Source organism: Heteronotia binoei, unplaced genomic scaffold (assembly GCF_032191835.1).
Source record: "Heteronotia binoei isolate CCM8104 ecotype False Entrance Well unplaced genomic scaffold, APGP_CSIRO_Hbin_v1 ptg000283l, whole genome shotgun sequence".
Classification (NCBI taxonomy): Eukaryota; Metazoa; Chordata; class Lepidosauria; order Squamata; family Gekkonidae; genus Heteronotia; species Heteronotia binoei.
This window is the reverse complement of record NW_026800010.1, coordinates 1-101,772: the sequence shown is the minus strand read 5'-3', so window position 1 is coordinate 101,772 and position 101,772 is coordinate 1. Positions and strand designations below refer to the sequence as shown.

General features: G+C 41.6%; 3 protein-coding genes across 5 annotated transcripts; 2 read left to right on the top strand and 1 right to left on the bottom strand.

Annotated features, from left to right (window-relative positions):
• Positions 1–43,617: 43,617 nt before the first annotated feature.
• Positions 43,618–50,570, top strand: LOC132590549 (C1GALT1-specific chaperone 1-like). Of its 3 annotated transcripts, none has more exons than XM_060263473.1 (2): positions 43,618–43,767; positions 49,268–50,570. In XM_060263473.1, exon 2 carries the CDS (start codon positions 49,284–49,286, stop codon positions 50,232–50,234), a length of 951 nt encoding a protein of 316 aa, XP_060119456.1. In that variant the 5' UTR covers positions 43,618–43,767; positions 49,268–49,283; the 3' UTR covers positions 50,235–50,570. The 3 variants fall into 3 exon arrangements, with proteins under 3 accessions (XP_060119456.1, XP_060119458.1, XP_060119457.1); XM_060263475.1 differs by having other exon boundaries at positions 43,765–44,149; XM_060263474.1 differs by lacking the exon at positions 43,618–43,767 and adding an exon at positions 43,796–43,983.
• Positions 50,571–52,357: 1,787 nt separating this feature from the next.
• Positions 52,358–60,121, bottom strand: LOC132590550 (malignant T-cell-amplified sequence 1). The gene is made up of 6 exons (XM_060263476.1): positions 59,848–60,121; positions 57,812–57,964; positions 57,314–57,411; positions 56,198–56,331; positions 54,860–54,927; positions 52,358–52,580 (listed from the first exon to the last, which is right to left on the bottom strand). Exons 1-6 carry the CDS (start codon positions 59,856–59,858, stop codon positions 52,499–52,501), a joined length of 546 nt encoding a protein of 181 aa, XP_060119459.1. The 5' UTR covers positions 59,859–60,121; the 3' UTR covers positions 52,358–52,498.
• A 5,304-nt stretch (positions 60,122–65,425) lies between these two features.
• LOC132590548 (cullin-4B-like) lies at positions 65,426–101,767 on the top strand (the record flags this gene model as incomplete). Its single annotated transcript, XM_060263472.1, has 20 exons — positions 65,426–65,565; positions 66,359–66,892; positions 70,139–70,254; positions 81,353–81,471; positions 83,083–83,137; positions 84,751–84,824; positions 85,755–85,917; positions 86,010–86,099; positions 86,332–86,414; positions 86,978–87,045; positions 88,304–88,422; positions 90,301–90,493; positions 92,527–92,631; positions 93,647–93,757; positions 96,305–96,390; positions 97,303–97,410; positions 98,007–98,120; positions 99,332–99,437; positions 99,515–99,687; positions 101,702–101,767. Coding segments are annotated over exons 1-20 (2,541 nt in total), but the record flags the coding sequence as incomplete, so codon positions are not given.
• Between the last annotated feature and the right edge of the window lie 5 nt (positions 101,768–101,772).

Genomic DNA, 101,772 nt, shown 5'->3' with positions numbered 1-101,772 from the left:
TCTCTGCTGTCCTCCCATCCAAATACTAAACTATGTTTGATGCTGTTTAGCAACGTCTGCTGACTTGTGTCCTCCATTGCAGTGCAAGATAATACATGTTCACACGCTTCACTACTGGGATTCAGCCCTGCAAACACTGTTGCTGCTGACATGGGATGCTGCAATGCCATGAAGTGGCCTTTTCATGCAAGAATGGCTATCAAACCACCACTCAGAGTTCTCTGATGTACCCTACTGTTAGCACAGTATTGCACAGTCAAAACCAAGCAGTTAGCCCACAGACATGTATTTTTATTTCTGTAGCATGTAACTACAGAAATGTTATCGACAAAAGTCAAATGATTACCTTTTCTAAACAAAAAGGATGTGTGCCTATGGCATGCATGCCTAGTACAAAGGCCTATCTGTACAGAACCACTGAGATAACAAAAATACAAATATTCATGAAGAACGACCATAAGGGACCTGAAATATAGGAGACAAGATCCACACCACCTCTTCCCTAAACTTCACCCTAATTTAAAGGCAGGAGGGAAAGAAAAGCAGCATCTTTAGTTTAAGTAGCTAAGTGCAGTGGCACAAGTTTCTAAGTAGTAACTCGACTAAATAAATTTGACAGTTGTAGAAATCACAGGAACACTCTTTGCAGTACAAAATAACAAGATGCTGTGACTTCAGCATTCTTTCTATGAAGAACATGAGAACGCTCCCTCCTCAATCCCTGAAGAACCTGTTCTATTTGCTGTGAAGGATTTCCCTGAAAGCTGTTCCAGCCAAAACATTTAGTCAAAGAATATCCAACCAAAAAGATCTAGCTGGTCTCAGTCCTTCTTTAGAAAGAGCTAAGCTAAGCTGTTACAGCTTAGATGGCTGTTAGCAAGATGGAATGATATCCTCTACATTTCACTTGAAACTGGAGATTCTGCATATGCCATCTCTCTCTCTCTCTCTCTCTCTGCTCTCTCTCTCTCACACACACACACACACACACACACACACACACACACAGAGCACATCATGAGAGCTTCCTTAAGGTGCAATCTCATGCCACTGATGAGTATGTAAGAAGAAAGGTGTCACAACTACTACTACGCCCAACACTGGTTAGCATGCTTGCATCCTTTTAGTTCTCTCATCAGTTGGAGTGTAATTTACAGGTGAGTAAACAGAGAGAAACCCCAGCTGCAGTCCAGTTCTTTACTTTTCCTCCAGCTTTCCTGAGACAACTGCTGGTCCCTTTACTCATCATTCCTCTTTCTTCATGTCAGTCCAGTCCTGGGAGACCTGGCAGGGGCAGGGTCAGATCGGGGGGGGGGGGGGCAGAGGGGGGTGCTTGCCCAGGGCGCCGCCGGAGGGGGGTGCCAAATTGGGTATGGAGTCCATTGTACTCTATGGGACCATAAGATAGAATGGACCATAAGGGGGCTTCATTTTTTAATTTTGCCCCTCCTCGAAAAATATGTAGATCCGGTCCTGGGCAGGGGTCAGTAGGATTTCCTAGTAGTAAACTCCCTTGGTCCATGACAGCTTGAAACCTCCTCTCCAATCCCTGTTCCCTTGCCAAAGCTTTCCTTATATCTGTTCCCAGTCTGTCTTTGCTTAGCTTGCCCTTGTCTTAAAGGGATCTCCCTCTGGTCACAAAAGGAACGACCTGGGAGGAATAAATCTTGAGAGTCTTTCCCACCTAGCTGGACCCATCTGTGAAGGTCTTTGACAAATCTACTAATTGGCCATGTATGTTTGCCTGCCACAGCATTCCAGTACAGAGCATGCCAGGCGCATTAAATTGCAGTAGCATTCAGGGAAGCATTTATGCTTGGGAAAATCCAGATTGTATTTACCAGATCTATGTAAAATTATTGGGGAAATGGTACCATTTAAGAAGGAAAATAGTTTTATAGCTAATACATAGCATGTAGCTTTTTTTAAAAGTAGCTTCTGAAGATCTTCTAGCAGGAATAAAATTCCACATAGGGAATAATTGATTGCCTAAACAACAAAAAGCCTAGGGGGATTGCAAAGAAAGGGGGTCTGCTGTTTTCCCGGAGGCAAATGCTCTTGTCAGGCTGCCGATTCCATCTTTGGGAAGCACATTTGTTTCCATTGCAGGGGGAAGCAAGAATCTATAGGGGAGTTTAATGAACACTGCAGAGCAGCTGGTAGAAAACTCTGCTAGTTAAACAGTGACATCTACAGCCACATTTTCGGGGAACAAATTTCTCTGCAGTGCGGGCTCTAGCAGCCTGTTCTCTCTGAGAATGAAGGACATTCCTGCATTCAGAATTAAATAACCCTGTTTCCTTGCTGTGTGCAAGTGGAATTATTTTGTGTGAGTCTTAAATGCAGGGTGAGCTTTCAAGATTGCTAGGGTCCAAAAAACATGGTATCCAAAATTAATTCAGCAAGAATAGAGTTGATATTACTAAAATATCTGTACAAGTTTCTGCTGCATTTTAAATTATTTGCCTCACCACTGAAAATTGATTTTTTTAAAAAAAAAACTGCAATAAGCTAATATTGCACCAATAACCCACACTCCTAAATATCTAAATCTTAGTCAGTTTTAATGCCCTACAACTACCATTGCCACCCTCTCTAAGAGAATGTTCATACCTGCATTTCTCGAGTACTCAGTAATGGATTATTCAGCACTCTTAGATATGATGCGAGGTATGAGAGTTGTAGCTGTAGCACATTATTTATTGCCATGATCAGTGATTCACACATGCAAGTCACCACTCGATGCCACCTATCAGATTCATAACTAATGTAGGGCTGAAAATGCACTAAAGCATTTTCCACAGTACTGCTACAAACAGATGAAGTATCTCCTAAGTCCTTCAAGAACCAATAAAGTGGTGATGGTGACAAAGCTCCAGGGTCTTTGATTTATATACAGTATCTTGATCCATATTTCGGTGGCTTCAGAGCTAGTTTTGGAGTGAAAACTACATTAGTCCCACTTGCAGAAGACTACACCAAGAATCAGATCGAGGACTATGACCCTATTGATTCTCTTCGTTCTCTCAGCTATTTACACTTGCATTTACCATGGTATCTGTTCTGCTTCATCAAGCAGAATTTGGTATTAAGGGCACTAGGGCCTATTATGCAGAGGTGTTTTGCTTCACTTTCACCGTGCATGTTCGTAAGGTTTTCTTTTTTGTTCTGCATGGTTTTTCCTCCCTTCAGCACTCAGTTCACTTTCCATTCACTGTTTCTCTAGATTTTCTGAGAGTGCTTTTGTGCTGAGTTTCCCCTTTCTTCACTTGCAAGCTTAAGGTAATTCAAAAGCATACATATTCCCTTGGATAGCCCCCCTGTCATTTTCCCACTCCTCGTAGGCCACTCACCTGCCCACATCAAGGCCATTCAGTCTGCTCTGTACCTTCTGTACATTCATCTGTGTGTTGGTTGTTTTACATTTTACATTTTTTACAAGTGGCATGAGTCTAGCAGTATGAGACTATCACTAGTCTCAATCACTGAAAAAATGAAATTACTCTTGGCTGGGCTGCCCTCTTCTGCCACTTGGTTTAAACCAGGCAGAGGGAGAAAGCAGCACAAAGCTGCACCTGGAGGGCAAAAATAATTTTGATTCCAAAGGAAGGGAAAAAAACAGCAAAAGTTTAGTCATACAGAGAGTCATAGCAAGAGAGACCACAAAAGTTATAGAGAGAGAGAAAAGTTATAGAGAGAAATGGAAAGTGAACTAAGTGCTGAAGGAAGGAAAAACAATGCAGTACAAAAAAGAGAAGTCTGAGTAGCATCTTAGCATGCACTTTTAATTAGTTTTTAAGTGATGTTTTACTACTGTGTTGTACACCGCTCTAAACCTGGCTTGCTGGAGGAGGGAGAATGAAATAAAAATAATAAAAGTAGCTTGTTACACTAATGTGAATTAATCTCCTAAAGACAAATAGCTGAGTAATAGCATTAGGAGAGAGATACATATTATTTGGGGAAGGCAATAGCAAACCACCCCATAAAAAAGTCTGCTGTGAAAACGTCGTGATGCGACATCACCCTGGAGTCGGAAACTACTCATGCTTGCACAGGGGACTACCTTTACCTTTTTACATATTATTTGCAATGCTAAAATTATAACAATATCAACAAAAGTCCATAACCAGAAATTTTATGGTGAGGAAGCATAAATATATTGATGGAGAGAGAGCTCAAGTTACTGGGTCCCTGTCCTCCTAAACTCCAAAATTAATTGGGTAGGTCCTGATGTCATGGGCAGAGTCCAGTGATGTAATGGAGTGGAGCCTGGTGATGACATTGAATAGTCATATTAACAGGAATACTTCTATCAGTCACTAAGATGTACCACATGGTATATGCGTTTAGTCAGGATCACAAGGCTTCAAAGGCTTTTTACCAGGCTAAAATATAAAAATAGCATGGGAACTAACTGCACACTAAAAAAATATAATCAAGCTTTTAAGCGCTAATAATTGCCTCCAGTTTACATGTGCAGTAGCTGCCACAAAATGACATGAACTGAAGACTTTGAATAAGCCATATATCTGTGATATGGCACACCATTAACCATCCAGGGAAAAGTTATTTGCTTCTGATCATATTATGAGTCTTTTGGTGATTTAGTTAGTGTAGCAAATAAAATCAATAAATATCTACATCTTTCTCCCAAGAGATGTTGCAAGCATGAGACTAGCATAGAATTCAAAACTATACTGGGAAAGCTTGCAGTGAGTAGGTGGGGAAACAGCAATTAATTAGTACCTTAATGACTAAAATGAAAGGTTCCTAAGTTATACCTGCCTGTAAGTCACTTCCTCAGAACTAGAAATGTGTCCCCTAATACCAGGTAGATAGATGTATGCCAATATGCAGAGTGCACGCAGTTTCAGCATTCATATAACTGACATTTCCTGGCACAGATTTATTTAGATCCTTCTCAAGCTCTTTTTTTCTCTGTAGTGAAAGTCGATGGCGCTTAAGACTGTAATGATATTATATTGCCTCAACTATTTGACATTATGTAGCGATGTACTTCTTTTTCAGTTGTGAAAGGTTTTTTAGTTTAAACTTGCCTGAACATTGGACTTCTTCAGTTTTTTATATAATATCTTTGCCCCCACCGATCCAAACCTGGGATTAGAGCTAAAAGACTATATTTAAAATTAAATTTAAAAGATAGCAACTTGATAGTGATTATGCCCTAGTGAGTAAAAATATTCTACTCATGGTCAGAGGCATGCATTTCTTTAAACAGACAAGTTACAGAAAGGTTTACAATTCATGATTTAAAAGTTGGTAGTAGGATGAGTGAAACAAGCCATTTAAGTTTCTGCTCCTGCTCTCCCCACCACCACCATGGTCTAACTGCTCCTGAGTCAAATACCCCAGTGCAAATAGTGAGGGCAGCCCCCAAAATATAATTTTTTCCAGTTTTTTGCTGAATATTCTCACTTTTCTTTGTGACACTGAAGAAGGCAAAACCAAGAAAACAAATAAAGGAATGGGGGTGGGGGGAGTTATAAGGCCAAGCAGGAAAAAAAATTTCATTTGGAAAGGGTTAACAGACTCGTTGACTTGTCAGCTTTCCTTCACCTATTCTTTCCCAGGCAATCTAGACAAAAGCTGTTTGTATGTTTTTGTTTACATCTCAGCAGTAAAAGTGCTAGAAAGTTATTTTTTTTAATGAAAGCTATAAATTCTGATGTGGGGCATTACATACTTTTGTGGTCATTGTCTCCAAATCTCCCTTTCCCAGAAGTAACAGATCTGGGCTGCATTCAGCTAAGGCTTTTGATAAAGTTGAGTGGCCATATTTAACTCAGATAACTGAAGCGCTTACTCCAGCACTAATGCAGGAAAAGGATACAGATATAAATAGCTAGGGCGATAATTAACTGACAGTCAACAAATTTAGTTGTTTAGTTCCCCTTCTATATTTTGGAGAGATAATTCAAACAGGTAGTTTGGCTTTTCTGGGGGGTGGGGATACCAACTGAAAAGGATGAACATATTCTGCATACTCTGATCAACATATTATCAAGATTTCTCAATTCTTTTTAATTGATTGACTCAATTCACAACTGCTCATGGTTTCTATTATATCATTGGTAATACCCAGGCATCATAATTTCAATTCCAAATATTTGTCCCAATCATTTGTATGATGATCCAAGATTAACTAAACCAAGAAGGCTGAATCTAGATTTGATTTTAACATCCTAATTTTTAGATAAAATGCTCTCCACCAAGCCTTTGCTTCAAAAGACATCTCCCCAATCTCCGCTCTCAAAGCTGTTCCTGCCACACATCTTGGAATTTCCAGGATGTTTGTAAAAATCTTAGTAAAGGTCCATCAGTATTATCTGTTATCATAGAAGAAAAGAGTGAAAGCACAGTAGCACCTTAAAGACTGATAAAATTTGCGGTAGGCTATGAGCTTTCTTCAGACAGTTTTATCACACTTCAGATAGTGTTATCTCACTAATCCAAACCCCTACAGCATACAATAACTGCCCAGAAACTTTAAAATATTGTCCACCAGAAAAAGAATAAAATCGCAAAATAGCCTTCCCAGTACATATAGCTGGTCTTCAAATGAACCTTCTAAGGTAGATTCACTTGAAATATAACTTGTAAGTATTTAAACTGCTGTATTTTCTCTGTAAAACTGACCTGCTACTGCCAATTTATATGTCCTCATCTGTCAATTTTTGCTAAATAGAAGGTTCTTTGATTTAGAAGCCAACTTAATGTGAGCAAAATAAGGCAGATGAAATTCATCTCTGGAAATATAATAGCTTAGATCAGGGATATCAAACTCATTTGTTATGAGGGCTGGATCCCACATAAATGTGACCTTGTTGAGCCGGGCCATGAGTGTTATAAAATGTAATGCCAGGTAGAGAGGTATAAACTTTATAAAGAACACAGAAAAACTCCCATCGCACAATAAGACTTTTCATCATACTGGTAATTAGATCAGTAATTATATTTGGGGGGGAGGGAGTTTAAATGTAATGTTAAAGATTTAACTGGGCAAAGAAAGCTGTGGCTCTTTCTTTCCTTCCTCATGGGACCAGGATGGGCAGTAGTCAACTGTACTAGCACCTCTGCTTGCTCTCAATCCCAAAATGTCTTTGTACTCTAAATGGGATGTTAAGGGGATCTGGCTGCAACATCTGTCATCCCATTTATCACCAGTGTTGATTTGGCTGATCTGGCTGGCTATGCGGATATCCTCTACCTTCCTCACTGCTGCTCCGTGTGTGTCCCTCCTGAAGCTATGCACTTGGTGGAAGAGAACGACCATCCCAGATAGGAGTGTACCATTCTTCGGTCCAAAGGATTGTAAGCAGAAGAAAAATGCTGTTCCACAACCTCTTGTTCAAAAACCTGTAGAAAGGTTCAATGAAATTTCTCAAGCTACAGGTCAGATGAGGAGGCCTTGTTATTTATTTGTTTGTTTGTTTATTGGATTTATATCCTGCCCTCCCCACCGAAGCAGGCTCAGGGCGGCTCACAGCAATAAAACATTTAAACAATTCACTAATTCTAGAATTCAACAGTTAAAACATTGAGCAAATTAAAAAAGTAAACTATTAAAACAATTTAAAACAATTTTATCAATCAATTATCAATCTTGAATCTACCAGACTATTTTGTTCAGGGGCTACTGATGTACTGCTGTTCAATAAGTTATCTGCATGTATAATTTTAATGCTTATTGGTTTATTATTGTTAGTTTTTAAAAGAATGGCTTCAGTTGGCATCTTAAAGGGGATTCCAGCTTTCTGATTTGCTGGAAGCTCCAAAAATCTCTTGGGTTGCGCCAATCCTCACTATTCTGCAGGCTTGCTTTCAGGCCACCCCTTTGACTTCCATCATTCAAATACTATTTGGATTTTCACTTTGACCATCAACATCCGCTTTTGTGGCAGAGCTATTCTTCAACAAAAGAAAACAGCTCACTGAAATTCCTTGCTAATTATACAACTCCCATCACACAATAGGACTTTTCATCATACTGGTAATTAGACCAGTAATTGTATTTAGGGGGAAGGGAGTTTAAATGTAATAAGTTGCAAGGTAAGATAGGCACATACTACCAATAAGAGTGAGAACTACAATTGTCACACAATTATACTGTAGACATTTTTTAATTAAAAAGAATCCCTTTTATAACCCTCCTGTGTCTCAGTGTTAAGAAAATGAGCCATGTTCTTTGCCTTGGATTTTTCATCAGCAGCGACCAATCAATCTCTTCCTGTTTCATTTCTAAAATGCCACCTCATTCCACCACGTGTCTCATGCAATGTTAAGTATTGTTCAAACCAGGCCTTGAAAATCGGAAGCTAAACACGCAGACCAACTCCACTAAACATTATTATTTAAATATTGGTTATTATTTTTAAAAAAAACCCCACTCTCATGGGTGCTTTTTTGCAATATTGAAGGTTTTCTGTGATAAATTAACATCATTTAAAAAAAAACATTGCCCTTTGTTGGAGCCTTCCATGTGAAGCTTTTGTTCCATTTTCCCTCCCCTTGGTGCAGTAGGGCCCCCCCCCTTTTTTTTTTTTGCTCTGACCCCATCATGTCATGCTCATTCTGAGGATGATGTGTGTGGTTCTGTAGGCTTTGCTCTTTGAGCTAGAGCAAAACATAAAACACCCCTTTTGCTCCAGCTCAAAAGGGACACGGAAGGGTGGCTGCAGGCAAGAGTCCATGTGGGGCTCCACATTCCTTTAGCAGGTTTTCCATTCCCCTGCTGAGCACAGGTGCTGCTGCTCAGCTGGGAAGGGAGAAAGAACTGGTTGGCCCTTTAATAGGATTCCCACCCCCTTCCACCAATAAGTGCTACATCGTCATGCACTTCTGGTTGCCTGAAGCACTTGTGTACTGACACATTGGATTGCAAAGGGGAGGGAACAGGGAGAGCAGTCAGCCAAGCAGTATGAGAACAGGGCCCTGCAAAGGCCAGCTGATCCTCGCTCCCTGCTGCTTCCATAGCAAGAGTACCTCTTCCTGCCTCCCCACCCCCCCGCCCACATATGGAACCAGCCAGCATTAGAAGGCCTTTAGCAGCCAACTTTAATATTTTCTTTTTCATCCCTGTCACAACATACTGGCATCAAAATAACCTCCCAAAAGACCACATGTTCCCTTCACTCACAGCCCACTAATTAAAATCTGAACATTAAAATTCAACAAATTAACTAAGGCTTTAGTAGATTAATGAAACTGATTAAAGCTTGAAGCCCTGCTAAAACTTGCTGTTTTTTAAATGAACACCCTGGAATTGCTAGAAGGCAAATTCTCTGATATCAAGGTTTGCCCACAGCCTTACTGCAACCTGGTGACCATGATTACATCCAAGTGGCAAGATACTGATCACATGTGCTGAGGGAGGAGTTTAGCATCCCACTGTCATCAAAGGCATAATTTTTGTTCCTGAAGAAAAGCCTCTGCCTGCATGGCAAATTGCACTTGGCCTTCAGAAAAGCAGCTAGCCAAGCTTTTTAAAACTGTGCTCGTCTTCTCTCCCACCCACCTTTTTTTTTCCTCCCCCAGATCTTTAAAACCTCTTTGGCCAGGTCAGTTAGTACAGACTCATCCATAATGCTCTTACCTTCCATGTTTGCAAAGGAAGAAGTTAAATGATAACCTAGTATTCCATTAAGATTTCACTCTTGATTCTACTATATCTGATAACCACTTGTGTACGCAAGGATAATGAGCTCTTTGGAGAATCAAATGACCAAGCATTTTGTATTGTGTATTGGGTGCAACTATAGCAGTAAGAACAATACAGTTAATAGTCTCATAAGTTTCCTGCTGGGTACAGCATATCTTTCTCTGAAACAACTAAAATTTAAAAAGCTGAGGAAGAGCATAAATTGCAGAATCTAAGCTAGCTGTTCAGATAATATGTGGTGGTTTGAATTAATGGGCATGAATTTCCTGTCAAGTGTTTCCTGAATAGGATTCTAACTCAGGAATCTGTATTAATAACCCAGATATTACTGCATCTACCTATAGTGTGTAAGAACCAAAACGGGGGATGTATATGTTATGCCATTAAAGGTCTGGATGGATGGACCTCCCCAGATCTTTCAAATCTTCACTTTTCTCAAGCCCATGAGATTGGCTGCCTTATTACTATGATGGCCATCACTGCAGATGGCTTTTGAAAACAAGGATCAAACACGCTAATGGAGGCCAAATCCCTCAACAGCTTTTAACCATGATGGCTAAAGGGAATGTCTGTACACAGAGGTAGTATATCTTGGAACACCAGGGACTGAGAACAAAACACAGACTATTTAATTAACACTCTGCTTTGTAAACTTACAGTGGCATCCAGGTAGTCACTACTGAATAGTATTCAGCAGGCCTTGGATTCAGCAGGAACTCACAAGAGCACAGCTCCTGAACCTTTCTGACAGTTCCACCTCCTCCTTCCCACCTTGTCCATTGAATGGTAGGTGCAGCTGCATAACAATCCCTGGATGAGCTCCACCACCATTTTTTCTACAAACGACCCCTGGTGTTCAGTATTCAGTATTCACTGAATAATACTAAACCTTGATCTGATATAGCTAAAACAATTCCTTTGTTGTCACTGGCCCAGCACAGATGTTTCCCAACTAGTTTCATCAGCCTATAGACAGCAACACTAAGAACATAAGAGAAGCCATATTGGATCAGGCCAATGGCCCATCCAGTCCAACACTCTGTATCACACAGTAGCCAAAATACACACACACACACACACACACACACACTGTGGCTAATAGCCACTGATGGACCTCTGCTCCATATTTTTATCCAATCCCCTCTTGAAGCTGGCTATACTTGTAGCCGCCGCCACCTCATGTGGCAGTGAATTCCACATGTTAATCACCCTTTGGGTGAAGAAGTACTTCCTTTTATCCGTTTTAACCTGACTGCTCAGCAATTTCATTGAATGCCCACGAGTTCTTGCATTGTGAGAAAGGGAGAAAAGGACTTCTTTCTCTACTTTCTCCATCCCATGCATAATCTTGTAAACCTCTATCATGTCACGTTTCTCCAAGCTAAACAGCCCCAAGTGTTTTAACCTTTCTTCATATGGAAAGTGTTCCAAACCTTTAATCATTCTAGTTGCCCTTTTCTGCACTTTTTCCAATGCTATAATATCCTTTTTGAGGTGCGGTGACCAGAATTGCACACAGTATTCCAAATGAGACCGCACCATTGATTTATACAGGGGCATTATGATACTGGCTGATTTGTTTTCAATTCCCTTCCTAATAATTCCCAGCATGGCGTTGGCCTTTTTTATTGCAATCGCACACTGTCTTGACATTTTCAGTGAGTTATCTACCATGACCCCAAGATCTCTCTCTTGGTCAGTCTCTGCCAGTTCACACCCCATCAACTTGTATTTGCAGCTGGGATTCTTGGCCCCAATGTGCATTACTTTGCACTTGGCCACATTGAACCTCATCTGCCACGTTGACGCCCACTCACCCAGCCTCAACAGATCCCTTTGAAGTGCCTCACAATCCTCTCTGGTTCTCATTACCCTGAACAATTTAGTGTCATCTGTATACTTGGCCACTTCACTGCTTACTCCCAACTCCAAATCATTTATGAACAAGTTAAAGAGCATGGGACCCAGTACTGAGCCCTGCGGCACCTCACTGCTTACCGTCCTCCACTGCGAAGACTGCCCATTTATACTCACTCTCTGCTTCCTATTAATTAGCCAGTTTTTGATCCACAAGAGGACCTGTCCTTTTACTCCATGACTCTCGAGCTTACTAAGGAACCTTTGATGAGGAACTTTATCAAAAGCTTTCTGGAAGTCAAGGTAAACAACATCTATTGGGTCTCCTTTGTCACATGTTTGTTCACCCCCTCAAAGAACTGTAACAGGTTAGTAAGGCAAGATCTTCCCTTACAGAACCCATGCTGAGTCTTCCTCAATAACTTCTGTTCATCAATGTGTCTACTCATTGTGTCCTTGATAATGGATTCTACCAACTTTCCCGGTATTGAAGTCAGACTGACTGGCCTGTAATTTCCCGGATCTCCTCTGGAACCCTTTTTAAAGATGGGGGTGACATTTGCTACCTTCCAGTCCTCAGCAACGCAGGCAGATTTCAATGAAAAATTACATATTTTTGTCAGGAGATCCACAAGTTCAACTTTGAGTTCTTTCAGAACTCTTGGATGTATGCCATCCAGACCTGGTGACTTAATCAACACTGAATCAAGATCAAGAATTTAGTGAAAAATCAAATGCAAAAGGAAAAATCAAATACATAATTATAGGATGAAGAAGACTTGTCTTGGCAGTAGTATGTGTGAAAAGGATCTAGGGGTCTTAGTGAACCATACAGTGGTGTGATGCAGTAGTTTAAAAGGCAAATGCAATTTGGGGCTGAACCAACAGAAGTATAGTGTCCAGACCATGCAAAGTGATGGTATTGCTTTACTCTGCTCTGGTTAGACCTCACCTAAAGTATTATGTTCCATTTTGGGCACCACAATTTAAGAAGAATATAGGCAAGCTAGACAATGTCCAGAAGAGGACAACAAAGATGGTGAGGGGTCTGGAGACTAAGTCCTATGAGGAGAGGAGATTAGTGAGAGGTGATATGACAACCATCTTCAAGTACTTGAAGGGCTGTCATATACAGTATGGTGCTGAATTGTTTTCTATGGCCCCAGAAGGTCTGATCAGAACCAGCAGGTTGAAATCAAATCAGGAAATTTTCAACATTAGGAAGAACTTTCTGACATAACAGCTCCTCAGTAGAACAGCCTTCCTCAGGAGGAGGTAAACTGAAGGTTTTTAAACAGAGGCTAGATGGCCATCTGGCAGCAATGCTGATTCTGTGAACTTAGGCTGAACTTGGGAGGAGATATGAACTTAGAGTGGAGGTATTTGTGAGTTTCCTCCATTGTGCAGGGGATTGGACTAGATGACCCTGGAGGTCCCTTCCAACTCTAGGATTCTATGAGTCTATGGTTTGTCATGTCTGACTTTTCCCAAAATAAACACAGTCATTCTTTGACTATTCCATCCTATATATGCTGTACAGCTTTACTATATAATCCCCAATGTACTAGAGCTCAGCAACTGCAAGTCCCAGAAGTGACTCCAGTGCTCTCAGGAATACTATCTGCTATTTGGAGATGCCATCACACAGGCAAGAATAGTGCATGGATAAAGTTATGGTCATAGCAACAAGACGAGCTAGAAGCAGAAATGACAGTGGACCTTGGCCCACCAGCTTCTACCCCTCCTGCAAGCAATCCTCTAATAAATTGGGCTGATGCTTGTGGCCATACTGTACTGGTTTTATGATGTACCAAAGGATCCCTTTTTGTTCAGAGCCTCAAGACCATTAACTGCCTGACCCTCCTGCCCTCCTTTCTAATAGCAATGCATGAACACTACTTTTAATATAATATGACAGAGAAAATCATTTCTTCGCTTGGGCTATAAAAAAACAGGGCTCGTAACAGTAATGGTGACAGTCATAGCAGCAGCGAGCATGTAAAACTGCTACTATAACTTGCCAGTGGAGAGATAATACATTTATTAAAATTTGATGGGACAGTCAATCTCCCACTGTTATTCTAATAGCATTTATTAACTATGAAGTTGTGCAATGGGAACAGAAAATCCAATTTGGCAAATGCACTGTGGGATGCCTTTTCAAGAGAGATGGGGTATTTAGAAAAATTCTCAGAGAGATGAGATAACAAATGATAAGACAGAGGGAAGTCTGATGACAGACTGTCCATCTCCAGCAAGGAACAGCTGTCTCAATGAGTAAAGTTCAAGGGACAATAACAGCAATATGTGCTTCTCTTTAAGGTCATAACCCACAGTTAGGGTTGCCAGCCTCCAGGTGGTAGCTGGAGATCTCCTGGGATTACAATTGATCTCCAGGCGCCAGAGAAATAGCTGCTTTGAATGATGGTCTCTGTGGCATTAAACCCCAATGAAGTCCCTCCCCTGCCCAAACCCTCTTCAGACTCCATCCCCAAACTCTCCAGGTATTTCCCCTCCCAGAGTTGGCAACTTTACCCACAGTGATTTCCCAAGTTAGAAAGTGATTTGTATAGATTATGGAATGAAGACAACTGAGAGTTTATTTAATTATCTTGTTAATCATAGCATCATTGTCTTATGGAATACACCATCACGGGATGTGATGATGACCACTAACTTAGCTGGCTTTAAAAAAAACATAGGTTCCATTATATTAGATATGATAATTAAATAGAACCTAGGATGCCTCAGTGTACTAAGAAGGTCAAGAAAAATAGGGAGGTACATTGCTTTCATATTCTGCTTGTGCACTACCTGCATTGCTTCACTGGCCTCTACTAGAAACAGAATAAAGCACATCTGGGCTAGATGGTCTGATCCAGCAAGGCAGTTATCATATTCTATGGCATCCATAGAAAGTCCAAGCAATTTTCAAACCAGGCAATGACTCAGATGGGCTTTCTTTTACAGGCGGCAAACAGATTCAGATCATTACTGGGCTACACAGCCAGAGAAGTTCCCATACAACCCTGCCCTCTGCTGGCAGAATCAGATGTATCCATCACCAATGACTGGTGCATTCAAAGAGAATAAGTTCTGTAGGCAGGTTGCCCAGGATATTTTACCTAGCAATATCTTCCCAATGTAACTTGCGGTGCTGAAGAAGTTCCTTGTTCCTACTGTAAGTGCAGGAACAGGATTAAAGATGTAAGGAGGGAAGCACTGGATATCCTGCATACTTGATGAGATTAATTCCAGCAATGAGTCAAGCAAAGTAGCAGAGCAAAATAAAATGTGAATAGGCAGTGAAGGTGAGATTTTATTGGTTGATCAGAGTCAGTGTTCCATAGTTAGATAAGACAGTAACGGTGCTCTCTTAAAGCAAATAATAAAATTCCCACCTTCTTTAAGCACAGAGGTCAGGGAATAATACAAGACAGTATCCATTCACTGGCCTTCAACTCCTTTCTATATCCAGCACAAACTCTTTTTTGTTATCTTTAAAACTCTCCATGAGTCTGCCCTACCCCGTCTTTCTGTCTTCCTTCCCAGTACGTGCTTGCTTCCTCCCCCTACCCAATTCCCTCCTCTACCATGACCTTTCTCAGCCAACCCAAGGTCTCCTGCTCTCTTAAATGCTTTCTCCCTCCCAAAACACTGAATGATGTGCATGTCTCTCTTCCTTCAGACTTCATCTCAAGACCTTTCTCTTTTGTGAACCCTGTGGACTGACCCTCTTGTCTTCACCACCAACCAAACAAAGCCCACGTAAGCATGGCATGTTTTCTCACATCCATCCCTTTGCCATTTCCGCCCCCCTTTCTCATGCTTGCCCTTCCTCAGGGCTTTTTTGGTAGAAAAAGCCCAGCAGAAACTAATTTGCATATTAGGCTACACACCCTCATGTCACTGGAAGTGCCATCACCCTTTCAGTAGGTTATTTTCTGCATATTGACACAAAACAGTACAGTACCATCAGCTGCATTTCATGGATGTGTATGCTTGTACAGCCCAATGAGAGACCTTGTTTCACTGCTGCCCCCAAACACAGACCTGTCAACTCTGCATATTGCTCCACAACCAATTATTTCAATAGTAAGCAAACCAATCAGTCATTTATAAATAATGTGTTTTTAAGAAGTATTAACATTTGGCGTTCATTTTAGTTCATGTTACTGAGTTTTCACATAGCATACTGGAAGATGCAGTCCCCACATAATAACATTACTTTACTCTTACTTTATTTATAGTCTGCCTTTCTCACTCAAGCTTGATTATACAGTATATATGTAATTCTGAATATGACTCCAGATATAGACTGATAAATTCACAGAACATAGCTATGTAAAAAGATGAACTTGGGAGGATACCCAGTGTTGCTGAAAAACACACATTTAAAACTAGGTTGCCAATCCCCAGGTGGGGGCAGGGGATCCCCCAGTTTGGAGCCCCCCCCCACTTCAAGGTCATCAGAAAATGGGGGGGGGGGAATGTCTGCTGGGCACTCCATTATTCCCTATGAAGACCAATTCCCATAGGGTATAATGGAGAATTGATCCAAGGGTATCTGAAGCTCTGGGGGGCTGGAATAGAGACACCAAATTTTCAGCATAGCATCCAGTGCCTCTCCCCAAAGTATCCTCCAGGTTTCAAAAAGACTGGACTAGGGGGTCCAATTCTATGACCTCCAAAAGATGGTGCCCCTATCCATTATTTCTGATGGAGGGAAGACATTTAAAAGGTGTGCAGTCCCTTTAAATGTGATGGCCAGAACTCCCTTTGAAGTTCTATTATGCTTGTCACAGCCTGGCTCCACCCCCAAAGTCTTCTGAATCCACCCCCAAAGTCCCTAGATATTTGCTCAATTGGACTTAGCAATCCTATAGCATTGGAAGTGTTACACACACACAAAAAACCACCAAAAGGAGAAGTGTTGCCTGCAGCACAGGCAATGTAAAAACAAAATGATTCTTGGCTGCCATTGCAAAAGTCCAGTTTCTCCCAGGAGGGGATGCTCGTGGGTGGCTCTGTGTCTCTTGCTCTCTTCACAAGCCTGTTGGAGGCTGGAGGCAGCAGAGAGGACAGAGTTTACTGTCTGGGAACACATGACTGCCTATTGCCTTCCCTCTGCCAGAGACCTTGCGTTCCTGTGTGTTCCTGCTTAAAAAAAAGACCTGCCCTTCCTTCCTTCTTTCTCCTTCCTCTGTTGTCTATCCTCTGAGTAGAATCTAAGCATAACCCCATGAATCTTTTCCTCTCCTCCCCTTCCCCCCCCTTTTGGTATCAAATAAATCAGCTGCCGGTTATTTCAGAAGAAGGAGCAACAGAAGTTGTTTAATGTTTTCTTTCCCAGCCATTTGTCCACTTGAAATTGCCACATGTGCATGCACACTCACACTTCCATGCACAAGCACCCCTTTTCCTCAACAGATGAATTACATCAGAACCTATTATTTCTTAAGGGGAAAAACAGCAAGGAAGGAGGTTTTTTCCACTTGAAGCTACCTACAGCTGCTTTACTTAATAAAAGAAGACCCTCAAGAAAGAATCACAGAGCTATATGTAACCATTATGTCATCGATGTTTTAGATCTCAAGGCAGGAACCTATTTTGGGCATTGTGTTCCTCTGTAAAACAGTAAGCACAATGATACCACCATATTATAGATAATAACAGGTGAGTTTTTGAAGTCAGATGTCACATTAGTTTAGTTTGTATAATTTAATCGTATCCTTTTCTTGGTACAGAATTTATTTAAAAAACAAACAAATACACCAGGGACATGTGAAGACTATTTATTTATTTATTTTATTCTCTTTGTATCCCACACTCCCTGGAAGTAGGCTCAGGGTGGGTTCTGAGTGATTCAGAGTGAGGAAGGATGGACAGTACAGACATAATCCCCAAAGGCAAGAGGGTTTTTTTTTCTCCCATTCAAATTGTTTCAAGTGTGTTGCCCATCCTCACCTCTTCTTTCCACCGGTTGTTTAGTGACATCTGCTTAATGTTTCTTTATTACAAATAGTCCAAAGCTGAAAACTATAAATACATGTTAAGAATAGAGTTTGGCTTGGAAGAACATGGCTGTCAAATAAAACCAAGGGCAGGAAGAGAGATGAAAAATAGACCACAGCCGTGATATAAAGCTGCCAACAGAAGGCTGACTGCTTCATTGCACAATCAAGGCAAATTTTCTATCCCAAGGACAATGTTTTACATAGCTTGTTCCTTCAGGAACTTGAAGAAATATTTCTTTCGTTCCAATTTCTTTATGCATTCTAAACTAGTAAAATGAAGGGAGGGTTGCATAAGTGCCATGCTTCTTAGCCAAGGCCAGCTCTGCTGTGGGATATAATGAAATGGCCATCTCGGGTGTCAGAATTTGTGTACGTCATAGAAGAGGGAGGGGTTAATTGCTGGCTGCTTAATTAGTTAGTTAATTAGTTAGCTACTGGAGAAGAGGGCACCATCTGGATTTTCCACCTCCACCTGTCAAATGGTGTGAGCTTGCCATGTTCAGGGCTATCCACACTTAGCAAAATAAAATACCTGAAATTCTAAAGAAATATAGAAAACCTGTTTCATATTATGTCAGATATTAACATCACAGGATCATGACTTACAGGGATATCACACCAACATTACAAACTACAAGTACAGCTGTGGAGCACATGATGAGTGTTGATCATTTAGGGAGTCCCACACCAGTGAGGAAGGAACACAACAACAAGAAACTTTATGGATTCTTATCCCATTGCAACCATGCACATTAGAGTTGCCAATCCCCAGTTGTGCCTGGAGCAGTGTAGTTTTTATTTATAATCCCCAGTTAGGGACAGGTGATCCCCCAGTTTGGAGACCCTCCCTCCCCCACTTTAGGGTTATCAGAAAGGAGAAGGGGGGGAAATGTGTGCTGGATACTCCGTTATACCCTATGGAGACCAATTCCCATAGAGGATAATGAAGAATTGATCTGTGGGTATCTGGGGCTCTGGGGGGCTGTTTTTTGGACGCAGAGGCACCAAATTTTCAGCATAATATCTGGTGCCTCCCCTCAACCCCCCCCCCCCCCCAGTTTCAAAAAGATTGGACCAGTAGGTCCAATTCTCTGAGTCCCACAAGAAGGTGCCCCCATCCTCCATTATTTCCAATGAAAGGAAAGCATTTAAAAGGAGCACAGTGATTGCTAGAACTCCCCTCAGAGTTCAGTTGTGCTTGTCATACCCTTGCTCTTGGCACCACCAACAAAGTCCCCAGATATTAATTGAGTCAGACCTGGCAACCCTAATGCACATGCCCTATTGACTACTAATGCATAGGCTTGGTAGTGTCTTCAAATAGACCCAGAATGCAAAACTATTAACAACCAACAGTTGGGAATTAAATGGAACAACTCTGGAGAATATAAATGGGTGAGAGAGCGAGTATAAATGGGTCTTGCCAACAATTTACATTTAGATCCTCTTATATTGTTCCATTTCGTAAGGGTATGTTTATGAATATGGTATTTGAGAGTGTTATATTATAATTAATATATTTGTAAGTTTTTGGTGACTTTGACTTTATTTATTTATTATTTATTTATTTATTACTTCGCATTTATATCCCGCCCTCTCCGCAAGCGGACTCAGGGCGGCTCACAACATTATAAAAACAATCAATCCAATAAAACATATAAAACCATAATTTACATATATCAACTTATTGTTGGGTGCTGGTTTTCACAGAAACCTTTGGTTTATCTCCAGTCACCTACCTGGGGATTGGCACCTGGGGACTGGCAGAGAGAAGCAAACTTGGCAATGATGCCAGCAGCAGCCACACCAGGCAAGTTGGGCAAAGAACAGCTCAGTTGCTGGCTGTGTGTGCAGGCTGGGAGGGCTGCAAGCAGGGGGGAAACTGCAGGGAGGGGGGAGCTGGCCTAGGACCCTAATGGCATGGGGGCCCATAGGCCAGTGCCTACTTGGCCTAATTGTTAATCCAGCCCTGGTCCAAACTGGTGATAACTGACCAAGAGAGAGATCTTGGAATCACAGAAGATAACTCATTGAAGATGTCAGTGTGTGGCCGCAATTAAAAACAAGAAAAGTAAATGCTATGCTAGGGATTATTAAAAGGGGATTGAAAAACAAATCAGCCAGTATCATAATGCCCTGAACAGATCTATGGTACAGCCTCATTTGGAATATTGTATACGGTTCTGGTAATTGCACCTCAAAAAAGATATTATAGCATTGGAAAAAGTGCAGAAAAGGGCAACTAAAATGATTAAGAGGACAGAATACCTTCCCTATAAAGAAAGGTTACAGGGGTTAGGGCTCTTCAGCTTAAAGAAACAAAAACTGAGGGATGACATGATAAAGGTTTACAAAATTAAGGATTGGATAGAGACGTTTACTGGTTATGACTTAGGTTGTAAAAACAGTAAGAAGTAAAAGTTTAAGTTTTGAAAAAGGCATGGGATAGAGGAGGTAGAGAAAGAAGTACTTTCCTCCCTTTCCACTCCCATGTGGCTACCTGCAGCCCTGGCCTGGCCTTTGTGCTGGCCTCAGTTTGTAGCTGTCTGGATCAGTATAGTTTAGACATGCTGTAGGACACTTAAAAGGACTCTCAAGTTACTCCCAGACAACAAGGAATACAAATTGGAAGATTTGTCTAGCACCCCCAATGCACTGACTTCTTTTTTGACATATCAACCTCCTGACACAAAGTAAATTAAATTCCTTCCATGGTAAGATCCAAAACCACAGTGTACAGTATTTGCAAGGAAAGCAATTTCTAAAGAGCATAGCGATAAAAGCCCTCTCTTGAGTAGTACAGGCTATATTTCACTGTGCCCTCAGAACTGCTATGACAAGTTTCTACTAGGCCCTGCAGTGTCCTCTTCCAAACAGCTCTGCATTATGCTGCAATGAGAGCTCCCTCCTCCTGACATCCTGAATCTACTACAGATATCTTAGATGGGGGGGGGGGGGGATCCAAAGATGGACATGCTACTTTTTGATCTTGTCATTATTGCACTATTCCACTCCCAGTTGTGCTATATGCTGATGACCATGCTGCCAGCAAGAGTACACCTTTATTTGCTTCTTGCATAAATGCTACCCAAGGAGGAAACAATGCAATAAATCCCATTGTGATAACAAAGGTTTTTTTAAATTAAAAAATAGTCAGTAACTCTACGGATATAATTTATAAGATGCCAGATATCTCGAATCAGGGGGCTCTACCAGCAGAATTCAAGCATCTTTCTCTCTGCGCAATTATGGAAGTTTGCCAGAGGAGGAATCTCTGCTGCACTTCAGCACCATCACTATAACCAGCCAGAAGGTGGCACAACAGCTACCAGCTCAGCAGAAACCAAGGGACAAAGAGGCTAAAAGGGTTTGATTTGGGCTGCCAGCCCCAGGCTGGGAAGTTCCTGAATATTTAGGAGTGGAGCCTGTGGAGGGGAGGGACCTCAGCAAGATATAATGCCAGAGAAACTATCTTCCAAAGCAGCCATTTTCTCCAGACGAAATGACCTCTGTTATTTGGAGATCAGTTGTAATTACAGATCTCCAAGCCCCACTTGGAGTTTGGCAATGCTATGTTTCTTCCATCTTCCGATAAAGCTGCTGGCTACACTGGCTTTCCAGCAGGCCCTTCTTTGTGGTCAGCATGGTTCAGCATTTGCTGGGTCTCAAGAGAGCAGCAGAGAATCTACCTCACTGCCCTCCAAAGATAACAGAAAATGCCACCACCCAATACTACCTCTGTTTAACCTGGTGTGTACACTCAGAGCGGTGCACGAGTCTAAAAGGAGTTGTGAATGGCAGACTGTGTCTGTTAATATCTGTGTCTCTGTTGCTCCAGTAATGTAAACAGCAGCCGATAGGGAGCCAGGGAGGGACTATGCAGGGCCAGTGCTAGGCTTTCTGGCACCCTAAGCGAATCACCCACTAGCGCCCCCCCCCCCATTATTAAAAATATAGGGAAAATGAAGAGCACCAAACTCGAAACTTTTCACATTTTTAATTTACTGATTTTTAATTTTTAAAAAATGTGATATAAAAAAATTGTGAGAATAAGTGCTTGCTGGCCACACCAGGAAAGAGGGTGGCGGGATAGGATGAGGTGGGAGACCAAGTCGCACATTGGGGAGAGGGAGGTGTCTTGGCTTTGTTGAGGGCAGCTTGGTGATGGGAGAAGACAAGGTGACAGTGGTCAGGAGCCAGAGTAATGCATCTGGGAGGTGCCCTAGGTGACTGCCTACTTTGCCTACTCCCACGCACGGGCCCTGGGACTATGACAGGATAGCAGTGGTCCCACCTTGCCTTGCCACCTCCAGAAATTCCTTAAATCAGTTAACAACAACAATAATAGTAGTAGCAATAGTAACAATAATGATACTGAGTAATTCTGTCATGCAAGCAGGAATTTGCAAATGTATGCAATGGCTGTACACTTTAAATTAAAGAGAGGGGGGGTCATGTGTCAGTTAGGGCTCTGGAATAGCGAGGACTTCTCAGAGAAGAGAACTTCTTAGGAGAAGAGAAGCTCAGTGTAGCCAGCCTTGAGTTAACAGAAGCAGCTGACCAGCAGAAAAAATGAGCTGCAAGCTTGTCAGGATTCACAGCCAACAACTGATGCAGAGCCACCCCCTCCAGCACCAATTCAGCAGGTGAACCTCTGTTGGTCATTCCCAGCCCGCCACTATCACCCACAACCTTAGAGCATAGACAGAGGGTGAGAACAGAGATGCAGACAAGACAGCAAAGGGCGTGCCTCCTGGTCCAATGCCAGCTGCTTTCTGATAACAATGAATAGTTGCAGGATTGCTTCTGAGCAGATGGCTGAAAGTATTACCCTTGGGCATGGGGCTATAAAAACCAGCCAAGAGAGGCTGTTAGGCATGGGTGCAACATATACAATAAACATTAAGCCATCACTTCTGCCTTGCCTGACTTCTGGACCCCTGACCCTGCTGAATGACCCTGCCTTGCCTGAATTCTGGCATCTCATACTCAAACCCTGTAAGCCAGCACAGGGAGGAGATACATACATGATAATAACAAAAGAACAGATGTCATATACAGTCCAAGTTAATCTCTAGCCCCCCCCCCAAAAAAAAGCAACAAAGAGGGCTTCGATTTCCATACATGCTCAAAGAGGCAGTGGTCCGCCCCCTCTTGAAAAAACCAACCTTAGACCCGGCCCAATTGGCGCATTACCGGCCGGTCTCAAACTTGCCCTTTTGGGGCAAGCTTATCGAGAGGGCAGTGGCGATGCAGTTACAGACTTTCCTGGAGGACGCTTCCGTCCTCGACCCACTCCAGTCCGGCTTTCGCCCGGGTCATGGGACGGAGACGGTGTTGGTCGCCCTGGTGGATGACCTTCAACGGCATCTGGATCGGGGCGGCTCGGCGGTGCTGATGTTGTTGGACCTGTCAGCTGCATTCGACACGGTCGACCATCGGTTACTGACCTGCCGCCTCGCCGACGCGGACAAGGTCAAAAGCCTGGGGGTACTATTGGAGTCCTCCTTAACGATGGAGGCTCAGATAGCAGCCACTACCAAGTCCGCATTTTTTCATCTTAGTCGGGCAAGGCAGTTGGCCCCCTTCCTGGAGCGCGACGATCTAGCAACAGTGATCCATGCCACGGTCACCTCGAGGTTGGACTACTGCAATGCTCTCTACATGGGGCTGCCTTTGTGCCGAACTCAAAAGCTGCAGCTAGTGTAGAATGCCACGGCCCGGCTGCTGTTAGGACTCCCAAGAAGGGAGCACATCCGGCCAGGGCTCCGGGATCTGCACTGGCTGCCAATAGCTTACCGAGTCCGGTACAAGGTGCTGGTTATTACCTTTAAAGCCCTATATGGCCTAGGACCTGCCTACCTGAAGGACCGTCTCTCCCCACATGTTCCCCAGAGAGTACTGAGATCTGGAACTCAAAATCTCCTAGTTATCCCCGGGCCAAAAGAAGCCCGCTTAAAATCTACAAGGGACCGGGCCTTTTCTGTTACGGCCCCCTCCTGGTGGAACCAGCTGCCGGAAGAGGTGAGGGCCCTGCGGGACCTCGCCCAGTTCCGCAGGGCCTGTAAGACAACCCTCTTCCGGCTGGCCTATGACTAGCTGGTACAAGAAACTGAGTGTAGTTACACTAGATGTCTGCTGTCCCTAATGTTTTAAATGGTTTAAATGTCTTAAAATTTTAAATGTATTAATTATTTTAACTGTTTTTATGCTTAAATTCTATTTATGTCAAATTTTTATGTTGTGAGCCGCCCTGAGCCACTTGTTGGGAAGGGCGGGATATAAATCATAAAATAAATAAATAAATAAATACATGTACCATAAGCTAAAATTTTATTTTTGGGGGGGTGGGGATCAGGTATGGATAGGGCTGCCAGCTCTGGATTGGGAAACACCTGGAGATTTGGGGGGTAGAGCCTGAGGAGGGTGGGATTTCAGTGGGGTATAATGACATAGAGTCCACCTTCCAAAAGTGCCCATTTCCTCCAGATGAAGTGGCCACTGTTGCCTGGACATCAGTGGTAATTGCAGGAGATCTCCAGCCACCATCTGGAGGCTAGCAACCCTAGGATGAAGGAAGAATAGAGCAGTACTGAAGAGGCAGGATGAAAGAAGGCCCAGTGATACAGTGGCACTTGAGGACCCACACAAATCTGGTGTTGCTGTCCTTCCTCCTTCACCTGAGCTGTACTATAACCTGCCCTTGACTGCAGACTTCTTCCATATCAACTGCCCTGACAGTGTTACAGGCTTCAGCCAGGCACTTCTTTGCCATGCCAGCTCCAACTCCCCCCACCCCAGCTGCCAAGGTCAGAGGGAGAAGGAACGCAAATGGGCGTTCTTCCACTCATATTACACTAAGAACTTCCATCCTAAGCACCTTAGTTTTATTGCAATTGATATTTTATTGGATTTTCATGGCTGTGAGACATTTTGAGAGCTAATTCTAGCTGAACAGCAAGGGTGGAAACAAAAAAATATATACTATTATAAGAGGGAAACAAGAGGGACACACACCCACCTCCAAACCTTATGATTAGGTACACCACCTAGCCTCTGTAAGTGCTTTAAAAGTTTAAAAAAATGCATGTAGAAATTGAATGATATTAACTTGACATCCTCCCCACCTTTTCAGCCAGCAGAGTTGCAAGCCCTAACAATCCCCCATGTGAGTGTCCTGTCCTCCAGGGCACAAATAGCAGTTCCTATCCTCTCTCTAGTGTGACTTTGACAACTTTGCACCTTCACTTTTAAATCAATCAATGATGATGGACTAATCAAGGTTCATTTGAACCTGCTGCACCCTGCCAATGCCTTTAGTGTGATCTTCACGCTGCAGTAGTTCTCGATTTTAACTGAGTCTGTCAGGGATGAAGCTCTGGAAACACCAAAGTGCTCTTTGCTCTCCTGTCAGACAGGCAATTTTCACTAATACCAGAAAAGAATTGTGTTACAATGGCAGAAGCAGAAAAACAATGATCTAATTTTGCCAGGCAGTTATGTGTAAAGCACATGTGTGTGTCCCATATTAAGTCATTGATGCATACAGTTGGCCTGAAAATCGGTTCCAAGTCTGTAACATATATGAATTGCATTGCAAATAAATATACTGAGGGAAATCAAAATTATTTAGTTTTCTCAATGGCAAACAATACAGACACTTCCTCTAGGCTCATGCGAAGCAACAGTTCTGTAGCCGCTGCACTGATCAAAGTCAATGCCCAACTGCTTCAGTCTGCACTGATGATCCACCTCTCTGCCACAAAACTAGCCTGGTGCAAGCTCCAAAGCATTCCTGAGCTATTCGCATTGGGAACAAGAGTCTGAAATGGGCTTGGAATTGTTCATGAACAGTTTGTACATTATGTTTTTCCATTTCATTCTGTACCAAAAATATCCAGATCTTCTCTCATGAACAGAAAAGGGCTTTTTTCTAACAAGATGCTGCCTGCTAGCAATACTCAAAGGCTGTTTTCTCTGAATGATGCAGTTCTCTTTATAACCCGCTTCTGGGCTTCTGGGCTCCCAGCCTACAAGCTATAGAAATTTCTTCAGATGTTCTTAATCAAAAGGCAAACACATCTTAGTTGTTTGTCAAACACAAGCTTTTCATTACATGAGAATGAGGCAGATAGACAACATGCATTAAGACAACATTATTGGAAGATAACTACACCATTAATACTTCCCAATGGTAACTGCAGCACACAGTAAGTAGAACAGTTGGGGGAAATTGCAAATTAGGCAGGCTCATTTTGCATTTTATTGGAGAAGAGAGAATAAAATGGCACTGAGTGGAAGGGAAACCCTAATTATTGGAAGATGGGAGGTGCACTTTTTCCTAACTAAGCTTTAGAGCAGTCTCTGCTTTTCGTTTTGCTCAATGCACGCACCCTCCAACAGAGCTAGAGAAAATAATAAAGAAGGCCTAAACTGAACTCAGTCTTGTACTCTGTATTGTACCTCTACTACCATGGGCCTTTAGGTGTCACATTTGCATTTAATGCACATCACTGTGCTTCATGAATTTGCAGATAGGTGCAAACTAACCCCTACTCCTTCACACCAAAGATTATTAATATGGTTAATGGAGGGAAATGTCTACTGGGCACTCTATTATTCCCTATGGGAATAATAGGGGATTGATCTGTGGGTATTGGGGGCTCTGGGGGGCTATTTTTTGAGGTAGAGGCACCAAACTTTTAGTATAGCATCTAGTGCCTCTCCCCAAAATACCACCTAAGTTTCAAAACGATTGGACCAGATGGTCCAACTCTATGAGCCCCAAAAGATAGTGCCCCTATCCTTAATTATTTCCTATGGAAGAAAGGCATTTAAAAAGGTGTGCTGTCCCTTTAAATGTGATGGCCAGAACTCCCTTGGAGTTCAATTATGCTTGTCACACCCTTGTTCCTGGCTCCACCCCCAATGTCTCCTGGCTCCACCCCCAAAGTCCCCAGATTTTTCTTTAATTGGACTTGGCAACCCTATGAGAGACATGGGTAAGATTAATAATCTGTAGTGCAATTGCCCCTACTCTTCATCTGGTCTCTCTTCCCCCATGCTTCTTTAGTGATTCTAGGACCCCATCCTTCAGTATTGCTAGAACCCCCAGACTCATTAAGAACACCACTGAATAGAATATATACTTAGCCTGGTGATATCTACTTGACTGCCAAGACCTAGTGTCATATCTGAAGATGTGTGCATGCACACGAAAGCTTATTCCCAGAATAAAACTTTGTGGGTCTTAAAGGTGCACTGGACTCAAACTTTGTTCTGTCCTATGATGAGATATCAGTTCTTTTCTCCACTTGCCAACGGAGTTGATCTAGGTCACCTTTAGTTAAAAGTATTTCACCATGCCAGAAATTACTGCACATTCATTCTACCCCTTTAGAATGCCTGGAAAAAAATTCTCCCTCTCATATTAACCATAATTTCAGGTTATCCAATGAACTTGATTGGTGGTAGAATGAGGACAGACAAAAGAAAAGTACTTCTTCTTCCTATGACAAACAATTTCACTGCTACAAGATGTGGTGAAAACGTTTAGTTTAGATGACTCTTAAAAGGGTTGAGACAAATTAATGGAGAAGTCTCCCAGCATCTACTAGCTATGATGACTAAATGGAACCTCCATCCTCAGAGGTAATTCCAGTTATAGTGAATACCACTGAATACCAGTTGTAGTGACAGGCAGCAGGAAAGAACTATTGCTTTCATAGCATGCTTGCAGGCATCCCAGAGGAATCTGTCTGGTCACTTTGAGGAACAGGTTATTGGACTAGATGCTTGTTCTGTTCCAGTAGGTAATCCTTATGTCATATTCTTAAACCTTTTCTGAAATGTGCCTTTAGTTTTAGTTCAGAGAAAAGTACACCACATCTATACAAAGTTTGGGAAGATTTCACCAGGCTTTCATCTTACTGTAACAACATCTCAGCAGCTCAAGAGCTAAGAAGCATGAAATGCCAGTGAGAAGTATGGTCATCACCCCATCATTTCCCCAACCCAACTCACACATCAAAGAGTTTGTAAAGAAAATGACTTTTTATTGCTTTGTAGTAGCTATTATCTCATCCCCTGGTTTGTGTGTGTGGATTTTTTTTCCCCCACAAGGTCTCCCCATTTCATTGCAAATGTATACCATTTGCAGCCAGAGGTCAGATAACTGAAGCCAAAAGAAAAACAAGGGAAAGAGGATGAGAATTAATCACTACAATCTATGCTTCTGAGAGGAAAGAACAAAAAATAAGATGTGGAGGATGGTAAAGATTTCATTTCAAATTACTCCTTACCCTCTTCATTAAGCTTCTTATGTACGTCTTTTAGAAAAAGCTTGCAGCTTCCAAAGAAACAAACATAAATGTCTCTTTTGCAAAGCAGCAGCTGAATGTGACTAGACACATGGGGTGAAATTATTGAATAAAAACATATCTGTCCCAACTATGTATATGTGTGTGCTGTCAAGTCACTCCTTACTTATGAAGACCCTATGAATTCATGACCACCAAAATGTTCTGTCATTACCACCTTGCAAACTGAAGGGTGTGGCTGCCTTTGAGTCAATCTATCTCATATTAGGTCTTCCTCTTTTCCTGCTACCTTCAACTTTTCCTAGCATTATTTTCCATTGAATCTTGTCTTCTCATCACGTAATCAAAAGACAATACCTTCAGTTTGGTCATTTTAGCTTCTAGGGAGAGTTCAGGCTTGATTTGATCTAGGACCCACTTAGTTGTCTCTTTGGCAGTCCATAAAACTCTCCTCTACCACAATGTTTCAAATGAATCCACTTTTGTTCCACCTACCTGTGCACTATATAGAAGACCTATAGGAAGGGCTATCATGTTTTTGGTCATTGCAGCTGCAGCCTAAAGCTGTTTAGTTTTTTGGTCTCATGTCACAGGAGAAGAGAAGAAACAATATTTATGTACTCAACTTATTCAGTTTTCTAGGGATGCCATCCAACTGAAGATACCTTAGTCAATGTATGAGTTTTCATTAATCAGTTATTTCTGCAAACATCTGCATGTGAGTGTTTTCCAGTGATATGCTTGCAGGTCAGGGGCATAGCCAGGATTTTTTAGGTCAGGAGTATTTTTAAAAATTCAGGGGGCACTTGAATTTTTAAAAAGTCTCCCCCCCCAACCTAAAAATCTAGCAGCATTCCCCAAAGGTTTCCTTGGAAGCATGTGTCCCTCCTAGGGTTGCAAGGTGCCCCCCCAGGTGATACCTCAGTTGAAGCATTCCCCCAACATAAGAGAGAAAGTGGGAATGCCCCTTCTAAGATGATGCCTACCACCAACCATGCATGCTTTACAAAGTACTTCCATTAAGATTAAATTTTCTTGATCAAGCAAGAACAGCTATTGAGTCACTCAAACCTTTGTAAGGGATTAATCTGACCAATTAACCAATTTCTGACACAATCCTGTACAGAGACTTCCAGATGTAGTGTTGCCAGCCCCCAGGTGGGGCCTTGAGATCTCCTGCTTTTACAACTGATCTCCAGCTGGCAGAGATCCACTCCCCTGGAGAAAAGGGCTGCTTTGGAGGGTGGACTCTGTGGCATTGTACCATGTTGAAGCCCCTCCCTAAACCCTACCCTCTTCCGGCTCTACCCCCATAGTCTCCAGATATTTTCCAACCCAGATCTGGCAACCCTAGCACATTGATTTCATCAGACTCAGGAGAGAGTAATTCTGCATATGATTGCACTATAAATGCTTCAGCACTGTACTTATATGCTCATTAACTCATGTTGCTTTTTGTACTCCCCCTCCTCTTTTATTCATTTATTCACTTGCTTTGCTCAACTTGGATACATACAAAATCCCTTTAGCAAATGGTACTAGCTGCATAGTTCTTTGAATCCTAGCCTATATTTGTGGATTCTGATTTTTTTTTAATTGCAAAATTGCTTTCTGTGTATCTTGCTATCTTCTTTTTACTTAAGAGGGAAGAAGAAGGAGGAACAGTACAGGTGGCTTAAAAAGAAAATATACTGCCTAAGCCCTTTTCCTGAATGGGATTCTAATCAGCAGCGTTGCAGCTGCAACACAGTGTTTTGTGTTCCTGTGATTCATTACAGCAAGGGCCAGCAGACATCATCTGCTAATGTATACTTGTAAAATAACGAAACAGTTTCCCAAGAAAAAGTTAAAATGAAACTGATTTTAGAAACTGGTTGGCATTTCCTTTGCATCCTGATTACTGCCTGTGGAAATCTTTTGAAAACCTTTGTATTAGATACAAGCACAAAATCATGATGGTAAGCAGCTCTCTTTCACTCCAAGGAAGGTGGCCTACTTGGTTTAGAGATAGAGGAAAAAATGGCAAAGGAAAGGCTTACTCAAGCATGTTGACATCCAAATATGTTGGGAACACTATGGGGGCAAAGGAAAAAGATTAATAAAATGTACAGTTACAACTAAAAAATGTATTGCTTTGCATTTAATTAGATGACCAGGGCCAGCTTGGAACGTCTGGAGATAAGTTACTGTGCTTCCAGTGCCCTGAATAAGAATGCAAAGTAATTTTGTGCTCATTGCACAATTAAGTGCAGAGTTAACATGCTGGCCTGATTTTTCCCAGAGGTCAGCCAGTATAAGAAATCATAATTGTTTAATCCAAACCGTACAGGAAATTGGCCTTTCATCATGCTGAATATATTATCATTGATGTTTATCTTGAACAAAGTGAAGCCATGTTTTGTTTTAAAAGTTAAACTTTCAGCTTCTCAGACTTGCCTTTTTTCCTTTCCCTTATGGGTACTGCATAGACTCCACATCTGTTCAACTCTGGCACAATCCAGGCAGCTTTCCAAATATTCCTTGATAAGTATTAATCAACCCCCTGCTGGGCAGGTGCCTAGGTACAGGAGGCCTGTCCTCCTTTGCATCTGGTCACCTGTCCATGAATTTAGCTAAGCTTTTCTCCAAAAGAGAGGCACATCATGCAAGCTTTAAAAAAAAAATACTGCCTGCTTTTTTCAAGTTATAGCTTGTCATCCTAACTCTCAGAGGAGCATATATTACCACTTATTGACTTCGACACACTATCTACCTTGGCAGCTGATACTGTTGCCCTTCTCACCCAAGTTGCTCAGAGCTGAGTTATAATGGCAACACTCAGCGACTTTAAATCAGGCAGAACATTTCCAGTGGCCACCATCAATTGCTACAGTTGTACATTTCCATAAGGTAGCTTTTCTATATGAATAAAATATTTAAAATTGCAAAACCTCTAATCCAGGCATATCTTTATCACAAACTACCAATTGCTTACAGTGCCAAAAAGTACAGTTCCATTGATCAGTTTTATTCAGAGCTTGTTCCTGCATTAGAGAATCTAGAAAAACAGAAGCATGAATGACTGCTTTCCCTGGCCTATTTAGTCACCTATGAAGTCGAACTTCTGCATCTATCTTGGTCAGAAATCATCAGAAGTTTCCAAACCCAGGTTCCAAAGACTACTTTTGGGCCCAGAGAATACCATGAAAGAATCATCATCATCATCCATATCCCTCCCTTTCATCCACAAAAAAATCACTAGGATAGATTGCAACAAATTTAGTAACAAAAGGCATTAATCACAAAAGAAAACAAAGTCATCAGCAAACAAGCAGCCCTTAGTTTTAAGGATGTTAAAACCACTATCGATGAAACCAGCATCCATTATTTGTTTGACTCAAGTATGCTTCCAGATTCTAGGAATGCGCAGCAGCATCAAAATTCAAATTTGGGATTTAGAATTGTGACTCAGAATTCTAAAAATCTGGACTTTATGAATATTCAGAATCCTATTGAAGTTGAAACAGCAGTTTTTCATTTTTTAAAAAATGAACCAAACAAACCCTGGAAAACCACTTTCTAAAAGAGTTCTAGCACATTCCTGACCCTTTTCCATCACCTGAGCCAACCCCAAAGAGCTGAGCAGATGTGGACAGTGCACAGCAACAATTGTCAGAAGTAATACCTAGACTTTGGGCAATGCCTGCAATCTAGGCATTCAGATTCCTAAACTGGACAAGTGTCAACAAGGCCGAACTGGGCATGGCACAATGAAGGACAGAACAGCTGGTGCGAACATTGCCATGCAGACTGGAGCAGCAGGCAACAGATAGAATAGCTGGCAACTAAGCCCAACAGTACCAGCATAACACAGTGCAGTGTGGGCACTGTTCTGAGATGGTGTTTGGAAGAAAGGTAGAGGCAGAAGAAGGACTAGGCAATGGGATAATGCCTTGTTCTGTAAGAAGGTTCTGGAGTGTGCCACTCACTGCTATTCAAAAGATCTGTCAGAGAAGCCAGGCAGTGGGAAACTGACCTTAAGAAAACCATTTTTTTCACCAACTCATGTTCCAACTGGGAGCAGTGCACACCCTGCATAGAAAAATGCCTACTGTCTGTGTGCACTAGCTGGAGGGCAAGAAATCAGTCACATTGCTACCTTGACCAAACCTCTTTCGTAACCCAGCAAGACAAAGAATAAATCTTCTTCCATTCTCAGTGAGTGCAGGTGGTGTTCCTGCAGCCTTCCTCATTCACTAACTTCTCCTACCACACCCAAATTCCATACTACTGCTACACAAGCACACTCTCCCCGAGAAAGAAAATATCTGCTGCAGCAGAACACAGATGGGGGGGGAAATGGAATTCACTTCCTCACCCCCACACATACATGCACACAAAATGTATATCTCTGTTATCTAAATCAGGTGTCTGCCAAGTGTTTTGAAAAACTGGACAGGGCTAGGCAGGACTTTTGCTCAGCAGAGTTTCTGACTGGTCGTTAGAGATTGGATAGGCTGTGCAGGGGGGGTTTTACAAAAAAAAATTGCTTCAGCATCAGCTACCATAACAGCACAAGGATCTTCACTGCATGACTGAAGGAGTGTATGCATAGGGTTGCCAGCTCCAAGTTGGAAAACACTTGGAGGTTTTTGGGGTGCAGCCTGAGGAGGTAAGGGTTTGCAGAGGGGAGGGACTTCAGTTGGGGTATAATACCAGAGTCCCCTTCTCAAAGCAGCCATTTTCTCCAGGTGAACGGATCTCTGTCACTTGAAAATCAGTTACAATCCCAGAGATCTGCAGTCACCACCTGGAGGTTGGCAACCCTATTATGCAACTTTTTTTTTTTTTCATTTTAAAAGGTATCCTGTTAAGCAGTGTTGAAGAGCAATTACTAGAGCTATGCATAACCTCACTCCCTGACATTTTGTGGTTGGCTCCTTTGGGTAGTCATTTTGTGGTTGCACCCACCACTCTACATCAGAATTCCAGAGGTGCCCTCAGGCTCAAAAAGGTTGGGGATCTCTAAACTAAATCTTAACTTAGTCTACCTGATAAACTATATCTTTATGCCTAATATGCCTAAAAGGAATCTAAACTAAATATGAAATGTTCCTATTAATCTACAATCTAATTAACCTTTGAATTCACTGTTTCTAAATCTTATTCATAGGTGTTAAGTATATATATCAGGGGTTAGAATGGGACTCAAATGTAGAATGAGATATTTACAAAGGGGTACAGGGAAGTTTGTTCAGCTGCAGGGCATTAATCAACAGCAAATTGCCAGGGCACAGAAGGAAGATTATAAAGCAGCCATTATTTCTGACTTTCAGTTGGATAGGACCAAATTACTTTCTGTTAACTATGCCTACTTTGGAATTCAATATGCGCAGATAGGTATCAATCACAGGTTGTACTTTCACCCCAGCTTCCCCCCACCTTTGGCAACACTAGCCAGAAAACACTTAGTCTGGCACTGGGGATGGTGAGGGCAAGGAGCTGTTTGAGAAATAATAAATATATATAAAACTCTTTACATCAATTTTGGTAACATCATCCATTTTGTGCTATTATGAACTGGCAGTCTTCCACAAGATAAATTTTTGCCTCTCCTTTCTTTCTTGATATATCTGAACATATTATCTAAAATTAATAACTTGGATTCATTTGCTGGATTAATACATTTCTGCATTTTTTATATTTCCTTTTGCACACAGATAATCAAGATAGAAAATATTTGTTGGCCAGTTTACATCCCATATTAAAATCTTCAGAATTATGGAAAACTATGTCTTGAAACAACTCTCTCTCTCTGTTTGCACAATGACAATAAGAGATGCAGTTATGTGTACATTCCTGATGCATGTGGTGTATACCAGTCAATAAATCTGGGAGAATTGTGTATTTTAGTGCAGAATTCTAGACTTTTTGAAAGTAAATTATGGGGAGGGGGAAAATCCATGATCTGCTTCACTTAAAACACTCAGTAAATTAAGTAAACTGATGTTCTCTTGATAGAAAAGGTAATAGTGTCTGCACAAAGGCATTAAAGGTTCAATTACTACTATAATTTCTGACTCTAAAAGTAATACCTACCTTGAGTAACTGCATCCTGGATTGCTAACCCTCCATCAGTAAACAGCAAACTCAGGGGAACAGATGAGCCCTCTTCTTTTAGGGAGAGTAAGGAAAATTTTCTTCACTGAAAAAAGCAGCCCCTGTGAATGGTGATAGTACATGTGTCAATGGTTACATTTTGGGCTGATTAAAATGAAATCCTCATCAGGTGTATTTTGTTTATAGGTGCTTTGTCCAGAAGGTTCTTGATTGCTTTCCTCCCAAGTCTTGAACCTTTTGTAGTCAAAAGCTAAACTCACACAGAGACCTCAGCCTGTAGCGTTTAGTCTTATTAAAAAACAGAAATTCCTTATAGGTAGCTGAAACAAGGGATGGGATACTGTTCTGGGTTTTGATGAAATTTAATGCTGAACAGAACAGCATGCATTAATATTGAATCTAAGAGTTTCTCTGCACAATTAAAAGGTTCACTATGCAGTTCAAGATTAATATATTGACCCATAACTAGGTTTGCCAGCTCTGGGTGGGGAACTACCTGGAAAATTTGGAAGTGGAGCCTGTTGGAACTAAAGGGCTTTGTGCTGTCTCTTTGCCTCAGACTACAGAGGAAGACTATATAAGAAAGTCAGAGAGTAGATAGGCAGGACACTGACTACCCTTGCTGTTACTACTCTCTGTTGTTGAAGTGTAGATTGCTACTCCTTCCTTCCTTCCTTCCAGTTTCTGCGTCTCTCCACACATGAGAGCAGGGTGCATTCATGTATCTCTATCCATCCTAGCTAGTTAGACTAGATTAGAGAATCTATCTCTTCACTTTCCTATCTAGAAATGGAGTCAACTCCTTATTATTAGTTTGATAAAGTGGCTCCCTGTAACTTTTGTTTCTTGCTGGCACACATGCTGACCAGATGAGCTCTGCTGCATTAATGCCTTGAGTATTCTGCTACCCTATCAATACTCCCAGCAAAGTCTATCGAGGGTGTGGCTTGCGGAGGGTCTAATGCCATAGAGTCCACCCTCCAAAGCAGCCATTTTCTCCAGGGAAATTGATCTGTCATCTGGAGATCAGTTGTAACAGTAGAAGATCTGCAGGCTCCACCTTAAGGTTAACAACCCTATAACCTCAACCAGTCATCTGAACCTACAGTTGCCAACTGACTGGAGAAAAAATATTCAGTCCCATTAGTAGAGGCTTAGTGGTATGTTGTTTATGAGGTGATATATATTATTTACCTCCATGCCATGTTTCTACATTTAAGTCTCTATTAAAAGGACAGGACATTTTTTCTTGAGCCTTGAACTTCAATAATGTTGTCACCATTTTCTTGCCAAAATCTGGCTGCACCTACCCCACAACTCTGCATAACCTAAATATATTTTAATTAGCAAACCCAATTAATGCATATGCTAAAGAGCAGTATATGGGAGATCTTCAGAAAATAAGAATAATATTCTGTCTTCAGAGTACACCTCAAAAAAAAGAGAGAGAGCCCTATTCTGCAGAAAGGTTAGTCTGTGTAATTATATACTTCTCTATCCCTTCCCCCTGTTCTACCATATTGTCTCTGAAGGGCTTAAAGTAGACTGAATCCCAAAGCAACAACCTAGAGAAGCCAAGCAGCTAGATCAACAAAGCAGGGCTTTTGTGTCTTGTGCAAAGGGTCATCAAGTTGCAGCCAACTTATGCCAACCCTATAAATTTTTCAAGACAAGACATTTCAGAGGTGGCTTACCATTGCCTTCCTCTGTATACCAAACCTGGACTTCCTTGGTGCACTCCCATCCAAATACTAATCAGGGCCAATCCTACCCAGCTTCTGAGATCTGATGAGATTGGGCTAGCCTGAGCCCATTTTCCCACAGGAAAAGAATCTCTGTCCATGGTGTTACATTGCCAATTGTCCTCAGAGAAGCAACTTGGAAATTTAAAGTTCTATGTGTGACAGAAACCCACAGCCTGCCCATAGCTCAATGCCTGCACTAACGAGTATTTTTGTAAACATTTTGTTATTATGAAATAAGCTGGAAAAAATGTTACTGATTATATTTTTAGCTATAACTTGACACGGTGTGAAAGTGGAGTCCTCAGCTAACAGGCCAGTCACTATCTGTTGCTGGATAAAAAGTACTATACATTTACATATCACAGTAACAATAATTCCCACCCAGTAAAGCTAACACCATGAGACAACATTACAATTATTATTCTTTGCTTATTCCAAGATCAAGTAACAGCATCAATTCCGTTACAGAAACATAAAGAATCATTTCAAGCTTCTAAGAGATTTTCTTTGCTAATCTTCTCCCTAGTAACTGGTGGGGGGTGCTGAAATGTATTGGAGTGACACTTGAAATCTGTAGCTACATTCGTCATTCTGCCAAGGGCATGGTGAGAACCTGACTGAACACCAGCGGGAAAACAATTTGCTAAAGCAGCTGAAGCAGTAAGTTGCAACTCATTGAAAACCATCCCCAGCACCATGCTACATGATCAACAACTATTGAAGTGGGACTTGAAATATGGATTTGATGGTGCAAAACAGAAGACAGATAACACACACTTTGGACTGACCTCCATTTGGTGGAATGTGATAACCAACATCTGAAGAGCTACCTGCATCTTTCAGATGAAATCATCTGAAACATGATAGCCCCAGATGAGAATGTTCAAAGATACTACTTGGATTCCAGAATCCAGAGTGTGAAATGTATAACTTGTTTCACTTGTACTTTAACTAAACTAAGGAATTTTTCCCCCATCCAGATTGGCTCTCAACTCCCAGGTCTGATTCTCATTGAGGTGGGTAAAGATTTACATGATGGAATGTGCTTCAATATAAAACAAATCCTTGTTCAGAGAAAACTAGATGGCAGATAGAATGGTTGTAGACAAGTCTTCTCCATGACATGCTACTTTTCTATGTGTGTTCACTGTTTCTATGGGGACCATTCAGTCATACAATTCCCATCCACCCCTTCGCTCTGACAGCCCAGGCAAATTTACCATCTAATTTAAAAGAGGGAAAGGAGGTTTTACACCACACAATGGTTCTGCCTTGCACTTACTCAAAGCAGGTCTGTCAGCTCAGTTTATCTATGCATAGCTCCAGGGCTTTCCATTTTATTGACAGCTGATACATACATTGCACAATGAAAAATGTTTCCTTTTGAGGTTTCTAATACCAGTCGGGCAAGAATGGGGCTGCCTTGCCAGCCTCCAGGAAGGATCTGGCATTCTTCAGGAATTACCATTGATCTCCAGACTAAAGAGATCAGTTCTTTGGGAAGAAATGGCAGCTTCTGAGGGCAGACTCTATGGCATCCCCACTCCGTGTGAGCTCCTGCCCCTCCACAGGCAGCACTCTCAAATATCCAGGAATTCCCCAGGCTAAATTTGGCAATTCTATGCCCCTCACTGTCTTAATATTCCTGTTATAATCTCACCTATTTTGGGTGTTCTTATTTTTGTAAAACATGTTGGGGGTTATTTGAATAGAAAGGTGGGAATAAAATATTGTTTAAAGTTTTTCGAGAAGCTATAAATTTTAATTAATATTAAAATAACTTTTCTGAGTATGCTTCTTCATTGTACAGAGACAAACCCAAAGCTGAAACAGAGACCCAACAAGCAATGTCCTTTAAGTCTCTTTGTTTGCACTCACAGCTAAGAAGATAAGAGCAAGAGTTTTAACTTCTTGAGGTCGGCTCTGGGGAACTTTTAAGATGTTATCTGGGAACTTTGGTGTTTGTGTTCTGTTTTGTAATGGCCAATGGCTATTCACAATAAATTTTTGGCTGACTGACTACTGCACTGAGAGTGGTTGAATAATCCAAAAACAAAACAGAACTGCTCACCCCATCCCAATGCTAACTAAGTAAGCTCACCGGAAAGCAACAAGGTCACCGCAGATAACCTCTTCTGTGGGTGACTAATTTCGACTCCTGAGAACCTTTCATTGTTCATTTATTTATCATAGGTTGCACTCTAGCTATTCCTTCCGTCATGTGGTAATTTCCTACATGGAATTCATATGGGAACCATATGAATTTTTACAAGTTCTCCATGGTAAAATAGCATAGTCAAAAAAATGTTCAGGAGGAATAAGTGAAGACAGAAGGTATTGACTTAGCATGTTAACACACAGCTGTTGGACTAACTGCTGACAAGAACATGCTCTACAGTGTATGAATGCTGCCTCATTTTACTCTGTCAATTTGTATTTCAAATAGACCAGAAACCAGAGTATCAGCAATCCAATGGAGCTGATTGTTGGGACTGGGGAATTGGTAGTATTTTTTTGCCACAAGATGGCAGCCTTTCCTTTCTGATTTCTTTTAAATATTTTTCCTACTTAGTTGGGAGGGGGTAAGACTAGTATACCCTAACTTGGATGGCTCAGGCTAGCCTCATCTTGCCAGCTCTTGGAAGCTAGTTAGTATTGGGATGGAAGCCCACCAAGAAAATCCGTGGTCACTAGGCAGAGGAAGGAAATGGTGTAGCAGGTAAATAACGAAGCCCCACACATTGCTTGGTTTGAAGAAAGGTATTTTACTTTGACATCAAAATAGAACTTGTCAGCATAAGCTCAAAATGACTAAGTTAAAATCATCAGCCTTCTGACCATTTTTATTCATCCCGAAAACAAGCAGACAAGCCCCCTCTTATCTAATTCAAATGCTCCACCTCTTGCTTTCCTTCCAGTAATTTCTTGTAGTTTCCCCCTGCTCTGTCCCTCTGTGTTATCAGCAAGAAGCTCCTTCTCTGCGGGGCCCTTGTTATCTTGGATTCACACCCTTAGCCTGTCTGGTTTTAACAGTTTAGCAGAAGCTTCTCTGAGGGGCCTGTTAACAGTCACTCTAAATGTTGCATCAGACATTCTCTTTTGAAGGCACAACCATATTTTCCATTGCTATTATTATTGAGGTATTCATTAATTATTCAGGGGTCCCTCTTCAATGGCAAACCACCTCTGTTAGTCGCTTGCCTTGAAAACCCTACAGAGTCAAGTTGGCTGCTTGTGACAAGACTTGACACACACAGAAGCTAAGTACAGGGGTTTATTTTCACAACAATTCCTATGCCCTATTAATGTGTTTAAAATTTACAAACTAATAGCAATACAGAATCTCTTTAGCAGCTAAAGAGCATCAGCAAAAAAGTCTTTTCTGTTGTTGAATTGTGGAATTCTCTTCTGAGAGACCAGTGCTCTCTCATTCTTAAACATGGGAAAAATCTGTCCTGCTCATTTGTGCTTCTAGCAATTGATTTTTCATTTTCAACCCCCTGCCATAACAATTTATTTGAAAAGCATGATTTAGCTGTAATGCACACTCTTATTCCAGCCAGGTTTAATAACTGCAATGCACTTTAAGCGGGGTTGCCATTAAAAGCTGTCTGGAAACTTCAGCTCGTCCAAAGTGCAGCATACAAAGATTATATCCCCCCCACACACACACACAAACAATGCTGAAAGATCTGTATGCCAGCCTATTTGTTATTGCCACTGTGTGTAACAGTTAAAATGTTAGCCCAAATTCTGGGAACTCAGATTCGTATAATTACTCTGCCATGGAAGCTTGCTGGGTGTCCTTGGGCCAGCCATACACTTTCAGCCTAACCTGCCTTACAGGGGTGTTGTGAGGATAAACAGCCTGGGGCTGAGGTTGTTGAAGAACCACCTTCTCCCATATTGTACAGCCCACAAAGTAAGATCTCTCTTTGCACCTCTGCCTGCAAAGGTGAGGTGGGTGGCACCTAGAAACAAGGATTTATCACAAGTGGCACCTCACTTTTGGAATGCTCTCCCCCTTGAGGTCTGCCTGGTGCCTACACTACTGTTAATAGCAGGAGACTAAAACATTTCTTTACCCAGACTTTTGATAAGTTTTATCTCATCCTTTTCAGATGATTGTTTTATGGCCTGTAAGCTGCTTTTTTATTACTGTTGTTTCATTACCACTTTTAAATGCTAGTTGCTTGTTTTCTTATACCTTGCTTAATAGCTACTGCTGGGGGGACAAGCCTGGATTTGTTCTCCAAAACCCAGTGGGAGTTTGGAGTTTAGAGCAATAGACCACTAGGATTGTGGAATCCACAGGCTAATTAGGCGGGCTGCTACAGGCAACCAATAGGGTACCTGGGGTCAGTTTAAACCTTCTAATAGTTTGGGGAGTGGGTGGAGTTTTAGGGTATATAACCAGACTGAGGCCTGGGTGTTCCAAATTAGTTTTGCTTGAATCACAATAAAATATCACTATGCTTGACGTCCTCATCCTTACCATCGAACCCAGTATTTAACACATTTTATTGCTGGTTTTTATCAGTAATCTTTAAACAATGGTATGCTCTTACTTGGTTTTACTTTGTTGTTAGCTGCCTCAAGAGAAATGGCCTATAAATCTCCTAAATAACCATTGCTGCTTTATTGTTTTGGTGACTGTAATCTAAAATATCCTGCTCTCACAACAGCTTTGTCTACATCATACAGGGAAAGTAGAGTCTATTGAACGTTCTGCTGCATTGCCCGTTCTACAATGATGTTCAACATCAGTATATTGCTCCAATTCTATCAACTGTACCAAGAAGATCTGAACAACCTTTTGTCTCCCTTCTCCTTGCAGACTCCTCTCAGGAGATAAACCACAAAGTTGCTAAATTTCGCCTACAGGTGTGTGGGATATACAAGTGGCTGATTGAGTCCCAGTAACTTGGCCTGCCTGTTGGAAGAGGGCTTTACTTTTCTTGTCCCCCCTCTCAATCTCTGTTAATTGTTTTATGCTTGTCACATTGTGCGTTTTATTATTTTCTGATTCTTCAGACCTGATCTTATATCAAAATAAAGTTTCATGTTCATTTTTTTTAAACAAAAGAACTGTTACTATGCCACCTTAAATGTGTGCTAGACAGGGCTTTTTTGTCGAAACCCCCAGCAGGAACTTATTTGCATATTAGGCCACACCCCCAACATTACCATTGTTTCATGCAGGGCTTTTTGTAAGAAAAGCCCAGCAGGAATTCATTTACATATCAAGCAACACCCCCTGATACCAACCCAGCTGGAACTGCATTCCTGTGTGTTCCTGCTCAAAAAAAGCCCTGATGCTAGATAAGGAGGAGGAGGAAGAGGAGGAGACTGGATTTATAGTCTGGCCCTTCATTCTGAGTCTCAGAGTGACTTACAAAGTCCTTCTCTTCCTTTTCTCTCCCCACAACAGACTCCCTGTGAGGTAGGTGGGGCTGAGAGAGCTCTGAGAACTGCTCTGAGAGAACTGTGACTGGCCCAAGGTCACCCAGCAGCTGCATGTGGAGGAATTGGGAATCAAACCCAGTTCTCCAGATTAGAGTCAGCTGCTCTTTACGATTACACCAAACTGGCTCTCAAGGAAATAATCTAAATTATTTAATTACAATTATTTAAAGTATATACAATTATCCAATAGTGTATTTGTGTTAACCCTTACAGTTGCTGACAGATGAGAAGATCCAACATCCCAGCACTCTGCAAGAATCCCAGTAAGCAACAGCTACCAACCGGTCCAACAGAAATCAGTTTGTGCCTTACCAGCTGATCACAATCTAATCTTCTTTACCTTTCTATAAGCCAGAAACTGGAGATTGCTGCCTAGGTAGTGCTCCAGGGTACTACAAAAATGTATATAAAATAGTGAGCACTGATGTCAGTGTTATGTAGTGGTTAGGAATGTGTCAGACTAGTATCTGGGAGACCTGGGTTTGACACCCCACACTCAGGTCATGGAAGCTCATTGGGTGACCTTAGACCCCACACTTTCTCAGCCTAACCTACCTCACAGGGTTGTCATGAGAATAAAATGGAGAACCATGTAAGCCCCTTTGAGTCCCCATTGAGGAAAAAGGTGAGGTACAAATGGATTAAGTAAAATAAATAATGCAATGAAATAACAAATGGATTTCTTTCACTGAGTACTGATTATAGTGTACTGGGAGTGTTGGAGAGTATTTTTTGAATTGTTCAACCATTACCGTGCCTAACTTGCAAGGCATGTTTCTCTTAAGTGCTTCTGTTAAGAATTTCAATTTCTTTTTCCATAGATCTCATAAGAAAACTGTTGTCTCAACACACTTCTGCAAACGTATATCTTTTCTGAAGTATGACCATTTGGGGGCAATGTTTTAAATAATATGAGGATTTGCACAAAACAGGGGCTTACTGAGAAACCCAAAGTAGTATGCATACTGTATATGGTATATTAATTATGTACAAGTATTTGTGTAAGTATGTGATGCATTAAATTTGTTTCAGTGTTGAAGTTCACCTATTTTGTCGTTGTTGTTCTGAATTTTTTTTGCTTCCTATTTTCCCAGTCTCCTATCCAGGACTTTTTTTTAAAGCAGGAATGCAGTTCCAGCTGACTTGGTGTCAGGGGGTGTGTCCTAATATGCAAATAAGTCCCTGCTGGGCTTTTTCTGCAACCCCCCCCCTCCTACCTTACCTCAGGCAACTTGTCAGATAGTGCAGTAGTTAGCAGCTTAAGTTCTGTAACATGACCGACTAACACTGGTTACCCATCTTGATCTATCTGTCATGTTATGTAACCTAGGTGGGAGCCAGGGCACTGGAATTCACAGCACAGTTGTGAGCTACTGCATAGATTACTGTACTCTGGGGTCATCCTTCCTGAGCTAAGACAAAAATCTGTGAGCTGGAGGCTAAAAATCTGTGAGCTAGCCCATGCTAACTCAGCTTTGAGGGAACACTGATTGGGAGTAGCTATCACAAATACCTCCCCACACGCACACACTTCCTCAGTGACCTTTGCTCCATAATACTGGATGGCAGTGCCTCTAAATGGGCACTGGGTTAAGGACAGATAAAATACTCCTTGACACAAGACATCATTAACTTGTGGAACTCATGGCCACAAGATGTAGTGATAGCCACTAGCTTAGAATATCTTTTAATCAGACAAATGTCTGAAGGTGTAGACAAATTAGACAAATGTATGAAGGTAAACAAATGGCTAAAAGCCCCATGGTGCAGAGTGGAAAAGCTGCAGTACTGCAGTCCTAAGCTCTGCTCATAACCTGAGTTCAATCCTGGCGGAAGCTGGGTTCAGGTAGCCGGCTTGAGGTTGACTCAGCCTTCCATCCTTCCGAGGTCGGTAAAATGAGTACCCAGCTTGCTGGGGGGGGGGGGGAGTGTAGATGACTGGGGAAGGCAATGGCAAACCACCCTGTAAAAAAGTCTGCTGTGAAAACATCGTGAAAGCAACGTCACCCCAGAGTTGGAAGAAAGGAAATATTCTTTCCATTTAAAAAAGCACTCTGGACATGCTCTTTGACACTTTGACTGCATAGACTCTCTTTAATTAAAAAAAAAAAAGACATTTCCTTTGGTGGATGGGCTCAACCCTATATGGTTTTCTGTTTGTTTATGAGATTTCCTCCCTACCTCATTGGAGTCCTGCTCAAGGTGTCTTATAATTAAAGAAGTTATCAATACAAAAGAACAAACCACGGAACATAAACTCCAGAAGTAAATTGTTATTTCGTCTGCGAATGTTCACAGCTGTTCCGACTTGAGCGGCCAGCTGTTTTTTTTTTTAATGTTAAAAAAGACAGCCAACTTAATTCCCTGCTCTCTCGTAAACTTTGCTAAGGGCAGGCCGGCCAGCCTCACAGCAGCTGAGGCGTTTCTATGACAACGACGTTGGTGCGGAGACTGACATCCTGCGTCTGCATAAGGGCGACTCCTCGCGACATATTATTACTAAAGAGACTACAACTTTAACGTAATCCTCATAACCCTTCCGGTTTCCAGTTGAAAAGACGGGACATCCAATGCAAATTAAGGTAAACGTAGCGCAGGAAGGGAAGAAATAGAGCACACTTCCCTAATGAGCCTATGTCTGCTTATTATCGCCTTCCTTTCTGGCTTTTTCCTCTAATAGCCCGCACAGGCGGTCCACTGTATACCGGAAGTTAATTTTGTCCACAATGCGTGTTTTCCTCTAGCTCTGATGGGCCGTAGCCTTTACAGTCTCCGCTTCTCCCGCCCTGAAGAAAGAGGTAACGAGGGGAGGGGCGAGGAGGGGCGGAGTTGTGGTCTTTCACCATAGAGATAGGAAAAGGAAGCGGATCTGGATCCGTTTCCCTTTCTCTGAGAGGGGAGTGAACGACGCTGACTTTGGCAGGACTACTTGGGAGCGGCTCCTGCTGCTGCCTTCCGCCCCAGGTGAGTCTTTACGAAGGAGGAGGAAGGGTCGCAGCGGGGTGGACGGGTGGTGGTATGTCTTGCGGCAGGCTCCTCGGAAGGGGCGGGGAGACTCTCAAGAGCCCCCAGCCCTCATTTCAGCAGGTCTCTCTGAGGCTTCGTTTGTCCCAGCCCCCTTTCGAATAAACGGGCTTCACCTTCTCAACTACTTGGGACGAAGAAAGAGCCAGTTTGGTGTAGCGGTTCAGTGTGCGGACTCTTATCTGGGAGAACCGGGTTTGATTCCCCACTCCTCCACTTGCAGCTGCTGGAATGGCCTTGGGTCAGCCATAGCTCTGGCAGAGGTTGTCCTCGAAAGGGCAGCTGCTGTGAGAGCTCTCTCAGCCTCACCCACCTCACAGGGTGTCTGTTGTGGGGGGAGAAGATAAAGGAGATTGTAAGCCTCTCTGATTCAGGGAGAAGGGTGGGGTATAACTCTGCAATTCTTCTCACAGCAGACTCTGGTTCTGTTTCTTCTGGGATGCTGATCCAGCCCCTCTATAGCTAGGTGTGAGGAACCGGGCAGTGTCAGCTTGGGAGGGTGACCAGATCTTCCCGTCACCTTCCCTCTGTTCCTCAGGCACACACACAGAAATCCTGTCGGAATGCTAAGAAAATAGACACCAGATGGTTTTGCATTCAAAAACCAAAGAAATATTTATTGGATAACACAAGGCAAGGGAGAGGGGATAAAAATAATACTAATTAGATCTGATCAATAACAGCGGATCAGTTGGCAGGCAGATGGTTAATTAAAATAATCAATTACTAAACACAGAGATTTGTCAGGCTAAAAGGTAAGGTAAAATTAAATATTTAATCCCGGCAGATTTTTAAACTATCAAACAGGCAGGCTTTAGAATTCTACAGAACTCTATGACAGGCAGGCAGTGCCTACTGGTCGCTAGGATCGCTTTGCAGTTTAGATGATATAGTCCTATGCTCTGGCTGCTTAAATCATAAAAATGACAAATTGGTAGTCACTCTTTTTCAGACACACAGAGAACTCCTGACTGGTGCCAGATAAATTCTCCCGCACAGACTTCCACACTAGCCTCCAGGACTCAGACCACTGAGAGCTAATACCAGCCCCTCACTCCTGTGTTTCTCAGCCCCAGCTAGTTTTCTGGTCTGTATCTTGGGAAACCCTGCTGACCACCAGTCCTCCCTTCTGAGTGTTGGTGTGATCTCAGTTTGTACAAGGAGTCTGCCTTGATGTGCTGACAGACCTCCCATAGAGAGCCTGGTTTGCCCCCTTCTAACTTCAAACTCTCTCTCAAAGAGAAGCTCATCCCAGCTCTGTCTCCACAACGAACTCAGCTCCACTGGCTGTTCTCAGCTCCTTGACCAGTTGCTCTACACCACAACTGACCAGCCTAAGCCCCAGTCTTCATACTCCAGACTCTCACTGAAGACTTCCAAAACCAAACTGAAAATGCTGAGGTGTTCCTTGCAAGTTTCTTCATTTTGCTACATTTCGGTTACCATGGCTGTGTCCCAGCCAATCGTAAGCCAGTTCCCAGCTTCTCAGGCTAAGTTCCTGAGTCCATCACACTGGGTTTTGCAGTACAAATTTTGATTGGACTGAGACTCTGCAAAGAATACATACATGCATAATATTGGCAGCACGAAAAAATGTTAGCATTGGCCTTGTTGATAATAGTAATGTTGGTTTATTGAAATGATGCCTTCTACAAAATTTGCTGAAGGAGGTATACAGCACAATCAAGCGATATTAAAAAGCAAGCCCAAAGCCATGCTGCCTAAGGCAATCATAGAGTTATAAGGGACCTCCAATGAGGTAGGGAGGAAATCTCATAAATAAACAGAAAACCATATAGGGTTGAGCCCATCCACCAAAGGAAATGTCTTTTTTAAAAAATTAAAGAGAGTCTATGCAGTCAAAGTGTCGAAGAGCATGTCCAGAGTGCTTTTTTTAAATGGAAAGAATATTTCCTTTCTTCCAACTCTGAGGTGACGTTGCTTTCACGATGTTTTCACAGCAGACTTTTTTACAGGGTGGTTTGCCATTGCCTTCCCCAGTCATCTACACTTCCCCCCCACCCCCAGCAAGCTGGGTACTCATTTTACCGACCTCGGAAGGATAGAAGGCTGAATCAACCTTGAGCTGGTTACCTGAACCCAGCTTCCACCAGGATTGAACTCAGGTTATGAGCAGAGCTTAGGACTGCAGTACTGCAGCTTTTCCACTCTGCACCATGGGGCTTTTAGCCATTTGTTTACCTTCAGACATTTGTCTAATTTGTCTACACCTTCAGACATTTGTCTGATTAAAAGATATTCTAAGCTAGTGGCTATCACTACATCTTGTGGCCATAAGTTCCACAAGTTAATGATGTCTTGTGTCAAGGAGTATTTTATCTGTCCTTAACCCAGTGCCCATTTAGAGGCACTGCCATCCAGTATTATGGAGCAAAGGTCACTGAGGAAGTGTGTGCGTGTGGGGAGGTATTTGTGATAGCTACTCCCAATCAGTGTTCCCTCAAAGCTGAGTTAGCATGAGCTAGCTGACAGATTTTTAGCCTCCAGCTCACAGATTTTTGTCTTAGCTCAGGAAGGATGACCCCAGAGTACAGTAATCTATGCAGTAGCTCACAACTGTAATGTCAGTATCACAAATTAGAATTTTTGCTTAGAGGACTCTGCAGCTTAAAGGGAACATTGCTCCTAATATATACTTGTTCACAGATCATGTTCAAGTGTGGTGACTGAGAAGTTACTCCCTTCCTGCTTATCTATTTACATATTTTCATTCCACCCTCTCTCTAAATATTCGTTCCACTAATGTAATAGCAAAGTTTTTGAGAATTAAGAAACAGTTCCCTGCCGGGATAACAGTACTGCACATGTCAAATCATTTTGCATGTATTGTCTTGTTAATCCTTATAACAAGCTGAGAGATTGAAGGTTTGTCTTTGGTCACCAACACACACAAAAATGTTATTTTAAAGCAGGGTCACACTTCTGGGATTTGTTCATGAACTTTGTATCACCTCTGTGCTGAAAGATCTGTACTGGTTATGCATCTGCTTCACAGTGCTGGTTCTTATCTTTAAGGCTCTAAATAGCTTAGGGCCTGGGTACCTGAAGGACTGCCTCCTCCAGTACTGCCAGATAAGATCTGCCTAGCCACTGACTCCGGTAATCCTCAGTGGCTTTGCTTTGGTTGCCTCTACCATCTGAAGCTAGAAAGAGCCGTCTCCAGCATGGCACCAAAACTTTGGAACTCTCTCCCCAGGGAGACTGGTCTGTCTCCTTCTATCAGTGATTTTTTTTGTTTGTTTCATCTTGCATACCCTCAGTAACAATTATATGCCCTCTTTCTAGTGTTGTTTATGTGTTTTTAGTTGAACTATTTTATAATTTTAACTGTATTGTAATTGTTTATATTTTCACTGCCCTTTAGACCCTAGTTGGGTAAAAAGGCAGCATAAAATAGTTTTCAGTAAATAAATTGCCTGTGATGGCCCCTTGCCTATGGGATGCCCTTCCCCCTCAGGCTCGCCTGATGCTAACTTGGCTTTCTTTAGGTACCAGGCCAAAACGCATTTTTTTCACCCAAGCTTTTAATTCAGGATTTTATCTTTCCACCTTCTTAATGGTCTGTTTCTCCTTTTGTAGACAGTTTTTATTCTGTTTATGTCCAATGGCTTTTTAAATATATATATATATATATTTGTGCCATGATTTTAATTGTAAGCAGGACTCTGAAGAGGCAGCATAGAAATATCCTAAATAAATAACTTTTGACCTGGTACCCCATGGCGCCATGATGTTTAGCTGAACTTGCAATGCAGTAACAGCAGCCCAATGAATATATACTTTGGGGGGGGGGGGAGGACTGAGCTGAAAGCAGTGGTTATTCAGCTCCCCAGTTTTTCAGGTTGGGGAATGTGAGACAATTGTTTTACTTGAATGGCTTGGCTCATCTGTATCTAATAGCAACTACTAACATAGTTTATAAATTCTAACATCCAATGCAAAGCATTTTGGTATACTGGAATTAAACATTTTAGTTCCGACTTGGCAGTTGCTGCAGTTGAACAGTATTTGCTAAGCAGCATAAGTTGGTGAATCACTGAATTCATTGTTCTCCACTAGAATATCTGTGAAGGGTAAACACAGCGTTTAATCCATAGAACGATGCTTTATAATAAGCACATGATAAGGTGCATGTGACAACTATAAGACGTAACAAATTTTGATTAGCATAATCTCACAACCATGTTAACATCCACTTAAATAACCATGGCATAACTTGGGTGTATTGTTGAATTATCTCAAACAATATAGCACCAAGTTGTAAAACAGGAAACCCTCAGTTGGAATTTTGGACTTAAGGATGAAGACACCTGGGATCAAATTTCTGCTCAGTCATAAAGTTCAGCAGATGGCTTGGGTGGGGTCTCTCAATCACACTCTTCCAACCTCAGCTATCACTCAGGGTTGTTGTAAGGATAGAATGGAGTAGCATGGGCCATGTTGTAAGGATAGAATGGAGTAGCATGGGCCATTCTTCCTGCTCTTGCAGGAAGAATGAGAAACATTTAGTAAAGCTACAAGTGATGCATTTTCCTTGGTATCATGGGTGACCAAGAAAGTGATGCATTTTCCTGAGCATCACAGGTGACCAAAAAAATAACTGGCCTTCATGGAATGTGAAAGCCTAGAGCATAAGGTATTAGCAACACAACCCTAAATTCTTAATTAAGCAGCAGTTAAAGGTAACAGCCAATGGGCACTTATAAGTCAAAAGGGTTACTATTAAATGTAATAGAATCTTTGCCAATTCTAATATTGCACTGTTGGTCAGGATAGCATGGGATATTTGCTGCCCCCCTTTCTGGGCACCCTTCTTTTATAGAAATACTCTATTTCTGCACAGTAAAAATAGTCCTAATTCTTGGTGTGCATTTTTAGTCCTCGTTATTGGTGAGTCCTCATTGGTGACAAAAGATTAAGCTGCAGTACTTATTTAAACTCTGAAGCAAGATACAGCCAGTGACAAATGCATTTCAGTTTTTATACTTGCTAACAAAATGCATATTCCCTCCCCCCCCCCCCCCATCTCATTGGCAGTTTTCTTCTGGAAGCCATGATTTCTGAAAGTGGTACGTTCATGAAGGGCATGATGCTTGGAGGGGTCTTCTGTGTACTGGTCACTCTTCTTGGACACATTAAGATGGACTACAGCACTAAATCTCATGCGCATCGCCACCTTCAGGCTCCCAAAAAGGAGGATGTTTTAAATCTCTCTGAAGATGAACGCCTGAGTCTTAGCCAAAGTATCCGTGTCTACTGCATCATTCTTGTCAAACCTAAAGACCTTAGCTACTGGGCAGCTGTGAGAGAGACTTGGAGCAAACACTGTGACAAGGCAGAATTCTACAGTTCTGAAAAGGTTAAAGTCTTTCACTCCATTGTGTTTGACACAGAGGACATGTGGCTAATGATGAGGAAAGCATATAAATTTGCTTATGAAAATTACAAAGATGACTACAACTGGTTCTTCCTTGCCCATCCCACCACATTTGCCATAATAGAAAACCTCAAATATTTTCTCCTAAAACAAGATTCAACCCAGTCATTTTACACTGGCCGTACAGAGACATCTGGAGACCTGCAGTATGTGAACAGCGATGGAGGAGTTGTCTTAAGTATTGAATCATTAAGGCGACTTCAGAAAGTTTTTGAAGATCCAGACAAATGTCCAGAACAGGGGGGCATGATTTGGAAACTGTCCGCAGATAAACAGTTAGCTGTGTGCTTGAAATACACTGGGGTGCAAGCTGAAAATGCAGAAGATTCTGAAAAAAAGGACATCTTCAACACAAAGTCAGTTGGCTCTCTTATTAAAGAGGCAATGTCAAGTCACCCCCAACAGGTGGTGGAAGGATGTTGTTCAGACATGGCCATCACTTTTAGTGGGTTGGCTCCTAATCACATGCACGTGATGATGTATGGAGTCTATAGGCTACGAGCATATGGACACAGTTTTAACGATGCCTTGGTTTTCCAACCTCCTCCAGGCTCTGATAACGACTGATAAATCTTACACCCATAGTGGTGGGAATGCATATGAATGGGTGGTCTTAATGTATAGCATCTTTCAACAAACGGCATGTACATAAGCTGGTACAAATTTTGTATTTCATGGTATTGGTGTAATTTATTCTTTTGCACAACCTGCTTTTGTAATCTTTACAAATGGGAAAGGGGGTCCTTTTAAAAAAAAACAGACCAGTCCTTTTTATACAGACTTGACTCAAGGATCTTATTAAAAAAACCAAGGTTTCATTGTCAACACAATGTATAGTTATGTAAATATTTAATATAAGAAAATATCCTTGGTCTACTTTAAATTAAATCTATTTTTACAGAATTTTGATGTTATTTTTAATAGATACAGATTTTTCTGAAATGGGTGAATTAGAGTGCAAATTTGCTATTAAAATAGTCTTCAGTTGTTTCTGCCTGACTAGCACATACAGCTTGGTCTTTTTGCTCCTTTTTAAAATGAAGTCTATTCTCCTGTAACTTTTGTGGACACTGGAGTTGGAGGCAGGGGGCTAATTCCAGAGGCCTTACTACCCCTTCTAAAGAATAGCAGCCTTGGTAGCAGAAGGACCACCTGAAATTGAGGTAAAGTCTTATGCTTGGTCCTCTACTTAATCCCTGAAGTCCATCGTCACTAGCATCACAAGAAGCGAAGCAATTTAGGCTAATCACAGCGCCATTTTTCCACTCAAAATTGTAATTTAAAAATGTTTTTACCATTTTAGTGTGGTACCCTGGATGCATCTTGCTGATTGCATTCACTCGCCCTCTGTAATCTGCCTTGTCAGTGAGAAAGGTGGACTAAAATAAAGTGGAAGGTTTTTATACTCCACTTTTCTCTACCCTAAGGTGTCTCAAAGCAGCGTACAATTACCTTCCCTTCCTCTCCCCACAACAAGCACCTTGTGAGGCAAATGGAGCTGAGGGAATTCTGAGAGATCAGTGACTGGCCCAAGATCACCCAGCAGGGCTATATGTGGAAAAGTGGGGAATGAAACCCAGTTCACCAGAACCGCTACAGCATGCTGGCTCTCACACAAACCAACTTGTCTAAGCTAACTATTGTGGAAAGCATGCAAGGTCAGAGCCCTACAGTATTAAGGAATTAAAATGGTTAGTTCCGTAACCCCTTCATACTGTATGGGACACTGTTTAGAGCCCCAGCCAGAACACAGGGAGGTTGCTTTAGGTATGTCCAAGGACCTAGGACAAGCCATATAGTTGAACATTCCACATCACGCACTGCTCAGTTTCGAAGAAGTGAAGCATGTGGGCTGGGTCATGTTTAAGAGGCATGTGCCACCTTTGGACTTGTTGCACTACTTGGTTTGTATCCAGCTGAATCAAATTAAAAAGGGAATGGAATTGACTGTAGATCTGCTAGCTAACTGGAAATACAACTTCATATCACATTTTATAAGTAGTCTTCCAACAGTATACCCAGAGCACCATATTTTGAGTGAGGAAGCTTCCATAAGCAATCTTATAACAGCCTCACATTAGGCCCCTTCACTGTTTTAGGTCTCTGTTGAACAGGCAACATCTTGCTTCTCTTAAATATACCTTATGACATGGTTTGAATACTGCTCTTATTGTAAAGTGAACTTTAGAAACATCTGCAAGTTAATTAACAACTAAAAATAACCTGTTCCACAAAGGGTAGTTTTGGTCTTTCGATTTTGAAACCTCAGTCTGGGTAGCAGTACTGAAGATCAAGTTACTCAGTTCATGTTAGGCAGTTGACACACCTGACCTCAATCGTCCAGGCTAGCCTAATCTTATCAGATCTTGGAAGCTAAGCAGGGTTGGCCCTGGCTAGTATTTGGATGGGAGAACACTAAGATTATGACAGAGGTAGGCAATGGGAAACTGATTCTGAACCTCTCTTGCCTTGAAAACCGTAAGTCAGCTGTGAATTGACCAAAAAAAAGTTCACATCCCACCCTCCAAGGGAATAAAGAGTCATAACGAAACTGCTGTATACCTTTCCTTACCCTTCTCATTCCATGATCCTCTCATTTCTCAACTCTATTTGTCAGTTTAAAAAAAAATCCTAGCAAATGTTTGTGATCAAGGCTGACTATAAAAAAGCATCTCAGCGCTAACAGGAACTCAGCAGTCACTTGATTTATTAAGCGTAGTCACAGAACAAAATAAATTTGTACATTCAGTCACACATTAAAAACAAGAATTACAAAGTAGTCCACGTTTACTGGAAGTGCATTTCTCAGGTGCTGCACATGTTCTGCCGCTTCACTTGTATGTCTTCATGTGCCAGAGGCCATCATTTAAATAGTGGATATTTTCAATGCCAATTCCTTTGTTGACTTTCTCACTGTGAAAGAAGAGGGGGAAGAGGAGAGAGAAGAATGTTTGTAATTAAACTTTTTGGAACACAGCCCACCAGGATTAGTCTCAAAATCAAACTCATCTGGTTCAAGCTCAGCAAGAGAGAGACTTCAACGGGTATGAAGTAGAATCCAAACTACTAAGGCACTGTGTAGATTACTGCTGGGGTGACAGGGAGAAAAGCTGCACTGCAGCCACTGTTAGTAATGCCTTCCTGTGTTTTAACAAGCAAACTAGGTCTGATTTTTAATGTTTCCCCTCCTGCCAGCATATCAGTCCTCCCTTAGAACTAAAATTCCTCTCAAACAATGACCTGAAGCACTAAGTCAACTAATTTCACCAGAAACGGTGCCAAGGCCTCCCCCTTCAACCCTATTGACCTTCTCTCAAGTCATTTCAACAAACACTGTTATTCACACCTCACTTTTGCTTCTTGGTTCCATACAGGGAGGGGCACATGCACATTTGGCCCAGGAGCCTCTGAATGCTGGTCCAGAATCTAGTGCAATGCTTTATAAAAATATTTACTCATATGCAGATTTGCTAAAAATTTTGGAAGGTACTGTCAGCAAAAATGCAACAAAAAGTGATGGGGACGACAGCTTCTGCCCCCAAAACATCTGTAAGCAGGTTTAATTTCTGTGGGAATCTTAACAGCTTATAAAATTGCATTCTCTACTGTGAACAAGTGCGTGTTTTAGGAAGCAAAATGAAGTGTCTTCCATCATTTTGCCACTGGTTCTGGGAGGAACCAGTGTCTCTCCCATCTTGCCTGGGTAAAGAAAAACTTCACTCCTAGGGACAAAAACATCTGGTTGCTAGGTTGCATGCTCCAAGGGCAAAGGCCATTTTCCTTAAAACCATCACAGAGAAACAGCTGGAGCAAGTGCAACAGAAACATCTCACCCTGGGTATAGGGCTATTCATATTGCTGCCCTTTCAATGCCTTCATCTTACACCATGGCCTAACTATATTTAGTACATCTTAATTTATTCTTCCCATGAGCTGTCTTCCATCATTTTGCCACTGGTTCTGGGAGGAACCAGTGTCTCTCCCATCTTGCCTGGGTAAAGAAAAACTTCACTCCTAGGGACAAAAACATCTGGTTGCTAGGTTGCATGCTCCAAGGGCAAAGGCCATTTTCCTTAAAACCATCACAGAGAAACAGCTGGAGCAAGTGCAACAGAAACATCTCACCCTGGGTATAGGGCTATTCATATTGCTGCCCTTTCAATGCCTTCATCTTACACCATGGCCTAACTATATTTAGTACATCTTAATTTATTCTTCCCATGAGCTGCCTTAGAGGCCTATTGCTGGGCAAAAAAGTGGCATATATTTTAAATAACGCAGTATTTGTAACCTAAGAACTGCAAGTTCTTGCAAATTCAGCTGCCATTCAAACAAAAATGGAGGGGGGTAAGGGTAAAATTAGTAGTCCCGTGGCACAGAGTGGTAAAGCTGTGGTACTGCTGTCCAAACTCTCTGCTCAAGACCTGAGTTCGATCCCGGCGAAAGGTGGGTTCAGGTAGCCAGCTCAAGGTTGAGTCAGCCTTCCATCCTTCCGAGGTCAGTGAAATGAATACCCAGCTTGCTGGGGGGAAAGTGTCACTGACTGGGGAAGGCAACGGCAAACCACTCTAAAAAGTCTGCTGTGAAAACGTCATGATGCGACGTCACCCCAGAGTCGGAAACGACTGGTGCTTGCACAGGGGACTACCTTTTTAAGGGTAAAATTACAACCGGTGATAAAAAACAAGAAAGGGTTTTCCATGATGCCCTTCTGAAGAAAGGAAACTGAATAGTTTTTACAGAGGTACTGCACAAGTTTAGGGGCATGACATAACTCCCAACAGGCTATGGACAATATAAAAGAGTTACAAATACAATTTCCACACCACTGGCGGGAGACAGCAGTGCCAGGCTAGCTCTGAATGGACTGGTAGAACCAACAGCATTAAATCTGAAGAATCATTGCAGAGTGACCTCTTGGGCCTGCTTTACTCCACTCTTAACAGAATAATGGCATATCTTTTCTTCTATTTTTATTTATTTATTTTAAAAACTAGCATTTTTATTTCATTTTTTAAAAAACATACGGGGGGGAGACAGGTAAAGGAAAGAAGTGATAACACCTACAAAGTAAAGGGAACATAAGTACCATACTCCTGCTGTAAGGGGCATTAAGCCAGTACATAACCCCAACAGAGAAACTGTTAGCGACCATACACTCATGCCATTTCCTTTTTAAAATTAAGACTCACATGTCTTCTGCTGACATCTTCATTACTCCAACGCACAGCGCATGTTGCTTTCCTTCTGCCATTATTGCCTACAACAGTCAGCTTAAGGAAAACATCTCACAAGTTCTTAAACAAAAAAAAACACACAAAAGGAAAAAAACAAGCTTCACAAAATGATCACTGGATTGAGAGCATCTGGAACAACTAGTTAAATGTGTAGCTATTAAGAATGTTAGGTGATCTGCCTTATATAAGATCAGGTAGTTTACACATAGAGAAAAAGTATTTCTAAATCTTTAAAAAAGGTATTTATATAGGCTCCCAGTGGTCTTCCCAGCCAAGAGACTGATTAGGTCTGCCCATGCCAGCTTAGCCTCAGAAGCACTGGAATATCGGTCTTCCAAACTCTTGCCAGGGCCTTCAACCTTTTTAGATTCCTACAATAAGATCATAGCAGGTCACCATGCACTACATGTCAACGGTCATCATTCCTGGAGGGAGGAATACTACACTGAACTGTAAAACCCAAAAGTTAACCGGATTTTCCTCAAGCCACAATTCTAGGAAACCAATACGAAACAGAACTCCAGAGTGAACTGCAACCTCACCTTTACTGTGACTCACAATGACTACTAACTGCCAAGGCAGGGAAGCCACTAGGATCTTACAAGCTCTATGTGATCCAAGACTCACATACCTGAAGAACAGTTTGTCCAGATATGGACATATGCACCAACTTAGGCCTCTTAAACCTCCCTTCTGACTGGGCTCTCTCTTAGATTTATTAGATCTCCTGTATCTTAAATACAGCCAGTTTTGTCCATAATGCCAGCCATCTGGAGCAGCCTCCTTGAGAAGGTAAGGATAGTCCCTACACTGTCCAAGAGTCACAAGCATTGTGACACAGTAAAAAGGCATTTTTCCCCCACTGGCACTTTCAACAGCACTGTATATGCCACTATGATCCTGTACAGACTGGGGGAAAGCAGGAGATTATATTCATATACATGCACATCTAAATACAAACAAACCACAACTCCCATACAGAGTTGAGAGTGATGCTAGAGAGACACAGAAGAGGGTGTGCCAATTGCTTGGTCCAGCCCCTGAAATAAGGAGGAGGAACAGGTTGAAGAACTCATTCAAGGGAATGAACATTCCTTTTTAAAAAATAGGACGCTTCAGAAATTAAAGAGTTGTATTGTAAGACAATTCCTTGAGTCAGTGTTCTGGAATACGGGAGGGGAAAACACAGTAGGAGAAAAACACAATAATTCAAAGCTACACTCTTCTCCACAAAAATAATCTCTGTCATGTGCTACAGTGAAAGCTAAACAGAGACCAACTACCCAAGGATACCACAATCGTATCTGCAGCAGCAGGGTATAGTTTCGCTCCTGGAGAAGTCAGACCAGGACACATTATATTCGCTCCACTAAGTACAAATTTAATGGCACCTTTATCAACCTGTTGATGTGGCAGAATGAATGGATCTAGGAATGGAAAAAAAATTAATATCAGAAGAGATATGGCACCAATTGGGCTCAGTAACATACCTGAACATCTAATACAAGGGACATTTAGTATATGTTATCAATAGTCAACTTTCCAAGATGAATGAGTGGACTGAGAAGACCTATGCTGTTGACACACTTATCAAGGCATGCCCTTACAGGCCCTCAAAATACAGTATTCAACAGTTTCCCTAAATGGTTCATTTTACATAAGCTCTCTTATATTTTATTTACTTTGCATCCATATGGATAAAATTTAAATCCATCAGCACATAGTCTTCCTTCAATGCCAGACCCATAAACTCCTTCCTCCACATCTACAAGGAATGGTCAAGAGTAGTAGCTACCTTATGTTTTCTCTACACTCATCAGATGCAGAACACAAGAATTTAATAGAGATCAGGCACCTCACAAACCGTGTCTGAAAGGCAGCAGTTTAATATCTGTTGAATACAGATCCAAATATGAACGACAGAAAGCAAAAAAGTTTAAGGACCAACACCACCAAGAAAAGACATCTTCGAACAGCTCCAGCCCTTCTAGAACAGCACATTTTGCAACAGAATAATTATGTTAAAGTATAAACAATAAAAGTGTCACACTTATCAGGCAAGCCTCTGCAGACAGCAGAACACAAGCTAGAAGCAAGAAAAGATTACAAACATCAATACAGAATGGAACAAACAGGTGACCTATTTGCTAGACAAGATGAAAGCACAAAGTTAAAGGCAGACAACAGAATCTGAAAACTCCACCAATACCACACAGACATAGCCACAATGCAAAGGAGCCTGAAATACTGCACAGGGGGTGCAGCTTGGCATAAACTAGTTAGTTCTTTAAGTTGTGATGGAGCGGTAACTTGGACAGATACATTCAAGTGTAGATAAGAGAAGCCTGTTTCAATAGTGCAACCCCTCTGGCTTCTCCCCAGTGCCCCCATTTTCACTTCCACACTTACATTTATGAAGTAATCTCAGTGTTGGATAGAAAGGTCCTTCTCTTTGCCTGAAGAACAGTAATTCTCCATTTACTGTGAGGATTTCTATATGTTCATGACTAGAAGACACAAAGTTATAGCTAAAGGTTTAAAAGGTGATTTGGAATGGGATAGGATTTTTCCACACAAGAGAAATAATCTCTTGGGATATTAACAGTATTCTGTGTATGTTACAACATAGCTTAAAGGAACAGATCATCCGATATTTATATCCACTCAGCTAGATAAAAATCATACTTCAGGACAGATCTCTCCTTTGGGGTTATTATTCACTGTAAACCCAAAGAGACAGGTTTGGCCTTCTAGTGCTTTGAAATAGTATACAAAGTACACAAAAGACTTGAAATTTGACTAAGCAAAGCACCGATTTTTATATTTTAGCATCATTACCAATGACCCAGGCAAAAACAGTTCAGAGGTAAAAGCAATCTGAAGAACACTGTAAAAGGATATACTCACCATCGTACTATCTTGACAGGATCTTTCTTTGGCATAATTTGGTTTAGCCATGGCTCAATACCAGGAAACTGATCTAGCAGTTGGTTCTTAATGCCTTTAATAACCGATGTTTTTAACTGGATACAGTTGGATACATTTTCCTTTTCATCAAATCTGCCAAATAAATTAAAGTGTTTCAGAAATGACTTCCAGGTTCACAACTCATTCCTACCTCACCAGTTTACCTGTAAATCAGCAATATACTCTATAGAAGCATGACAGGGCTGCACAGGAAAAAAAAGACTTTAAGTATCTAAAAAGCCAATTGATGGTGACTTTTTAATATATAATTCTGGTGCCATGATATTTAAGATATTCTCCCACTCTGATTTTATTAACTGTTTCCTGTTGTGAAACCACACATAAATGAGACTGTGCCTTCTCCTACATTACCCACAATGATATACAGTTCATGAGTATGTCTAGCAATGAAAGTGGTTCAGTATCAGATAAGATTTGCTAATTGCACATAATTATAACAAATAATTATTATCATTATCATCATATCATCATGTGACAGCATCCTTAGTATTAGCCAGGATATCCTAAAATTGTCTTGCAACCAGAAGTTTTAGCGTTATGCACCAGTAGGTGGTGAGCTAGACTTGTTTTTAAGGCAAAACTTTCAGAGGTGGTTTAGCCATTGCCTGCCTCTGCGTACCACCCCGGTATTCCTTGGAGGTTACCCATCCAAATAGTAGCCAAGGCCCACCCTACTTTGCTATCCAGGTCAGGGCATAATATATGTAAGAATTAATATATAAATGTCTAGAATACATTTTAAAACCAACCCGTTATATCAGAGATGAGATTACTTCAATACTGCACTTTTCTTTTACAAGAATCTCCATGCTCCACGTTCATGTATTAAACTAACAAAGCAAGACCCTCCCATTTTTATACCTGTAGCATAACTTATCTGTGTTAGTTGAAGCAAAGAACTGGATCTTGTTTAAGATTAGAACATCACAAATGCCTTGCTGAGTCTGGCTAATGTTTGCCTATTCCAGTATTCCATGCAATAAGTCCCAGCAACCAAAATGCACTAAATGTCTGAAGTTGTAATTTGCTAATCAAACTTTTTTTTATTTCCGAAACTTAACAAAATATCTACAACAAATGCTAGGCAACCAAAGGTCTACTTTCAGACTACCCCTGTTCTAAAGTTTCTAGAAAACTATGAAAAGAGCACTTGAAAAGAGAGTCCTTCAGCCGGTTCCCTTGCGCTTCTAAACCCTATGTCTGCAAAAACTTTTCCTCACCTCTCCAGTACTTTCTACTCCCCTTCACTGCCCACATCCTTCCTTTCACCTGCTCTGGCAATCCCAATTTACTTACTTGAAAGGAAATCCATCTAAACAAACAGGACTTGCCTGCCGTATGCTAGAAATACATTTTTACATAACATGGAGGAGGTGCGGAGAGAGAAGATAAGCTATTTTAAAGTTCTGACACACAACGAAGAGAAAGAGCGAACTCCCGCGGAAGGTCTACAAGATTTCAGGGGCTTTACGATACCAATATCCTCATCTCCCTCTCTGTGTTTTTGCCTTTAACTATCAACATAGCGCCTCCTGCAGCATACTCAGTCCCCACCTAACCAAAGGGTGCGTCGGGGCGGGGGAAGAGTGTTTTATTTAAATTAATTTACAAAGTCGTATCTTTCTACATATCCCACGCAGAGGCCGCTACCTTGCCTACAGGTGGCTTAGTTCTACTGCGTTTGCGATTTAGCATGGGCCGCGGTCATTTTACTCTCAGATATTAAACTGCATTTAATCGCACTCTTTCCCCGGGTAGTTCGGGGCGGGGACGCGAATCCCTCTCCCCTCTTATTTTCACAATTCCGTGAGAGCTTTCATTTTTTAAAATACTGTTGTTGCTTCTTGCTATGTTAAATAGAGAAGAGAAACCGACACCCGCCCGATGACCACCCCATCCCCACCCCGTCAGTGATCATCTCTGTGCGTCAGTTTCTTGCCTCATTCCCTACTCACTTCTTAAACATCCTGGGGGCGCTGGGTCCCCGCACGTCCGGGCGGACCGAGGACCTGGGAGGGTGGGGGCTGGCACCCACTAGCTCCCCACTTGATCCGCCTCGTTCTCACACGAGGCCCTTCAGGCCCTCCCTTCTCTTCTGCACCAAGCGGAAACGAAATCGGCCTCGCTTTACGTCCGTCGCGTCGCGAAACCCTGCCCGTGCCGCACCTTTCCCGAGCGAAAGAAACGCCCTGAGTCACTTGCAAAAAGAAAGAAAAGACTACAACTCCCAATAGGCAATCGGTGTAGGAAACGTTAAAGGCGGTAGAGTTGAGCCCGCCTTCTTCCTTTCCTAATCTCGGCACAGCCGTTGCCATGGAGACCTTTATCCGTTTATGTTGGCCCACATACCAAAACTAGGCACCAAGAGCCGATTTAAAGTACCCTGTTTGTGCCCTGGAGTTCCCCAAAGATAAATGTTCTTTCTCACTTGAAATAATGTAATTTGACGGCAGTAATTCCAGTGGAGTAATCACATTCGTCTGTTGGACCAAAAAGGTGCCAAACGACTTGTTTTATTTTGCTATAATAGGCCAACATCCATCCCACTGAACCAGCAAAAATAAACAGGGTTAAGGCACTTTAGATTAACATGTTTTTTTAACTTCCGAATAAATTTGTAATTTATGCCATAATAAAACCATGTTTGGAACAGTCATAAAGAGTGTGGCAAAGCTATGTAAAACTAAGCAATCAGGAAAAGCACAATAGCTAGTAATTTTTTTATTATTTCTGGTTTAACCAAACTGTAATAATAATGTTAAAACTTATAATGAATTAGGAATCCCAAATCCTTGCTAATTTCTTCACAGGTGGCATCAAATTTACTGAAGTCTAAACTTGCTGTGGGGGAAAGTGTAGATGACTGAAGGCAATGTAAACCACCCCCTAAAAAGTCTGCCGTGAAAATGTAGTGATCCGTCACCCCATTGTCGGAAACAACTGGCGCTTGAACAGGGGACTACCTTTTAATCCAGTAATTTCCAATTTAGGTGGGTAGTTGTGAACAAAGTTTGAATCCTTTAAGACCAACAAAATTTAAACCAAGGTATAAGCTCTTGTATACACACACACATCTTCAGACACAATGAAATGGAAATTAGTGACCAATCCATCCATATAGGCAGAGAATGAGCACTGAGCAGTAAATTAGCACACATTTGTAATGAAGATGTTTAACAGATTCAAGGGCCAAACAGGAATAACTAGATTAGTTTATATGATTACCATTTGTTTAATTCTGGAAAGAAACATAGTAAAGGAAATAGATTTGTCAAAATCCGATTGGGTAGATGTATCAATTGTGGAATGCTGAGTAATTAACTGAGACCCTGCTATTACTCTCCATTTGTATCCTCTCAAGCATAGAGGCAACCTTACAGCATCTTCTTTGAAGTGGGGCAATTGGCTGTGTAGAGTTATCTCCCATCCCCAGAACAGAGAAATACATCCCAAATTATATTATACTATTCATTATATTGCATTACAAGCTACTATTCTAATCTATTATTCCATACAAGAAATAAAGAGAATGTATGGCCATATGTCTTTGGAATTTTCTTATTTGGAATAATAGATAAGAATAATAGATTGTAATGTAATGAATAGTAGAATATAATGTAATTTGGAATAGCAGATTGGTATGTATTTCTCTGGTTTGAGGACAAAGATAGCTCTACACAGCCAACTGACCCACTTCAAAGAAGATGCTGCAGTAAGGTCGCCCCCATTTTTGAGAGTTGATGGATGGTAGCATAATGGCAGGGTCTCACTCTCAGTTAGTTATTCTCAGCATTCCACAATTAAGGATACATCTGCCCATCAATCTCCATTTTGACAAATTTATTTCCTTTATTGTTTTCTCCCAAAATTAAATCCAAATGGTAACCATATAAACAAAGCTTGTTGCTCCTGCTTGGCCCTTGAATCTGTTAAACATCTTCATTATGCTGTGTGCTAATGGACTGCTCCTTTTACCTATATGCATGGACTGGGAATTTCCATTTCATTGTGTCTGAAAACACATGCATGCACAGTAAAACTTATACCTTGAATAAAACTGTTCGTCTTAAAAGTGCCAAACTTAGTTCCAGAAATTTCAGGTTAGAGTCTTCCCTTGAAGTTCTTGTTGAAGAATAGTAACTCTTAGTTGAACGTAAACTGAGAAGTAGACTATTGGTCCACGTCTGTACTGTCTACTCTGATTGACAACAGTTGTGCAGGGTCACAGGTAGAGAATTTTCATACTATCAGCCTTTTAACTAGAAATGCTAGACACTTAACTTGGGATTTTCTGCATACGAAGCAGATGCTTTATCACTGGGCCACAGCAGATGAGCAATATCGCACTTTTCTTGATTTCCTTTTAATTTTAGATAATTACACAACATCAATTTGTTAAATTGACAGATTAATTAAGACATCAATTGAAATCAAATCATCCAACTGAAGTTATGAACCGTCATAGTTGTGATTAGCACCATAATGATGTATTTTGTTTTAGTTTTGTATTATTAGCAATTTTAATGCAATCTTTTGTTAGCAAATGTAACTTTTTAGTTGTTCTTAGCCGCCCTGAGTCTGCTTGTGGAGAGAGCGGGATACAAATTTAAAGTAAGCAAGTAAATAAATAAAGCGAAGTTTTAAAAGTGCTGCTATATAGAAGATGCATTCATTCATCATAGCACCATGGTGCTGGGCTTGAGAATTTCATGCCACATACCAGTTGAGGAAAGATGCTACCAGATTGTGGTACCACAGACCCCCATCCTTATTTCTGTTTTAAAAGATACAGTACACAAAATCCCCAATTTATAAATTTTCTGGGATTTTCAGGTTTGGAATTTAGGACAAAAAAAGGTCTTCGATTCACACAAAAGAAACAGAAATCAAGACCAGTTTGATTTTTAAAAATATTATATTAATAAGTTTCTGAGATGCACAGAATTCTTCAAATAGGAGTAATTACTTGAACCTGGTTGTGTTATCGTGTTCTGTGATTTATATATTAGGGAAGGTCAAACTGTGGACCACCCAGAGATAGAAGGTAATTCAACTAGAAATCCTAGACAGTTCAGCACAGCCTAAAGGAAAAAAATACAGGGGAACCCTTATTTCCCCCATTTATTCCAACATAAGTAGCTACCCATCTAACACATATAGGAAACAGAGTGCAATATGCATAATGCTCCTACCAATTCCAACTTCAAGTGTGAAACTTCATACAAGTCCATAACATCTTGTTCTCTTCAAGCTTGCAATAAGAACATAAGAGAAGCCATGTTGGATCAGGCCAATGGCCCATCCAGTCCAACACGCTGTGTCACACAGTGGCCAAATATATATATATATACACACACACACTGTGGCTAATAGCCACTGATGGACCTCTGCTCCATATTTTTATCTAACCCCCTCTTGAAGCTGGCTATGCTTGTAGCCGCCACCACCTCCTGTGGCAGTCAATTCCACATGTTAATCACCCTTTGGGTGAAGAAGTACTTTCTTTTATCCATTTTAACCAGACTGCTCAGCAATTTAATCGAATGCCCACGAGTTCTTGTATTGTGAGAAAGGGAGAAAAGAACTTCTTTCTCTACTTTCTCCATCCCATGCATAATCTTGTAAACTTCTATCATGTCATCCCACAGTCGACATTTCTCCAAGCTAAAGAGCCCCAAGCGTTTTAACCTTTCTTCATAGGGAAAGTGTCCCAACCCTTTAATCATTCTAGTTGCCCTTTTCTGCACTTTTTCCAATGCTATAATATCCTTTTTGAGGTGTGCTGACCAGAATTGTACAGTATTCCAAATAAGACCGCACCATCGATTTATACAGGGGCATTATGATACTGGCTGATTTGTTTTCAATTCCCTTCCTAATAATTCCCAGCATGGCGTTGGCCCTTTTTATTGCAATCGCACACTGTCTTGACATTTTCAGTGAGTTATCTACCACGACCCCAAAATCTCTCTCTTGGTCAGTCTCTGCCAGTTCACACCCCATCAACTTGTATTTGTAGCTGGGATTCTTGGCCCCAATGTGCATTACTTTGCACTTGGCCATAATGAACCTCATCTGCCACGTTGATGCCCACTCACCCAGCCTCAACAGATCCCTTTGGAGTGCTTCACAATCCTCTCTGGTTCTCACCACCCTGAACAATTTAGTGTCATCTGCGAACTTGGCTTAAGAAGTGTCATCTGCACCTGCTTAAGAAGTTACAAACCTTAGTTCTGCAAAGCTGTTTGTGTGGAAGATTTTCACCAAGTTACCAGGACAAGGGCAAAACAGAACAGAAATCTATAATCCTTCAAAGAATTTGCCTAACAACATAATCTCTAGTATAAAAGGTATGTCACAACACTGACGTAAGAGGGGTGTAACTGCGAACAATTATACTGCTGCTTTTTCAACACAAAGTTCACAAGAATACAGCAATTAATCAACAGAAATTCAGAGGAATAAAATGTTTAGATAGGTCATAAAAAACAGAATACTTAGTACAAAAAAGAATCTAGTGACTATTTAAGAATTGGGGGGGGGAACTATTTATTATTGTTTTCATTTATACTGCAGCTCTCTCCCCAATGAAGACCTGAAGCAGCTTACTTTGGTCACTCCTCACAACAAATCTGTGAGATGGGAAAGGCTGAGGGTGTGTGACCAGCTCAAGGTCACCAAGCAAACTTCCATGGCTTAGTGGGGATTTGAATCCAGGTCTTCCATGTCTCACACTACACATACAACCTTTTAAAGAGAATGTTATAGTAGTATAATTTTTTAAAAATGAGCAATCAAACTGGAAATGATGCTGACCCTTGTTTCAAAATAATGCAGATTTCACATGCATTGGCAGAACCTTCAGGAGTAGGTATTCCAGATGTGTGTAAACAAAAAATAAAATCCCAGACAAGTAACTTTGTGAGTCTGTTGCACATAAAAGAAAACTGTCATTGTAGGTACTATAGATCAAACCAATTTATTATTGCAGAACCTTGCTTCATTAGTTGTTTAGATATATAAAGGAAAAAATGTAAATCAAAGCTGCAGACTTATGGAACCTAACTTTAAAGTTGTTCCATTAAACTCACTAAGACTTACGTTTGTGCAAATCAGTACAGTGCTTAGGCTTAACTATTAATGGAAATTTAAGCACGCTTGAGGCTGCATAGGTTCACACATCACCAAATTTCTGAAGGCGATGCTGAGATGCAAAATGAAACAAACCAAAGCATTCCCCTCCCCGTTTCCCTCAACCCATTCGTGGCCAAGGGAAAAAAGGGGAGAACACGCCTCCTAAGCCGGCCCCTGAAATGGGCAGGGAGAAGACAAGGGAGAGAAGCTGCATTCGAGAGAGGCCAACCTCCCATTTCCTCCAAGCTTTTACTCCCCCCCACCCAACCCCGGGAAACCCGCCCGGCGCAATCCGATGGGGCTCAACCCCCGTCGTGCCACGGGAAAAAGACAGGCCACCCGAAAAATCCATTACGGGGCCAAGCAAGGCTCAGCGCACCAGCCCCTCCTGCCTCGGAGAAAAGTGCGGTGGCCCCGCCTCTTTCCATAAGGAAGCTTCAAGCGCCGGAGCGCGAGAGTTTTCCAACGGCCCAGCCATCCCATGGCTGGGCGCGCGAGAGGCCAGCAGCAGCAGCCACCCGGCAACATGATCACTTCCGGTAGGTCAGAGGACAGAGGAAGGCGGGTGCGGTGCTAGGTAGCGCGGGGGGGGGGGGGCGGTAGGCCGAGGCGGGGGGGAGGGATGAGAGAAAAGGCCGAGGCGTAAGAAGCAGGTCCGACCACCTCCCTGCCAGAGCCGGGCCAGCCTCGTTCATCTGGTTGAGTCCCACAGGGGAGAACGTGAGGTCGGATCTGAAGCGCCCGGCAATGCTTCCGGGCGGGGCGGCCTCCCGACATGCCTAGCGACCGGATGCACCGCCATCTTTAGCCTCCCTGCCTCTCAGCCCTAGTATTGACAATAACAAGCCGCGATCCCAGGCCGGCCTCCCTCTCCCCCCCTCCCTCTCCTGGGAACGAAAGAGGAGGAGGAAGTGGAGGGGAAGTGAGAGAAGGAGAAGGGAGCTCGACTCCCCTCTCCCCCCTCAGGAGAGAGGTGGCCTCGGGCAGGGGGACGAGAGTGAGAAAGAGGGACCCTGCCCGCTTCTTGGAGCGGAGAAGGGGGCAGAGCCGAGAAGGAGGCCTGCCAGAATCGGCAACGGGGAGAGGTGCCTGCTTCCTTGGGGCAGGCAGAACTCTCTGAGAGAAGACACCAACCAGAGGGGGAGGACAGACAAGAAGCACTTCCCTCCTGAACGAGGGGGACCCGCTTGGCAAGGAGGCACAAGCTTTGGTTCCCGCCGGCGAGATACAGCTCTTCAGTTACCAATTCGGTCTCTTTCTGCGTGTCTGTCACACCAGCAGGATTTGATGCCCTTCAGCCTGCTCACCTCTGTGTGTTCATGTTTCCCACAGGTTTCTCTTCCCCCAACCCCTCAGCAGCAGCGGCTCAGGAGGTCAGACCTGCCACTGATGGTAGCAGCAGTAGCTCCTCCTCATCCTCCTCCAAGAAGAGAAAATTAAATAGTACTAGTAACAGCAGTGAGAGAGAAGAAGTGGACGCCATCTCCTCCTGCTCTTCCCTTCTTTCCAAAACTCACTCTTCTTCCTCCACATCCTCTGTCAACACCACCGCTTCTACTTCCTCCTGTACCTCCTCAGGGGTTGCCTCTTCCAACCATCATCTGCAGAAGAAGTTGCGCTTTGAGGACTCATTGGATTTTATTGGACTTGATGTGAAGATGGCTGAAGAGTCTTCCTCTTCATCACCTGCTGCCTCTTCTCAGCAGCAGCACCAGCAGCAACTCAAAAATAAAAGCCTTCTAATTTCCTCAGTAGCTGTGGGACATCACGCAAATGGCCTGACCAAAGCTGCCTCCTCCACTGTCTCCAGTTTTGCCAACAGTAAACCTGGTTCAGCCAAGAAGTTAGTGATCAAGAACTTTAAAGGTAACAGACAGATGTTGTTTCTTATCTCTGATATCTCTTTGTGAGGTTGGGATGGCCACTGTGTTGTAAAAATCTCTGGAAGAATTCAGTACTCTCCTGTAAAGTCCCGTGTCAGCAAAAACTGGGTCACCTATTGTGTCCTCACTATGTCCCAGTGAAGCACTTTATTTTCCCCACAGGAAAAAAAGGCAGTACTCAGAAAATCCACAGATGTGGGGTTAAACCTGTTCCCTCTAACTGCTGAGCCTGTAAGCTGACTTGGGAATGGACATGTTGTGTCCCGTCATCTGCTTCGTAGATTGCAGCCTATTTTGGACCTTGTCCAAGATAATTTAATAGGACAGTTAACTTTCTCCTGCTATATAGTTCCACCCCTTCATCTCCAAATATGTCTCTGTTCAGTTTCTTGGTGTGGTGCTAGTGCAAGAACGCTATAGTGCAGTGGAATCTTAAGCGTTTAAAAGAGTGGCAGTGTTTGGAACTGGCTCTTTTCTAAATAGATATAAATTGAAGCTTGAGATAACTTATGTATATGTATCCCATGGTTTCTCAGAAAAGTTTGAGAGAGGCAACTCCCATGGTCAGTCATTTGGAGAATCTTATATACAGTTATGTTCAGCCTTCTGCTACTGCCTGTGAAAATAAATGGATTTGAGCAGTAATAAGTAGAACTCTGCTTCCCCTCGAATTATTTATTTATTTTTCTACCACCCATAACCAAAGCTCTGTGGGCAGTTTAAAACAAGTAATCACATACGAGAATTGACATCCCATATCAGAATTTTTTTTGTTTAGCCCAAAACAGTATTTTGTATATTGTTTATTTCTTGAATTGTATTAGGATAGTAAGACAATATGCAATTAGCCTGAGCAATATAATGGGAATTGATGACAGTTTGATGGGTTTTTTGCAATGGAGTACCTCATCTTATCTGCTGGGGGAAGATCCTGTTCTTCTTTGACATTACAGGGTAAAGCCAGTGTGGTGTAGTAAGTGTTGAACTAAGCTCTGAGTTGACCCATGTTCAAATTCGTATTCTGCCATAAAGCTCACTATGTGACCTTGGACCAGTCACTTTCAGGGAAGGGACTGTGGCTTAATGGAAGAGCCTCTGCTTTGCACGCAGAAGGCTCCAGGTTCAGCCCCTGGCATCTCCAGTTAAAAGTATCAGACAGTAGTGATGTAAAAGACCTCTACCTGAGACTGGCAAAATGCTGCCAGTCTGACTAGGCAATAGTGACCTTGATGGACTGATAGTCTGATTCCATATAAGGCAACTTCATATGTGTCCATGTCTAACCTACATCACCAGCTTGTTAGAATATAATGGAGAAAGAAGAATAATCTGCAACAAAGCTCCATTAAAAACATGGTAAATTTTTACAACTTATGCCTCCATTAGAGAAAATCCCATATTTATATATATTAAAGTGGTAGTTTCTGAAGTGAGACAAGGACTAGATTGGAAAATGTTGACTCTAATGTTTGGCACTGATTAAGGGACTAGGACTTATTCCTAGAATTGGCGCAGGTGATTATATGCAGATAGGGACAGGCATCGAAGGTGCATAGAATGAGAACTGGACAAACTTAATAAATCCTGGCTGAGCCATCTGTCATGCTGCCAGGTGACATTAGGTATGAAGATAGAAATTCTTGAACAAACTGAATCTTTGAATAGAGTCCTGGCATATAAAAGTACTGCAGACTGTTCTGTGGCAAACACCAGTACCTACATGTATAAGGGACAGATAGGTAAAACCACACAGAGCAGTACATGTTCACTTGTAAGACAGGTATGAAGGTAGTTTCTCTTTCAAGGGAACACATTGCTGTGTATTGTGTAGAAAAATCTTTTGGTTCTTATCCCCATCCCCAAGAAACTTATTGTTTACCTTTGATCATTATTTGGGCATGTTCCTTTTAACATGTACTTTCTGGGCCTAAATAGGGCCATGCATATGTATATTCTGGGTTTATGCCTTATTTATGTCTCTCTTCTCTGCCCTTCCTTTATGCATGCTTCTGGTAAAAACTGAAAAGTGCAGAAGTGCTTGAGGATAGGAATACTTACATGAGTGTGCATGTTCGTTTTGGACCATATCGGTGGCTGCAGAACCATAACACCACCTGGTACAATATAAACTGTATGGTTTTATAAACTGTATTGGACGTTAGACAGGTCACATGAAGAGAATACATAATGTCTGGAGATCTGCATTTTATCTATTGCGTGTATCCATAAGTGTAGTTAGAATTTCATATAGGTAACTGTAAGACTCATTGTGGACACTTTCATAAAACTGTCAGAAAATGATAAAAATATTTATAGCCTACTAGGAAAGCAAACTTTACTTTCTTCCTTTGAACAGTTCACTAAGAGAAAAATGTTTTCCATCCTAATATGATTCTGAAATTTGGTGAACCTCATTAGAAAGGAAGTTTCCAGAGCTTGTAGCATTTCGTGAGGACAGTTCCTTGCACGTTTAAAAGTGTTTTTAAAAAATATTTAGCCAGGAAAGGTTGTGCAATTTTGAGGGTGGAGTTAGAAAGTAGCCCACAACAACATTCTCCTGTTTCGCAGGTCAGCCAAGTCCTTGCAAAGGAATAGTCACAGCTAATGGCATAACCCCACAGAGTTCTGTATCCTTTTATTGTGGGTGAATCTAGAACAGGGGTGGCCAAACATGTGGCTCTTTCACACAAATTATGTGACTCTCAAAGACCCCATCACCAAGCTTGGAGAAGGCATTTGTCTCTTTAAATCGCTTCTCCAAGCCAGCAGGTGGCTTGGAGAATGCATTTAAAGTTGCTTTCTTTCCACCTCTCCCTCCCTCTTCCCTCCCCCCATCTATTTTCATTCCTTCTTAACTTGCGCCTCTCAAACATCTGACATTTATTCTATGTTGCTCTTACATTAAGCAAGGATGGCCACCCCGATCTAGAAGTTACTGATCTGACAGGGGTATTTTTGGACAGAGATCTGTGACTTCAGGAAATAATTTGTTCTTTATTTACCAGCAAATAGGAAGAACCCACAGTTATACATACGTACCAATATATTTGCTTGGTAAAAACAGGTGTGTAATGTCACTCTTAGAGACATGTAGACATAAACACAAATTGTTCCTAGGTGGAGTTTGACATGCAAGTAATTCTAGGGGGTCACTGTTGAAAGTTCTCTATTTGGACTTCCAATTCTTTGCAGCAATCAAAAGATTCTGATTTTTTTAAATATCTTTCAGACAAACCTAAACTGCCTGAAAATTATACAGATGAAACCTGGCAAAAACTGAAGGAAGCTGTAGAAGCAATTCAAAACAGTACTTCAATTAAATACAATTTAGAAGAACTCTATCAGGTAAGCTTTCAAATATTATAGCCTTCAGAGTGACAGGTGGAGCAGTCCTGTTTTAGGGCTTGTCCTCTGTGGGGGGTACTTTCAGCTCCTCATTTGGGTTGGATGGTGAGTGTAGTTGCAGACCTGTAATACATCTCTACATGAGGAGCAGGCTCTGGTTGATTAGAGAGCCTATTCACACAGCTCAATTTTGGACTTGTTTTCTATCCCAGTTGTCTGTCTTTTCCACTTCCCTTCCCCTAAAGGACCCAATAAGAATGTTCAGATTGTGAATTAATTATCTAAGCAGCTGGCTGAGAGCCCAGTCTTTTGACATAATCATGATGGCTTATATATGGAAATCTTTCAAATAATTTTTGATGGCTAAGGTTCTAGCTCTGGATTGGGAGATACCTGGAGATTTTGGGGGTGGAGCATGAGGAGTATGGTGTCTGGGGAGGGACCTCAGCACGATTTAATGGCATAAAATCCACCCTTCACAGCAGCCATTTTCTCCAGAGAAACTGATATTGGTTGCCTGGAGATCATTTGTAACAGGGAGATCGCCAGGAGCTACTTGGAGATTGACAACCATAGTGGTGACTCTTTAAAATTGTGGCCAGTCTTCATTACTTTAGCTCTGAGAAGCTGGGGGCAGAGAAAAAATTCTTCAGACAGGGTATTCCTGGTCTGCCCTGAAAATACCTGAACATAATGGAGACACTTGGTAGGGAACTGAGAACTCTGCTCACCTTTGTTTGGCCTATGGCTATTTACATTTGCTTTGAGGCCAAGTTATCTGGCAGTGACCTAAATCTGAATCATGGGATGGTAAAAGGTAGACACTCCTAGATAGAAGGTTTTTGGGAGTAACAGCTTGGAAAGCTCAAGTCAAAGCAAAGGAATGATTTACTCTGGCCTTACTAGTGTGTTGTAGTGGTTAGGAGCATGGACTGTAATCTGGGAGAACTGGGTTTGATTCCCCACTCCTCCACATGTACCTGTTGGTATGACCTTGAGTCAGTCACAAGTTCTTTCAGAGCTGTTCTCTCAGGAGCACACTTGAAATAGCTCTCTAAGCTCCACCTACCTCATACAGGTGCCAGTTGTGGGGAGAGGAAAGGAAAGGAGATTGTAAGCTGCTCTGAGTCTCCAAGTGGAGGACAGGGTACAAATCCAGTCTCCATCTCCTCCTCCTCTTCCTGCTTCCTTCAATTTCTTTCTTGGTATCACCTGTTCCACTTTTCGTCTTCTATATCCCTTCTCCAGCTTCTTGTTTCCATCACTTATTTTTATCATCATGCTTAACATATTTGTAACCTAGCTTTTAAACAAAATTCTCTAAGGTGGTTCAAAGTCCATGATAAATTGTACTATAATAATTAATATTAGCATAAAGTAAAACTACACAATAATATGTATGAGATCTTGCTGTGTGTAATTGCACCAGATGATACAAAACAGTGTCACTCAAAAAACATATCTCTGAAATTCTGTGGTCTTCAGATTGCAGTTTTTACATCTTTTTCTTCCATACCAATGTGTGTATAATATGTTTAACCAATTATGCTATGCTTTATACATTTGTTGCAAGAAAGCTTATGCCTCCAGTTTGGTGCAGTGGTTAAGTGTGTGGACTCTTATCTGGGAGAACCAGGTTTGATTCCCCACTCCTCCACTTGCACCTGCTGGAATGGCCTTGGGTCAGCCATAGCTCTGGCAGAGGTTGTCCTTGAAAGGGCAGCTGATGTAGGGTGGCCAGATCGTCCCGGTCAGCCGGGAATGTCCCTCTTTTGGGTCCCAATTCCCGGCTCCCGGACTGGCTATACCGGGACCATTATAAGTCCCGGTTTAGCCAGCCAGCGAGAGGAGCCGGCGGAAGCGGGCGGAGGCTGCGCTGCTGCTGCTGCCTCTTCTCCGTAGCTGCTCCTCCTGAGCCCATCTCGGAGGAGCAGCTGCGGAGAAGCGTGGAAAGTCCCGAATCTGGGTCCTTCTAGGACCCTGAGCAGCAACGCTGGAGGAGCAGGAGCAGGCCGGACTTGCGCCCCGCCCCTCCACTCTCTGCAGGGGCAAAGGCGGCATGCGTGGGCCTGCTTCGCTTCTCCGCCCGGCGCCCGGCCCCTCTGCTGCGCGGGCGGCAAGGGGCATGCTGGGGCGGCCTCGGAGGAGAAGGAGGCGGCGGCGCTGAGCCGTGGCTTCCTGTTGGGGCTTCCGGGCGGGCAGGGGGTCTCTCCACGGGGAAGGAGACCCCGGCCCGCCTGCTGGATGGTTGCCTGGGCCGCGCGGCGGCCCAGCGGTCTCGGGCCTGCCTTTCCCTTCCCTTCCCTTCCCTCCCGCCTGCTGGGTGGCTGCCTGGGCCGGGCGGCAGCCCAGCAGTCTCCGGCCTGCCTTTCCTTTCCCTTCCCTTCCCTTCCCGCTTCGCCCGCCTGCTGGCTATATCTATAGCCCTGCCTGCAAGAAGGTAAGCTTTTTGTTTTCTGGGGAGTTCTGTTTGTTTTTGTTTTCTTCCCCCCCCCCCCCCGGCAGGCAGGGAGGGGGCTGAAAGCGGTGTGGCCTAGGCTTCCCAACCCCCTCTGCTCTGGCAGGGGACTTCTGGGTTCGCAGCCTAATCTCCCGCCCCCCAGAAATCGGGAAGGGGGGGTGGGGGGGGAGAACATACCTGCAGGCTTCATATTGTTGAGATCCTGAGCCGTTTGTAAAATGTGTGGCTCCTTTAAGGCTGGGCAGGAAGAGCTTCGGAGAACAGCCCCTCCCTTTTTTTTCCCTTTCGTTTTCACAGCAAGTAGAGTTCCCCAATCTTGTAAGTATTTGTGTGTGTGAGAGGGAGGGGGGAGGGGATTCCCTGCTTTAGAAAGCGTGGGGGGGGGAGGGAAATGTCTACTGGGCACTCTATTATTCCCTATGGAGAACGATTCCCATAGGGAATAATAGGGAATTGATCCGTGGGTTTTGGGGGCTCTGGGGGGGCTATTTTTTGAGGTAGAGGCACCAAATTTTTAGTATAATATCTAGTGCCTCTCCCCAAAATACCCCCCAAGTTTCAAGAAGATTGGACCAGGGGGTCCAATTCTATGAGCCCCAAAAGATGGTGCCCCTATCCTTCATTATTTCCTATGGAAGGAAAGCATTGAAAAGGTGTGCCGTCCCTTTAAATGTGATGGCCAGAACTCCTTTGGAGTTCAATTATGCTTGTCACATCCTTGTTCCTGGCTCCACCCCCAAAGTCTCCTGGCTCCGCCCCCAAAGTACCCAGATTTTTCTTTAATTGGACTTGGCAACCCTAGTGTGGCCTAATGTGCAAATGAGTTCCTGCTGGGCTTTCTCTAAAAAAAAAAAAAAAAGCCCTGAACGAAACAATGGTGTTGTCAGGGTGTGTGGCATAATATGCAAATGAGTTCCTGCTTCCCCCCCTACAAAAAGCCCTGTTGAAGGCAACAGCTTTCCTCCACTGTATCTGCTTTCATTTATCTGTTCTGAACTGAGTGCAAATAGACTTCATTTGTCCCATTAGTTGTCTCCTCATGAGCTTGGATGTAGATGAAACAAGTTATTTCCATTAAGCCAGGCTCAGATGTGATAGTAGGCTGAAAACAGCAAATAAATAGTGTGTTGGGACTGGTAATTCTCAATGTGCATGCACTGTGGGGGCTTGAAGCTTGCATTTTGATCATGCATCTCCTGGAATTGAAATAAATGCTGCTTATCAAATGCATTGTGGTATTTTAAGCAGAACAGACAGCATGCAGCTTGTCTGTTTTGAGTTCTGCTAGATACGGAATGTTTTGATATTTATAACTTTGCCATCTGATGTAAGGTAGATTCTGGAGACTGGGAGGCTTCTTGGGTTTCCCAGATGGACATTCCTTTTAAATTTTAGCAAGTGAGGGAAACTGCAAATGGATGGACTTTGAAGAGGAGAGGAAGACAGACAAATGACCTGTGCTTTATGTCATGCAGCACTCTCCAAAAAATGGAGCAGGTCCTTAGAGAGGTCAGATGCCCTATAATGGAACTGACCCCAGTGTGTGTATTTTGCATTTTGTAGAGCTAGCTCATATTTTTGCCACACAATCCTCAACTGAATCAATACTTGCATGGTAAAATATCTTAACTTGTCGCAAAAAAGTGCCTTTTAATGAAATCTTATATTCCCAGGTCTCTCTTTTGTATAAAAGGGTTGAGATTTCATTTATAAGCAGTCGTTTTGAGTGAATGTGACTGTTAGAATGTTGTCATTTGTGCAGTACCAGTCTTAACAGCTTTTGGGCTGATGTTGACCAGTTTCTTAAAGTCCTCATATTTCTGACCTGTGTAGATAGGCTAGCCTGGTCTTATTAGATTTCATGAAGCTAAGCAGGGTTATCCCAGTTTTTACTTGGATGGGGATCAGGAGACTATTTAGAAAGGGTTGCTATGCAGAGGCAAGCAATGGTGTTTGTGTTTTGAAATTAAAATTTCCATAATTCTTTAATGGCTGGAGGGGATGATGGTCGACTGAAGTGGCTTCTTTTATTTACTGTCATCAGTTCTGATATTCTTACAATTTGTACAGTTTTTTTTGTACAAGTACAATTTTTAATATACTCAAATTAATTGAATTTGGAAAGAGGCCATAGCTCAGTGGTCCATCTAGTCCAGCATCCTGCCTCACACAGTGGCCCACCAGTTCCTCTGGAGGTCCAATGACAGAGCACAGAGGCTGAGGCCTTCCCCTGATAGTTGCCTCCTGGCTCTGGGATGCAGAGGTTTACTGCCTCTGAACATGGAGGTGCTCTTCAGCCATGATGGCTAGTAGCCACTGATAGACCTAGCCTTTATAATTTAACTGCTCCCCTTTTAAAGCTATCTATGCTTGTGGGCATTGCTACATCCTCTGGTCATGAATTCTACATTTAAATCACCTGTTGAGTTAAAAAAAACTGCTTCCTTTGTCTGTCTTGAATCTACTGCCCATCAGCCTCATTGGGTGTTATTATTGTGATATTTGGTTAATACAGCAGAGTTCGTCCAGTCACAGAAGTGTGATATTGAGTGAAGAAAATAAATCTCCCAAGAAGAATATTACAAAATAAAGATTACATTTATTAAAGTAGATTCAGTTCACATTCAGGTTGCAGTTGAAAGGAAAGAAAGAAGCCTAAACTAAAGAGCATTTCTAAAACAATCTAAAGGGCACTAATCTCAAGAGCACCTATCACAAGCTAAATGTGGCACTATGTGCTTGGAAGCATGACGGAATTATTTTTACATGAGAGACCTGTAAAGACATGTGACTCTAGGCAGAACCATGCAGAGAATGGAGAGTGTGGTAGAACGTGCCTGCTCTGGTTTGCAGGCCCCATTTCCAGCCTACCTTCTTGATTTTTTCTCCCACTTGGAGGGAGCTCCCTCCCTCCACTGGCCTGATCCAACATGGCTTCTCTTATGTTCTTATGTGACACAGAGTGTTGGACTGGAGGGGCCACTGGCCTGATCCAACGTGGCTTCTCTTATGTTCTTATGCAGGGAACCTGACCCTAGTGTCTTAGCATACTGTTTTTCCTACAGATCTGTGATAGAGAGTTGTATGTAAGTAGTGTGGACCCAGAGAGAGGTTCATACCAGTTTTGCATGTAAAAATGCAGTAGTGATACATCAAAGGAGCTCCTTTTTACATTTGCACCACCATCCCGTTCTAAGAGATGGCTCTCTTTTTATTCCAAATGACAGTCAGGATTTCTGTAATTCTGCTTCATTACACTGTACTAATAGTGTAGGCATAACTCTCTTGGAGAACTTCCCCTGGAATCTCACTGGAATCTGTCTGGCTTCTCAGCGTGGAACCCGTTCTCTCTAGTCTTCTCACGTTGAAAAAAGTAAAAAAAGAGTTTTATTTAACTTTATTTCCCCCTTTCCCTCTCTATAAATAATCTTGGTGTTTCCGGCAGTGATATTTGGGGGATTTTTGGGGACGTCACAGGAAGTGCTGTGAAGTCACTTCCTGTTTCTGGCAGTGGCATTTGGGGGAAATGATGTCACAGGAAGTGATGTCACTTCCTGTTTCCGGCGGTGGCATGACATCACCGGAAGTGACGTCACTTCCTGTTTCTGGCAGGTGGCACGGGGGAAATGATGTCACAGGAAGTGATATCACTTCCTGTTTCCGGCGGTGGCATGACATCACCGGAAGTGACATCACCGGAAATGACGTCACTTCCTGTTTCCGGCAGCGGCACGCGCTTCGCGCGCGCACACCCCTACCTTCCCCCCCCCAAAGGTGTCCCTGGCTGGCCTTCAGACATTATGGTCACCCTAAGCTGATGTGAGAGCCCCCTCCAGCCCCACCCACCTCACAGGGTGTCTGTTGTGGGGGAGGAAGGTAAAGGAGATTGTGAGCTGCTCTGAGACTCTTTGGAGTGGAGGGCGGGATATAAATCCAATATCATCATCTTCTCCATAAAGCTGTTATAGCTCTAAGGTGCAACAAGGCTGCTCTTGCTTTTGCTGCAATAGAATAACATGGCTGTCTGTCCAGCACACTTTGTATATTTATAATTTTTCTTTTAAAAATTAAAAATAAGTGGAGATCAATTTGCTACTCTATTTATGTATGCAAAGTTAAAGGTAGGCATGATTTAAAAAAAATAGGAAAGTTACTGAAATTGGAATCCAAATTACAGTGTTAATTGCCAATGGGTCATAGTCTTTATTTACTGGTATGGGGCTTTTTTCCATTTGTGATCTTTGTCTATACCAAGTAAAACAAAAAAACATGTTTGAAATACTAAGTATCAATCTTGAATATTCAAGCTTCTTGGATTTGCTCAGCATTAGCATAAAGAATACTTAGGAAATCAAAGAACAATTTTGATGTAGTGCATTTGTAATTCCTAGCCCCAAGATATTAATTTATAACTTTAGTGTTGGTGTCCTTTAACTTTCCATTTTTGGAGTTGAACTGATGATTTGTTGTTATCAACATTAGTGGACTTAAATATTTTAATTTCGCTCTCATCCACCTGAGAACTTACAGGTTTCCCTTGCCTTAAAGGGCCCTCAGAAAACTAAACATGGAATTAATTTAATGAAACAGATCCATGATGTTATAGCACAGGCGTGGCCAACGGTAGCTCTCCAGATGTTTTTTCACTACAGCTCCCATCAGCCCCAGCCAGCATGGCCAATGGCTAGGGCTGATGGGAGTTGTAGGAAAAAACATCTGGAGAGCTACCGTTGGCCACCCCTGTTACTGCAGGCTCATGCTGTCTTGAGTGACTGGTCTAACAATGCTTCTTTTTTGTGTTTTGATGTTGTATATATTTGCTCGAACAGCAGCCCTGAACCATTTTTAGCTTGGTATTAAATTTTATGTTCTTTGTATTTGACCAAAAGAACACTATAAAAATACTGCATGGTTTTGAGCTCATTTATTTTTTTAATCTATTCCTGTAGTTAAACATACAGTTGGGAACAGTTTGGGAATGAGTTGGGAAAGGTTTCCTGAGAATTGATCTAATCCACAGACCCGTATTTAAGATTTTATAATTGAATTAAGCATATGTCTGAGGAGTTGCTTTTCATCTTTGCATTGTTTTTACTCTTGAGGACATTGTATGAAGATTTTTGATTCAGTTTCTATGCAGTGTGTTGCAAATGTTTTTTGAAGGACAGACTTATCCAGGGCCTTCTGACTTTAGGATATTTCCATAGCACCTGTGGTTCAAATGTAGCTGTGTGAGATTTCAGGGTATGGATTTTGAAAATGATTAATAGGAAATTCTTGTATTTAAAGGAGCTTGTTGCTTATGTGATATAACAGAACTGGAATTATTTCTTAAATTAGTATTGTTATAGGAAGCAGTGTAATTCATTTCCTAAAATAGAACAAAGGTTGGACAAAAAAAATCAAAGCTTTATTGCTGTTTCAGTGTTCAAATTTCAAATGAGGCCTAGGTATTGTGCATTTTATTCTACTGTTGTAGTCCTGGTTAAAGTTTGCATAAAACACAGAGCTTGCTTTTCATCATGTGGCTATGATTCCCCAGTTTTGAACATGTCTGTCTGTTATGGCTCCTGTTTAAGATAAAGACCAGATTCTGCAGTCCCCAGATTGGATGTTGGTGGAACCTTAATCAGGGTAGACCATGGCTCTGAGACTTTACTTTGCTGCCCAAGCTTTGCAGCCAAAGAGATACTCTTAAACTCTTGTCTTTTTCTTTCTTTGGAGTCCCTTCAGAAAAAAATTAAAAATTAAATTTAATTAAATTTTCGCTCTGGAAAAAGTGATGAGAAATAGAATGGTGAGTGCCATATACAAACGTCTCATGGTTGCTGCCCACAGTCTCCTCTCCACTTAAAACCCAATTCTAAGGGAGTAGCTAGTAACTTTAATTTATTGTGCATATTTGCTCATATGCAGCAATTACAGTAGACTAGGTTTTGGAGCATTACTCCTTTGGCATGCTGCTTACCAAAAGAATGTTTGGCATTGTCATGGAAACGACATGTACTTCAGAGTAAACGGCATTTATTCATTCAACTCATTCGAACATCTAGGACATGTACTTCAGAGTAAACGGCATTTATTCATTCAACTCATTCGAACATCTAGGGATCAGCTGCCCTTATGTGCATTCTCTGGAAGTCCATCAACCTCTTATGGACAAGGCTTTATGGACCCCCTGTGAACAAAACTAAAACTGTGCTGGTATGACAGATTCTAAAAGCTGAGTGGTGGTTGTTTCTATTGAGACTATTTGTTTGAATCTAAAAATAAACACCTTGGGTTAAAAATAGTCATATAAATTGCTGGTGATGTGAATGCTAAATAAACCAGTTCTGCTTAAGAGCAGCTGCCTGGTAAATGAATCTAGCTAGTTCCAAATGTGCCTCTTTGGGCACCATTATCTAAACCGCAACAGAAAGGTTCTTTTCTTCCACACACCTCAAAAATTATTCTTGTCCTGTTTTGAACAGCAGTAAGTTTGTTATCATGCTACTCCCTGTACCAGTGAAAAATAGATAAATCATGATGAAAAAGCAGCAGGCATTTTGAATCTCTCACTTTTGTCATTCTTATTATATAGCTTTGAGGCACAGCTGTTTGTTCCAGCCTGCTTTCTCCCAGCCCATGTGCTCAGTCCCCCCTCTCAGATGGGTCTGCACAGTACTTTTGAGAACTCTGTTAAGTCATTCTTATTATAAGTAAGTTGATTGTATGGTGTCTTTTAAGGTACATGCTGCTTGATATAAGAACTGAACGAACGTTAACTTCAAATTAAAAAAAGGTAGTTCCGTGCCCCTCCCAAACTGAATTTCAGCAGTTAAAAGCATAATTGGATTAATGGAAGCAAATGCAGTTCTATGTACTTAGACTTTTCTTAGTGTTTTCTGTAGTGCACTTCAAGTATTCAAAGCCCTATACAGGCATTCTCGGTAGATCATTATTATCTCTGTATTGCAGATGAGGTTGATAAATTGTGAATGAGGTAAAAATTAAATTAGGGGCTTTGTGGCTAATCTTCTTAGCTTCTGTACTGAGCCTGTACTGTACCTTGGTAGCTTGTAGTTGTCATGCAAGAGTTAAGTGGTGCCAGTTGTGCTTGAACTACAATCTCCAGGAAATCCATGCTAGACAAAGCATAGAGTTGGGTTGGAAGTACCAGCATTTCTGGTCTGAATAGCCCTCATTTCCTAATCTTGGGATTTTTTTTGTTATTCTCCCTTTCTACGTGCTTCATGTCGGTATTGCCGTAGGGTTATTCAATGTTTCTCTCTGTTCCACACTTTTGTGCCCAGTGAGGGAAAGGGGCTTCAGGCTGTTCTAATTCTTGATCTTTTAACTTATCTGAATCAATCCAAAATACTATAGTTGGTATCCTATTTAAATGTATAACATTGAGCAGATGGTAGCCAAATACCACAAGTGATTTGAAACAGCATCTGCTTTTTAAAGCACCCAGTTTGCAAGACATCATGAAAGAATTTGGGAACGATGCTGAGTGAGTCTGCCTCTTGGGTACATTTGGAACAATCTTTAGTCTTGATTGGATAGGGCAAGACCCCTTCGGGGGAAAAACCACTGAGCTCTAGGGGAGTCTGTATGGAAGCTCACATCTTCAACCAGTGTCATCCCCACATCAGCTCTTCCTGGGACTCTATAGGAGGAGCTCCTAGCAATTGCTTTTTGCTGATTGTAGCTTCAAAGTGACAATGTAGCTGATTGATACAAATTTCCAGAATCCTTCCTGTGTCCACGTATAATAAGGTCTCTGTACCATGGAATGGATCAACTAATTGAAGACCATCACATGTGACAGAGTAATGACTGCTAACTGAGCTGGGTTAGAAAAGCCATTGCTAAAGGAAGGATTATACATCTGGCATTTTTCCACCCTTCATGTTTTCTTCTTCCTGTTGTACCCATGCAGAACATGTGCTATAGACCAATATGCATTATTTCCAGAGGATGGCAGTATCATTAGAAATATTTTTCTGGTGTCCTAGTTAAGTCTCTTTGAGTTATTGAGAAAGCTGTCTCGCCCTCATAAACTATGTCCCCTGCAGCTGAAAAGGAGAATGAAGCAAATGCTGGTAGGAGAACATCAGTGAATTTGTTCTATTGCTGTGGTTCTTCTTTGAACACAAATCACCTTGAACAAAAAGGAATACAACTTGTAAACCATACTCTTTGCCATAGAAAGCAAACCATGTGTATTTCTCCAAGCAAACCTATATGATCATTGATTTTCATAGTTGATTATGTGTTTAGAATCTTCAGAATTATCCCCAATGACAAATGATGTGCTGTATAGTTGGAAATGATGTTGTTCACTACTGCCTTGTGTTGAATTTGTATTTTTAGAGGTGATGATGTAAAAGCTAATTGTTGAATTAAAAATGCTAGCTGTTCTAATAGAGAGACCCAGGTGTTCCAAAAATATCTAGGAAGAAATATTTTAGACTTTCGTTCTTCTTTAAAATATCACATAAATAAGCAGATTTATATTAGAGATGTGATTCCAAAATCACACACATGGATCAAAGCCAGTTGTGCTGTGCATATGTTTTAAAATTTGGACACCCCAACCCCCCCCCCCCCCCAAAATCTATGTCTCTGACTCTCTTTTTGTTCTTTTAGGCTGTTGAAAATCTCTGCTCCTACAAGATTTCTGCAAATTTGTACAAACAATTAAGACAGATTTGTGAAGACCACATCAAAGCACAGATTCATCAGTTCAGAGAATATCCTTTTGATTAGTAAATCATTAATGTGACAGAAACAAATTTTACCTTTTTTTCTCCAGCTTTGGAGTCCTGTAAACAGCATTCTGATAATATAATAGATTAGGAAGCAGTCAGCATCATTATTTGTGCCAACACTGTGTAATGAAGCTGTGGCTCTTTGCAAAGTAACAGTGCAGGAGCCTACTCATTGCATGCTAGTTTGGAAGGAACAGAAGTAGTAGTACAGACATTTGAACAGGAGTTGGTGACAGAAGGAATTATTAGGGTTTGTAGAATCTTTCAGGCTCAAGTGCCGTGTTCTACTGGAGAAAGTTTTCCTTTCAGACGTTTCGTTCTCAGCTGCGGAGAACATCCTCAGTGGCGTTGTAGCTGGAGCAGGCGCTCTGACCTTCTTGGCTGCTGTGCATTGAGGATGTTCTCCGCAGCTGAGAACAAAACGTCTGGAAGGAAAACTTTCTCCAGTAGAACACGGCACTTGAGCCCGAAAGATTCTACAAACCCTAATGATGTTACCAGCTGTGAAAACCTGAAATCTTTGAGAAGGAATGATATTAAATTTAATTCTCATAGAGTGTTTTAACAAGAGAAGTATCTTATGTTCTGTGGTGATACTTATTTATATACAAGCTTATTTATAAGCTTGTATATAATAAGCTTATTTATAACCCTGAAATTAAAAATGGGGTTCTAATCATAACTAAGCTTTTATATTCCCCCAGGAAAATTTCACTCCATATCCACTGCAGATTTTGACATATTCTGTGTTTATACTTGAATTTTAGAGGCTGGAAGTTTTTATTGTGGGGAATGGTGCAGAAGTAGTAGTCAAGTTTTTAAATAGGTCTTTATATTTCCTAAAGAATCTCTTGAACTGTTGCTGTTCTTCTGATGACTACAGTCTAGAGATATACGCATGTCACATTTTTTTTCTTCCCTTGCTCTAAGTTGTTCCTTTATCAGTCCCTTAGAGGGTTTTTTGCTTGCTTGTTTTAAGCTTAAGGGGGCAATTTGATGTCTAGAACTTTGGAAAGGAAAGTGTCAGAAAAATCTTGGGTGCGTGCAAGACTCTGTGCATACTTGTGACATCACCAGGTCACAAAACAAGTTGTGGATGTTGATAATGAACTTGATCATCTGACTTGAAAGGCTGATTTATAATGTAGCTGTACTCTCTTGTATTACATTGGGGATCAGGTATCACTTTGGGTGTCTGTGCTTTTAGCTTACTTTAGGTGGACAATTGGGCTTAGGAGCCATATCCAAAATTAAAACATACAAACACTTTAAAATTTAACTTGGATTTTAGAGTTTTTTCAAAATTAAGAATGGTATAGAGCAATGCTCCCTTTAAGTTGCAGAGCCTTGTGAGCAAAAATTCTACTTTGTGAGCTACTGGCATTAAAGTTATGAGCTACTGCATAAATTAGTGTGCTCTGGGGCCATTTTTCCTGAGCTAAGACAAAAATAGGCGAGCTGGAGGCTAAAAATCTATGAGCTAGCTCAGACTAACTCAGTTTAGAGGTAACACTAGTATAGAACTGTGGTGTCATTAACCTTTTGGTTTTATTCATCATAATTTGTTAACAACATTCTTAACTGCTTCCTCATGGATTCATTGGACAGTGTTCTTTTTCTCAAGAAAATAGACAAATGTTGGCAAGACCATTGCAGACAGATGGTAAGGTTTATTTTCAGCTGAAAGACTACAAAGGCCACTACCTTCAGCTCCCTAAAAAGTTGCCTAGAAAGTCCTGAATCCTAAAACAGTTTTTCAGGAAGTGCAGGTAGATGTGGGGAAGGAGGATTGGCAATGTTCACACCTGAGTGAATACAAATACACTCTTCACCCCTCCAGGATGCTCTTTTCCCTCCCCCCCCCCCCCCATCTACAAGGTGGCCACAGTCCGAAATAGGGGACTGTGAAATTTCATCATTCTTTTTAGATTTACTGTATTAGTATTGATTATGCATTTTATCCTATGGCCTTGATGGTTTTATTAAATTGTGTACATCACCCAGAGTCCTGTAGTAGCAGGGATTGGGCGATCCATAAATGTGCAACAGGATCTTTGGATCTGACCCTCTGTGTGTGTGTGTGTGTGTGTGTGTGTCCACAATGCCTGAAAATAATTTTTGTCTTATAAATAACCTACAAGCGGATATTGTCTTGTAGTCAAGTCAAAATTTTGTTGTGTATAGCCATTGGCCATTACAAAACAGAACACAAATACCAAAATTCCCAGATAACATCTTAAAAGATATTAAAATCAGTCACTCAATCTGATATTTATACAAACATAACCTTTTTGCTAGTTGTGAGGTCAGAAATAGTTAATCATATTTAGAATATAATTTTTTTCTTTCTTCTTTTCTGGATTCTGGCAATTTTGTCTGATTTGCACCTCTGGAAGACTATTTCTTAGTTTACGCTTAGCTCATTGTGTTGTGTCATTACATTATATACAAGGAGATATCCTTCCTTGTATGCAGTTTATTTCTATTTCCTATTTGTTCCATCACCGAGCCTTGGGTTGGATAATAACAATATAAAGAGCTGCACGATAAAAACCCATCAAGCCCTTACCTGGATCGCCCAGCCCAGACAAGCCCAATCTCGTCAGCTCTCAGAAGCTAAACAGGATTGACTCTGACAAGTACTTGTATGGGAGACCTCCTTGGAATACCAGAGGGGGGAGCAGGTTTTATTCAGCCACTTCCCTGAATATCCTCCAGACCCTCAGTAGGGGTCAGTCACCAGAGATCTCCATGACTTCCAGGTACACACTCACACATATGTGCCCACACACACACACATAAAAAACAAAACAAAAACCTAATAAAAACCCATCAAGGTACTGCATATAAAATGAATTCAAAAAACCCTCAGCAGTTAAAACCATATTTAATGAATATTAGCCAAAATGAGAAAGGCTATTGGAGGTACTCTGGCCCAGATTTTGGGAGTATCTGGGCAGAGTTTCATAGTAGTAGTTACCAGTGAGTTGATTTATTTTGGTTGTTGAAGCTTGGCACATGGGAAGACCAATAATGAAAAACGCACTTCATTAATGATAAAGTGGTTGCTAAGGTCTGCTAGGATGTTGGACTTTATAACCTGGCTATTGTAAGCATGCACATTTGAATGTATGTTCCATTGAAACAGATAGCATTTCTTTCTCAGTAAACATGTGTAGGATTAGGGCACAAAAATAAGCTCTTACGTGCCTATATATGATAGACATAGTGCTTAATTTAATGCAGAGCTGATAGCTTGTTTCTTTCTTATTATAGATAATGATTAGAAGTATCTTTTTGTTCCTGGATCGAACCTATGTACTTCAAAATTCAATGCTGCCATCAATTTGGTAAGAATGGAAAATAGTAGTATTGATATTTTTAGACTTCTGAATGCTCTGTCAAATATATAGATTAGTAGTTTTTTTTCACTTACGTCTTGACTAATGGATGCACATTTCTCTGTGAACGGAGAAACTTTCTTGCATGGTTAGTTTTCGTATGCTTATTTTAGGTTACATAATAGTTAAGAGATCAAATAGTGTTCAGTTTTAATTAATGCCCAGTAATGCATATTGAGAATCAACAGGGCCTCCTGAGCTAATTAAGTAGTTTTCAGCATTTTCAAATACTAATTTAGACTGAAATACTTATTTTTTTCCTAAGCTTTTGTCTTCTGTTTGAAAGAGTACCCAGTGTGTTGTGTTTACTAACATTTCCATACATATAATTATACATAATTCGTATGCATAAATGTACTCAAGTGTTACTGTGTGGATATAAATCTCAGGTTTTATAATAATTCATAACTAACATGGTGCTCTTGAGTGTTCTAACATGTGTTTGCTATGTACATCTGTTTAGTCCATATGAAATCTGACAGGATCTTATAATAAGTAACAGTTACCGATTGGTGGTCAGACATGAAGAATTTCTGAACTCTATATGTGAGGTGTAAATATCTTGCTTGCCCACCTTTACCTTTTTCTCTCTGGATACAATTTAGAGACAAATAGCAGAGGGCCAGATGAAAATAGTATTCCTCTAAGACAACCATTACTTTGTTAGAGGGTTCATGCCATAGGTACCTGAAAAACTATAAGTCATTCTCACATACAATGTTCAGAAAATAGTGTCCAGCCAAGTCTGACAGCTTTTATTTAGGTGGCTACCCACTTGGAATAAAATGAACATATGCCAAGGTTTCTGGTATAATTCTAACTAAGCCTGTGGACTCTGCTTCATTTTGGTGTGTTTAAAGATTGTTGCTTTTTCTTCAGGGATATGGGGCTAGAGTTGTTCAGGACTCATATAATTAGTGATCAAAAAGTTCAGAACAAGACCATTGATGGCATTCTTCTGTTGATTGAAAGAGAAAGAAATGGTGAGGCTATTGACAGGAGCTTGCTCCGCAGCCTTCTGAGCATGCTTTCAGATTTGCAGGTAAGTAAGGCACAGTTCATTATTTAAGCCTGTATAAAAGTAACTATAGGAGCCTCTTTCAAAAACAATTTACTTCTGTTTGTCCCCCCCAGATTTATCAGGATTCTTTTGAGCATAGATTTTTGGAAGAGACTAATCGGCTGTATGCAGCAGAAGGACAGAGGCTAATGCAAGAAAGAGAGGTATTTTGTTGCTCTGTTGCTTATGGTGGCTATGAGATTGTATACCTCCTAACTTTCAAGAGTGAAATGGTACATCCCATGATATTTTCTGTCTCACTGATAATGGCTTACAGGAAACATAGTATTAGTGGTATGAGTTGTATGTCCAATCTTCAGATTTGGTTCGCAAGAAAGGCATGTCATATGCAGCCATTGGATAGTTCCACTGTCTTTGTTTAACCCATTCTGTCAGGTTCCAGAATATCTTCATCATGTCAACAAACGTTTGGAGGAAGAGCAAGACAGGATTATCACATATTTGGATCAAAGCACCCAGTAAGTATGCAGTAACCGTAGGTGTAAATCCCAATAACTGTTTTTTGCTGGTGTGTGGAGTTAGGTACTAAATGTGAAAAACCAAGTAAACTATAATTCCATCATTTGCTACCTTTGTCTCTTCCTTTGAATTCTCACACATAGCAACTGAGAATGTAAACTTTTCAAGACGTGGCCTTGTCACTCCATTCCAACCCCTCACTCCCCCTTAATCTGTAAGTGCCCACATATGTCAGTGGAGTTAATACTAAATTAATTGTATTTAGCTCAAAGTGTGCTTGAAAGTAACTTCTTATCTATGGAGAAGAGTTAAAATGCTTTCTTTCAAGGCCTGAAAAGAGCCACAGTGTTGCATGTGTTCATTTGTCAGGTGCTTTTTGATCTGCCTTTTAAAGAAGGAGGGGGCACACACAAAATGAGTCATGCTTTAAAAAAAAAACATGACACTGTTATAATAGCTGGGATGTTACCGTGTGAAGCGTAGCTACTCATAGTGTTCCAGTTGATTTGAAAATGGTTAATGGTGAGCCAAAGAAATGTAATTCTAAACATTTTTCCTATAGGAAACCACTAATTGCTACTGTAGAAAAACAGCTACTAGGTGAACATTTAACAGCCATTCTACAGAAAGGTAATCTATCTTTCTTTATAGAAATCTTTCTGTTTACTGCTTCTTCGGGGCTTTCAGTTCCTGTGCTGAAAGGAAATGACACGGTCAGGTGCTGCTTCTTTCTTAACACCCTTTGCTATCCAGTTCATGAAACAGCACTGAATGGTTATCAGGAGGGGGCCACAAATCCCATTCTCCCTGCCTGAGGTAAGGAGTCACAGCAGTGTCTTCAGATGTATTTTTGGAGTAAAAATGAATGATGCTAAAAGAAAAGCAAATATGGATAAGAGCTTGTATGTAATGATAATGTAACATGAACCGGCAAGATGTACAGTAAAAGCTTGGTTGTCTGGAGCGTGAATATCCAGAAAAGGTGCTTAACCAGCATTGCTCAGAAGGCAAGCTCCCCCAGCCACCATTTCTATACGTCTGTGGTTGCCCCCCTTTCCAGCTGGGCAGCTTGATGCTTCTACCTGTTAGAGGGCTTCTCGCAGCCAGCACTGTTAGCTGACAAAATCTTTAGGTACCTCCTTCGCCCTCAGTCTGTCTCAATTTATCGGGAGTGAGCTCTGCTGGAAGCCACTTGTCAGTTGATCCTTTTGTCTGCTTGCTGTGTAGGATATCTCTGACTGAGGGGGGAGGAGAATAGTTTGGCCAGGGCTGGGGGCTGTTGCCATGGCATTCCCAAGGGAATGGGAGTTTCCTCCATGTAGTGATGGAGCAGGAAAGTAAGCTTGAATATCTGGTGCATTTGATTAACTGGCAACCCCCATTCTTCTTGAGTGCTGGATAACAAAGCTTACACTGTGCTGTTTTGTGGCAAAGTGGTTTCCAAGCATTTGGGGGGCAGGTGAGTCAGATAAACTGCTGTGTTCTGCAAAGCATAAACACTTCCTTGCCTTATATTGAGCAATAAATCACATTTTTGTGATCATAAGGTAATGTGCTGTTCAAATCAAGGTGGAGAAACTTGCATAAACCTAGTACTCCTGCTAAAGGAATATTCATGTAGGATTACCTGAGTACATTAAGTAACCACATGTTAAGGGAGCTGGTTTTCAGCAACCTTTGTCCATAAAAGAAATTGGCAACTACAACAGAAACAGTGTACATTTGCCATTTTCTCCCTTTGTTTGGTTCTGGCAATCTTCTTGTACTCAAAACTAATGAAAGAAATGGTCTGTTGTCTTATGAACTGAAACTTAACATTTGTTCTTGTTGAACAAACATGCATTGATTTGGAATAATTGTAATGTGCTTTAATTTTGAAAACTTGCAGGTTTAAACCATCTTCTGGATGAAAACCGAATTCAAGATCTGTCTCTGCTGTATCAGCTATTCAGTAGAGTGAAAGGTGGCGTGCAGGTTCTCTTGCAGCACTGGATCGAATATATAAAGGTACAGGCATGTGACTAACTTGTTCTGTCAGCTTAGAATCAGGTCCTACATTTATTGGGGTAAGGAAAGAATCCTGCAGCGTGGACAGTTAAGACTGTTACTGCTCTTTATTATTTGGACCACCAGTATGAGTCCCGTTGTAATCTTTGTCTAATGGGATACTGTACCTTTTAATTAGGAAAGAAACATTCCCTGCCTATGAGGTCCAGGGATGGAAAAGTTTCTGCTTGAGGCTCAGAAACTGCTGCATGTCAAAGTAAATAGTACTGGACTAGGAAAACAGATAGTCCAGCTTTCTTTAAGCCATCTTTGCATATCCATAATGCACTTGTACATTTCACAAGTGTTCTCACTTACAGTCAGTGTGGAATACCACGTAAAATTGCTCTGGAGCTCTTAACTCTCTTGGAATCTTTGAGTTGTCAAGGATCCTGTTGAGTCACCAGAGGGTACATTTTTTTTCCCCTATAGATGCTGTTATGCAGATGGTTGTAATAATATTATTACGTAAATGTGTTCTGAGGTGCTCTGTTTAAGGTCCTACAAGAAACTTGGTTTTGCCGCAAGATAATTAACAAGCATAACCTTTTCACAGAATCTAGGAGCCCTGTGGCACAGAGTGGTAAGCTGCAGTACTGCAGTCCAAGCTCTGCTCACAACCTAAGTTCGATCCTGGCAGAAGCTGGGTAGCTGGCTCAAGGTTGACTCAGCCTTCCATCCTTCCAAGGTCGGTAAAATGAGTACCCAGATTGCTGAGCAGGCCTGTAGCTAGAGGGTTTCCAGGGAGTTCCAAGCCCCTCTAGTTGAACCCCTGTTCCACCTTTATGGCCCCTCTTATCAGCTGATTGGAGGGGCCATTTATTTATTTACTAATTAAAGTGTTGGTTTTAACTTTAATTTTAGGCCCAAGGCATTCTGTAGGTCTTACTACTGTGTGAACATTCTACCCTACCCAAAGCTTCTCTGTTTGCCAATTTTTAATGTCAGTATTGATGCTACTGTTCAGTAAAAGGCAGCCAAATGAAACCTGCCTTGCTGTGTCAGACCTGAGAAGCTGGTTAAAAGAAATATCGGTCTGAAGCAATGGAACCAAGTTACACACTTCAGCATAATAATTAGGGCCCCCACAAAAACATGTGACCTACTAAACAAAAATCCTGGCTATGGGCCCCACCAAATGAAAAATTCTGGCTACAGGCCAGTTGCTGGGGGTAAAGTGTAGATGACTGGGGAAGGCAATGGCAAACCACCCTGTAACAAAAAGTCTGTCATGAAAGCATCTTGATGAGCTGTCACCCCAGAGTCGGAAACACTTGGCACTTGCGCAGGGGACCACCTTTACTTTTTTTTTCCCTCAGAATAGAGCACTCTTCATCAGATCCATGTGAAAGGTCCTCACTAAGTATATATTTATATATGACTGCCTAGTGAAAATCATTCAGGGACAAAGCAGGCTCCATTTGAAGAAAGCTAATGCTAGAATAAAAACCATGCTAGTCTAACAAGTAGGAGAGGAGACATGGCTCAGTGATAGAGATAGATCCTAGGTTCGGTCCCCGGCTGGCATCTTTAGTTAAAAGGATCAGGTAGTAAGTGGTACAAAAAACCTTTGCCTGAAACTTTCAAGAGTGGCTACCAGATTAAACAATATTTTCCTTGATAGGCCAGTGGTCTGACTCAGCATAAGGTAACTTCATGTGTGTTCAAGTCACAAGAATCCTGTTTATAGTAAGATAAAGTATAACTGCTGTTCAAATAACGTCTGTGGACTTTCTTCCTCCGAGTTACAGATTGGATGCCTACCAATCAAGTGTAACTTAAACTGGTTTGTCCTTGGCAGCCAGCAGGCCTGTCTGATATGAGGTTTTTATTTTACAGGCATTTGGTAGCACCATTGTAATTAATCCAGAAAAAGACAAAACCATGGTCCAAGAACTGCTAGATTTTAAGGATAAAGTTGATCATATCATTGATATTTGCTTTCTGAAGAATGAGAAGTTTGTCAATGCCATGAAAGAAGCTTTTGAAACTTTCATCAACAAAAGACCAAACAAACCTGCTGAGCTCATAGGTATGTTTTTCTTTATGCCATGACTTTCATTCTAGGATGTCAACAAGAACCATTAGTTGTTAGTGAAGAAAATTATATGACTTGCTAGCTCTATAACAGATGTGCTGCTGGTGCATTCCCTGTATGAAGAATGCTGATCATACTGTTTGAGGTTTCCTTTGTTCAACCTACAAGCATCTTAGCTTCATGTTAATAAAACTGAGATAAGTATATGATGGAAAATGTTAAGCTTACCAGATTGCAAACCTTTGACACAAAGGTATGGTTTAAAACTTAATGAATACTTAATCTTGTGTTATGATTTCTCAGTCAAAGCAGTGCTGTCAAAATCATGGGCTGTCCTTGGATTTCAGAATATCCAGCAGTTGCTGGAGCTTGGGAAGGGGGGGGGGGGGGGAAGCTTTCAGTCACTAACTTGATAGGCAGTAAATTCTCCAGCTACTAAATCTGTTTTTCCCTGGTGGAACTTCCCTGTTCAATTTCTGTAGCACTATCTTTACTGTTCAGAGAGTGTTGGTTTATTTGGTTAACTTAGAATATTTAGGCATACAAACATCCATTAGTATAACTAAGTTTTATTCAGAATGTAAGCTTTTGTATGAATAAAACTTAGTTGGTCTTAAAGGTGCGCTTGTCTACTGCTTTGTTCTATTGCTTCAGACCAACATAGCTGCCTACTGGGAGCCATTAGTATAGGACATTTCCCAGAAGAACTAATAAAAAAAAGCAATTGACAGTGGAATCCTAAAACAGACAACACATACATACAACAGCATAAGTATCAATGAAGTATCATTTGGCATAAAAATCCTTCAAGAAGAACAATTCGGCAACTCATAATGACCAGTAAAAGACACTAAAGCATTATAACAGTAAATATGAATTTTAAGTTTCAGTGTTAAGGTGATAAAGCTGTTAAGGAAGGTCAGCTAAAACATGGCAGCAAAAAAAGACTGAGTAAAAAAATGTTTTCACTTGGTGCTGAAATTTAAGAGATTCAATGCTAAGCAAATGGGAGGGAGAGCACTGGAGCAGAAAGGTCCCATCTCTTTTGACCATCCACCATGTCACTCTCAAAATAGGCTGCTACCTAATAATGATTCAACTGTCCACCCGGTTCATTTTTGCAGACTGCATTAGCTTGGGGGGCAGGGGCAGCAGTGTCTTGTTTGCACTAATATCTAACAAGGCAAAACATTTGCTTTAGCTAAAAGTTTTTACGAAATTTAGAGAAGCCAATCTTTTGCAGGGGTTTAGCGTTAAACTTAAAAGGCAGCAGCAGGAGACAAAATCAGAAATGACTGCCTTTTGGCAAGGGATGAGCTTCATATGGGGAAATATGAAGATAATTTCAAGATAATGCTTCCAGGTCCCCCATGGTCACCTGTAGTGAGGTGGAATTGCCAGATCCAGGTTGGGAAACTCCTGGAAATTTGGGGATGCAGCCTGAGAACAGGGACTTCAGTGAGGTACAGTACCACAGAGTCCACCCTCCAAAGCATCAGTTTTCTGCAGGAGAACTAATCTCTTCAGACTGGAGATGAACTGTAATTCCATGGGATCCCCAGTTCCCACCTGAAGGCTGGCATCCCTGTTTCACAATGTCTTTAGGAATGATTTTATCACAAAACACACAGATCAGTTAACCTTGCTCATAAATACTAACAGATCCCTTTTAGCTGACTTTAGTTCAGTTTAGTTTCTCCAAGGGGCTTGGTACCTTTGGCTTAATTTGAAATGGAATTGGGGCCAGGCTCCAATCAGACTTGATAAAGACTTCAGCTGTACTTGGTGAGCAAATGAGCAGGCTGGACAGAGAAGCATTTTTGTTAATTCCTGTGATCTGAGTGTTAGGTTCAGTGTGTTTCTCTTCTGCAAAGATGTCTGCGTTGTCCAAGCCAGAATTTAACATTGCCTGTGGGGCATTTCTTGTTGATTATAAGCAGTAGAAGCCTGACAGGGCCTGCTGTCGAATAAAGTGAAGACATGCATGTTCACATCCCATCACTCCCTTTCTTCTGTTTTTCTTTCAGCTAAGTATGTAGACTCAAAGCTTCGTGCAGGCAACAAAGAGGCTACTGATGAAGAGCTAGAAAAGATGCTGGATAAAATTATGATTATATTTAGGTTCATATACGGTAAGACCTGGAAATTTCTCAATTACTGAGCAGCTACACAAGCAACCTTGAAAGTAGGTTCAGTATAAGTTTTAAAGAATTCACAATTGTGTAGCTGCTGTCCTCTGTAGATTATTTCTTTTTTTAGTTGCGGTCTCAAATACTAGAGTGAAGTCCTAATACAGGGTAGTAGAAAAGAGCAAGAGTCCAATAGCACTTTAAAGACAAAATTTGTGGCAGGGTATGAGCTTTTGTAAGTCACTGCTCACTTCAGATACTCATATCCTGCCACAAATTTTATTAATCTTTAAGGTGCATCTGGACTCTTGCTCTTTTCTGCTACTACAGACAGACTAACATGACTATCCATCTTGATACAATATAGGGTAAATAATCAAGTATGTTCATTTGTCTGAACACATTTGAACACTTCCATACACATAGCTAGTGAAGTGTAAAGACTTGGAAAAGTGACTCCCCCCCTTATTTTTGAAATTAATAACCCCTCACCTTGTAAGTGCATGGATACTATCTGCCATCTTCTCAAGTTAGCTACGGGCAACCTTCTTGCCTGCATGGCAAGCTCTAAGTCCCCTCCTCCTCCACCAGTTTGGTGTAGTAGTTTAGTGCACAGACTCTTATCTGGGAGAACCAGGTTTGATTCCCTACTCCTGCACTTACAGCTGCTGGAATGGCCTTGGGTTCGCCATAGCTATCACAGGAGTTGTCCTTGAAGGGGCAGCTGCTGTGAGAGCCCTCTCAGCCCCACCCACCTCACAGGGTGTCTATTGTCGGGGGAGAAGATATAGGAGATTGTAAGCCGCTCTGAGTCGCTGATTCAGAGAGAAGGGCAGGGTATAAATCTGCAGTCTTTTTCTTCTCTTTCTTTGGGTTGGCAAATGGGTTTATGGGCATGCATACTAAATTATTCCCCTCAGGAGGTCCAGGAGCCACTAGATGCTAATTTCTGAGTGAGGGGGCTACAGTTAAATTCCACTGAGGCTTTTGAAAAAAGTGAGTTTTCTGTCTTCTACAGGCAAGGATGTTTTTGAGGCCTTTTACAAAAAAGATCTAGCTAAGCGACTATTAGTGGGCAAAAGTGCATCAGTAGATGCTGAGAAATCCATGCTTTCCAAACTCAAACACGGTAAGGTTTCCTTTTGTTTTCTAAATTCTTTTTGTTCAAGTTGTCTCTGTGTTTCCCTCATTTGATAAATGCTGCGTGCATGCATGTACATGCAAAGAAGCCGTTAGATCAGGGATGTCAAACTCATTGGTTATGAGGGCCAGATCTAACATAAACGAGGCCTTGTTGGGTTGAGCCATGAGTGTCATAAAATGCAATGCCAGGTAGCGGAAATATAAACTTTATAAAGGACACAGACAAACACAATTTAAAAAATTTTAAAAACTTAAAACAGGGGTGTCAAACATGTGGGCCACTGGCCAAATTGGCTCGCCCAGGGCTTCAGTCAGGCCCGCGGGGCTCTCTTCTCCCCGCTCCTGTCGTCACCCTGTGAAACTCCAAGGCTGCAATGACGTTCCCAGCTCCTTCTGCCTTCTCTTTGCAGAGGCTAAACTGGAAGCAGAGTTGCAAAGAAAATGCAGAATGGATTTTCTTTCGGGCTTCTGGGCAAAGCAGACATGAACAGAAAATCCACTCCACATTTTCCTTGCAACTTTGTCTATTTGTTTCAATGGAGAGAAACTCTGCTTAACTTCCCAGTGTTCCTATGGCCAGCTGAAGCTTCCTGGTGTTGTTGCAAATCAAGCATTGATGCTTTAAGCCAGCTTTGTCTCTTAATGGAGTGAGAACTAGTGCCTAGAGAGTACTCTAACTTGGGAACCCACAGCCAAAGGGGGATATTACACTGGAGAGCCATTGCTAATTTGAGTAGACCTGGGGGGTAGGGGGAGGGGAAAAGCTTGCAATGCCTTGCCATTTCATGCTTTCCCAGGCTGAGAGCATTTTTTAAAGGTTCTGCTGTGATCCTTGTGCTTTTTCTTGATGTTTTATTTTTAAAATTGCACTGCAAAATTTCACTATCCCCCCTTTCTGTTTTAAACAAAATATTGCAAGAGTTTTAAGCATATTTGTATTTTTAGTTTAAAATGATATATTTAATTGTGTTGGCCTGTGTCCTCTATAAAGTCTATATCTCTGCTATCTGGCATTACATTTTAGGACATGAATGGCTCGGCCCCACAAAGTCCCATTTATGTGAGATCCAGCCCTCCTAACAAATGAATGTGACACCCCTGATTAAAATAAAACATGCTTAAAACATTAGCACTCGTTGGTCTTAAAGGTGCTTTCTTTGTATCTCTCCCATGGGATCCAGGGAACTGGGCAAAGGAAGCTCTGGCTCTTTCCTTCCTTCTCCAGGGGAGTAGGAGGGGGAGGAGCCTCAGCTAATAGAAGGAAGAGATGTTTGGCTCAGTAGCTCTGCTGTGCAATTGAGAGAGCTTGGCAAAGCAAGCTCTTCCTCCCCAAGGAAGGAGCCTCAGCCAATGAAGAAAATAGTTCTGTAACTCCTGTGCTATTGAGCAAGCCTGGCAAAACAAGCTGAGACACAGAAGGAAGCAAGAAAGAGGAAGAAGAAAGCAGATGACAGCCAGTCACGTGGCGGGGTGGAGGGGGATTGCTTACCTGAAGCACCTTGCTATGCATAATTGTAGGGGAACGTCACTTCATCATTCTTAACAGGCCTTGGTGTATGTTTCCTATGTAGAGATTCATTACTGTGAGAAAAAATGTTATGACTTTCAGAATGTTCTGTTTAAAGGATTTTAAGTTAACAAGCAGCTAAATTCAGAAGGAAGCAAACAGTGAACATAGGTAACCTGAAACTTTTTAGCAAAAGGTTGACTCAAGAAAGATGGTTTTATGGAGTGGAGCAAGCCTGGGTGGGAAACCAAAGTTAGGTACAGGAGTTCTGACAGGCATATGTAGCTCCCTTGTGTTCTAGAGTTTTCCTGAGTAGTGTCAGGTCAGAGGCAGGCAACTCAAGGTCACATCCTCTTTTTGCGGTAAGGAACAGTTGCTGCTTTTGCTCTGAAGGGGCACTAATAAGTTTTCTTCTCTAAGAAGTTCACATGCACATCAAAATATATAGGCCAGTGTACCTTCCCACTATGTGCATTGAAGTATGCATACATATCAGATAGATGCAAAAACATTTCATCGTGTGTGTGTGTGATCCTCTGCCTGTTCTTGGAAACAAATTCCAGTGATTTTTAGTGAGCTTTTTTCCTGTGTAAATATGCCTAGAATTCCAGGCCTAGGCTGGTAAATTTCCTACAAATCTGAGCTTTGCATCCTCAAAACTGGACCTTTGTTTTAACATAACATAGTCCAGTGCTTGATCACTCAGGGATTTCTGAGCAGCATTGGTCTCACAAAAAGAAATTGATTGTGATGTGAGATTTCATGAGCTGGAACAGCCTACTTAGGATATGGCTGATGGAAGCTTTCACTGTCATAATTAAGAATGTTTTAAAATGCTACAGGACTCTGTGTTTGGTGTAGTTTTTTAAATAATTGCCTTCTAGACTTGATCTGAGAGCTGCATGCTCGGTTTTCACATAATAGAATCTCTTTGTGACACCTTGTTAATGACACACTTTTAAATTTTCTGCTGGAATCCACAAAATAAACCTAACTGAAATTTTAATACAACTATCCTTTTTATAGAATGTGGAGCTGCTTTCACTAGCAAACTTGAAGGAATGTTTAAGGACATGGAACTTTCTAAAGACATCATGATACAATTTAAACAAGTATGAATACAAAACCTTCCATTGTTTACATCTTTCTGGGTGAGCCAGTTTGGTATAGTGGTTAGGTGCGTGGACTCTTATCTAGGAGAACCGGGTTTAATTCCCCACTCCGTCACTTGCAGATGCTGGAATGGCCTTGGGTCAGACATAGCTCTTGTAGGAGTGGTCCTTGAAAGGGCTCTCTCATCCTCACCTACCTCACAGGGTGCCTTGTAAGGGGTGGGGGCAGGGGAAGGTAAAGGAGAATGTGACCGCTCTGAGATTCAGAGTATAGGGCAGGATATAAATTCAGTATCTTCTTCTTCTGGTTTCCTGGTGCTTCTGGTATTTTGACAAAACAACCTTTTGCAATTGCACTTGAGAGGGCCTTCCCAAATATTTTTTTTTTCATCACCATAGTTGCCTCTCATTTTAAGTGTTTTAAAATTTGCGTTCTGTTTGCCAAATCTATATGCCCTTTTATTTTTTTATTATTTTTTGTGGAGCCTGTATGGTGATATAGTGGTTAAAGGACTGGGTTGGAGGGATCTGAGTTTAAATTCCCCTTGGCCATGATACTCCCAGATGCCCACATTCAGATGTTATGGAGTTTGTTTCAAGGCTTACAAAACCAGAAAGCTTTCTCTGGCTCAACGGGGTGGGGTGGGGGGCAGCAGACAGGTACCATGACAAGCTGCATTCATGCCTGTCATGAATAGTCACAGGGCTGTGATGTTATCAGAATACAGATATTTTCCTTTAGCCTAAACTACCTATCAGGCGGGGGTTGGGGGACACTTGCGCTACTCTTGAGTTCTTCGGAGGAACACCAGGATACAAATATTCAAATTTGTTTTAAAGAATCTGACATTTAATGCCTATAACTTGTTTGTAATACTTTGTCATGCCTTCTGTGTTTCATCCTTCTTGCAGTATATGCAAAATCAGAATGTACCTGGTAACATTGAACTCACAGTTAATATCTTGACTATGGGCTATTGGCCAACCTACGTGCCTATGGAGGTCCACCTACCATCAGAGGTAAGACAGCCAACACTGCCAGCATGGCTAACTGTATTACTGTAGTTTGGCTTTGACCAATGCAAATGAATGGTTAAAAGTTAAGGCTTCATTGTCTAATAATCTCCAAAGCTCCTGAGAGTTCAAGTGCCAGGAATGTCTGAGATAGCATCCATCTCTTGGCAGGATATTAAAAATACCTTATAAAACAAGATAAGTAAAATTGGGCATGAGTTGGCACTACTATAGTTGTATAAATTATGTTTCTCTGAATTTAAAAGATACAGTGACAAAAATTAGGGTTCTATTCTTCTTTGCTTCCTTGTTATTTTCTAAAGTATGTAAAAAGGAAAAAAGTGTTAATTGATTGTTTATAATATCATCTTCACAGAGAAGCTACTGCTTGATTAAAGCTGCAGTTCTAAAAATACTTCCCTGGGCGTAAGCCCCATTGAACAAAATGACTGACTTCTTAGTAGGCCTGCTGGGGATTGCAGCCTTAGATTCTACTAAAATATTAATGTAGCTTTTGTAAAGCAGAAGGAAGAGAAGAGAAAAATCTGGATGAGAAAATGTTAATTTCTATAGAGTGCAATTGATGTTGTTATTCTCTCTAGATGGTAAAACTGCAGGAGATATTTAAGACATTTTACCTTGGAAAACACAGTGGCAGGAAGCTTCAGTGGCAGTCAACATTAGGGCACTGTGTACTCAAAGCAGAATTTAAAGAGGTAATTTTCCTTTTTGGTGTGTGTATGAATGGTTCAGCGCAAGTTTGAAATTATAATGTAGGTGAAGCACAGCAGGAGTTTTTCATGGCCATTCCCTTTCTGAAACTCTCTTAAGTGTCTCTGGGTTTCTCCTCAGCTTCCTTGAACTCTTTTTTTTAATCTCATAAGTTATTTTTCTGTGTAAATACTCACAAGTTTAAGACTTTCCATGCTTGGGGGTTGGGGGGAGTCAGCAAAAGTTAAAAGTAAAAGGCTAATTGTATTAGCTAAGCTAGGTATGCTTGTAAAAGTAGTGCCATTCTTTCTTTTTGGTTTGGTATGCATGGAGCTTTTTTATTTATTTTATCCTATTTTAGTTCATTTATACCCCACCTTTCTGTCCAGTTGGGGACCTAAAGTGGCTTATATCATTCTCATATTCTCTGTTCAATTTTCCCAACAACCCTATGAGGTAGGTTACACTGAGTGTGTGTGACTGACCCAGGGTCACCCAGCAAGCTTCTCTGGCAGAGTAGGGATTCAAACCTGGGACTCCCAGATTCTAGTCCAGCACTCTAACCACTAAACCACACCAGCTGTTGGGGAATGTGACAGTTGAACAGCTTCATCTTCCCCTCAATTAAGGCTGCGTAGGTCTAGAACAAAATTGTACATTTGAATCAGAAAACATTCAGTAACATTTAATTTTAGCTTTAAAGCCTGGTGTAAACATAATTAGCCATGGTTTCTTGCCTCAACTCTGAGCAAGTACAGTGAAACCATAGTTTTACAGTCATTGAGCCAAGGTTTGTGCAAAGGGTGTGTACACAGAGAAGCTACTGAAACTGGCTTGAAGTTTTGCAGGTGCAGAGGCTGAAGAACTTGTGGAAATTGTCTTTAACAGTGTTTAAGCACTGCAGACAAGACACTGAGCCTATGGTAAATACAAACCATGGGTCTTAAACCCACTTCAGAGTATAGCTTTGCATCCTGATCTTGTGGCCACATCATAACCATGGTTTATGTTCCACTGTAACGTTTAACTTAAGGACAAGCCATGGCTAAACATTAGGCCTGCATAGAGCTGAAGTGGCTATAAAGGCAGCAGTTATCAAAATAATATTTCCACAAGCCATATCTTTTCCCTCTGCATACATGGAAGTATCTTACAGTGAATTACCTGACATTTTCAAAAGTGGCTCTGTAATTTTTGATCACTTTCTCCCTGACAGGGCAAAAAGGAGCTACAAGTCTCTCTGTTCCAGACTCTGGTGCTGCTGATGTTTAATGAAGGCGAAGAATTCAGTTTAGAGGAGATAAAACAGGCCACTGGAATTGGTTAGTATTTGGACCTTCTTGTGGCTTCTGAATGCTGGCAGCTAACCTACTAAGCTGTCTTTCTCTGTGTGTTACAGAAGATGGAGAACTACGGCGAACCCTCCAGTCATTAGCCTGTGGCAAGGCAAGAGTACTGACCAAAAGCCCCAAAGGCAAGGATGTGGAAGATGGAGACAAATTCACTTGCAATGATGACTTCAGGCATAAGCTGTTTAGGATAAAAATCAATCAAATCCAGATGAAAGAAACGGTACCTACTTTGGTTTTTCTGCTTTAGTTTACTGTAATACATGTCAGGATCTTCTGGATGCCCAGGCAATGCCCTAAATCAGCCAAAGGCAGTGCAGTAGCAAAAGTGTTGGCTCCAGCTGCCAGTTTTATGCAGCCTGGGTGAGTCAGAACTATTTGATGTGGTGGGAGTACCTACTCAAATCCTCCTTAGAGGATGGGATGCCAGACAGTAGGGAAAAAGTTATTACCAGATATTTGAAAAGCAAATTGTGTTGTTGTGTGTTAAATGACATTGGACCTGTTATTTCTTTAGGCTTGTTTGGGTACCTGTTTACATTGCATCCCTGCTAGTCAGAGCTATTTATTTGTTTATTTACATTAGACTTTTATCCCGCCCTCTCCGCAAGCGGACTCAGGGCAGCTTACGACAATCGTTTACACAATTAAAACAATAAGTCAATAAAATCTATAAAGCATTAACACAATTAAAATTTAAAAACTATTCCATGGTGCTGTACCATTACTATGTTGGCAGTTCTGCTTTTCAGACTGTTGGTCACCGGGAACTCTAGCTAATGTCAGGTGGCAGCTCTCTCTCAGTCTAGAGCTTCCTGCCAGCTGGCTTCTTAGATGTAGTTGTTCCAATATCCTGTTTGGTTCCCATTTTCTTCCTGATCAGGTGGCCTATGAAGTAGCTCATGTTTTGTTCCAGGCATTGAAGTTAGAGCTTGCTTTGCGCTGTCTCCTCTCTAGACAAGGTTTTGAGTCGACAATGGAAATTTATGTCCTTCCTAGTGCTTTTAAATGGGCACCATGTTTAAAATAAGGGTTCCATCTTACATATTTTACTTCATTTATACTCCACCATTCTCCACAACAGGGAGCCAGAGCAGCTTACATCTTTCTCCTCCATTTTACCCTCGCAACAGCCCTGTGAAATAGGTTAAGCTGACAGTGTGTGACCAGTCCAAGTTCACCCAGCAAGCTTCCATGGCATACTGCAGATATGAACCTGAAACTCCCAGATCCTAGCCTAACACTTACCACTACACCATGCTGGCTTTTGAAGCATATGAAGTGACTGAGCAAGTAGAGAATTTTTCCCCTTCCTACACAATGTGGTTTCATGTATCTCAGGTTGTGTAGCAGGTGTTTCCTAGTCTAAGAGTGTAGTATCCAGATAAATATCAATACTTTGCCGATCCAGACAGGAATAATCAGCTTAGTTTATATGGTTTCCAGCTCTGGAGGGAGAGGCGGGGAACAAGGAAGGAAATAAATGTCAAAATTGGAAACTGATGGAATCCCCAGGATTTAACAGGGATATTGGTTTCTTTTCACTACATATGCTAACCTCATTATTTCAATATTCTCACCCATCCCCCCCCCCAGAAGGGCCATTTTATTTTATCTCTAATTTGTAATACTAAATTAGAATACTAGCTTGCAATGTAACATAATTTATAGTAGAAATTGGAATGTATTTCTCTGGTCTGGGGACAGGGGATATCAATCTGCACAACCAATTGACCCACTTCAAAGAAGAATATGCTGTAAAATCGCCTCCATGCTTGAGAGAAGAAGGATGACAGGATCTCAGCATTTTAGCATTCCACAATTAAGAATACATTAGTCTCCAATTTTGACATATTCTCTGTGTCCCCTCCTCAAAATTGAACCTAAACAAATGTAAACCATATAAACTAAGTTTATTATTCCTGTTTTATCCCTGTATCTGTTAAACATCATTATGCTGTATGATAATTTACTGCTCATCCTCCACCTATATAGACTGGTAATATCGAGTTTTATTTCTGTGTCTCTTGCCTCTAACTGGCCCTTCCTGGCAGCTAAACCGCCTGCAACCTCTTTCTTCCTATATTGGTTAAGGAAATTGTTTCACTGTGTCTGAAGAAGTGTGCATACACATGAAAGCTTATACCTTGAGTAAAATGTTATTGGTCTTAAAGATGTCACTGAATTCAAATTTCATTCAACAGGAGATATGTTTTGATTCCTTCCTTCCTTCCCAGGTGGAAGAACAAGCAAGCACTACAGAAAGAGTTTTTCAAGATCGGCAATACCAAATTGATGCCGCAATTGT

What these genes read in the sequence shown, in the direction of transcription:
- LOC132590549 (XM_060263473.1), top strand. Translation starts at nt 49,284, where the DNA reads ATGATTTCTGAAAGTGGTACGTTCATGAAGGGCATGATGCTTGGAGGG.
- LOC132590550 (XM_060263476.1), bottom strand. An exon ending in ACTGAGATTACTTCATAAAT is followed by an intron (nt 56,332 to 57,313) that starts GTAAGTGTGGAA and finishes TTCCATTCCTAG; the next exon opens with ATCCATTCATTCTGCCACAT. An exon ending in AAGATGTCAGCAGAAGACAT is followed by an intron (nt 52,581 to 54,859) that starts GTGAGTCTTAAT and finishes CTTCTTTCACAG; the next exon opens with TGAGAAAGTCAACAAAGGAA.